The sequence below is a fragment of the Triticum aestivum genome, chromosome 6B, assembly GCF_018294505.1.
Source record: "Triticum aestivum cultivar Chinese Spring chromosome 6B, IWGSC CS RefSeq v2.1, whole genome shotgun sequence".
Taxonomy (NCBI): Eukaryota; Viridiplantae; Streptophyta; class Magnoliopsida; order Poales; family Poaceae; genus Triticum; species Triticum aestivum.
Genome location: NC_057810.1, coordinates 428,171,517 through 428,315,695, shown reverse-complemented (window position 1 = coordinate 428,315,695; position 144,179 = coordinate 428,171,517).

Here is a 144,179-nt window from a genome sequence, read left to right as displayed (position 1 = left end):
TCCCACTGACATCTGGGGCACACCGGTTGGGAGGCTGACCTGTGAGCCTACTAAGCTAACGCGTATGCAGGGCTTGTCAACTTAGTTAACAAACGACTGTAGCAGCAGTAACCGTTGGATTTGAATCGAACGGTCCTGCTGCTTCTTCAAGTGTTGCGCTTCTTGCACCAGCCACCCAAACCAGCACCAGCGAGACCACCTGCTCCTGCCTCCAGTGGCCGTATGTGCTGCCGTTGAGGCCTCACCGCCCCCTACTACTCCCACCGCTAGCCAGGCCCTGCGGTGACGGCAGCCTCACACCGCAACCGAACCAGTGAACCCTCCTACTCCTCTCCGCGTGGGCATCCACTTCCGCGTCTTCCCCAGCTCTGCGTCATCCCCTTCCTAGGCCTCACTGTCGTCCATCGCCCTGGTGCTCTCGGTGCAGCGTGGTCAACGTGGTAATGGAACGACTTCCATCGGACATGGGCTATACGTGGAGAGGCTGACAGCTGGGTCCACGGCCGCACATAAGGAAATGACTCATTATTCCTCCAGCTGACATCTGGGACCCACCGGAAGGGCCTCTGTATTTAGCGAAAAAATGTTCCCCCTGCTAGCTGGGACCCACCATAGTGGGTGGCTGACTTGTGGGCCTACTAAGTTGACGGGGACGGAGGGCTTTGTCAACTTAGTCAATACTCCAGTGACCGTATGATGTCCATCCAACGACCATAGTGCTTCTTCAACCTCTGGTCTTCTTGCTCCAGCTGCCCAAAGCAGCGCCGGCCGTGCCGCCTGCTTCTGCCTCTCATGGCCGGCTATGCTGCCGCGGAGGCCTCACCGCCACCATACTACTCCCACCGCTTGCCAGGCCATCCCTCTACTCACCCACACCCCCTGTTATTCTGTGGCGATGGCAGCCTCACACCGCAGCCGAACCAGTGAACCCTCGTACTCCTCTCCGTGTGGGCATCCACTGCCACGTCTTCCCTGGCTCCGCGTCGTCCCCTTCCTAGGCCTTGCCGTCGTCCACCGCCGTGGTGCTCTCGGCGCGCGTGATCAATGTTGTCAAGGAACGTCTTCCATCGGACGTGGACCGTACGTGGAGAGCCTGACAGCTGGGTCCACGGTCGCAGCAAGGAAGTGCCTCCTTATTACACGGAAAATAATGATACCTCCACCTGACAGTAGGGACCCACCGGACGGCCCACCAGCTACATCTTCGCACGAAGGAAGTGCATCCAGCTAAAAAAACAATTCGCCCCCTAACTGCTGGGACCCACTAGCTACATCTTCACACGCAAGGAAGTGCCTGACAGTCAGGACCCACCTGGTCGAAGCATACGCAGCGTTGTCATTCTGGTCACGAACATGCACGTACATACTGGTGGATGTAGAGGCGCGCACGTGTCGTAGTAGAGGCGCGCACGTAGCATGTACACGTACGTACAACGGCCAGTGTGCAAGAAAGAAAATACGGCCACGTACGTACATACGGGCGGGGTCTCGAACGCCTACTCGCACATACGTACGGCTAGGGCTCGTGTACATGGCTGGGTCGGAACGGACAAACTCCGTCGTCATCGTGGTCATGGGGAGCCAACCGGCTGGGTCGCAACGAAATGTGTCATCGTGTTCATCACGAGGGCTTGGACGGAATAGGCGATGGAAACGAGGCCTGGCGTACCGTAGAACGGAGGAAAGGGCCTTGTGTTCGACCGGCCACGTTCGGAACGGGATCCTCTTCATCGGGAAGGGTCTAGCGTACCGCAAAACAGAGGAAACGAACTTGTGTTGGACCTCCTATGGTCGAAACGGGGTCCTGTTGATCGGGAGGGGTGTGGCGTACCGCAAAACAGACAAAACAGACTTTTGTTGGAGCACTACGGTCGAAACGGGGTTCCTGTTCATCGAGAGGGGTGTGGCTTACAGCAAAACGGGACTCCATGGGATACTGTTCATCTCCACCGTCAACCCCCTCCAGCCTCCACAGGCTACTGTTCATCCACCGTCGACCTCCTCCAGCCTCCACATGGGACTATTCATCATGGGCTCCTGTTCATCAAGCCTCCATCGTGTGCTACTGCACCGGCTACTGTTCAACCACCCCTCTCCACGGGCTCCTATTCAACCACCCCTCTCCACAGGCTCCTGTTCAACCACCCCTCCACCGTCTACTGTTCATCCAACCCTCCACGGGGTCATCCTATTCATCCAACCCTCCACGGGGTCCTGTTCATCCAGCCCCAACCGGCTCGATCGATCGGGGTCTTGTTCATCCAGAGGCAATGCCACGGGTCCTGTTCATCCACCCCCACCGCTCACTATTCATCCAACCCCCCCCCCACACGCAATGCTCGCTATTCATCCGGAGGCAGAAGCGATCGGCTTCAGTTAGCAGCAGTAGCGAAGGAATCGATCGATCAGGTTCAGTTAACGGCCATCGATCGATCGCTAAGGTTCAGTAAAGTGTAGCCTGCAGTGCAATCGCTCGGGTTCAGTAAAGGAGAACGCCTCACTCGGGTTCTGTTAGAGCCCAATGCCTCGCACACATGCGCGTACGTGTACGAGAGAAACACGCATCGCTCGGCCCCCGACCACCCACCGTAACCGGGAACTCCCTGAAATTTTCCTCGCCCTCGCTTCTACCATGGTTTTTTCTGTCATGGACGGCCCAAAGAATGTCATGCAGATGGGTCTCCGGCCCGCCCAGGACGAAAAGCCCATTTTCTGTCATGATTTTTTGTCATAGAAGTAGGAGCCCACCACATCTATGATGATACCGGGTTTTGTCACAATTATCATCATAGAAGTGTCATAAGTATGATAGAAAAAAATTTAGTTCGGCCCAAAATGTCACGGATGTGTCTTTTCTTTGTAGTGCTACTTGGTTGCCTATACAGTTCATAGACAAGTAAATGGATACTACTAAAAGCCTCAAGATAAGCGTGAGTGCCGAGGATGGCTCTTCCGTAAGATGACGGAGGTGGATCCCCGGTAGTGTGTTGAAGTGGTATGTAGTGGACTCGAGTGCGCAAAACATTTACAAGTTGGAGTCTCGTAAGATAGTTTAGCCAAGAGTCAATGCTGGCTTGCTGCAATAACCCCACCATCCCTTCTTGATAATGTGCATATATGTAGGATCTGAAGTAGGTCTTGCTGAGTACCTTTGTACTCATGTTTTCTCAATTTACGTTTTATAGAAGATGCTGCAACCCCTTCTGATGGGTTCTTCATAGACATTGATGTCGACGAGTAGGCTGGAGCCCGGGTGGTGATCCTGAGCACACAATGAACCGTGTAGGATAGCCAGGCTTCCTCAAGCCTCTTTTACTTTCTAGATGTCTATACTCAGACATGTTACTTCTGATGTTGTGATGCCATGTTGTATTTGCACATATCGAGCATATTGTGTGTATCTTATTGAAATGCTTAGTATGTATGGGATCTGACTATCTAGTTGTTTATCCTTGGTAGCCTCTCTTACCGGGAAATGTCTCCTAGCGCTCCCACTGAACCCTGGTAGCTTGCTACTGCTCTGGAACACTTAGGCTGGCCGGATTGTGTCCTTCTTTGTTCTTGTGTCTGTCCCTACGGGGAAATGTCACGTGGTGTCTACCAGAGTCCTATTAGCCTGCTATAGCCCGGTTTACCGGAGTCCTACTAGCCTAGTTGCTACAGCCCGGATTCATTCAATAATGACCGACACGTTCGTTGTTGGGTCATGTATGCCTGTCCCTGTAAGTTATTGCCACTTTGGGTTCACGACTAGCCATGTCATCTCGGGCTCCTTGTCATATGGATGCTAGCGACACTATCATATACGTCTGCCAAAAGGCGCAAACGGTCCCGGGCAAGGTAAGGCGTCACCCGTGGGGATACCGTGCATGAGGCTGCAAACTGATATGAGGTGTTACATGCTATATCGGTGTGGCATTGAGTCGGGGTCCTGACACGTGCGCCCTTACTCATCCGCCCGCGATTAGCTCATGCGAGAACAAGGCACCAAGGGCCATGGGAGGTGACGTACACGGGGACTGGCCCGTGAGCCAGAGCTCATCCACTTGGATTTAGCGACGCTGCAGGGACGGTCCTGAGCACAGACGCCGTGCCAGTCCTTAATCATGAGGCGTCACGGGAGGGCTCGCAAGGGCGCGAGACGTTCTTAGCGACGAAGCGCCGGTCGGGCAGGTAATAACTTAAAAGCAGCTTGCGAGGGATTGTAAACTAGCTATGATAGATGCAGAAGGGATACATGCCGTAGGAACGGACGCACATGACCTGGGGATGATGCCGCCCGAGGGGCGCCCCCAGACCGAACGAACTAGAGAGATGTCACCTGGTACCATCGCTGAAGAGGTGTTGAAGTAGCTAAAAATGTGCGCTGCTGGAGTCATTCCTCATGAGCCACTCTTGTACCGAGCCTCGGAGGCTCAAAGGGCCCAGGAGGCTCCTGAAGGTGCTCCTCCATCTCCGCCAGGATCGCCTGATGCCTGGCCTCGCAACCCATTTGGGCGTCCCTCACGCAGTGCTGGAACACCACAGCCGCGCCCGGCAGGCCGAAAGGCATGCGAACGTAGCTGTGAGGTGGACCCTCGCATCGGCCGACACAAGACGGGCACATGAGCTACCGAGACGCGGCCCTGTTGAGCCCGGGGATGTCGACGCAGACACGGAACTCCTTACCCTCGTCGGGGCAGTGAGATACACCTCGTGGCAGGTGACGATCGCCTTGCAGAACCCTTGCTTCTTGAATCTCCTCGACTGCCTTGTTGATGAACTCCTGAATGCCTGGTGCCTCACGCCTGATGCCTTCTCCTGGGAAGCTTTCTCTGAAGAGTGCCTCCACATGGTGCCCGAGCACCTCCCTCGTGACCCTAGCTACGTCTGAGGCCCTCCAAAGGAGAGCCCCCGAGCCCAGCCTGAGAGGGGCGCCGGGCGCACCTTCCTATGCGATGGGTGAAGGTGTCACGTCCAGAGATGCGAGGCTTAGCACGAAATCCTTGAGGGATGCTCCTTCCCGAGAGCCCTGTCCCAGCTGTAGCTTCTTCGTCTTGGAGGCGACCTCAGGAGGGAGGGCGCCATCCTCGTCTTCAGGGTACTCGACCGCCGTAGCCTGGAAGGCACACTCAAGGGAGCACACGACATCCTTCTCTTGGCACGCGACCGTGATAACGCCGCCGCTTCCTGGCATCTTGAGGACGTTGTAGCCGTGGTGCGTAGCTGCCATGAACTTGGCAAGTGCTGGGTACCCTAGGATGGCGTTGTAGGGCAGGCGGATGTCGGTGACGTCGAAGTCGATGAGCTCAGTGTGGTAGTTGTTGCGCTCGCCGAATGTGACAGGGAGGTGAACCTGCCCTATCGGGTGTGTAGAACCATCGGCCACTCCTGAAAATGGCTTGGTTGGGTGAAGCTGGTAGTATGGCACTTGGAGCCTGTCGAACGTCTGAACAGACAGAACATTGAGTCCTTCTCTGCCATCAATGAGAGTCTTGGTGACGACCACGTTGTTGATGACGGGGAGCAGAGCATGGGGAGCACGCCAGTGGTGGCCGCGCACTTGAGCTGGTCTGAGGAGTTGAAGGTGATGGCGCACTTGGACCACCTGAGAGGGCGAGTTGCTTCAAGCTTGGGGAGCGCCACATTCACCTCGCGCGCGAACTGCTTGAAGATGCGGTGGGAAGCGTGGGCATGTGAGCCGCCCAAGATGCGGGCAATGGCTCGAGGCTCCTAGAAGCCCCCAGCCCCTCGTCCTGGTGGTGATCGTCATTCCTTCTTGGTCGTGGAGGCACAGGAGGCAGAGCTGTGTTTCCCTGAGGGCGCTCCTCACGAGGCTGCTCCCTCCAGGAGCCCTCGCGAGGCTGGCCCGGCCAGCGGTCCTCACGAGGCTGGTCACGCCACTCCTGACGACGGTCGCATCCATCCTAGCATCCTCCACCTTGGCCGCCTCGATGACCGTAGCCTCGATCGTTCCGCTCAGGGCGTCGACCGAGGTGCCCGTCATGGAGGGCCCTGATCTCCTAGCAGTCGTTGGTGTTGTGACTGTGAATGTTGTGGAAGACGCAGAACGGCCGGTTGCTCTTGGATGACTCGGGGTGGTCGCAGCCGCGCTTCATCTCTGGTTCGGCCGCAAGCACGGCCAGCCCCTTGCATATCACGTCCTTGGTCTTGGCCTTCTTGTCCTATGGATTAGCATCGGGGACCGCGAGGAGGGAGAGGCGCCCCTCCTCAGCCCTCGCGCACCTGTTCGCCATGTTGAACATCTCCAGAGCTGTGCAGTGGTCCTTGTGGATGGCGAGCTCCTCCTTCATCTTGATATTGCGGATGACATTAGTGAACAACGAAATGATGGCCTCGTCCGACACCTTGGGGATCTTGAGGCAAATGTTGTTGAAGCGCTGGATATACTTCTGTAGGGTCTCTCCAGGTTGTTGCTTGATGCGACGCATGTCACCCGCAGCCGGCGGACGGTCGCGAGTGCCCTAGAATTTGTCGATGAAGCGGCCACGCATCTCCTCCCAGGAGGAAACCGAACCCTCGGTCAGGTTCAGGAGCCAAGAACGCGCGCCACCTTTGAGGGCCATCGGGAACCAGTTTGCCATGATCTTCTCATCGCTGCTGGCTGCCTCAATGCTCAGCTCGTAGAGCTGTAGGAACTCGGCGGGGTCGGTGGTGCTGTTGTAGCATGGAGGCAGGTTAGGCTTGAAATTGCTTGTCCAGACGATGTTGTGGAGCTCTGGGGTGAACGCGCGGCATCCTGCCGTGGCCATCGGAGGTCTTCGAGGGGGTGGAAGCTGGTCCTGGTGCACGCGCACCGCCACCTCCTGCGGTGGAAGCTGGTCCTAGTGCTGGGGTGCTGGGAGTACACGCGCTTCTCCTTAGGTCACTGCACCACCTAGCAGCTCACGTCCTCCCGAGCTGTAGCAGGGCGAGGCGGGTCGTGCCATGGTGCGGCATGCCTTGGCTCGACGATGACACCCTGGGCCGGAGGTGGTGGAGGAGCCCCGTGCGCCACGACACCTGCTGTAGGTGGTTGCTGAGGCAGGGAGCGAGCTGGCTCGGTGGAGCCCCCATGCGCAACACTGACGAGCTCAGCGATCCGCTTGAGCCACTCCTTGTAGAGGTCACAAACCGGGCGGTAGCGAAGGAGCTCTCGTGCCATGAGCAGAGCGGCCTGCGCGTCCGCCTGGCCACGACGCGCGTGGGACGACGAAGCTGCTGGGGTTAGTGATGGTGTAGCGGTGCGCCCGTCACGCCGCACTGATGGGTGCAGTTGTGAAGCTTGCTGCTCGTGACCGGCAGGGCCCGTGGCGGCATTGGCCACCGGAGACGGAGCGCGACGGGGACACCCATCACCCGCCCGAGCCATCTGAGTGACGCGGGCGGTGACTGCGGCCTGACACTCGGCGCGAGCTCGACGTGCGTCGGCCATGGAGGTGTCGGAGTGGCAGTGGATCAATCAACGAAAGAGAAAATCTGACGCACCCCTACCTGGCATGCCAAATGTCGGATTAAGGGATCCGCAAACCCTTGAGAGGTTCGAACTCTGGGGTGCATGCAGAGATCTCAACCTACCCAGCCTGCCTACTCGCGATCCTCCTAAGTCTAGCGCGACAAGCTCAAAGAGACAAAGAGACACAGCAGTTTATCCTGGTTCGGGCCACCTTGCGGTGTAATACCCTACTCCAGCGTTTTGGTGGATTGCCTCGGAGGGTAGAGGATGAACTAGTACAGTGGATGAACCGGCCTCAGCAGGTGCGGTGTTCTTGAGCTCAAGGGAGCTGGTGTGGTGTGAGCTAGTTCGACTTGTCTTCCTCCTGCCTCTATGGTGGTGGCTAGTCCTATTTATAGTGGCCTTGGTCCTCTTCCCAAATGTTGGCGGGAAGGGATCCCACAACGGCCGGATTTGAAAGGGGACAAGTAGTACAGCTTATCCTGACAAAAGTAGTCTTCGCCTGCGAAAAGCCTTTGGTCGTGATGCTGCGGTGGGCTCGTCGATGACCTCCGTCCTACCGTCCTGGCGGTCTTCGTCTCGTTGCACCAGAATGGAAACCTTTGGTTGATTCCTCGGGACTCCGCGCCTGTGGCCTGCCTCCTTTGCATCGAAGAGGAAACCTGCGCTCTGCGCCCGCCTGGCCTTGGTCGTCATGGCTCACGTCACCTGAGCCTCGTGAGGTAGATCTTGCATAGAACTCTCTGCCCCTCGGGAGCCAGCCTGAGGAGGCCGTCCCCTCGGGCGTCTTAGTGTCGTCCGCCTCACGAGGCTTGGCCCCACGCGAGGGTCTTGAGTTGTTGATGCTGAAACTGGGCCATACCAGGCCGTTGATGGAGCCACGTTGAGGGAGTCCTGGACTAGGGGGTGTCTGGATAGCCGAACTATCATCATTGGCCGGACTCCAAGACTATGAAGATACAAGATTGAAGACTTCGTCCCGTGTCCGGATGGGATTTTCCTTGGCGTGGAAGGCAAGCTTGGCAATACGGATATGTAGATCTCCTACCATTGTAACCGACTCTTTGTAACCCTAGCCCTCTCCGGTGTCTATATAAACCGGAGGGTTTTAGTCCGTAGGACAAACAACAATCATACCATAGGCTAGCTTCTAGGGTTTAGCCTCCTTGATCTCGTGGTAGATCCACTCTTGTACTACCCATATCATCAATATCAATCAAGCAGGAGTAGGGTTTTACCTCCATCGAGAGGGCCCGAACCTAGGTAAAAACATCATGCCCCTTGTCTCCTGTTACCATCTACCTAGACGCACAGTTCGGGACCCCCTACCCGACATCCGCCGGTTTTGACACCGACATTGGTGCTTTCATTGATAGTTCCTTTGTGTTGTCGCCCATAGGCCCGATGGATCCTTCGATCATCAACAACGACACGGTCCAGGGTGAGACTTTTCTCCCCGGATAGATCTTTGTATTCGGCGGCTTTGCACTGCGGGCCAATTCGCTTGGCCATCAGGAGCAGATCGAAAGCTACGCCCCTGGCCATCAGGTCAGATTTGGAAGTTTAAACTATACGGCCGACATCCACGGAGACTTGATCTTCGACGGATTCGAGCCACAGCCGAGCGCGCCGCACCGTCACAATGGGCATGATTTAGCTCTGCTGTCGGACAGTGCCCTGGAGACCGCACAAGAGTCCGCTCTGACCCTTAACTCGGAGCCGACTGCGCCCATCGTGGATGGGTGGCTAGACACCGCCTCAGGGGCTGCTACCTCTACGGTGATGGAGCCGAATACCGACCATGTCCCTTGTGAAGCTCGTGACTCCGAGGTGTTGGACTCCTCGCCAGACTCCGAACCTCCCGCGCCCCTACCAATCGAATCCGATTGGGCACTGATCATGGAGTTCACCGTTGCGGACATCTTTCAGCACTCGCCTTTTGGCGACATCCTAAATTCGCTAAAGTATCTCTCTTTATCAGGAGAGCCCTGGCCGGATTACAGTCAGGATGGTTGGGATGCGGACGACGAAGAAATTCAAGGCCCACCCGCTACCCACTTTGTAGCCACTGTCGACGACTTAACGGACATGCTAGACTTCAACTCCGAAGACATCGACGGTATGGACGACGATGCCAGAGACGACCAAGAACCAGTGCCCACAGGGCACTGGAAGGCCACCTCAACTCACGATGTATATATGGTGGATACGCCTAAAGAAAGCGATAACGAGGAACAACGGGATGCTGCGAAGGATAATTCCCCCGAAAAACAGCCGAAACAGCAACGCAAATGCCGCCCAAAGTCCCGCCTCGACAACGACAGCAACCATACAAACCCAGCCATAGAGCAGGGCGAACCAGTGGACGACGAGCATGCCGCCAAGCAACCATCCGAACAGGATGAATTGGATAAGCAATCCATCCCCGGCGAAAACAACAGTCCGGATGATCTCACGCCAGACACATCGTTGGAGCAGAAGAACCTCCACAAAAGGCTCGTCGCCACCGGATGAAGTCTGGAGAAGCAGAAGTGAAAGCTCAAAACAGTAGAAGACGTACTCAGAATGAGATGGAGCAAAGTACTCAAGACCGCAGACAAATACGGCGACAGTCGCCAAGCAAAGAGCTACCCGAAGCGCAAATTATTGACCGAATTTGACGAGGAGGCCGTAGAGCCCCCACAATCAAAAAAACAAAGAGGCCGCCCGGTCGGATAGACGACCACATGACAAACAAAGAGCGGCAAGCGGCACCGCACACAAGATGGCACATGATCCACATAAGGATCCTCGCAAAAAGGATGGCCCGGCCAGGTCCATCTATGGGCCTAGAAATCAAGCTCCAGAAAGCAACACAACACATCGAGTATTCGAAAATCATGGCACACCCAACTACAGGGGCGCCGCACACCCCTTATGTTTCACCGATGAGGTGCTGGATCATGAATTTCCAGCGGGATTCAAGCCCGTAAATATAGAGGCATACGACGGAACAACAGACCCCGGAGTCTGGATTGAGGATTACATCCTGCACATACATATGGCTAGAGGAGATGACCTCCACGCCATAAAATACTTACCCCTCAAGCTCAAAGGGCCAGCCCGGCATTGACTCAAAAGCCTCCCAGAAAATACCATTGGAAGTTGGGAAGAGCTCGAGGATGCATTTTGGGCAAATTTCCAGGGGACTTATGTCCGCCCTCCGGATGCAGACGATTTAAGTCACATAACTCAACAGCCTGGAGAGTCAGCCCGCAAATTCTGGAACAGGTTCCTCACCAAAAAGAACCAAATAGTTGACTGTCCGGACGCCGAAGCCTTAGCAGCCTTCAAACACAACGTCCGAGACGAATGGCTCGCCAGACACCTCGGCCAGGAAAAGCCAAGAACAATGGCCGCACTAACAAGCCTCATGACCCGCTTTTGTGTGGGAGAGGATAGCTAGCTGGCAAGATGCAGCACCATCGACCCAAGTACATCCGAGGTCAGGGATGGAAATGGGAAACCACGACGCAGAAAGGACCAGCGCCGGACTAAGGGAAATGACCCAAAGAGCACGACAGTCAACGCTGGATTCAAAAGCTCTCGGCAGAACAACAAAACACTGCCTCTCTAGGACAATAGCGACGAGCTATCTAACCTAAACAAAATCTTGGACAAGATATGCCAAATCCACAGCACCTCTGGGAAGCCTGCAAACCATACCCACAGAAATTGTTGGGTCTTCAAACAGTCCGGCCGACTTAATGCCGAACACAAGGGGCTCGAAACACCAAGTGAGGGCGATGACGAACTCCACAAGCAGAGCACCGGCAAACAAAGGAACTTCCCACAAGAGGTCAAAACAGTAAACTCACTTCATGTGACTACAGGCAAAAATAGAGCGGTGCCCACTAAAGTACGCGCCGCACGGTCCACCCCAGTGGAGTCCCGACACTGGATGTCAAAACCAATCCCCTTCGACCATCAGGACTACTCCGGAATTATTCGGAACGCAGGATGGACTGCTCTGATATTAGATCCTATAATCGACAGACAACAATTTACGCAAGTCCTAATGGACGACAGCAGTGATCTAAACCTACTATATCAGGATACAATCCGCAGAATGGGGATAGAACCAACCAAAATACGCCATGACAACACTTCCTTCAAAGGAGTGATGCCAGGTCCATATGCCCATTGTACGGGCTTTCTACCACTAGAAGTTGTGTTCGGCCCATCCGACAACTCCCATCGCGAAAAGTTAATCTTCCACATCACCCCATTTAAAAGTAGCTATCAAGCACTATTGGGACGCGAAGCTTTCACCCGCTTTAATGCAATACCGCATTATGCATCCCTTACACTTAAAATGCCCGGTCCACGGGGCATCATTTCATTAAAGGGAAACTTCGAGTGTCCCTCGAATATGGAAGAACGTGAGACTGCCTTGACAGCCACACACTAATCTGGCTTTGATGATCAAAGACCCTAAACAGGTCATTCAGACCTCAGACACGGTTAGGCGAGTCCGGTACAAATAAACAAGGGGCTTACTAGCTGCGTACCTCTTTACAAGGGGCTCCACGCATGCACAAAAAGAGACAACAAAGCTCAATTTTATTCATTTCTTTGAATCATACTCTGTTTATTTCAAAATACATCTTTCGCATGAACTCTTTTTCCAACTAAGTTCTTCTCTTTTACAGATGAACACCATGCTACACCCGTCCAGGATACGGCACAACGGAGACACAGGCGCAGATGTGCAGTAGGGACCCGTTGCAAGGATTCTTTTCAGATTAAGACCCTGCGTAAACCTTTCTTACTGTCTCTTGTTGATACACATCCCCCGGTTTCTCACCATAACCGAGGAGGAAGCTGGCGTTTTGGCATCGGCCACGTCAGAAATTTTTCCGCATACCTGGACACTAGGGGCTTAGGGCATTGTTCTGCCCGCTTTCATAAAGACCGAATACCATAGGGAGTGTTCGGAGTCTCGAGTTAGGCCTTATATGCATCAGCTCCGAATCATGTCTTTGGTAAACTGTTGGGTTTGCCCGGCTCCTATGTTTTGCTGCCTTATGTTCCGCTCTATCGGCTAACGCGGCACCAGGAGAACTACTGCGATTGTGCCCCGGTTCACCCATGTGAGCACCTCAGTAGAGAAAGCCGAAAACTGACTGTCATGATATAGCGATAGACTGGTTAACCACTCGATCAACCACCAGAATGTTTACAATTCCTCCGCTTTAACAAGGACTGTTTCCCGGTCAGGCACATATGCGCCCCGAAATTCGGAGAGCGTAGTGCCCCTAGGGGCTGTATAGTAGCCCCACCATCGAACTCCTATGGCTAAGTGAAAGTGATAAAGCATTATAGTCCGGTTGCCTAGTTTGCTACGCTATCACCTCCTTCACAGGACCAAGACGTTGGATTAAGTGTGAAAACACGCTTTTTTTGCAAACACCCCCGCACTATGTGCGTGGGGGCTGAAGTCGAAGACTGCCATCTTTCAGGTTATATACACATATACATTAACGGCCACACAGGAGGTATTTTCAACACTTGAACGCACAAGTATAAAAAGCCATTATATTATAAACATGGTTTCACAAATCATACATGTCATTTGAACATAACATTTTTCGAGCATTGCGTCTTTATTAAACGAGCGCCCTGCAGGACTTCCTCAAAATAGTGCTCGGCTGGTAATCGGCTTCTGTCCGAATCCTGGGATGCAACGTTGGTGGCCTCCATCTCTGCCCAGTATGTTTTGACACGGGCGAGAGCCATCCGCGCACCCTCTATGCATGTCGACCGCTTCATCGCCTTGATATGCGGCACCGCATCAAGGAACTGCTTCACCAAGCCAAAATAACTCTTCGGCTCGGGCCTGTTCGACCACAAATGAGCCACGACATCCTTCATGGCAAGTCCGGACAACCTATTCAGCTCAGCCCACTCGGCTAACCGATCGGTTAATGGAAGTGGACGCTCCGGACTATGGAATTGCGACCAAAAAAGCTCTTCCATTCCGTGATCCTTTTGGCCCCGGAAGTGTGCGACTGCGTCTGCGGCACTCGCTGCCAAATTCAGATAAGCATCCTCCGCACCCCACAACTGGCCCAACTGAGCATACCTCAGATCCGTGAATTTCCTACGCAGCAGAAAAGGCTTTCCCGCCGCAATATCCCTGGCCTGACGGAGCTCCTCCTTTATAGCCCTCATCGCGGAACGGGCATCCTTGGCTTTGGTGGTGGCCTTCTTCAGGTCTTCTTGCTCTACTCGGTGTTCTCTTTCAAGAAACTCATAGCGGTCGGTAGCATCCTTCAGCTTCACGGTCATTTCAGCCATTTCCTCAATGCTTCGGCAGTGAGCAGCCTGTTCGGCTTTTAGCTCTTCGGCCGCCTTCAAGGTAGCCGCATTACTTTTTCTGGCTTGCTGCTTGGTTCGGGCAAGCTCCGCCCGAAGGTCCTCCATAGCAGCGGCTCCATCTGCATTAAGCATACATGTTGTAAGGCACGGGCGTCAAGCTCCCTTACCAGGTGTCCGCGGAGAAGCCACATACCTTGTGACTCGTCAAGTTGTTTATTGACCAGCGCGATGTCCGCATCCGCAACATCAAGTTGCCGATTCAGTTCGGCAACTCCATCAGTCTGGCTGGCCACCGAACGCTCCGCCACCTGTATAGGAAGGGCGACACCTTACAACTGAGATTATGATCCTCGGCACACTGTCGCTTTCGACAACGTACCGAGTCTCACAGGCTACTATCTATACAGGGCGCATTCTATATGCAAAACTGTCAGAAGGTATATCATTTCCGCGTACCTCAAACCCCATCAGTAAACTTCTGACGGCTTCATGCAATCCGCTCTCAGCGGATGAAATCCTTTCAATCACCGTACCCATCAACGCACGGTGATCTTCTGAGATAGACGCTCGCCCGAGCAGATCCTTCAGCTCCTCCGACCGTACACCAGTTGGCGCCAGACCTCTCGGTCCCACCGGACTCGGGGAAACCCTCCGTGACGACACCTCAGGGTCGTCCACCCCGCATGATGGTATGGCAGATGGAGGTATTTCGCTCTCCATCATCTCCGGACGATGATCCCCCGAAGATGAGCTCTGCTGAGAAGGGCTGAGATCCGAACTACAAGGTAAGACTTCGGTTATCTTCAGAAATAAAAACAGGGATGTCCCTTATTACAAAACTCCCCTTTTTACTTACGGCTCGCTGGAGGGCTGATTCCCTTGGGGAAATAATGCGGCCGGGGCTTCTCCTGGCGCAGGGCCCTCTGGTGAAGATTTCTTCCCTCGCTTTGAGGCCTTGGCCTCTGGATATTCAGAAGCGGTCCTCTTCTCCCCAGGGAGGGAGGGATTGTCGATCCCCCCTTTCTTGAGGGCCTCCTTGGCGGAGGTGGCTTTCCTGTTCCCCCCTTCGCCCTCTTCCGAAGGCGCAGCCTCCAGCATCCTGATTAACACGGGATCCGGCGTGGTCTCAGGGAGGGGGGCCGGACACCGTATTAGTTTTGCTTTTGCTATCCACTCCTATCCAAGGGATAGCTGGTTAAAGGGCAAGTTTATGATAAATGTATGGACAGCGTGTCCGGGCACAGGATTACTTACTTGAGTACCCGAGCGATTGCAGCTCAGGCCTGCGTCCTCGGTCAAGTCCGGATGCATCTCTTGTGATCCAAAGAACAGTTTATACATCTCCACAGGCGTCGCACCCATGAAGTGTTGGAGAGCTTGCGGTCCCTCCGGATTGAATTCCCACAGGAGGAGGGGGCGACGTTTGCAGGGCAGAAGGCGCCGAATCAGCATGACCTGCGCCACTACGACCAGATTGATATCCCTCTCTTGGAGGTCTCGAATGCGGCCCTGCAATAATGGCACGTCCTTGGATGGCCCCCAATCAAGCCCTTTGTTGACCCATGACGTCAGCCGTTGTGGAGGACCCGAGCGAAAGGCAGGCGGCGCCACCCATCTGGTGCCCCTAGGAGCGGTGATGTAGAACCACTCCTGTTGCCACAAACCAAGCTCCTCTTGAAAAGAGCCCTCGGGCCAGGGAGCGTCAGCCCTCTTGCTTATAACTGCCCCTCCGCACTCTGCCTGCCGTCCCTCGATCATCTTCGGCTCCACGTTGAAGGTCTTGAGCCACAATCCGAAGTGAGGGGTAGTGCGGAGGAAGGCTTCGCATACAACAATGAACGATGAGATGTGGAGGATGGACTCCGGAGCCATGTCATGGAATTCTAGCCCATAATAAAACATGAGCCCCCTCACGAAGGGGTCCATCGGGAAGCCTAAACCCCGACGGAAGTGGGACACGAACACCACACTCTCACCAGGCTCGGGAGTGGGAATGACTTGCCCTTTGGCGGGCAGCCTATGCGAAATCTCGCCGGTTAGATACCTGGCGTCCCTCACCTTTAGCACATCTTCTTCTGTGATGGAAGAAGGCATCCCCCGGCCTCGCAGGTCGGAGCCAGACATTGTCGAAGGTCCGAAGCGCCTGAATCTGGAGCCTTGGGTGTTGGAACTCGGGGCGAGGGGTGGATTCGATTGAGGATTGAAGAAAAGGAGCAGGCCTTGGTCTCGTTATAAAGGGGTTGAATACCAAGAGCCGTCCCCGTAACCGTTTGGGACTCGCCTTCGATGGAGGGGGCGTGCCAACGGGCGCGGTTGGGTTACCCACGTCCATATTGATGAGGATCCCGGAATAAGGGGACACGATCTCTGCTGTGACAAGACGCGCCAAGGAAACCGCTTCGCTAAACGCGCTGAGGTGGAACAATAAAAATGATTCGAGTAAAGGCTTGGCCGTGGTGTGACGTCATATCACAAAATACGTCAGCAGATTGAACTTGTGTAAATATTATTCTCTCTACGGTGGTATGTGAAATTTATTTTGCAGAGCCGGACACTATCCTGGTGTTCAAAATCTTCTATGAATTATTGGGAGGAGGAACCCGCCTTGCAATGCCGAAGACAATATGCGCGCCGGACTCGTCATCATTGAAGTCTGGTTCAGGGACTACTGAGGGAGTTCTGGACTAGGGGGTGTCCGGATAGCCGAACTATCATCATTGGCCGGACTCCAAGACTATGAAGATACAAGATTGAAGACTTCGTCCCGTGTCCTGATGGGACTTTCCTTGGCGTGGAAGGCAAGCTTGGCAATACGGATATGTAGATCTCCTACCATTGTAACTGACTCTGTGTAACCCTAGCCCTCTCCGGTGTCTATATAAACCGGAGAGTTTTAGTCCGTAGGACGAACAACAATCATACCATAGGCTAGCTTCTAGGGTTTAGTTCCTTGATCTCGTGGTAGATCCACTCTTGTACTACCCATATCATCAATATCAATCAAGCAGGAGTAGGGTTTTACCTCCATCGAGAGGGCCCGAACCTGGGTAAATACATCGTGCCCCTTGTCTTCTGTTACCATCCGCCTAGACGCACAGTTCGGGACCCCCTACCCGAGATCCGCCGGTTTTGACACCGACACACGTGGTGGGCCGCATGTAGGCAGGGATGGATACCCCCATATCCAGGACGCCGACACGGCGGCAAGCACACCGGGGTCGCCACCCCCCACGTTGTCACCACGCCGCCCAAATCCCCCTTTCAGATCCAAGGAAAGCTTCAAGATGGAGCCTGGGGGCTGGCCCCAAGCTGTCTTCTTCAGCATACCCGGCAAGAAGCAGAAGACAGAAGAGGAGGAATGCGAGGATGAGTGACTCCGCCCTCCTCCGCCCGTCCCTTTTATAGGCAGGCCGAGGAGGGGATCCGCTCCCTCAATGGGCGGCCACCATCCTCCTTCACCAATTCAAGACGACCGGGCCCTCACCTTGGTGCTCTCCCGCGCCACACGCCTCCGTTACCTACCCCACGCGATGCATGCAGCATACGTGGCCAAGGATAAGAGTGTGGTGGGAAGACTGAATTGGTCGTTTCTACCCCGTGCATTAAAGTCATTCATGGGCTATTATTGGAGCAACCCCACCACTATTGGCTTTACGCGACGCACGGAGAAACCGCAAACTAGCACGGAATCAAGGCTAATGAAGAAACAAAGAAGACTTCAAGAGACCAGCCTCTTCAGCAACCCATGCATGTGCACTTATTAGGCCCTACCCCGAAGACGCTCGGCAGCGCGTTCGGGGCAGACCGGGGGGCTTCTGTCGGTGCAACAAACCTTGGGTCTGTTTCCCAAACTGTGCACAGGCACGAGGACAAGATTGAAGCACCAGCCCAAATCAGGGTGCGAGAACCCAAGAGATTCAAAGGACCAACATGCAGATCAGAGGGACCAAGATCAAGCCAAGGAAGCGGGATATCGTGAAGAGAAAAGCCTCCCTTGCCAGGAGGGCGAGCCCGGCAAGGGGCAAGGCCACCCCCAGAAATAGACAACCAAAGCGCCCCGGCAGGGCCTACTGGGACTCACGAAGGCAAAATCACCTCACCAACCACTCTGCCATGACCCACGTCGTCGATCAGTGTGGTGTCAAGCCACAAAGTGATTAAGTGGCAGCCATTCGCCATATGGAAGCCATTTTCTATAGGAGAAACCCACAGATGACACCCGTCTTGTGATGCGTCAAGCGAACAAGCGCGGAGCTGGCAATATAGCCCGGCAAGCCTTGCCGGGTAACCAGCGATGTGACCTTAAGCGGTGCATTTAATGTGCCCTGTCAGCCTGCAGGGTTAGGTATGATAGCACTGTTTGTTATCTTATCAGTGCATAATGACTAGTTTGCCATTGTGGTAACCCCTTGATATATAAAAGGAGGCCCATGGCAACCATAGAAGAGGTTAGAAGGTTGGAGAACTGACACCCCCATACGCGTGTAGCCACTATTTCCCTGAGGCAACCCTAGCCGGGAAAGTGTACTACGCGCCGCCACCACCTTTCCACCATTAATCCACCAAAGCAGGAGTAGGGTTTTATGCCTCGCGGCGGCCCGAACCTGGGTAAAACTGCCTGTGTGATCTCTGCCATGCTGCCCCACGCTCGTCTGCTCGTTGTGCAATGTGACGTCCCCCTGCCGAACCAGCAATGGGCCTCCTGGCCCCATAGGTGGTTGTTGTTTCCTGTGACTACTACTTTAGTCAGGTTAACATGTACTAGTTGTCTCCCTTCGAATTTAGCCGTTGTGGGATCCCTTCCTGCCGTCATTTGGGAAGAGGACCAAGGCCACAATAAGTAGAGAAGCACCACCACCATAGACGGGGACCGAATGGGATCCATTCCATCCTCACACTCAATAGTTCACTCGAGCACAAGAACACGCCTCCTCCTGAGGTTGTTCTCCCACTATACTAGTTCATCCTCATCCCCTCGAGGCCAATCCACCACAAAGCAGGAGTAGGGTTTTACACCGCAAGGTGGCCCGAACCTGGGTAAATTGTGGTGTCCTATTTCCTTCTCGTTCATCGAGCTAGGCCGTGAGATTGGCGAGTAGGCAGATTGGGGAGGTTGAGTTCTTCGCATGCACCTCAGAGTTCGAACCTCTCAAGGGACTGCGGAGCCCAAAATCCGACATTTGGTGTGCTGGGCAGGGGTGTGATGAAGATCCGCCTCCCTGTCCGCCACGCTAGCTCCGTTGTTCGGCTCTCATGGCGGGCGCCGCTCCATCGACTGGACTGGCGCGTGCTTACGGGGGAGCCGTGGGCCTCCAGGCTTTCACCCCCGTCCTGCGGCAGGTGCATTGGCCACCCAAGTTCAGGTCGGAGCTGCCTCCCCGATACGACGATGCAGTGGACCCGGCAGGTTTTATTCGAGCATACAAGGAGGCTGTTTTGGCAGCCGATGGCGACAACAAGGTGATGGCCAACTGGCTTCCCATGGACCTCGCGGGCGAGCCGCGCGCCTGGCTTCTCAGCTTGCCAGAGTCTTCCGTGGCCTCCTGGGAGGAGCTGCGCGGCCTCTTCATCACGCGCTTCACGGCACCGGCGCCCCTCACCGTCGCAGGCCTCCTTGGCGGCTCGAATGCGCCACCCTCGTACCGCGATGTCAAGCAGTTCGTTTGCGAGGTGGGTGCCTCCCACGTGCAGCCGGGAGCTCCTCCGGGCTGGGCGGCGCCTAAGGCCGACCTCACCTTCGACTCGAGTGACCACCCCGCAACCACCGCAGGCGCCGGCGTGCTCCCGATGCTCTACACCCCCACCATCTGCAACATGGTAGTCACCAAGACCCTCAGCAACGGTGGAGCCGGCCTCAGTGTGCTCCCTATGGAAGCATTCAGCTTGCTCCATGTGCCCTAGGGCCGGCTCCGCCCCACCAAGCCTTTCTCCACAGTCGTCGATGGCTCCACCTGCCCCCTAGGGTAGATTCACCTCCCCATCACCTTCGGCACCCGTGACAACTACCGCACCGAGCTTATCGACTTCAACATCACCTGCATCGGCCTCCCATGCAATGCCATTCCCGGGTACCCAGCCTTGGCCAAACTCATGGCAGCAACTCACCCTGCCTACAATCTCATGAAGATGTCGGGGAGCAGTGGCATCCTCACTGTGGCAGGGGACACCAAGGAAGCGTTGTTAGCCCTCAATCTTGCCTTCAGGGCCGCGGCGGCCGCGCGGTCAAGTCAGGGAGGAGCCACGGAGGCTCCGGGGGCTACACCAGCAAAGAAGAAGCAATTGTTCTCTGAGGATCATGCCAAGACGAAGCAGATGTCGGTTGATGAAGACGGGGCATCGGGCGCCACCTTCACCATAGGCGTCGGCCTCCCTCCGGATCAAGAAGAGGCGTTAGTCAGCTTCTTACGCACGAACAAGGATGTGTTCGTGTAGGAGCCCAAGGACCTAGTTGGAATGCCGGGGGGATAATTGAGCATCACCTAAGGGTGTGCCCTAACGTGCGCCCGGTGAAGCAGAAGGCACGGCGGTAGTCCACGGAGAAGTAGTCGTTCATCGTCCAAGAGACCAGCAAACTGCAAGAGGCTGGAGTCATTTGAGAGGTGCGGTACCCAGAATGGCTGGCAAACCAGATTATTGTCCCCAAGAAAGGCAGGAAGGAGCACATGTGCGTTGATTTTACCAACCTCAAGAAGGCTTGCCCTCAAGACCCCTTTCCGCTCCCACGCATCGATCAGATCGTCGACTCCACCGCCAAGTGCGACCTGCTGTATTTTCTGGATGCCTTCTCGGGCTATCACCAAATCAAGATGGTGGTGCAGGATGTTGAGAAGACGGTTTTCCTAACCCCTTGTGGGGTATATTGCTACACCTGCATGTTGTTTGGGCTGCGTAATGCCAGAGCAACCTTCCAGCGGCTGATGCACATTGCCCTGGGTCAGCAGCTCGGGAGGAATGCAGGAACGTTGAGGCCTATGTCGATGACATAGTGGTGAAGTCTTAGGAGGCAAGGACCCTTATTGAAGACCTGGAAGAAACATTTGCCAGCATGCGCAAGGTAGATCTGCGATTCAATCCTGAGAAATGTGTGTTTGGCGTCACCTCTGGCAAGTTCCTGGGCTTTCTAGTGTCGCACAGGGGGATCGAGGCCAACCCGGAGAAGGTCAAGGCAATAGAAAGGATGAGCCCGCCACAAACACTCAAGGAGATGCAGAAGCTGGCGGGTTGTGTGACCTCTCTGGGGCGCTTCATCTCTAAGCTGGGAGAACACGCCCTCTCATTCTCCAAGCTGATGAAAAAGAAAGGACCATTCGGGTGGACTCCGCAGGCTAACACAACATTCCAAGACCTCAAGAGGTACCTCACCAACCTACTGGTGATGGTAGCACCATGTCCCCTTGAGCCCTTGGTGCTCTACCTGGCCACCACGCCTCACTCCACCAGCACAGCACTGGTGGCGGTCCGGGAGGAGCGCCTAGCCAAGGGCTCGCGAAGCAGCCCCTCACGCTCGGTCGAGACGCTGCGACCTCAGGTCAGTGCTCCAGAGGCCTCGGCTGCCCCGACAGACGACCGAGTTCCTTAGGACGGTGATCCTGAGGCCTCGGCTGCCCCGGCGAATGACCAAACTCCTGGGGTCCCCTGGTCGTAGGAGGTACCAGACCCCACCAACACTTCTGCCTTTGTCGAGCACCCGGTGTACTTCGTCAGCATGGTGCTACGCGATGCATGGGCACGCTACCCCATGCCACAAAAGCTCTTGCTCGTGCTCCTCGTCGCCTCCCGGAAGCTGCGCCACTACTTCCAGGGCCACCCGATCAAGGGTGTCTCAGCTTACCCACTGGAGAGGGTGCTCCAGAGCCCCAACGCCGTAGGAAGGGTCACGGAGTGGAACATCAAACTGCAGGCATTCCGGTTGGAGTTCAGCACCACCAGAGTCATCAAGCGTGCGGCACTTTCCGACATCGTGGCAGAATGGACTGACGTTCCCAGCCCAGAAGTGGGCGAGGACCGTCCCCTTTCACCAAGAAGCGAGGCACCCGACGGTTGGGTCATGTACTTAGATGGCGCACTCGCGCGTCAGGGCGCGGGGGCTGGAGCCGTGCTCATCTCGCCCTCCCAAGACAAGCTCTACTATGTCATGCAGCTCTACTTCCAGCAGGGCGAGAAGGTCTCCAACAACATCGCAGAGTATGACGGCCTGATCGTCGTCTCAAGGTTGCGGCAGCTTTGGGAGTGAGGCGCCTCACCATCAAGGGTGACTCCCAGCTCCTCGTCAACTTCTCCAACAAAGCATACAAGCCGAAGGACGAGCACATGGAGGCATTTCTTGAGGAGGTACGCAAAATTGAGAAACAGTTCTTGGGCCTGGAGTTGCAGCACGTGCCACGCGACACGAACAAGGAGGCAGATGATATCGCCAAGAAGGCGTCTCGCCGCCTACCTTAGGAGCCTAGCATCTTTGAGGAGCAGCTCTTCAAGCCGTCGGCAGCCCCATCCACCATGGGACCACCATCACCTCAGGAGGAGCTCCCCCAGCACCCATCTCGGACGCCCCCATTTGTGGCCCAACCTCGAGATCCCGTATGCTCCTCGTGCTTGAGCCTCGGGAGGGGTGCTGGACGGGGGAGTTCAAGGCATACCTGCTTCTGGGGACCCTGCCGGAGAAGGAGGAAGAGGCGGAGCGCATGGCTCACCAGGCCATTGCCTACTGCATTTAGGACGGTGAGCTCTATCGAAAGCGGCCAAACGACGTCTCTCTATGGTGCATCTCCAGGGAGCAGGGACATGAGCTGCTGGTTGACATACATGGCGGAGACTGCGGGCATCACTCTTCATCGCGCACCCTTGTGGGCAAGGCGTTCCGCAGGGGATTCTATTGGCCCACGGGGCTCAATGATGCCACCGAGTTGGTGAGATCCTGTGAAACCTGCCAATTTCATGCCAAGCAGTTCCACCAGGCTGCTCAGGATCTCTAGACCATCCCGCTCTCATGGCCGTTCGTGGTCTAGGGGTTGGACATCTTGGGCATGTTCCCTCGAGCGCCCGGGGGGCTACTGCTACCTCTATGTCACCATCGACAAGTTCACCAAGTGGGCAGAGGTGGAGTCCGTCTGCACCATCCCGGCCGGCTTGGCAGTCAAGTTCATCAAGGGCCGCGTGAGCCGATTCGGGGTCCCTAATTGCGTCATCACCGACAATGGCTCGCAGTTCACCAGCAACCTTTTCAAAACATATTGTGCTAACCTTGGAATGCAGATATGCTACGCCTCGATGGCACACCCCAGGAGCAATGGCCAAGCCGAGCACGCCAACACAGAGGTCTTGAGAGGCCTCAAGGCAAGAACCTTCAAGCAGAAGCTCGAGGCATGCGGCAGGGGTTGGCTCGACGAGCTCCAGCCTGTGTTGTGGTCCATCCGCACCACCGCGACCAAGCCAACGGTCGAAACTCCATTCTTCGTTGTCTACGGAGCAGAAGCGGTTCTCCCTCACAAGGTCAGGCATCACTCTGTGCGGGTCTTGGCGTTCGATGAGGCACGCCAAGACGCCATGCGGGGGATGGACCTCGTGCTGGGCGAGGAACGTCGCCGCCAAGCCTCGCTCCAAGCAGTGAGGTACCAGCAGGCGCTGCAGCGGTACCACTGCCGCATCATCCTCTCCAGGACGCTCGAGGTGCGTGATCTCGTCCTGAGGTGGGTGCTCTCTAGGGAGGGGCTACATAAGCTCTCATCCATGTGGGAGGGCCCATTCAGGATTGCCCGTGTCTCTAGGCCTGGCGCTGCATGCCTGGAGACACAGGACGGGACCCCCATCCAGAACGCCTGGAACATCCGGCACCTCCGAAAGTTCTACCCATGAAGCAAGGCCCCGTGCCTGTGAAGGTCTCCACTCATGACACTCTCACGTAATAATGAGTTGGGTTTGTACACGCCCCGGACTCTCCTCAGTGCCGCCCGCGGGCCTCACGGGGGCTCCCACCCACGTCCTAGTGGCAGCACTTAGCTCCGTGCTGATGAGAAGACTAGTCTAGGTGCCAGACGCGGCTGTTCTTTTGCTTGCTTTCTGTAGCTGGTTTGTAACTTTTTAATGGAATTTGGAGTTTTCGCGTTTCTCGTTCGCCAGAGTTGGAATTTTTCTCCTCTTACTTTGCTCGCCTCCTAGTCTTGACCCATGAAGAGCGGCAATTGCCCGTCGCTCCTCCACGCGCGTCCCACGCGTGGGGGCTAGGCTGGTGTGTACGCTTTGGGTTCGCCCGCACCGCAAACACACCTCACCGAAGCCTCGTTGCCCTAGAGCTTCGGCTTCTTTGAATCCTCGCGAGACGCTCTCGGATGAGCTTGTGGGCGTGTGTACCCTCCTAAGTCTGTGCCTCCGGGAAATGTGGCGCGCTGTTCTAGCCAAAACCAACCCACGCCTGGGGGCTCGCGCGAGGAAGGATGAGACGCCCCGTCATGCTTTCTAATAACTCTGCGGGTGTACAATGCCTCCTGAGGCCCAGCGGCTCCTGAGTCATCTGGAAGGGAACTTTGCCAGATGCTGCTGGACAGGCGTGCCCTCGTGAGGTGGGAAACTACCGCAAGCATATCGAGCTAAGTTACCCTAAACGCACCTGTTTGGAACATGGATATCATGGCACAATATCAAAATAACGAACATAGCATAGTGGCATAAGTGCCATATTTCATTACACACCCCAGCGGGGTCCTCTACTTTTATCAAATGCAGGAGAAAGGAAAGGTTAAACAAAAGTGGGCTGCGTGACTGTGGCGGCTCCTCAGGCCAGGCTCCAGCGGTGCCCGAGCTTAGTCTGAGCCTTCCTCCCGCTTCACCAGAGCGCGGCGACGAGACGGCTCGTCGCCTTCCCTGATCGGAGCCCGGCTGCGGGGTGGTTCGACATAGCCGCTGTTGCTGGTGCTCTCGCCGGAGGAGGAGCCACCGCCACTGGGGCTGACGCAGCCATCACCAAGGGCAATCTTACCCTCTACGTTATCGCGGCCGTCGTCAAGGGCAAGCTCATCGTCATCGCTGCTGTCTTTCGGGCAGCACCCCGTACGGCGGCGTAGTGGGTCGCAAGGCCGTCATATCTGAAGTGGAGGGTGCAACTCCCGCTCAGGCCCTGCGCGCGGGCAAACGCCTGCTAGCCACGGGTCAAGGACACGTTTGTCGGCGTCCTGGGAACGGGGGTACCCAGACTTGCCTCCCTGCGGCCCACGGTGTGGCTCCATAAATGGCTCGGTACGGCCCGGTTTCGGCAGCAACAACTCAAGACCCTCATGAGGGGCGAAGCCTCGTGAGGCGGATGACACCTAGAACTCCCTGGGGGAGGCCTCGCTAGGCTGGCTCCAGGGGAGCGGAGATATCTATGCAAGGTACCTCACGAGGTTCACATGACATGAGCCTTGACAACAAGGCCAGGCGGGCGCCAGCGGGCGCAGCATACCAGTTTCCCCTTTGGCGCCAAGGGGGCAAGCACAGGAGCAGAGTACCGAGGAATCAGGTAAAGGTTTCCATATCGGTGCAACAAGACCAAGACCAGCAGGACGGTAGGACGGAGGTCATCGTGGAGCCCGGGGCAGCGTCACCACGAGAGCCTTTGGCAGGCGAAGACTACTTTTGTCAGGATAGCTTGTACTAGTTGTCTCCCTTCAAAATTGGCCATTGTGGGATCCCTTCCCCCCTACATTTGGGAAGAGAACCAGGGCCTCTATAAATAGGAGTAGCCACCACCATAGAAAGGGGAGATGAATCCAGCACCCATAGCAAGGAACCGATCACTCGGATCATCCTCACCACCTCATTGAGCCGAAGCACACCTCACCTCCTGAGGCTGTTCAACCTCTGTACTAGTTCATCCTCAGCCCCTCGAGGCAATCCACCACACACTGGAGTAGGGTATTACACCATGCGGTGGCCCGAACCAGTATAAACCCCTGTGTCTGTTGTTCCTTGAGTTTGTCGAGCTATGCCATGGGATCGTTGAGCGAGCGAGCTAGGAAGAGAGTGTTCTTCGTGCGCCTCTAGAGTTCGAACCTCACAAGGGTTTGCCGGAACTTGAAAACCGACATTTGGCGCGCCAGGTAGGGGTGCGCCGAATCCTTTCTTCTGTAGACCAACGCATCACCGCTCCACTGCTTCCATGGTCGATGCTCATCGGGCTCGTGCTGAGCGACGGGCTGCCTTTGCCACCCGCGTCGCCCAGACGGCTCCTGCCGGCAGACCTCCATGCCGTTCTCCATCACCTGCTGCCAACGCCGCCACCGGCCTGGCGGGGCACGAGCAGCAAACCTTGTCACTGCACCCCTCCGTGCAGAGGGATGGACGCACCGCCACCCTGTCGCTGACTCCAGCCGGCTCATCATCTCACGCTCGTCACGGGCCCGCGGACGCGCAGGCTACGCTGCTCCTGGCGCGTGAGCTCCTACATTACTGCCCCATTGACGACCTCTACAAGGACTGGCTGCATCGCATCACCGAGCTCGTCAGTGCCGCTGGGGGCTCTCCTGCACTGTCCCTCTCGCTACCTCGCCCACCTCCCGCTGCAGGTGACATAGCCCATGGAGCGCCTCCGCCACCTCCACGTCAATATGTCGTCCTCACACCAAGGTGTGCGGCCCCGTGGCGAGACCCACCGTGCAGGGCGCCCGCGCATGAAGAAGGAAGCTGCCAGGAGATCCAGCGGCCATGAGAGGGGGCATGCGTGCTTCTACCGCTGCCACGCCAAGACCGTGCTCCGCTCGTCGCAGCGGACCGTGAGTTCCAAGACCAAGCACCACCTCCACGACGGGCTCTAGTGGCTATAGCGGGCTGCCGAGCCTTTACTCCCGAACTGTGCAGCGTCGTTTGGCCTGGGAAGTTCAAGCCTGACCTGCCTCCGCGCTACAATGGCACCCCCGACCCGGCAGAGTTCCTGCAGCTTTACGAGCTGAGCATCGAGGCAGCCAATGGCGACGAGAAAGTTATGGTGAACTGGTTTCCCATGGCTCTCAAGGATGGCGCGCACTCGTGGCTCCTGAACTTGTCCACGGGATCATTCTCATCTTGGGGAGAGATGCGGGAGCATTTCGTTGCCAACTTCCAGGGCACTCGCGACCGCCCGCCAGCCGCGGGTGACCTGCGGCGCATCAAGCAGCAACCCGGGGAAACCCTGCAGAAGTACATCCAGCGCTTCAACAGTGTTTGCCTCAAGATTCCTAAGGTGACGGACGAAGCCATCATCAGCATTCTCCAATGCCGTCTATGATGTCAAGATGAAGGAGGAGCTCTCCATCCACGAGGACCTGTGCACAGCCTTGGAGCTATTCAACATAGCCACCAAGTGTGCAAGAGCTAAGGAAGGGCGCCTTTCGCTCGTCGAACTCCCAGCTGCTAACCCAGAAGACAAGAAGGCCAAGGCCAAGGACGTGAAGCGCAAGGGACTGGCTGTGCTCGTGGCCGAACCAGAGATGAAGCGAGACCACCCAGAATCATCCAAGGGCAGCCGCCCATTCTGCGCCTTCCACAACGTACACGGCCACAACACCAGCGACTGTCAGGAGCTCAGGGCCATCCGCGAAGGGCGCTTCAGCCGACGCCTAGAGCGCAATGACCAAGGCTACGACCGTGGAGGAGGTGATTGATACGTCTCCGTCTTATCTATAATTTTTTATTGTTCCATGCCAATATTATTCAACTTTCATATACTTTTGGCAACTTTTTATACTATTTTTGGGACTAACATATTGATCCAGTGCCCAGTGCTAGTTCCTGTTTGTTGCAGGTCTTATGTTTTGCAAAAACCCAATATCAAACGGAGTCCAAACAGGACAAAAACGGACGGAGAATTATTCTGGAATATTTGTGATTTTTGGGAGGAAGAATCAACGCGAGACGGTGCCCGAGGGGGCCACGAGACAAGGGGGCGCACCCTAGACTCTCCTGGGCACCCCGTGAGACGGTTGACGCTCTTTTTTGCCACAAGAAAGCTAATTTTATGAGAAAAATATGGGCGAAAGATTCACCCCAATCAGAGTTACGGATCTCCGGATATAAAAGAAACGGTGAAAGGGAACGATTTGAGAACGCAGAAACAGAGAGAGACAGAGAGATAGATCCAATCTCGGAGGGGCTCTCGCCCCTCCCAAGCCATGGGAGCCAAGGACCATAGGGTAAACCCTTCTCCCATCTAGGGAGAAGGTCAAGGAAGAAGAAGAAGAAGGGGGGCTCTCTCCCCCTTGCTTCCGGTGGCGCCAGAATGCCGCCGGGGGCCATCATCATCACCGCGATCTACACCAACACCTCCACCATCTTCACCAACATCTCCATCACCTTCCCCCTTCTATATTCAGCGGTCTGCTCTCCCGCAACCCGCTGTACCCTCTACTGAACATGGTGCTTTATGCTTCATATTATTATCCAATGTTGTGTTGCCATCCTATGATGTCTGAGTAGATTTTCGGTGTCCTACCGGTGATTGATGAATTGCTATGATTGGTTTAATTTGCTTGTGGTTATGTTGCTGTCCTATTGTGCCCTCCGTGTAGCGCAAGCATGGGGGATTCCCGCTGTATGGTGCTGCAATACGTTCATGATTCGCTTATAGTGGGTTGCTAGAGTGAGAGAAGCTTAAACCCAAGTAAGGGGATTGTGGCGTATGGAATAAAGGGGACTTGATACTTTAATGCTATGGTTGGGTTTTACCTTAATGATCTTTAGTAGTTGCGGGTGCTTGCTAGAGTTCCAATCATAAGTGCATATGATCCAAGAAGAGAAAGTATGTTAGCTTATGCCTCTCCCACATAAAACTTGCTATCAGTCTAGTAAAGTAGTCAATTGCTTAGGACAATTCCACAACTCCTACCACCACTTTTACACACACGCTATATTTACTTTATTTCTTCTTTATCTAAATAGCCCCTACTTTTTATTTACGTCCTCTTTATTATCTTGCAAACATATCCAACAACACCTACAAAGTACTTCTAGTTTCATACTTGTTCTAGGAAAGCGAACGCTAAGCATGCGTAGAGTTGTATTGGTGGTCAATAGAACTTGAGGAAATATTTGTTCTACCTTTAGCTCCTCGTTGGGTTCGACACTCTTACTTATCGAAAGAGGCTACAATTGATCTCCTATACTTGTGGGTTATCAAGACCTTTTTCTGGCGTCGTTGTCGGGGAGTCATGGCGTGGGGTGAATATTCTCGTCTGTGCTTGTTTGCTTTATCACAAACTAATTTTTATTTGCTATTCTAAGTTTTTCACTATCTTTAGTTATGGATATGGAACACGAAATACCAAAAAAACTAGGTGTACTTGCTCCTCATGGAGATGGGGAACCTCCTAAAACCCACGATGCTTGTTACGTTCAAGACATTATGTACTACTTTGATAATCCTGAGAAAACCCCATTCAATTATGTTATGGGAGACACGTTGGATCAACATGAATACTTTAGGGTTTATCGCTTGACACAAAAAGGGAAACTATTATGGGATCAAATTCATATGTTGCGTCGGTATGCTTGTCAACTATGCTTGAGATATGATTGTACTTGTTTCTCTAGGATGAAGGCTCCACACCTTCCCTTTTCATGCAAATTTAATGATGATAAAACCTTGGCTTCTTATGCTAATGGTACTTATGATTACTATAATGTGGAACAAATAGAAGAATTTGTTGCTTTTATGGGTGCTTATGAGATTGAATCTATGTTTAAAGAGTTTGCAGATCTTGATGATTCAGTTTATAGACCTAAAAATTTTGGTATACTTAAATATTGTTATAGGAAATATGAATACAATTACAATATTGATGCATTTATTGAGAAAGTCTCCGCTGTCCAAGAAGAGACTAATATTTTGCAGGAAGCTATGGAAGAAGAAATTTATGAAACTTTGAGCTCATTGGATGAAAAAGATGATGAGGAGAGCGAAGAACAAAAGGAGGAAAAGCGGATTAGCTACCCGTGCCCACCTACTAATGAGAGTAACTCTTCAACTCATACAATGTTTAATTCCCCTTCATGTTTACCGAAGGATGATTGCTATGATGATTGCTATGATGATTGTTATGATCCCGTTGATTCTCTTGAAATATCCCTTTTTGAGGGTGCTTGCTATGCTTGTGGCCAAGCTGACAATATGAATTATGCTTATGGAGATGAACTTGCTATAGTTCCTTATGTTAAACATGAAATTGTTGCTATCGCACCCACGCATGATAGTCCTATTATCTTTTGAATTCTCCCGACTACACTATATCGAAGAAGTTTGTGCTTATTAAGGATTATATTGATGGGTTGCATTTTACCATTGCACATGATGATTTTGATATGCATGTGCTTGCTGCTCCTACTTGCAATTATTATGAGAGAGGAACTATATCTCCACCTCCCTATGTTTCCAATATGATAAAATTGCAAGAAACTGCTTATACTATGCATTGGCCTTTACTTGGTGTGCATGAATTGTTCTTTTATGACATGCCGATGCATAGGAAGAGAGTTAGACTTCATTATTGCTTGGTATATATTACTTTGTGCTCACTACTAAATTACAAATCATTGTTAATTAAAATTGTCTTTGATATACCTTGGGATCCGGGCGGATTCATTACTTGAGCACTATATGCCTAGCTTAATGGATTTAAAGAAAGCGCTGCCAGGGAGACAACCCGGAAGTTTTAGAGAGTAATTTATTTCTGTTAAGTGCTTTTATAAAGTTTAAAAACAAATAAATAAAGAGGGGAATCCAAAACTTTTCAAAAAGGAAAGTGAAAGAGAGAAAGACAAGCATTATTGAAGTGGGAGCTAGCCTTGAACTTTGTTAATGCTCACAGAAACTTTGTGAATCTTGATTACAGAAACTTTTCATCAAAAATAATTATCCCCTTGTACAATTCCATTGTATTATAAAAATAATGTGCCAAGGTTTGCCTTTAGGATGTTTACAATGCTTGTTGGTTTGTACGGTGCAGGACAGAAACTTTGGTTGTAGTGCGTGATTTTACGTTTTTAACTGGAAAGTCAAATGATTATGATTCTTTTTGCACTGTCTTGCTGTACAAATTTTTTATTTTTACTAATTGTGGTAGAATTTTCGGGGTAAAAGAAATATGGTGAATTTTCAGAATGCTACAGACTCTTCTGTTTTTGACAGATTCTGTTTCTGATGCATAGTTTACTTGTTTTGATGAATATATCAATTTATATCAGTGGATTAAGGCATGGAAAAGTTATATTACAGTAGACATAATGAAAAAACAAAATATGAATTGGTTTTCTATAGTACTTAGTGTAGTGATTTGCTTTATTATACTAATGGATATTACCGAGTTTTTTGTTGAAGTTTTGTGTGGATGAAGTGTTTGATCGAGGATGACTCGATATGAGGAAAAGGAAGAGAGGCAAGAGCTCAAGCTTGGGGATGCCCAAGGCACCCCTAGTAAATATTCAAGGAGACTCAAGCATCTAAGCTTGGGGATGCCCCGGAAGGCATCCCCTCTTTCTTCAACAAGTATCAGTATGTTTTCTTATTCGTTTCGTTCATGCGATATGTGCAAGTCTTGAAGCGTCTTCTGCATTTAGTTTTCATTTTTATTTTATGCACCATGCTGGCATGAGATAGTCCTTGGTTGATTTATAGAATGTTCATTGCATTTCACTTAAATCTTTTGAGTATGGCTTTATAGAATGCTTCATGTGCTTCACTTATATCATTTGCAGTTTGGATTGCCTATTTCTCTTCACATAGAAAATCGCCTTTTGTAGAATGCTCTTTTGCTTCACTTATATTTGTTAGAGCGTGGGCATATCTTTTGTAGAAAGAATTAAACACTCTTGCTTCACTTATATCTATTTAGAGAGATGAAAGGAATTGGTCATCCACATGGTTAGTCATAAAATCCTACATAAAACTTGTAGATCACTGAATATGATATGTTCGATTCCTTGCAATAGTTTTGTGATATAAAGGTGGTGATATTAGAGTCGTTCTAGTTGAGTAATTGTGAAATTGAGAAATACTTGTGTTGAGGTTTGCAAGTCCCGTAGCATGCACGTATGGTGAACCGTTCTGTAACGAAGTTGGAGCATGAGGTGTTCTTTGATTGCTTTCCTTATGAGTGGTGGTCGGGGACGAGCGATGGTCTTTTCCTACCAATCTATCCCCCTAGGGGCATGCATAGTAGTACTTTGCTTCGAGGGCAAGTAGACTTTTGCAATAAGTATATGAGTTCTTTATGACTACATGATAAGATGATAAGATTCTAAACCCTTGTTCATAGGATGCACATGGAGGACGAGTGATGTAGCTCAAAACACATGTAGACATCAGGTTCATAGGATGCACACACAAAATGCAATGAAAAAGACAAAACAGCAAGTTCTGTTAACAGACAGCAGTTAACATCATATAGCACTCTTGCAAAGATGATAATGGTATCAATATGGATTCAAACAAGCATGGCACAATGGAATCAAATGAAGAGCATCTCTTAATGAACTTTTTGATATATCATATGCACAAAACGGAGCTACGTGCAAGAAGTTATGGCATGATGAACAGAGCACCAGAATATCAGGGATTTTGGGACTAAAGAAAATATACCCTCCGAAACTGGACGGGGTCATGCGGGACGGAGACGTGCGGGGGCGTTTGGTTCGCTGAACAAGTGGATCTGGTCCTGATCCAAATCTGGATCGGTGGCGGCGGATCTCGCCGGAGGATGGCCGGAGATGGCGGGGAAGAGATGGCGCCGACGGAGGAACTCGGCGGCGGCGCGGAGGCGGCGAGCGGGTGGTGCGGCGGCGCCGGCGAGGAGGCGAGGCACCGGCAGATGGTGGCCGGGCGGCGGCCGGGTCGGGTGCCGGACGGTGGAGCGCGGGAGGAGTCGGCGAAGCTCCTGGATGCGGGGTCGGCGCGATGGCGAGGAGGCGGTGCCGGCCGGAGCGGAGGCGGTGGCGAGCGTGGCGGAGGACCGGCGACTCGGCGACGAGCGGGTGCCGGTACGGGAGCCGAGGCGCGCGGGCCAGCGGCGGCGGCAAACGGGCCCGGCGGGCCTGGCGCGGTGGGAGGAGAGAGGAAGCGAGGTGGCGCGCCCCGGTTGGAGGAGAGCGGCGGCGGGGTGACGTGGCGCGCTGGGATTGACCTGAGTGACGTGGTCGGCGGACATGTCCGGCGCGGACGGACGTGTCCGGCGGCGCGAGGAGGAAGACGCTAGGGTTTGGACTGCGGGAATTTGGGTGGAAGAGGCATACTTATAGGTAGATGGAGCTAGGAGACTCCAAATGAGGAGAGGTTTTCGCCCACACGATCACGATCCAACGACCGAGAGCATGGAGGGGGTTTGGATGGGCTCATGGGCTGTGGTGAAGAGGGGTTGGGCTGCAAAGAGAGAGGGGTTTCGGGCTACGCGGCTAACCGTTGAGGCATCAATCGACCTCCAAATGGAACGAAATTTGACGGACGCTCTACCGGTGATATGCCAAGGCCACTCGGCAAATCTTGGTCTATTCCGAGAACGTTCTTCCTCCCGCTCACGAAACAAGGTCTGAGAGGTGCGATGGGCGTGTGCGAGTGTGTCTGTGCTCAGAACGGACAACAGAGAGAACCAAGGGAAACCGAACGGACGCAAGTTTTGAAAAACATGCAGATGAAATGCAGACGATGACATGACAAAATGCAACACGCAAGCAAATGACATGCCAACAACGACGAATAGCTGGAAGACACCTGGCGCATCGGATCCGGGGTGTCGGTGTCAAAACCGGCGGATCTCGGGTAGGGGGTCCCGAACTGTGCGTCTAGGCGGATGGTAACAGGAGACAAGGGACACGATGTTTTTACCCAGGTTCGGGCCCTCTCGATGGAGGTAAAACCCTACTCCTGCTTGATTGATATTGACGATATGGGTAGTACAAGAGTAGATCTACCACGAGATCAAGGAGGCTAAACCCTAGAAGCTAGCCTATGGTATGATTGTTGTTCGTCCTACGGACTAAACCCCTCCGGTTTATATAGACACCGGAGAGGGCTAGGGTTACACAAAGTCGGTTACATTGGTAGGAGATCTACATATCCATATCGCCAAGCTTGCCTTCCACGCCAAGGAAAGTCCCATCCGGACACAGGACGAAGTCTTCAATCTTCTATCTTCATAGTCTTGGAGTCCGGCCAATGATGATAGTTCGGCTATCCAGACACCCCCTAGTCCAGGACTCCCTCAGTAGCCCCCGAACCAGGCTTCAATAACGACGAGTCCGGCGTGTATATTGTCTTCGGCATTGCAAGGCGGGTTCTCCTCCAAATTCCATGTGCTTGCCGAATAGTGTTCGGCTTCCTTATAAATGTTGCGCTCCTTGGCTTCCACGTCCAATAATGGCCCTCTTCCACGTGCCGTACGAATGCAAAAAGCCAGGGTATTTTTACGTTTTACCCCCCATCTGCGCGAAGAAGCTGCCTATAAGAGAGGCGAGGATCTAGATCCGAATCACACCATCCTCCTTCCGCGAGTATTCATCGAAGCGCCTCTGACAAAAATCCACTCCATCATGGACAGTCTACGCGGCTCCTCCTCTCGCACTCCCAGCCCTCAGCACGAAGATTGGGGGAGATGTTCAGTCCCGCATAGCGAGCTGGTGACGCTCCAAGCAGAGGGATATCTTCCCCCAGCCTTTATGGTTCCGGTTCGAGCCGGACTGGCCACCTACAAATCCCTCCAAAGGAGAGCGGGTATGCTTCGTCCCTTATCTAATAAGGGGACTCGGATTTCCCATACATCGGTTTCTCCGGGGGCTCCTGGAGTTCTATGGGCTCCAGCTTCACCACCTTACGCCTGCCTCCATCTTGCATGTCGCGGGCTTTGTAGCCCTTTGCGAGCTGTTCTTGGGCATCGAGGCCCATTTTGCACTATGGAAGAGATTGTTTTGCCTCGTACCCCGTTCTCACGAGGGGTCGATATATCAAGTGGGCGGAGCCGAAATATGGCGCATCGCCGGGACCGGATATCTATCCGGAACCCCGAAGAAGGCATCCGAAGACTAGCCTTCAGAATGGTTTTATATGGAAGACGCCCCGCTGCCGGACCCAGTTCGGATCGGTCTCCCGGAGTTCAGCAACGCTCCTCTAAAGAAACGCCTGAGTTGGCGCCCACAGAGCCCTCAACGGGAGAATGATAGGGACGTTCAATATATGATGGGCCAAATAAGGTTATTGGCTCATTCCGGATTGACCATGATTGGATTCATGGCCACGTGCATCATGCGAGGGGTGCAGCCGCTCCAATATAGGGGCCACCCCATGTGGGATTTCAACGGGGAGGATGACGCCACCCGTCATGGCCGCAAGGGGCCGGGATTGGTTGCCGATCTGGTGAAGATCATGTCCGGCTTGTACAAGGGGGAGAAGGAGGACTTCCTCCGCGCGAGTCCATTGAATGGATTCTCCATGAATAACCCTCGGAGCTGGGTAAGCAGACGTTTATCTATACGATCCATATTCCCAAAGTTAAGTGTCTCAGTTTGCGACTTCGACGCAGGAACTGCGCCGGGACGTAGAGGGCATACACAGCCTGACTCCACAGCCCGAGGATCTGGAATGATCCCTTGATCCGGCCTCCGAAGAGGATCCGGACATAAAGGTGGAGCTGATCGAAGGGGTGTTCCACCAACTTAGCATGGAAAATGCTTTGGTCGCCATTACGGCCGACTACCCTGGTTTATCTCCGGCTTCCCAGGTAACTGTGACCGGAGTCCTGACATCATTACTCATCCATGCTTATTTCTGACCACCGTATACCAATGGTGCTCCGCAGGAGGTGCCTTTAAGGCGGGAAGCCGAACCTGCGGCGGCTGACCAACAAGGGGCAGCTCGGCCCAGCAGGCGGAAAAGAAGTGCGGCGCGAATCAAGACGTCGCCGCAACAGTATGGCGCGCCCCATGTTTCCGGAAAAGATTCCTGGAAGGCATACTAACGCTCAAGATTTTTCCAGGAGAAAGAGCGCTCGTCGGACTGTGTCCGGAGAGGTTGCCAATCGAGCCTCCGCCAGCCAGGCTCCAACACAAGGTCCGTAGGGGGAGGCCAATGCAAGGCGCGCGTCGGGTGCTCCTCCAATGGAGGACGCCGACAGGTTGTCCGCCACCAGATCTGAGGTGGAGAGCGCCATGAATCATAGGCACCGCCGGACAGTTCTTCGTGACGCATGCTTCTCCCCCGAGGCGTTAAATGCCTTTAATTCGGGTGATGCGCACCTCCGTGCTGCTCAAGATGGTCTAGCCAGAGCCACGGAGCAGTATGTGAAAGATATACGGGTGAGCAATTTTGACAGTTATATATGCTAGTAGCCCCCGAGACTTAAAATAGTTAGAATAACTAATTTAAGGATCATTTGTTATGCAGGACCTTACGGAGAAGAATACCCACCTGTCCTAGGAGCTTCAAGGGTGCAAGGCCCAACTTGAGGCCGCACTAGCCGCCACAGGGCGAGCCACAGATACCCCCTCTGGTAATGCATAGTTCAAAAGATAAGTATTTTATGAAGTGCGGCGTGTGTATAAGTCTGACAATAATATTACAGATGGCGCCGGACTAGATCCGGACAAGCAACAGCTACTGCGCCAGCTGAAGGCCGGCGAGAAGGTGCTTACGAGGGTGCAGCAAGAGAGGAACAAACTCCAAGATGCCAACACCCAGCTGGGCGAGGAACTGAAAGATGTTCGGGCCCAGCTGTCTGACTCCATGAAGGAGAATCGGCGACTTTGTCGCGGCATTTATAGTAAGTGCTTGAGCAAACTTTTTTGAAAAGAAGAGTTCAGCGAGGAAGTCGATTGACAGAAATGTGTCTGTAGGCGTGCTCACAGGTCGTCCTGCGGAGGAAATGCCCGGTTCAACGGGTGACCTACTTCCTGAGCTGCTGCAACTGCACGAACGTGTTCGGCAGGCGATGAGCGGAGTCGCCCAGGCCTTGTGGCCTTCTGTGTCCTTGACCGAATGTCTTGGAGAGCTTGCGGAGAAGCTTCAGGGAGCACGGTGGCGGTTCCGGTTGTGGAAGATATCGGCCTGCCGCCAAGCCGCCAGGGAGGCCTAGGCCATGGTGAAGACACGGTATGTGAAGGCTGACCCCAACCACATGGCCGAGGTCGGACCTATGGGGCCCGATGGGAAGGAGATTCCTATGAGCTTAGTGTACGACCAAGTAGAGTTGGCTACAAAGTATTCACAGCGGGACTGTAAACTAGACAGTTTATTAGATGGTATCGAAGAGGAATACCCTCAGTTAGCTTGACTATGTAATTTGAAATGACATGAAAAATGCCTTCTAGCCGGATTGTAGATCGTTTGTCATTGCGGACCTTTTCGCTTCAACCTCGGGACCCGACAGTCCGGAGTGTATCCTAATACCCTCACGGTTATATAAGAACCGGGGCATGCATGGATACCAGGCGTAGGGGTCATTAGTGCTTTATCAGACAAGTGCCCAACTAGTTATGTTATATTACATGGCTAGTAAGAAACATCTTCCAGGGAGAATAGTTCCGTTAGGGGTTCCTTTCCCTGGGAGGCATGCCCTAAAGTGCATTTCCGGAATGCGAAAAAAGCAGGAAAGCATCTGGGGGCAGATAAATAAATAGGTAAGAAATCATCTTTCAATTCACCGACCAAATATTCCCTTAAGAACGCTAGCTTTCGGGTTCACCCAGTCTAAGGTACACATCTGGTTGACCCGGCATTAATAATCGCAGAGGTGCTCCCTTTACCTCCTAGCCGAACAATCGGGAACGTAGGGGTAAGCACAGGAGCCAGGCAACCCAGCTTGGCCAAAACTTAAGTCATATCGATGCATATGATGGTGAATAAAAGGTACATGCGGAAGTGTGACACATGTGTTGGGTATAAGACCCTTATAAATAAGCTTCTGTTAAAGAAGCCCCCAGGTATAATGAGTGTGGATAGCACGTCAAGTGTGTGCGAACAATGCACAGACAAGCCACCGAAGGCCCGTGAGAGAAGAAGAAAAAAAAGGGAAAAAAGAGAGGGGGGAAATAAAGGACAGTTAAAGTATAAAATATAGACGGGGGAGGGAGACGAACTCAGAGTCCGGCGCTAGGCGTAGAATCTACGGAGACGGGGTGCGTTCCATGGATTTGGCTCGAGTCGGTTATCCGATGCATTTCGCAGACGCTACGCTCCGCCGTTCAGGACCTGGTCGATGATGAAGGGACCTTCCCATTTGGGCTTGAGCTTGTCCTTTTTCTTGTCCGGCAGGCGTAGAACTAGTTCGCCAACATTGTAAGTTTTGGCCCGTACTTCCCTGCTTTGATATCTTCGAGCCTGCTGTTGATAGAATGTGGAACGAGCTTTTGCGACGTCACGCTCCTCTTCTAAGGCATCCAAACTGTCCTGCCGATCCAGCTCGGCTTCTCTTTCTTCGTACATGTGCACGCGAGGTGAGTCTTGAATTATGTCGCAGGGCAAAACTACCTCTGCGCCGTATACCATAAAGAATGGTGTGAATCTGGTAGTGCGGTTTGGCATGGTCTGTAGCCCCCAGAGTATGGCGTCGAGCTCCTCTACCCAGTGCGTGTTAGATTCCGTAAGGGACCGCACTAATCTGGGTTTGATGCCGCTCATGATTAGACCATTTGCTCATTCGACTTGGCCGTTAGATTGAGGGTGATAGACTGAAGTGTAGTCGAGCTTGATGCCCATGTTTTTGCACCAGAGTTTAACCTCGTCAGCCATGAAGTTCGTGCCGTTATCAGTGATGATGCTTTGGGGGACGCCATAACAGTGTACTACCCCAGATATGAAGTCAATCACTGGTCCGGATTCGGCCATTTTAACTGGCTTGGCCTCTATCCATTTGTTGAATTTGTCCACCATGACCAATAGATATTTTTGCTTGTGGGTTCCCCCTTTAAGGGGTCCAACCATGTCAAGCCCCCAGACCGCGAACGGCCAGGTGATGGGTATAGTTTTGAGGGCGGTGGGTGGCATGTGGCTTTGATTAGCAAAGAGCTGGCAACCGACGCATCCTCGGACTAAGTCTTGAGCGTCTGCCCGGGCCATCGGCCAATAAAATCCTGTACGGAAGGCCTTCCTACAAGGGCCCGGGCTGCGGCGTGGTGCCCGCCTAGTCCAGCGTGAATTTCAGCCAGAAGATTTCTCCCTTCCTCTTCGGAGATGCACCTTTGAAGGACTCCGGTTATGCTTTTCTTATAAAGCTCTCCCTCATGGACCTTGTAGGCTTTAGATCGCCGTACTATGCAGCGGGCCTCGTTTTGGTGTTATTTCATTCGCAGAGCCATCGATTGTGTAGGCTAGGAATGGTTCCGTCCACGGGGCAATGACTGCCATTATTTCGTGGGCTGAAGGTGTTATTTCATTGGCAGAGCCATCGATTGTGTCAGAGTGTTCGGTGTTGGGCGGTGCGGTTGGTTCCGGGTTGTTGTTTCCGGACTCCCCTTCCCATAATACGGATGGCTTGAAAAGCCGCTCCAGGAAGATGTTGGGAGGGATGGCGTCGCGCTTTGCGCCGATGCATGCCAACACGTCAGCCGCCTGGTTATTATCCCGGGCAACATGGTGGAATTCGAGTCCTTCGAACCGAGCTGACATTTTTAAGACGGCGTTATGGTAGGCTGCCATTTTCGGATCCTTGGCGTCAAAGTCTCCATTTATTTGGGATATTGCGAGGTTTGAATCCCCGCGGACCTCTAGGCGTTGAATGCCCATGAAGATTGCCATCCGGAGACCATGTAGAAGGGCCTCGTATTCGGCTGCATTGTTGGAGTCCGTGTACATTATCTGGAGTACGTATTGGACTGTGTCTCTGGTTGGGGACGTCAGGAAGACACCAGCCCCCAGGCCGGCCAACATTTTGGAGCCGTCGAAGTGCATGATCCAATTGGAGTATGCGTCGTACTCTTTAGGGAGTTCGGCTTCAGTCCATTCAGCGATGAAGTTGGCCAAAACTTGCGACTTTATAGCTCGCCGTGGTTTGTAGGTTATGTCGAATGGTAGGAGCTCAATGGCCCATTTTGCAATCCTGCCCGTCGCGTCGCGGTTGTTTATAATGTTGTTAAGAGGTACTTCAGAGGCTACTGTTATCGAACACTCTTGAAAGTAGTGTCGCAGCTTCCGGGATGCCATGAACACCGCGTACGCTATCTTTTGATAATGTGGATACCGGGACTTGCATGGAGTTAGGACAGTGGATATGTAGTACACTAGTGTTTGAAGAGGGAATTTGTGTCCTTCCGTTTCTCATTCGACGACGAGCACCACGCTTACAACTTGATGTGTTGCCGCGATATATAATAACATTGGTTCGCCCAAGTTGGGCGCGGCCAGGACCGGATTTGTTGCCAATATGGCCTTTATTTCTTCGAGTCCGGCCGTGGTGGCATCCGTCCATTCAAAGTGTTCGGTGCGCCGGAGGAGGCGATAAAGGGGTAATGCCTTTTCTCCCAAGCGGGAGATGAAGCGGCTTAGAGCCGCCACACATCCAGTCAATTTTTGTATTTTCTTGAGGTCTTTTGGGATATCCAATTGTGACAGAGCTCGGATCTTGGCTGGGTTTGCTTCAATTCCTCTACCGGATACAATGAAGCCCAAGAGCTTTCCGGCTGGTACGCCAAAAATGCATTTTTCCGGGTTGAGCTTAATGTCATATGCTCGGAGGTTGTCAAATGTGAGCCTCAAATCGTCTACTAGAGTTTCGACGTGTTTGGACTTGAAGACCACATCGTCTACGTATGCCTCCACTGTTTGGTTGCCAGACATGTCTGAATCATGCGCTGATATGTTGCGTCGGCATTTTTTAGCCCGAAGGGCATTGTGTTGAAGCAGAATGGTCCGTATGGAGTAATGAATGCTGTTGCGGCTTGGTCTGTCTCCGCCATCTTGATTTGATGGTAGCCGGAGTATGCATCGAGGAAGCACAATGAATCGTGCCCTGCGGTAGCATCGATAATTTGATCGATGCGGGGAAGGGGGAAAGGATCCTTTGGACAAGCCTTGTTAAGGTCCTTGAAATCGACACACAGGCGCCAGGATTTGTCCTTTTTTGGTACCATTACCAGATTTGCTAGCCAGTCCGGATGTTTTATGTCTCTGATGAATCCGGCTTCTAATAGTTTGGCTAGCTCCTCTCCCATTGCCTGTCTTTTGGGTTCGGAAAATCGCTGAAGAGCCTGTTTGACTGGCTTGAATCCTTTTAGGATATTTAGGCTGTGCTCTACCAACCTGCGTGGGATTCATGGCATGTCTGAAGGGTGCCAGGCAAAGATGTCCCAATTTTCCCGAAGGAATTCTCATAGTGCGGCGTCTACATTATGGTTTAATTGTGCCCCAATGGAGGCCATCTTTGTGGGGTCTGTTGGATGGACTTGGAATTTGACTATTTTGTCTGCTCGCTTAAAAGAGGTGGACTTGGATCTCTTATCAAGTATCACATCGTCCCTGTTCACCGTAGAGCACAGCGCAGTAAGTTCCTCGGCCGCTAGGGCTTCAGATAGTGCCTCTAGGGCTAGTGCGGTTGTCTTATTTTCGGCGCGGAGTGCTATGTCCGGATCACTGACAAGAGTGATGATTCCGTTGGGCCCGGGCATTTTGAGCTTCATGTACCCGTAATGGGGTATAGCTTGAAAAATTGTGAATGCCTCTCGCCCTAATAAAGCGTGATATCCGCTGCTGAACGGGGCCACTTGGAACGTGACCTCCTCGGACCTATAATTGTCCGGCGAGCCGAACACCACATCCAGTGTAATTTTTCATGTGCAGCGTGCTTCCCGACTAGGGATTATTCTGTCACATCCCTAGCTTCTGGTAATGCTCTTGGCTAGCTTCATGTGAGCATCATGTTTAAATTCAAATGAAATTTGAATTGGGGAATTTTCAAAGCCTCAGAAGACCTCTAAAAATAACCAACATTTAAATTTCATCAAATGAGTCCAAGAAAATGTTCCTGTTATTCCATGGAAATATTGGTAAGAGGTAAAATTTAAACCAATATTTTTGGAGTCACAGAGATATTTATTTTGGCCATTTGAATTAATCCAATAACTATTTGCTTTGGATTTATATTTAATATATATTAAATATGACTCCAAATAATTCTGGAAGTTTGTGAGTGGCTTGTATATATTTTAGCATGCCACATAAAAACCTACAGAATTTATGTAAATGATTTAGTTGCTAAACTAAATCAAAACAAACTACAGAAAATAGAAAACAGAATTAAATATGAAAACAAGAGAGAGAGAACCCACCTGGACTTACCTGGCACCCACTTACCTGGCCCAGCTCCTCCAGCGGCCCAGCCCACCACCGCCTCCTTCTCTGTCGCCTTCCTCCTCTGCCAGGAGGATGAGCGCGTGCCGACGCGCGCACGGCCACCGCACGCCACCTCCTGCTTCCCCCGGCCTCCCTAGCGACGCCACGACGACGCCGTGTCCCCTCGCTCCTCTTCCTCTCTCGCTGCTCCCTCTCTCTTCCCCAAACACTCTCCCCCTCCTCTGTTCTTTCCGCTAGCAAATGCTTCCGTCGCCGCCGCTTGCTGCTGTCGCGGCCACCGCCTTCCCCTCACTTCTCTGACCAGCCCACGAGCTCCGCATAGAACCCGAGCACCTCTCCGCCGATCCACGCAAGGCCGGAGGACCCCAAGACGACGCCGCGACCCTTCTTCCCCGTCTACGGCCACCGAGATCGCCGGCGACCTCCCGTCATCACCAGCCCCTCCCCGAGCACGCCAAGGCCTCCGTTTAACTCAGGGTGAGCTTATGCGTCTTTCCCCTTCCTTACCGGGCTCGTTCCTGTCCTGTAGTCGCTGATTCCACCGGAGCCGCGAGCTCGGCTCCGCCGGCCATGTCGCCGCCGTGGCCACCGTCACCTAGAGCTACCACCGAACGCACTGACGTGCTCAGCACAATGCAAGAAGACCAAAACCCCCTCCAATTGCTCCTGTCGTGCAACGCAACGCCGGAACCGCTGAGACCCGAACTCCGGCCGCCGCCTTGGGCTCCACTCCGGCGAACCCCGGCCACACCCGCACCTCCCGTTGGTCCCCCTAAATGCGCACGGGCACGGGCTACCTCCTGGTGCCCTTGGCGCATCGATTCGTCGTCTCTGGCGCAACTCCGGCGAGCCACCGCCGCTCTGGGTCATCGCCGTCGTCCAACCGCCGTCGAATCCGACGTGGCCGTCGTTAGCGGCTAACCCCCCACACTAACCAACCCCCTAGGCCACTGACCCATGGGCCCCACGCCCCTAATTAATCACAGCTTAATTCTTGTTTAGTTTAAATTAATCACAGTGGCCCCACGCGTCGGCGTTGACCTCGCTGACGTGGCCTTTGACCGGCCCCACACGTTAGTGACTTATGCCAGCGGTGTGTCACTGACCGGTGGACCCCCCTGGTCAGGTTTGACCCGAGGCTGCCCTGTTGACTCTGCTGAGGTCAGCATGACGCCATGCTGACGCAATATTCCTTTTCTGGAATTTAGTTTATTTTATAAATAATCAGAAATTCCAGAAAATATCCTAAACTTCTAAAAATCATAGAAATTCAACCGTAACTCCAAATTAAATAATTTATATATGAAAAATTATCAGAAAAATTCAAGGAATCCATCTGTACCATTTTCATGCATGTTTGAACAATGTTTGTCCTCTTTTTTGGACAAAACAAATAAAGGGCATTTAAATAATCATATATGGAGTTGGAATTTGAATCTTGTATTCAAACCAACTCCATTTAATCTGTTGCTAGTTGCATTAGCCCAAAACACATTCATATTGCCATGTCATGAGCATGCATCATATCGTGCATTGCATTGATTGTATTTCTTCTTTGTTGCCGGTATCTGTTCCCTCCCGGTAGAGGATGTTCCGACGTTGTGATCGTTGACACTGATGAAGACTCAATGTTATCTTCAGAAGTGCCAGGCAAGCAAAACCCCCTTGTTCATTCCGATACAATCCTACTCTCTCGCTCCTGCTCTCTTTTAATGCATTAGGACAACACCGATTCATCTGTTACTTGCTGCGGTAGCTGAACCCCTTTATCATTTGCATGGCATGTCATTGCCACAGTAAATAGATGAAACCCACTAGCATGAGTAGGAGTTGTTTGAGCCCTGTTGTGCCTACTCATTCATGCTTGTTTGTCATGCCTGCTACTGCCTAGATTTGTGTCAGGTCTGATTCATCCGGGATGAATCGGAGGTGTGTAAACACGTCCTAAGTGTGTGAACACGATTTGGTAAAGGTAGCGGTGAGAGGCCATGTAGGAGTACATGGTGGGTTGTCTCATTGCAGCCGTCCTTAGGAACTGAGTTCTGTGTTTGTGATCCATGATTCAGCTACTACCACGCATTGGGCCCGAAACCAATGGACCCTCTCGGCTTCTTAATCACCCTTGTCCTCTGTCCAGGAGTTGCAAGTAATTTCTGGTGTTTGTAGCCTACTGGAGGCCGTGGACAGCGCTGACCGTAGGGGTGGGCTGTGATGCGGTAGGTACGTGGCACGGTGTACCGGATGCCCGTTTGGTATCTCAGGAACCCTGTTCACATCGTTTGGGGCTATGAGCGAAACTCCGGCCGGATCTCCTCATGGATGGAACCCGAATAGGCGATAAACCTGGACTAGAGACTTGAGTGTTTAGGTAGGCCGTGGCCGACACCCACGTTGGGCTTCCGCTTGAAGGTTGCCGAGTACATGTCGTGTAAACGGCGGTAAGTGGTGAGAGCGTGTGTGAAGAAGTACACCCCTGCAGGGTTAACATCATCTATTCAAATAGCCGTGTCCACGGTAAAGGACTTCTGGGTTGCTTATATCAGTTCATAGACAAGTGAAAGTGGATACTCTAAAATACGCAAGATAAGCGTGAGTGCTATGGATGGCGTTTTCGTAGGGAGACGAGAGCGGATCCATAGTGGTGTATTGATATGGTGAATATGTAGACTCGTGTGCGCCACCTCAAAAGAGTTACTTGCAGTCGTAGTTCAGGATAGCCACCGAGTCAAAGCTGGCTTACTGCAGTTAAACCCCACCACCCCCTTGTTGATAATGATGCATATGTAGATAGATCTGATGTAAGTCTTGCTGGGTACATTTGTACTCACGTTTGCCTATTTTATGTTTTTGCAGAGAGACTTCAGTCTCACTAGTAGTTCCGCGTGGACTTCGACGTTTAGCTTGTTACCTCAGCTACGATCTTGTGCCCTCGGCAGGATCTGGTAGATAGTCAGGCTTCTCAGCCTTTTTCATTTATAGATGTCTGTACTCAGACATGTTAAGCTTCCGTCTGTGCTTTGATTTGTATGCTCTGAATGTTGGGTCGTGAGACCCCTGTTTGTAATATCTCGCTCCTCGGAGCCTATTGAATAAATACTTAAGTTGTAGAGTCATGTTGTGATGCCATGTTGTATTTGCACATATCGAGCATATTGTGTGTATGTTATTGAAATGCTTGGTATGTGTGGGATCTGACTATCTAGTTGTTTATCTTTAGTAGCCTCTCTTACCGGGAAATGTCTCCTAGTGTTTCCACCGAGCCATGGTAGCTTGCTACTGCTCCGGAACACTTAGGCTGGTCGGCATGTGTCCTTCTTCGTTCCTGTGTCTGTCCTTTCGGGGAAATGTCACGCGATGAATACCGGAGTCCTGTTAGCCCGCTATAGCCCGGTTCACCGGAGTCCTGCTAGCCCAGTGCTACAGCCTGGATTCACTCGCTGATGACCGACACGTTCGATGCTGGGTCATGGATGCCTGTCCCTGTAAGTTTGTGCCACTTTGGGTTTACGACTAGCCATGTCAGCCCGGGCTCCTTATCATATGGATGCTAGCGACACTGTCATATACGTGTGCCAAAAGGCGCAAACGGTCCCGGGCAAAGGTAAGGCGACACCCGTGGGAATACCGTGCGTGAGGCCACAAAGTGATATGAGGTGTTACATGCTAGATCGATGTGGCATTGAGTCGGGGTCCTGACAGCGTTCGTATCAGAGCTTGACTGCCTATAGGATTACCAAGCCAAACTGGTCGAAGTTGAGTCTAGAAATTCTTTAGTTATATAAGGGAATTGTTTGTGGGATGAAACGTAAGGCTCTTTTTACTCCTTATACCTCATCGCCTTCTGATCTGAGTCAACCTCTTCTCTTCTACGGGGTTAAGGAACTAGGCTATCTCCTCTTTCTATCAGGATCACGTGTTACTAATCAGTAGACTTATAAGTTTGTTGGTTTCAAACCCCAGTTCAGTTCCTACTATTTCTATATGATAACTGTTGATCTCGGAACCTTGCTATTGTGATGTTGAGTGGTTATGCCACCATTTTTGCAGGATGTCTCAAATCATTTTGAGCATTTACAGCCGTTATGTTGTCCGAGTCATCCCAGGTTTCTAAATAATCTGATGCAATTGCAAAATCCTTCCCTCTGTTTCGATGACCTTTGGGCCAAGTTAATCACACTAATTGCTGAGTTGAGGTATTCTATTGCCTCGACATATATGTTGGAACTATTATTATGACCCTAGGTGTTTTAGGGAGTCACCTAGTAAGCTAGCCATGATTTGTGTCCCAGTGTGATGATTCTGGCCGTCATTATCGAAAGCATCCCGTGATGCCATTTAGTTAGTAGGTATTCTATTCCTGGGTTTTGAACCCGAGATTCACCCTACCTACATCATGTTGATAGTAATTGCTAGCTCCCTTAGGTTATTAGTAACCTTTGTGATAGTCCTTGAAGTCCGTGGTATCTTCTTCTTCCAAATACCATGAACCATTCTTGGAAGGAGTTCTTCTGAACCAAAAGATGACAACAAGAGTGCTCTCGATGAGTTCTCCATGCTATATTGTGACTCTGCCAGCTCAACCTTTCTGCATGGGTTATCCGGAAGAATTATGTTGAACCTGGTTCGACATACTAATCTATGCATCCACAACTCAGAAAGTTATATGTTCCTTTGAGTTGTCCCTCTTTAGTTGTCTACTGACCTTTGTCTATCAATTGATAGTCAAGAGTATGCGTGCGTTGGTTTATCGATGCCTATTACTCTTGTGGTCCATCAAGCCATTCTATCCCGGAATGACTAGGAGAAACAAACTCCAGTACCTCTTCCATATCCAGGATTGGGTCAAAGAAGTTGTGCTCCACAGAACAAATTGCTAATCCAGCTTTTGTTCTGCTCTACCTTGGAGTATTACCATCTTTATATCGAGATTGTTATAGGAATTGCACACCATCCTATGAACTCCTGGTACAGTGATACTTCTCACCATCATTAGTCATTCCTCGGTCCTCGTGTTGTTGCAACCGGAATACCGACAAATGAATTGTGATGTGTGAAATCAATACTGCTAGCAACTCCGTTGCTTGGTAGTTAAATGGACAATAATTTCATTCTTAGCGTGTTGGTTTCTGAATCATCCTTCTAAGACTAATCGTGCTACCTAGTCCTTATTTCGGTGCACCCTTCGATTGATGAGTTAGGATCTTGTCAAGTCCTCGCTCATTTGATTATATCGTCTTGCCCTGAAAAGCAAGATTGTTCTCGAGCTTAGTAACATACGGTGGTTCGTGATTTTCCGAATATCTACTCGGAAGTATTGCCAGGTTGTCCCCTGACTGTTATGTTGAGCTCGTGATCAAGTTGGTTTCTTGTGAACCACCTTCTCTCCAAGAATCGGTGTTAGATATCCCTGAGCTAGTTGGTTAAGCTAGACAACAACTTGGAGAGTTGGAAGATAAAAGCTTGCCAGACCTAGTTCGTTCCAAAGGGATATTCTTGTGTAGTGTGTGTTGAAGAAAGATGATATCCTCATCGATTGGTCCCTGTGATCAGTTGCTGGACCTATTGTCTTATCAATCCTTTGATTGGAGTATGGGCTATCATCCAATCAAGTCAGAACCAACGATGTTCGTAATGTTGTCTTACTCGTGGTTTTTCCTCGAGCATACACCGTTATATTCTTGGGTCTGACCAATGCTATCATCGTGTTCACTTAACTATGGAATTCCTTTTAAAAGGAAACCCAGATGAATTGTTGTTGAGCCCATTGACAACATCCTTATCTCCTCCATGATTTTGTTGAACATTAAGCTAGTGTTGGAAACTTCTATAAGCATTATCTTCATGTTCCGTTCATGAAGCATATGTTGGATGGAAGAAGTGACTTCCTCTTATACACGTGCATTTGGTGAAAGTTGCCGCCGTGAATTTGAGAAAGTTAGTTTTGCTTCCTCTGGAATCATCCCAAGCCAGTCATGCACACGTGCGAAGTATTCTGTGGTCTGGAGACTTGCAACCTTCATTCTATATGTGTCCCTAGCACACTAAGCCACTGATTGACTTGTTCAAGGAAAAGAAGTCTATGCTTGGGATCTAACCATGGACTTGTGTAAAGACTTCGATATCCTCGATTATGGTTCCCCACCTGAACTCGGTAGTGTTTAGTTATAAGACTAATACGTGGCCATGCTTGTCTGGGACAACGTGTTCACATGTTTGTAGCAGAACCAGCTCATGTTTTGGAGTTTGCTATCGTAGTTCATTTCCCGAGAATCTCGCAACGTCATCTCGTCGATTTGTGTTGCAAACTTTCGTTTTTCTTCCTAGACTCGATGAGTCTGGATTATTCTGACACCAACCAGATCTGAATCTCAAGCAGATATGATGGTTTGGAACATTTCCCAAGAACTATAATATCGGTCCCTCGGAAACCGGTAAAGTGGATGTCGTGGCCAACACACCCAGCCGGAAGACCTGTTATTATAATATCTTGATTGAGGAAGTTGGCCACCTCCCCATAGGAATTTCGTAGGATTTACTCCCTAGTTGCCCCTATGGATTTTTGAGATCCCAAAGTCCGACCTTTTACTTGATGTTCTGGATATCAAACCATATCTATGGGTGGATTACGCTAGCACATCAAGGAGAACATTAGAAGCGGAGTGCTAAATTTCTCTCGGTCGATCATCCAGATTTTATTTCCTTGGCCTCGCCAAGGGTGAAATCTGAGGAAGTGTTATCTTCCTTTGCATCTGCATCATCCATCATCATTCATCATGGTAGCAAGTTGTGTTGCCAGGATCCTTGACACGGATATTGGTAAAACCTTGATGATTGTGGAAATGCTCAAGTTCTTGAGAGCACGCACAAGCGCTACGTGTTATCATCGGCACTAACTGGGATACCTCTCAGTTCCTCGGCAATGCTATGACCTTTTCAAACAGTGAATTCACTCTCTATTGTTGGGTTCTTCCCCAGTTACCAGAATCATTCCCAGCATTTGCATTTTGTTCCCAGCTTGCACCGCCAATGTGCCATTCTACCATGGGTCTCTTCCATTTCCGGTGATAAGCAAATTCATCCATTACGTTGTCTTCAACAAGGTAATCCACATCATCCAAGTCCGAGTATGCCATTCTACCCACCCCCTCCAAACGATCGCTCGAGAATTGTCTTAGGCTGGTTTAAAGAGTTTCAATGATCTCTGAATCAAAGGTAATTCTTTTTGCCACTTAAGGGGATATTTCTACGAGTCACCTTCCCTAAGGTGCATCGTTATGGTATCATGGCAATTCAACTCCTCGCTACGTTGACAACCGATCACCACATTCTTAAGTCTGGAATTGTTGTCTACCTAGTAAATCTTTGTCATTTGCTTCACTCCATTCCTATGGATGTGTGCTTCGTCTCTCAGCTCGAGAGATGTTGCTATGTCTCAATCCGAGAGTTAATCTTGAGTTGTTCGACCTTCAAGAAGATTGATCCTTCTAGAGTTCCCTTCTCCTCTCGCTGCCATGTTAGTTGGAGTTATCAGAGCAAGACTTCGAGACAATGATGGTGAACGAATCAACGTTCAATTGAAGTGCAACCTGGATCGTGAAGATTATACTAGTTTGTGTTTCCCCTTCGTCTTACCCTACACTTGAATCTCGGGTCGAGATTCTTGTTTAGTGGGGGTGAGTTGTCACATCCCTAGCTTCTGGTAATGCTCTAGGCTAGCTTCATGTGAGCATCATGTTTAAATTCAAATGAAATTTGAATTGGGGAATTTTCAAAGCCTGAGAAGACCTCTAAAAATAACCAACATTTAAATTTCATCAAATGAGTCCAAGAAAATGTTCCTGTTATTCCATGGAAATATTGGTAAGAGGTAAAATTTAAACCAATATTTTTGGAGTCACAGAGATATTTATTTTGGCCATTTGAATTAATCCAATAACTATTTGCTTTGGATTTATATTTAATATATATTTAATATGACTCCAAATAATTCTGGAAGTTTGTGAGTGGCTTGTATATATTTTAGCACGCCACATAAAAACCTACAGAATTTATGTAAATGATTTAGTTGCTAAACTAAATCAAAACAAACTACAGAAAATAGAAAACAGAATTAAATATAAAAACAAGAGAGAGAGAACCCACCTGGACTTACCTGGCGCCCACTTACCTGGCCCAGCTCCTCCAGCGGCCCAGCCCACCACCGCCTCCTTCTCTGTCGCCTTCCTCCTCTGCCAGGAGGATGAGGGCGTGCCGACGCGCGCATGGCCACCGCACGCCACCTCCTGCTTCCCCCGGCCTCCCTAGCGACGCCACGACGACGCCGTGTCCCCTCGCTCCTCTTCCTCTCTCGCTGCTCCCTCTCTCTTCCCCGAACACTCTCCCCCTCCTCTGTTCTTTCCGCTAGCAAACGCTGCCGTCGCCGCCACTTGCTGCTGCCGCGGCCACCGCCTTCCCCTCACTTCTCTGACCAGCCCAAGAGCTCCGCATAGAACCCGAGCACCTCTCCGCCAATCCACGCAAGGCCGGAGGACCCCAAGACGACGCCGCGACCCTTCTTCCCCGTCTACAGCCACCGAGATCGCCGGCGACCTCCCGTCATCACCAGCCCCTCCCCGAGCACGCCGAGGCCTCCGTTTAACTCAGGGTGAGCTTATGCGTCTTTCCCCTTCCTTACCGGGCTCGTTCCTGTCCTGTAGTCGCTGATTCCACCGGAGCCGCAAGCTCGGCTCCGCCGGCCATGTCGCCGCCGTGGCCACCGTCACCTAGAGCTACCACCGAACGCACCGATGTGCTCAGCACAATGCCAGAAGACCAAAACCCCCTCCAATTGCTCCTGTCGTGCAACTCAACGCCGGAACCGCTGAGACCCGAACTCCGGCCGCCGCCTCGGGCTCCACTCCGGCGAACCCCGGCCACCCCCGCACCTCCCGTTGGTCCCCCTAGATGCGCAGGGGCATGGGCTACCTCCTGGTGCCGTTGGCGCATCGGTCCGTCGTCTCTGGCGCAACTCCGGCGAGCCACCGCCGCTCTGGGTCGTCGCCGTCGTCCAACCGCCGGCGAATCCGACGTGGCCGTCGTTAGCGGCTAACCCCCCACACTAACCAACCCCCCAGGACACTGACCCATGGGCCCCATGCCCCTAATTAATCACAGCTTAATTCCTGTTTAGTTTAAATTAATCACAGTGGCCCCACGCGTCGGCGTTGACCTCGCTGACGTGGCCTTTGACCGGCCCCACACGTCAGTGACTTATGCCAGCGGTGTGTCACTGACCGGTGGACCCCCTGGTCAGGTTTGACCCGAGGCTGCCCTGTTGACTCTGCTGAGGTCAGCATGACGCCATGCTGATGCAATATTCCTTTTCTGGAATTTAGTTTATTTTATAAATAATCAGAAATTCCAGAAAATATCCTAAACTTCTAAAAATCATAGAAATTCAACCGTAACTCCAAATTAAATAATTTATATATGAAAAATTATCAGAAAAATTCAAGGAATCCATCTGTACCATTTTCATGCATGTTTGAACAATGTTTGTCCTCTGTTTTGGACAAAACAAATAAAGGGCATTTAAATAATCATATATGGAGTTGGAATTTGAATCTTGTATTCAAACCAACTCCATTTAATCTATTGCTAGTTGCATTAGCTCAAAACACATTCATATTGCCATGTCATGAGCATGCATCATATCATGCATTGCATTGATTGTATTTCTTCTTTGTTGCCGGTATCTGTTCCCTCCCGGTAGAGGATGTTCCGACGTTGTGATCGTTGACACTGATGAAGACTCAATGTTATCTTCAGAAGTGCCAGGCAAGCAAAACCCCCTTGTTCATTCTGATACAATCCTACTCTCTCGCTCCTGCTCTCTTTTAATGCATTAGGACAACACTGATTCATCTGTTACTTGCTGCGGTAGCTGAACCCCTTTATCCTTTGCATGACCTGTCATTGCCACAGTAAATAGATGAAACCCACTAGCATGAGTAGGAGTTGTTTGAGCCCTGTTGTGCCTACTCATTCATGCTTGTTTGTCATGCCTGCTACTGCTTAGAGTTGTGTCAGGTCTGATTCATCCGGGATGAATCGGAGGTGTGTAAACACGTCATAAGTGTGTGAACACGATTTGGTAAAGGTAGCGGTGAGAGGCCATGTAGGAGTACATGTTGGGTTGTCTCATTGCAGCCGTCCTCAGGAACTGAGTTCTGTGTTTGTGATCCATGATTCAGCTACTACCACGCATTGGGCCCGAAACCAATGGACCCTCTCGGCTTCTTAATCACCCTTGTCCTCTGTCCAGGAGTTGCAAGTAGTTTCTGGTGTTTGTAGCCTACTGGAGGCCGTGGACAGCGCTGACCGTAGGGGTGGGCTGTGATGCGGTAGGTACGTGGCACGGTGTACCGGATGCCCGTTTGGTATCTCGGGAACCCTGTTCACATCGTTTGGGGCTGTGAGCGAAACTCCGGCCGGATCTCCTCATGGATGGAACCCGAATAGGCGATAAACCTGGACTAGAGACTTGAGTGTTTAGGTAGGCCGTGGCCGACACCCACGTTGGGCTTCCGCTTGAAGGTTGCCGAGTACATGTCGTGTAAACGGTGGTAAGTGGTGAGAGCGTGTGTGAAGAAGTACACCCCTGCAGGGTTAACATCATCTATTCGAATAGCCGTGTCCGTGGTAAAGGACTTCTGGGTTGCTTATATCAGTTCATAGACAAGTGAAAGTGGATACTCTAAAATACGCAAGATAAGCGTGAGTGCTATGGATGGCGTTCTCGTAGGGAGACGAGAGCGGATCCATAGTGGTGTATTGATATGGTGAATATGTGGACTCGTGTGCGCCACCTCAAAAGAGTTACTTGCAGTCGTAGTTCAGGATAGCCACCAAGTCAAAGCTGGCTTGCTGCAGTTAAACCCCACCACCCCCTTGTTGATAATGATGCATATGTAGATAGATCTGATGTAAGTCTTGCTGGGTACATTTGTACTCACGTTTGCCTATTTTATGTTTTTGCAGAGAGACTTCAGTCTCACTAGTAGTTCCGCGTGGACTTCGACGTTTAGCTTGTTACCTCAGCTACGATCTTGTGCCCTCGGCAGGATCTGGTAGATAGTCAGGCTTCTCAGCCTTTTTCATTTATAGATGTTTGTACTCAGACATGTTAAGCTTCCGTCTGTGCATTGATTTGTATGCTCTGAATGTTGGGTCGTGAGACCCCTGTTTGTAATATCTCGCTCCTCGGAGCCTATTGAATAAATACTTAAGTTGTAGAGTCATGTTGTGATGCCATGTTGTATTTGCACATATCGAGCATACTGTGTGTATGTTATTGAAATGCTTGGTATGTGTGGGATCTGACTATCTAGTTGTTTATCTTTAGTAGCCTCTCTTACCGGGAAATGTCTCCTAGTGTTTCCATCGAGCCATGGTAGCTTGCTACTGCTCCGGAACACTTAGGCTGGCCGGCATGTGTCCTTCTTCGTTCCTGTGTCTATCCTTTCGAGGAAATGTCACGCGATGAATACCGGAGTCCTGTTAGCCCGCTACAGCCCGGTTCACCGGAGTCCTGCTAGCCCAGTGCTACAGCCTGGATTCACTCGCTGATGACCGACACGTTCGATGCTGGGTCATGGATGCCTGTCCCTGTAAGTTTGTGCCACTTTGGGTTTACGACTAGCCATGTCAGCCCGGGCTCCTTATCATATGGATGCTAGCGACACTGTCATATACGTGTGCCAAAAGGCGCAAACGGTCTCGGGCAAAGGTAAGGCGACACCCGTGGGAATATCGTGCGTGAGGCTGCAAAGTAATATGAGGTGTTACATGCTAGATCGATGTGGCATTGAGTCGGGGTCCTGACATATTCCTCTAATGGTTGTGCTGCTTCGCTCAATGCGGCTCCAATATATTTCCATTTTTCGAAGGGTTTCCTCGTAGATGAGGTTTAATCCGCTGCCGCCATCCATGAGTACCTTAGTAAGGCAAAAGTCGTCCACTATTGGACTGAGGACCAATGCGGCTGGTGCTCGGGCTGTTCGGAATTTAGGTTCGTCACTGGCGTTAAAGGTAATAGCCGTGTCACTCCATGGATTTATTGTTGCTACTTGGTAGACTTCGGCGAGGCTACGGAGTGTTTGTTTCCGCATATTATTTGATGCGGAAGTCTCGAAGACTGTTAATACCATACTGGTACTGATGGGCTGGTTCTCTGGGGCTAGAAGCCCTTCGCCACTTTTGGCCACCTGCCGTAGTATCCAACATGCTCGAAGGCTATGTGTTGGAGTGGCGCCCTCTGTACTATGGATTTTGCAGGGTCCGTTGAGCCATCCCTCCAGTACGGTTCCGTTCCCTTTAGGGGGTCTTTGCTTTTTGGTTTTTAACCTGGGTTCCTGAATATGATGCACCCTTTTATTTCGGACTAGGGTTGTGTTCGGAGCCGGATTGTCCCAAAATTTGGTTTTGGTTTTCCAGGCACTCTCCCTCGCACAGTACTTTCGTACTATGGACGCTAAGTCGGCGAAGAGTGTAATTTCACGACGACTTATGGCATTCATGATTCCCTTGTCCGTGCAATTGTTGCAGAAAATTGAGATTGCGCTTTCCTCACGGCAGTCCTTTATCCTGTCCATAACCAGGAAGAATCTGGCCCAGTAATGATGTAATGTTTCAGCAGGCTCTTGCCGGATTCGAGATAGATCGCTTGTGTTTGGGTGGGCGGGTGGAATTAAATTCGGAACCCCGTCCAATCTAAGGCTCAAGGGCCGAAAAGTTTCCGAACTTGGAAGCTTGGATTGCTGGATGTTGTCCAACGAATCTGGCCCGCTGCCTGACTTTAGGTTCAGTGCTTGGTTGACGACCGTCCCTCCGCAGGAATCCGGCATGGAGGGATCAGGAATCCAGACATAACTGGTCCTTAATATAGAAGAAGAGTCACCGCACTGTTCCTCTACCACAACAACGTGTTGGGTAGCCTGGGGAGAGTTGATCTCTCTCAGATCGGTTTTAAGCCCAATCTGATCGTAGTCTGTACCGACTCCCAGGGCGGCGATGCGATCCAAGAGTTCGTTTACGGAGGAGAGCTCCATCGGATCTAGCTGCTCGGCGAATTCCGAGTTGACGTGAAGATCGCTTTTGATGACCCGAGAGGTCATTGTCGGAGCGGCGGTCGAACAGGCGTCATAAGAAAACCACCTAGCCAGATAGTTTGGCCGGTGGCCAAAGCTCCTTTGGCAACGGTACCGTTTTAAAAGATAGGACGAGGCATCCTTCCCGATTGCGACGGCACAGAGGAACTCTCAATGAAAGCACCAATGTCGGTGTCAAAACCGGCGGATCTCGGGTAGGGGGTCCCGAACTGTGCGTCTAGGCGGATGGTAACAGGAGACAAGGGACACGATGTTTTTACCCAGGTTTGGGCCCTCTCGATGGAGGTAAAACCCTACTCCTGCTTGATTGATATTGACGATATGGGTAGTACAAGAGTAGATCTACCACGAGATCAAGGAGGCTAAACCCTAGAAGCTAGCCTATGGTATGATTGTTGTTCATCCTACGGACTAAACCCCTCCGGTTTATATAGACACCGGAGAGGGCTAGGGTTACACAGAGTCGGTTACATTGGTAGGAGATTTACATATCCGTATCACCAAGCTTGCCTTCCACGCCAAGGAAAGTCCCATCCGGACACGGGACGAAGTCTTCAATCTTCTATCTTCATAGTCTTGGAGTCCGGCCAATGATGATAGTTCGGCTATCCGGACACCCCCTAGTCAAGGACTCCCTCACGGGGCATTGCATAAGCCTCCTTATATCTTCCTCAAAACAGCCACCATACCTACCTATCCTGGCATTTCCATAGCCATTCTGAGATATATTGCCATGCAACTTCCATCATCATCATACACCTGACTTGAGAATTCATTGTCATATTGCCTTGCATGATCGTAAGATAGCTAGCATGATGTTTTCATGGCTTGTCTGTTTTTTTATGTCATTGCTATGCTAGATCATTGCACATCCCAGTACACCGCCGGAGGCATTCATATAGAGTCATATCATTGAGTTGTAATATTGAGTTGTAAGTAAATAAAAGTGTGATGATCATCATTATTAGAGCATTGCCCCAGTGAGGAAAGGATGATGGAGACTATGATTCCCCCACAAGTCGGGATGAGATTTCGGACTTTATAAAAAATAAAAGAGGCCAAAGAAGCCCAAATAAAAAAAGGCAAAAGAAGCCCACCAAAAAATAATAATATATAATAATAATAAAATAAAAAAAATAAAAAATGAGAGAAAAAAGAGAAGGGGCAATGTTACTATCCTTTTACCACACTTGTGCTTCAGAGTAGCACCATGTTCTTCATATAGAGGGTCTCTTGAGTTATCACTTTCATATACTAGTGGGAATTTTCATTATAGAACTTGGCGTGTATATTCCGATGATGGGCTTCCTCAAATGCCCGAGGACTTCATGAGCAAGCAAGTTGGATGCACCCCCACTTAGTTTTTAGTTTGAGCTTTCATATACTTATAGCTCTAGTGCATCCGTTGCATGGCAATCCCTACTCCTCACATTGACATCAATTGATGGGCACCTCCATAGCCCGTTGATTAGCCGCGTCGATGTGAGACTTTCTCCTTTTTTGTCTTCTCACACAAACCCCCATCATCATATGCTATTCCACCTATAGTGCTATGTCCATGGCTTGCGCTCATGTATTGCGTGAGGGTTGAAAAAGCTGAAGCGCGTTAAAAAGTATGAACCAATTTCTTGGCTTGTCATCGAGGTTGTGCATGATTTGAATACTTTATGTGGTGAAGATGGAGCATAGCTGAAAGCACAAGTGCTCCCTAGGTGGTTTTGGTAATTAATGTCAACATATCTCTTGTTGGACTAACACTTTTATCTAATATATTTCAGATAAGTTCAACAATGGAGTGGCATGGACTAAAGGACGTGGGAACTCCTTCAAGATGCTAAGGACAAAGGATTGGCTCAAGATTCAAGCTCAACACTCTTCATTTTACATTTTAGTGGTCCAAGATCACACTGAGTCTATAGGAAAAGCCAATACTATCAAGGAGGGATGAGATGTTGCTTAATGAGCCTCTTGCTTCATGTGCTTAGTGATATGCTCCAAAACCCTCAACTACTTTCCCACTTCCACAATTGACCTAAACCCAAAGCCAAAATCGATCACACCGATTCTTCCTATTCGGCGCCACCGATTCCATAAGTCATAGCCACTTCCATAAACCCTAAGCAAATCGGTCTTACCGATAGGGATCTCGGTCTCACCAAGATGGGATTGTAATCTCTCTGTGTATGTCCATTACCAAAATCGGTCTTACCAAGTTTGAGAAATCGGTACTACCGAGAATACAATGCAAACTCTCTGGAAAACTTATTACCAAAATCGGTCCTACCAAGTTTGAGTAATCAGTACCACCGAGTTTGCCTGACCAACTCTCTGGAAAGCTTATTACCAAATCGGTCTTACCGAGTTTGTGTAATCGGTCATACCGAGATTACGTTAACCCTAACCGAATCGGTCTCACCGAGTTGCATTTCAGTCCCACCTAAAACCCTAACGGTCACATTATTTGCTAAATCGGTCTGACCGAGTTTAACAATTCGGTCCCACCGAGTTTGGTAGATTGTGTGTAATGGTTAGATTTTGTGTGGAGGCTATGTATACCCCTCCACCTCCTCTTCATTCGTGAAGAGAGCCATCAGAATGAACCTACACTTCCAGCATACATTTTCTGAGAGAGAACTACCTACTCATGTGTTGAGGCCAAGATATTCCATTCCTACCATATGAATCTTGATCTCTAGCCTTCCCCAAGTTGCTTTCCACTCAAATCTTCTTTCCACCAGATCCAAAACCTATGAGAGAGAGTTGAGTGTTGGGGAGACTATCATTTGAAGCACAAGAGCAAGGAGTTCATCATCAACGCACCATTTGTTACTTATTGGAGTGCCGTCCTCCGTGGACTTGCGCAGCTGTTACCCTTCATGGTTTGAAGTCTCCATCAATGTGGATGTACGACAGCACCACCTATCGGAACCACGCCAAAAACACCCGTGTCTCCAATTGCGTTTGAATTCTCCAAACCCTTCCCTTTACTTTCTTGCAAGTTGCATGCTTTACTTTTCGCTGCCTATATACTCTTTGCATGCTTGCTTGATATGTATTGTGAATGTTGAAATTGTGCCTAAACTCCACTTAAACTTAAGGAAACTTAAAAACTGCAACTTTGGTACTTAGTGTCTAATCCCCCCTCTAGACACCTCTTCTCAAGGTCCTACAAGTGGTATCAGAACATTGGTCTCCATTGCTTTGGTTTAATAACCATTGGAGGAAGATGCATGAGTCTACTATTGGGAGTCTTAGACATAGAGTGCCTATTCTTGATGGAGAGTATTTTCATGAGTGGAAAAATGAGATGCTTGTTATTTTCAATCAATATCATTTAACAAGTACATTGCTAGCCCGTGTGCACCTTATGTTGATCCTATGCATCCTACCCATGATGAGTCTATTGACCTGATTAGGAATCTTAGAACTGCCGAACTTATCATTAGAGGATTGCCTAGAAACTTGCTTGGATGTTTGCCTACTTTTAAGTGTGCCTACACCATATGGAAATTTCTTGAGGAACGATTTCTAGATTATTCCTTGAAAAATCTAGATGAAATTCTCCATAAGTCTATTGCCTTGAGTAAGATGAATACTAGTGATCCTATGTTTGGTGATCGTCTATTTGAGCTTACAAACCTTATGCGTGCCAAAGGAAATGTTGGTCTTATTAGTGATATTATTTCTGAAGCTATAAAAATTCATAAGCAAGATTATTATCAAACTCATTCTAACGAATCACCCTCTCTAGGACTTGATCCACCACATGACGATGTTGAACATGGATACTATGATGAGGATGATGATAGTGACTTCGATCTTGATGATGCAATGAGACACTTTGGTCTTATGGCAAATCTTCGGGGATATATGTCAGGAGGAAAGGAATGGGTTCTTGATAGTGGATGTACCGATCACATGACCGGAGATAAAGACATGTTTCGTGAGCTTGCTGATAATGATAGTCCTCGAAAGTATGTCACTTTCGGTGACAACTCAAAGGGTAAGGTGGTTGGCCACGGTAAGGTGGCCATATCACATGATAGCTCCATACAAAATGTCATGCTCGTTGAATCTCTTGGTTACAACTTACTTTCAGTATCTAGACTTGCTGATTTTGGTTTCAATGTTCTATTTACTAAAGTAGACTGCCAAGTGTTTCGTCAAGATAATTATAAAATGGTCTTTACCGGTGTGCGTAGAGGTGATCTATACATTGTTGATTTCACTAAAAAGGCTCAACCTAAAACTTGCTTCATTGCTAAATCCTCAAAAGGTTGGTTATGGCATAGACGATTAGGTCATGTTGGTATGCGAAACCTTGACAAGCTTATTAAAGGAAATCATATCCTTGGACTTAACGATGTCATATTTGATAATGATAGACTTTGCAGCGCTTGTCAGGCAGGTAAACAGGTTGGAGGAAGGCATCCCGTGAAGAACATCATGACCACAAGGAGGCCACTCGAGCTACTTCACATGGATCTCTTTGGTCCCAACTCTTACAAGAGTCTCGGTGGAAATTCTTTTGGTCTAGTTATAGTTGATGATTTTTCAAGATTTACGTGGGTGTTCTTTCTCGATGATAAATCCCAGGTCCAAAAGATCTTCAAAAACTTCGCTAGGAAGGCCCAAAATCAATTTGAAGTGAAGATCAAGAAGATTTGCAGCGACAACGGAACGGAGTTCAAGAACGCAAATGTGGACACCTTTCTTGACGAAGAAGGGATTTCACACGAGTTCTCGGCTACGTACACACCTCAACAAAATGGAGTTGTTGAGAGGAAGAACCGGACGCTCATCGAAATGTCGAGAATGATGCTTGATGAGTACAAGACGCCGAAGCACTTTTGGGCAAAAGCGGTTGAGACAGCTTGTCATGCAACAAATCGCTTGTATCTTCACAAGCTACTCGGCAAGACGGCATACGAGCTCCTCACCGGTAACAAACCCCAAGTTGGATACTTTCGAGTATTCGGCTCAAAGTGCTACATTCTTGATAAGCATCGTCGCTCTAAATTTGCTCCTAAATCTCATGAAGGATTTCTACTCGGTTATGGCTCAAACTCTCACACTTACCGTGTCTACAACAATTTCACCCGAAAGGTTGAAGAGACGGTAGATGTGAAGTCTGATGAATCTAACGGCTCGCGAGTAGAGAAATTGCCAATTGATGTAGGAGACAAAGATCCTTCGGAAGCAATTCAAGACTTGGCTATTGGCAAAGTTCGTCCAACGGAGGTGAAGGAGAGTACCTCGTCCATCCAAGTGGAAGCTTCTACTTCACAACAAGGTGAACCAAGAGTTGATACGGAAGCATCCACAAGCGGGACACACAAGGATGAAGAAAACGAGGAAGTTCATCAAGATGAACGTCAACAACCTCCTTCTCCACCACGACAAGAAAACGACAATGCCAACAATGAAGAAGGCCAAGAAGAAGAAGAACAAGATGAAGAAGATGTTCAATGAAGACCCAAGCAAAAGCTTTCACGAGTTCGAGCAAGAGTTGCGAAAGATCATCCCGTCGAGCAAATCTACAATGACATTCAAACCGGGAGAATCACTCATTGTCGGTGTCAAAACCGGCGGATCTCGGGTGGGGGGGGGCCCGAACTGTGCGTCTAGGTGGATGGTAACAGGAGACAAGGGACACGATGTTTTTACCCAGGTTCGGGCCCTCTCAATGGAGGTAAAACCCTACTCCTGCTTGATTGATATTGATGATATGGGTAGTACAAGAGTGGATCTACCATGAAATCAAGGAGGCTAAACCCTAGAAGCTAGCCTATGGTATGATTGTTGTTCGTCCTACGGACTAAAACCCTCCGGTTTATATAGACACCGGAGAGGGCTAGGGTTACACAGAGTCGGTTACAACGGTAGGAGATCTACATATCCGTATCGCCAAGCTTGCCTTCCACGCCAAGGAAAGTCCCATCCGGACATGGGACGAAGTCTTCAATCTTGTATCTTCATAGTCTTGGAGTCCGGCCAATGATGATAGTTCGGCTATCCGGACACCCCCTAGTCCAGGACTCCCTTAGTAGCCCCTGAACCAGGCTTCAATGACGACGAGTCCGGCGCGCATATTGTCTTCGGCATTGCAAGGCGGGTTCCTCCTCCGAATAATTCATAGAAGATTTGTGAACACCAGGATAGTGTCCGGCTCTGCAAAATAAATTCCACATACCACCGTAGAGAGAATAATATTTACACAAGTTCAATCTGCTGACATATTTTGTGGCGTGACGTCACACCACGGCCAAGCCTTTACTCGAATCGTTTTTATTATTCCAGCTCAGCGCGTTTAGCGAAGCGGTTTCCTTGGCATGTCTTGTCGAAGCAGAGATCGTGTCCCCTTATTCCGAGATTCTCATCAATACGGACGTGGGTAACCCAACCGCGCCATTAATTGTGGCGCTTGGGAGATAAGCGAGTTTTACCGGGCTGGTGGGGACACATAGTTTCGTCCGCCCATATATAAGGGGATAAGGATCCACCTTTTTACCTACGCCTTCTTCCTCCTTTGCTTATCCATCTCCGCGCACTCGAGCTCCAGCGCCCAAGTCCGTACATCTCACCTCAACCTTCTCCAACCATGTCCGGAGCGGGAGGCAAGTGGATGGCCTCCTCCGTCATGGAGGGGCACATCAAGAACCTGCGCAAGGCCGGATAATTGTCCAGCGATATCGCCCACTGGCTCCCCAACGAGGGGCAGCTCATCCCCACCCCCGGGCCCCATGAGAGGGTGGTATTCCTTCCCCATTTCCTCTGCGGACTGGGCTTCCCACTCCACCCCTTTGTCCGGGGGCTCATGTTCTACTATGGCCTAGATTTCCATGATCTGGCCCCGAATTTTATCCTCAACATCTCGGCGTTTATCATCGTGTGCGAGGCCTTCCTCTGCATCTGGCCCCACTTCGGCTTATGGCTAAAGACCTTCAATGTCAAGCCGAAGGTAGTGGGCGGCAGCCAAGCGGAATGCGGAGGCGCCTTGGTGGGCAAGATGCCCAACGTCACCTGGCTCGAGGGCGCCTTCGTGGAAACCATCAAAGGGTGGCAATCAGGGTGGTTCTACATCACCGAGCCGCGTGACCCTGAATGGGCAGCGGCCCCCGAATTCAGATCTGGCATCCCCACACGGCTCACCTCCTGGAAAGAGAAGGGCCTATTGTGGGGCGATTTGGAGGAGTTGACCGGACTCCAATCTTGTCTCCAAACCCTGGTGAACAAGAAGCTCAAGCTTGTCAACGTGGTCCATTTCATGCTCATCCGCCGGATTCTCCCGTGCCAATAGCGGGACTCAACCTGTGGGGGTTCGATCCGGCACAGCACCAGACCTTGAACAGGCTCTTCGACACTATGTACGAAGAGGCCTGGAGGGTGCTGTTCAAGGGCGCCGAGGCGCCCGCATCCGCTACCGAAGATTGCGGGTTCAGCTCGCAGCGTCCAGCTGGCGAGGTAAGCTATATTATCCTTTATGGAACACCTGCTTTTCATAGTTTGACTCTATGTGGGATCTAAACTCCCAATACCTTTAACAGGCCTGGCAGAAGACGTCTGGACAGGTTAACTGTCCGGCTCCCCTTCCAGAAGACCCAGCGGATGCCCGTTTGACAGGGCTGCTGGTCCCGGCGCCTTACGTGGTGCCGGAGAAGAAGGCCAAGAAGAAGGCCACGGGAACCCGGAGGAGTTCCCGGTCCAGGTGTTATCGGATTCATCGTCTGATGACTCTGAGGCGGACTCCTCCCACAAAGACGAGGAGGAGAAGAAAGAGGCCTCTCCCCGAGCGGGGGGAGAGAAGAAGAGGAAGGCTTCCCCAATGGGGGAGGCCGAAGGGTCCAAGAAAGGAAGGACCCTTCCCCGGACTGTTCCACCAACGCCGATGACGGCGACGAGGAGTGGCCCTCGAGGGACAAGCCCCTGGCGAGATTGTAAGTGTCCGGACTCCTGAATAACTCATAATTTTTCTTTTTGTCACATAGTGTCTTCTAACGCCGCATACAACCCTGTAGTCCGCCCAAGGACGATCTTCCCGCTTCATCGAGCGGGTCCTTGGGTCCGTCGGATGTGAATAGCGCTTCACTTCCGACCGCCTCCTCCCCCCGTGACGCAGGCGACACCGCCAGGAGGAGGAGGCCCCGTAGGTGCCACAGGGCAACCTCCCGGACTTTGGACTGGACTCCGCACCGGAACCTTCAGTGGTTCCGGAGTCCGGCGGGCGGCCCCTTCGTAAGAAGGGCAAGACTGCGAAGCCGGCGGCCTCTGTCCAACCGGAGGCGCCGGATAACTTGCTGGAGGTGCTCAACGGCGCTTCCATCGACAAGGAACACCGCACTGTCATGAGTGTGGTGATTCAGAAGGTTCAGCTCACCAAAAGCGGGCTGACCGAAGCCTGCAGCAGCCTTCTAACAGGCTTCGAGGTAAGAATTTTTAAGATATGTAAAATAGTACCGCATAGACAGTAGCCCCTGATGCTCGGTTCGGTGTTCGGAAAGAAAAGCCGAACTGAGGATCTAAAAAGATATACGCAGGAGTCTAACAAAAATATGTCAATGTGGGAATGCAGGCTACGCTGCTGACCTCTGCCGCACTGACTGCGGAGGTCAATTCCTTGAAGGAGAGCCTCAAGCGGTCCGAGATCGAGCTCGGCCGTGCCAAGAAGCAGCTCGAGGACAAGGAAGGTGAGTAACACCTTATTAAAGTTGTACCTTATAGAAAAGGATTTGGTTGCAAGAAAAATGACAAGGATAACGTGGGTACTCCAGGGGCTACGAACGAGGTGGCGACCTTGAAGGAGGCGGTGTCCGCGGCTGAACACAATGCGGCCACCGAACGCGCCGAGCGAGAGAAGCAGGAGGCGTGGGTGGCGGAGGTACGGCAAGAGCTCCAAGCTCTCGTGGAAAAACACGAGAGTTTGGAGCGTGACTCGAAGACTCGAGAGTCTGAGCTTGCGTCGGCTCTTGAGAGTGCCAAAGCCGCTAAGGCCGAAGCCCAAAAGGCCCTCCAGGAAATCAAGGCGGTAAAGAAGATAGCGGCGGGTAAGGCATTCTTCATGCAAAGCAAGCATGTAAAAGTGAATTACCTGTTACTTACCCGAATTCGGAGCTCTCGAAGAGCATTCGCAGATCTGCCCCGTAGTGTGTCCGATGCTGCCACGTTCTACAGAGCTGAAGAGGGGAGCTCGACGGAGAAGGTGTTCTGGTCTCAGTATGCTGAGGCCGGACATCCGGTGCCCCTGAGCGACCAGCTGAAGCAGCTGGTCAAGCTCCACAAGGTGGCCGAACAGGCCATGAAGGGCCTCATAGTTCGGCTGTGGCCCAAAGAAGCCATGCCTGGGAGCTACTCCGGTCTGGTGCGGTGGCTGGTGGACGCCTGTCCGTGGGTCGACGTCGTCAAGCATTCCGCCTGCATTGAAGGTGCCCGTCGGGCCCTTGCCCGCACTAAGGTGCACTGGGGCAGGATGGACGCCGAGAAGCTTGTGACGGACGCGCCACCGCCGGGCAAGGAGTATCGCACGCCCGAGATGTATTATAAAGGTGTCCTGAAGGGTGCCCGCATTTTTGCGGGTGAATGCTCCAAAGATGTAACTTTTGAGTAGACTCGCATTTTGTTATCCTGTGGGCTGAAAACTTTGTTCATATGCGCTAAGCAACGCTTGTTAATTTAAAATATTACCTTCTGTGCGGCCGTTAATCAAATCTGAGAGATGGAAAGTCGTTGGCTTTGGCCCCCATGCCACGAGTGTTGGGGTGTTCGGGGTAAACTTGAGCGCTCTTGTTCCCATTTTTGGGTCCTTCTAGGGAGGTGCTCAACACAACGAACGAGGCAACAGGACTTATAATGCTTGAACACTCTCACTTAGCCATAGAATTCTATAATTTTAAATTTCGGCGAAGCCCCTAGTGTTCGGAAGGCCGAATTCGGGGCGCTATCCATGCCTGGGCCGGACGAAGCTGGTTCTTCGCTCTAAGCGGCATAAGTCTTTAGGGACTCGAAAAAACCTCTCGAACAGCGACCGGCTCTCGCCTTATCATTACGGTCAATTTTAACTTTCGCCACTGAGGTGCTCACTCAGCTCAACTGGGGCACAATCGCAGTGGTTCTCCCAGCGCTACCTTAGCCGATATAACGGAACATAAGGTACCAAAACATGGGAGCCGGGCAAACCCAACTATTGACCCAAGACATGATTCAGAGCCAATGCATATAATGCTATAAGTTCGGGGTGCCGCACTTGTGAAAGTGTTCGGACTTATCACACCATAATGTGGGGAACTTAAGCCCCTGGTGTATTTGGCTGTACCAAAGCGTACGGGTGCAACATGTCATAAGTGAACATATATAAAAAGGAATGCAATGATGGGCAAAAAGCGATGCATTGTTTATTCAAAAAAAATACTGCAATGAGAGCAGAACGATACAGATAGTGCGATAAGCAAGGGGTGGGACTATTTAACATGTCCCCCTCCAGGGGTAGGCTGCGGAATGGTGTATAAAACAGGTATAATGCTCATAATGGAGACCACCTGGATGTTCGTCATGGCCTTTCTTCTTCCCTGGCTGTTTCATCGTGAGTTCGGCAGGTCTACTGCCGGACAGGGCTTCTGGGCAGCGAAGTCCTGAGGATAAGAAAAAAAAGGAAGAAAAAAGAAAATGATGACCCATTTGGGAGCCCCCGGTGTGGTTGAGCCGCACTCTGGGCCTGCCGTGGTCGTGCCCCTCCCCCTTTGCCCATGGTATCTCCAGAGCGTAGTGATGTACGCGTAGTACTGGTCTTGCAATTTTGCGAGGGCTGGGGTTGGGGCCGCATTGCTACGCATGCTCGGAACGTGCCAGGTGGTCTTGTTGTAGGTTACTCCGAGCGCGCTTGACGGTGTCCGGTCGCTTAGCAGGCGGACTCGAGAATTGCCTTAAGAGGCTACTCTGAACTTCCACCGCGAGGGCCGCTGTATGCTCCTCCGTTCGAAGAGAGAGTTTGGTGTTTCCATTGACCGTGATGACTCCTCGAGGGCCTAGCATCTTGAGCTTGAGGTATGCGTAGTGCGGCACCGCATTGAACTTTGCAAACGCGGTTCATCCGAGCAGTGCATCATAGCCACGGTGGAACGGAACTATGTCGAAGATTAACTCCTTGCTTCGGAAGTTATCCGGGGATCCGAAGACCACTTCAAGTGTAACTGAGCCTGTACAATTGGCCTCTACACCTGGTATTACGCCTTCGAAGGTCGTCTTTGTGGGTTTAATCCTTGAGGGGTCTATGCCCATCTTGCGCACTGTATCCTGATAAAGCAGGTTTAGGCTGCTGCCGCCGTCCATCAGGACTCTAGTGAGGTGAAATCCGTCGACGATTGGGTCTAGAACCAATGCGGCGAATCTGCTGTGGCAGATGCTGGTGGGGTGGTCCCTTCGATCAAAAGTGATCGGGAAGGAGGACCATGGATTGAACTTTGGGGCGACTGGCTCCATCGCGTATACGTCCCTGAGCGCACGCTTCTGCTCCCTTTTGGGTATGTGGGTTGCGTATATCATGTTCACTGTCCGCACTTGTGGGGGAAACCCTTATGTCCTCTATTGTTCGACGGCCGGGTCTCTTCCTCATCATCGCTATGCAGCCCCTTGTCATTGTTTTCGGCAATTAACTTGCCTGCCTGCTTGAATACCCAACAATCCCTGTTGGTGTGATTAGCTGGCTTTTAGGGGGTGTCGTGTATCTGGCACGAGCGGTCGAGTATTCGGTCCAAATTGGACGGACCCGAAGTAGTTCTTTTGAATGGATTTTTCCACTAACCGGGTTTGGAGCCTCTGAATCCGGCGTTGACTGCCGTATCTTCAGTATTATCGCCGTTAATGCGGCGTTTGTGCTTGTTGCGACGCGACCTGCCATTGCTGTCCTTGGTATCCGGACTGCCAGAATTTTTGTTGAGGTTGTTACTGCGAGCTAGCCAGCTGTCCTCTCCCGCACAGAAGCGGGTCATGAATGATGTGAGGGCTGCCATGGATTTCGGCTTTTCCTGTCCTAGGTGCCGGGCAAGCCACTCGTCGCGGATGTTGTGTTTGAAGGCTGCAAGGGCCTCTGCATCCGGACAGTCGACGATTTGATTTTTCTTGGTTAAGAACCGTGTCCAGAATTGTCTGGCCGATTCGCCTGGCTGCTGAATTATGTGGCTTAGGTCATCGGCGTCTGGTGGTCGCACATATGTGCCCTGGAAGTTATCAAGGAATGCGGCTTCTAGGTCCTCCCAACACCCAATTGATTCTGCTGGCAAGTTGTTAAGCCAATGCCGAGCTGGTCCTTTAAGCTTGAGTGGGAGGTATTTGATGGCATGAAGATCATCACCGCGGGCCATGTGGATATGAAGGAGATAGTCTTCGATCCAAACCGCGGGGTCTGTTGTGCCATCGTAGGATTCAATGTTCATGGGTTTGAACCCTTCGGGGATTTGATGATCCATTACTTCATCTGTGAAGCATAGTGGGTGTGCGGCGCCTCTGTATTGGGCTATATCACGACGTAGCTCAAGCGAGCTTTGTCTACTGTGTTCGGCCCGGCCGAAATTGCTGTATCCGGCGCGACGGTTGTCGTCGCGTATCGTGGGGCGCCCACGCGATCCGTAGATCGATCTTGATTGTCTTGCCTTATCCTCCAATATGTCTCGCAAGTCTGGCGCATTCCCCTGTGGCTTTGTACTTTTCGAGCGATGTCTGGGTGCAGCTATAGTGGAGGGCCTAGAGGCCTCTCTGTCGCGGCCACGAGGTGGCCGGTCGGCCGTATTGTGCGTTGGTGATGTAGGTTTATATGCTTCCTCCTCTAATCGGGGCAGCAGCTTGCGTTTGGGGTAGCTTTTGGAGGGGCGTTCGAGTTCGTACTCTTCGGCCGCAAGGACTTCAGTCCATCTGTCGGCTAGCAAATCTTGGTCAGCTCTAAGTTGTTGCTGCTTTTTCTTGAGGCTGCTTGCCGTGGCCATGAGCCTGCTTTTAAAACGCTCTTGTCCGACGGGGTCCTCAGGCACGACGAATTCGTCGTCGTCGAGGCTTGCCTCATCTCCGGAGGGAGGCATGTAATTATCGTCCTCTACCTCTTTGTCTGTCGCTCTCTCATGAGGGCTGGCTTCTCCATCCTCCTGTGCTGAATCTTGCTGGAGGGGGTTGTCTTCGGCACCATCCGGGGTGTTATTGTCTCCAGTGCCGGAATCTCCATTCTTGCTGTGGCGGGATTTAGAGCGGCGCTGCTGACGCCGGCGCTTAGGCTGTTTCTTGGAGGGGTCATCCTCCGCTGTTCCATCGCCATTCCCATCCTTTGGGATGTCCACCATGTATATGTCGTATGACGAGGTGGCTTTCCAGTGCCCCGCTGGTGCTGGTTCTTGGTCGTCTCCGGCATCGTCGTCCATACCGTCGATGTCTTCGAAGTCGAAGTCTAGCATGTCGGTTAGGTCGTCGACAGTGGCTACAAAGTGGGTGGTGGGTGGGCTTTGAATTTCTTCGTCGTCCGCATCCCAACCGTCCTGACCGTGATCCGGGAAGGGCTCTCCTAATAAAGAGAGATACTTTAGCGAATTCAGGATGTCGCCAAAAGGCGAGTGCTGAAAGATGTCCGCAGCGGTGAACTCCATGATCGGCGCCCAATCGGATTCGATTGGTAGGGGCGCGGGAGGTTCGGAGTCCGGCGCGGAGTCCGGCACCTCGCAGTCACGAGCTTCGCAAGGGACAGGGTCGGTATTCGGCTCCATCACCATAGAGGTAGCAGTCCCCGAGGCGGTGTCTAGCCACCCATCCTCGATGGGCGCAGTCGGCTCCGGGTTAAGGGTCGGAGCGGACTCTTGTGCAGCCTCCAGGGCACTGTCCGGCAGCAGAGCTAGATCATGCCCACCGCGATAGTGCGGTGCGCTCAGCTGTGGCTCGAATCCGTCGAAGATCAAGTCTCCGTGGATGTCAGCCGTATAGTTCAAACTTCCAAATCTGACCTGATGGCCAAGGGCGTAGCTTTTGATCTGCTCCAGATGGCCAAGCGAATTGGCCCGCAGTGCAAAGCCGCCGAATACAAAGATCTGTCCGGGGAGAAAAGTCTCACCCTGGACCGCGTCGTTGTTGATGATCGAAGGAGCCATCGGGCCTATGAGCGACGACACATAGGAACTCTCAATGAAAGCACCAATGTCGGTGTCAAAACCGGCGGATCTCGGGTAGGGGGTCCCGAACTGTGCGTCTAGGCGGATGGTAACAGGAGACAAGGGACACGATGTTTTTACCCAGGTTCGGGCCCTCTCGATGGAGGTAAAACCCTACTCCTCCTAGATTGATATTGATGATATGGGTAGTACAAGAGTGGATCTACCACGAGATCAAGGAGGCTAAACCCTAGAAGCTAGCCTATGGTATGATTGTTGTTCGTCCTACGGACTAAAACCCTCCGGTTTATATAGACATCGGAGAGGGCTAGGGTTACACAGAGTTGGTTACAACGGTAGGAGATCTACATATCCGTATCGCCAAGCTTGCCTTCCACGCCAAGGAAAGTCCCATCCGGACACAGGACGAAGTCTTCAATCTTGTATCTTCATAGTCTTGGAGTCCGGCGAATGATGATAGTTCGGCTATCAGGACACCCCCTAGTCCAGGACTCCCTCACTCGCTCTAAAACTTGTTTAGCTAACTTTTGTGAAAACTATTCTTTCATCTCTAGCATTGAACCTATGAAGGTTGAAGAAGCATTGGAAGATCCGTATTGGATAAATGCCATGCATGAAGAGCTACATAACTTTGATAGGAATCAAGTTTGGAAATTGTTTGAGAAGCCCGACAACAACCACAACGTCATCGGTACCAAATGGGTGTTTCGCAACAAGCAAGATGAAGATGGACAAGGAGTTCGCAACAAAGCACGTCTCGTCGCCCAATGCTACACACAAGTCGAAGGTATGGACTATGATGAGACTTACGCCCCCGTTGCTAGACTTGAGTCCATTCGCATCTTACTTGCCTATGCTAATCGTCATGATATCACCTTGTACCAAATTGACATTAAAAGTGCTTTTCTAAATTGTGAAATAGAGGAGGAAGTTTATGTTAAGCAGCCTCCCGGCTTTGTCAATCCTAAGAAACCCAATCATGTTGACAAACTTCACAAAGCTCTTTATGGTCTTAAACAAGCTCCTAGAGCATGGTATAAATGCTTGACCAAGTTCCTTATTGAAAAAGGCTTTGAAATTGGGAAAATTGATTCTACTCTTTTTACAAAAAGGGTTAATGGAGAACTATTTGTGTGCCAAATTTATGTTGATGATATCATATTTGGTTCAACTAACCCTCATTTTAGTGAAAAGTTTGGGAAGCTAATGTCGCAGAAGTTTGAGATGTCTATGATGAGTGAACTCAAATTCTTCCTTGGGTTGCAAATCAAGCAAACTAAGGAAGGTACCTTTGTTTCTCAAACAAAGTACACCAAGGACTTATTCAAGAAGTTCAATATGCAAGAATGCAAAGGTATGTCTACACCCATGCCTACTAGTGGACATAATGACTTGACCAAAGACGGTGAACCGGTTGATCAAAAGGTTTATCGCTCTATGATCGGTTCATTGTTATATCAATGTGCTTCACGTCCCGATATCATGCTAAGTGTGTGCATGTGTGCACGTTATCAAGCTGCTCCTAAGGAGTGTCATCTTAAGGCCGTGAAAAGGATAGTGAGATACTTAATCCATACACCAAACTTTGGCATTTGGTATCCTAAGAGAGCTTCTTTCGATCTTGTTGGCTATTCTGACTCGGACTATGCTGGAGACAAGGTTGATAGAAAGTACACTTTGGGTACTTGTCAATTTCTTGGTAGATCTCTTGTGTCTTGGTCCTCCAAGAAACAAAACTCGGTATCCTTATCCACTGCCAAAGCTGAATATATTGCCGCTGGTTCATGTTGTGCTCAATTACTCTGGATGACCCAAACTCTTAAGGAATATGGGATATATGTGAGACATGTTCCATTGCTTTGTGACAATGAAAGTGCTATTAAAATTGGTCATAATCTTGTGCAACATTCTCGAACTAAGCATATTGAAGTTCGTCATCATTTCATTCGAGATCATGTTGCTAAGGGTGACATTGATCTTAAGCATGTTCGCACCGAAAAGCAATTAGCGGATATATTCACTAAACCTCTTGATGAGAAAGTGTTTTGCGGGTTAAGAGGAGAATTGAACATCATTGATGCTTCGAACTTGGAGTAGAAACTCCATTGGATACATGCAAGACATGAGCCTATGACTAATCCTTGATATTTCTATTGTGATGAAAATCTTATGTCTTGGATATATTTGTATCTTGCATGTCATATAACCCATGTAGGTACTTGGTGGAATCCAATTCCATGAGATTGTAATCCACTCATATCTTGAGCAATCTCTACATCACCAAGTCTCTACACTATGGTGGATGAAGACAAGGAAGCACGAAACCTCTTAAACATATCCTTTGACAAATTCTATGTTGAGCATCACGATTGTCATTCTTGGATACACAAGTGCTCTTCCTTGCAAGAACTAACCCATGTAGGTAGATGGACTAAAATTCCAAGTGGTGCTCCAAACTCTTGATGAGCTACATCAACCTTGAGCAACCCACACAAGTTCAACTACATGGACTACACCACCAACCAAGGTATGTTGTTCCATCTTAGAGAGGCTTTACTCCAAGTCATGAGCTAAAGCAACTCGACAAGATGTGAATACATCAAGATGCTTAAACGAAAAATGGCAACCCCATTTTGAGCTTAAACGATGAGTATGACCTATGATCAAGTGATCTCACTTGACTCCTAAGTCAATATACTCTAACATAGGTGACTTTGTCGCCGACCATCTCTAGATGAAGTTCTCTTGTGTTCTTTTCTATGTTTTTGCATTTGTCTCATGCATATTTGTTTCCCCTTTCTTCATCTAGATTTCTTTCTTTCTGTTTGTTCTGCATTTTCTGCATTCCAATTCATTGCACATCTTTCAGCAAATTCCTTGCAAATCTTTGTGAGATCTTACTAGTCTAGTGAGCTAAAGAGACAAGTGTTTTTTTTGCGATGAACTCGGTTTCACCGATTTGTTATCTTCGGCCCAACTGAATCTTTTAGGTACGACCGAAGCATACCACTCGGTGCCACCGATTTCATTACAGGAAAAACAGTTTGCCACATTATTCTGTGTTTCTTCTGATCCAGCTCCACTCAATGAATCTTGTCCTCTACAAGCATCACATTTTTATCATTGCTTTGTTCGGTGTCTCAAGGACCAAACCCATTTGACAGATTCCAGAAGACCCTTCTTGGAAATTGATGTCAAAGGGGGAGAGAGAGAGGAACATCAAAGCTTATCATTTGAAGAGAGAGAGAGCATCAAAGCTTATCACCTTCTTAAGGGAGAAAGATATCATCTCCTAAAGGGGGAGAGAGACCTTCTAGGGGGAGAGACCCTCAAAAGGAGAGAGAGATCTCTAGGGGGAGAGGATACTTAAGTAGAAAGTATTTCTCAAGGATTCCAGATGCTTGGTGTTCAAGAGGAGGAGATGTCCACATGTCTTCTTGGGGGAGAGACATGTTCATATGATCTATTGTGCTTACTTGCTTTAGCATACATTAGCTCTGAATATTAGCTCTGATCATCTTTCATATCTTTCAGCTCTGATCTTTTAGCTCTGATTTTCTGTTCCCTATCTTCTCCCAGTATCCCATGTTAGATTCAGGGGGAGCAAGACATCTAAGGGAAAGAGATCATTTAAATTCATTGCATATCTTTACTCTTGGGGACATGTCTAATCCAATGTGGTAGTTAGTACTCACTCTCTACATGTCATCCCAGTCTTGGTATTCTTGTGGTTTCTTCTGTTTGCTCTGGCTAGTAGATGTATCTGCGTTATCTAACCTTGTTTACACAGCTTCATTTCATCCTAAGACAACTCAAGACTACAAGGTAAGTATATGCATCACAATCATGTGTATGAAGAATTCTTGCTGATGTACATATTGTTTGCAAGAAGGACTCATGAGCATGAAGGTATTTTGTACAACATTCTTTGCTCTGATGCATATGGCCAAGATACATGTAACACATTGCCTGCTCTATCATGGTTATGCTCTCACATGCCTCTACATTCCATATTTACATGATCGCATACATGTAGGGGGAGCCTATGTTTGTTACATGTCGTTTCAAAGCTTTACTTGCTATCATTTATATCCTTATCTAAAGCTTTGATGTATGTTTCCATCAATTACCAAAAAGGGGGAGATTGAAAGCACAAGTGCTCCCTAGGTGGTTTTGGTAATTAATGTCAACATATCTCTTGTTGGACTAACACTTTTATCTAGTATATTTCAGATAAGTTCAACAATGGAGTGGCATGGACTAAAGGACATGGGAACTCCTTCAAGATGCTAAGGACAAAGGATTGGCTCAAGATTCAAGCTCAACACTCTTCATTTTACATTTTAGTGGTCCAAGATCACACTGAGTCTATAGGAAAAGCCAATACTATCAAGGAGGGATGAGATGTTGCTTAATGAGCCTCTTGCTTCATGTGCTTAGTGATATGCTCCAAAACCCTCAACTACTTTCCCACTTCCACAATTGACCTAAACCCAAAGCCAAAATCGATCACACCGATTCTTCCTATCCGGCGCCACCGATTCCATAAGTCATAGCCACTGCCATAAACCCTAAGCAAATCGGTCTTACCGATAGGGATCTCGGTCTCACCGAGATGGGATTGTAATCTCTCTGTGTATGCCCATTACCAAAATCGGTCTTACCAAGTTTGAGAAATCGGTACTCCCGAGATTACAATGCAAACTCTCTGGAAAACTTATTACCAAAATCGGTCCTACCGAGTTTGAGTAATCGGTCCCACCGAGTTTGCCTGACCAACTCTCTGGAAAGCTTATTACCAAATCAGTCTTACCGAGTTTTTGTAATAGGTCGTACCGAGATTACGTTATGCCCTAACCCTAACCGAATCGGTCTCACCGAGTTGCATTTCGGTCCCACCAAAAACCCTAATGGTCACATTATTTGCTAAATCGGTCTGACCGAGTTTAACAATTCGGTCCCACCGAGTTTGGTAGATTGTGTGTAACGGTTAGATTTTGTGTGGAGGCTATATATACCCCTCCACCTCCTCTTTATTCGTGAAGAGAGCCATCATAACGAACCTACACTTCCAGCATACATTTTTTGAGAGAGAACTACCTACTCATGTGTTGAGGCCAAGATATTCCATTCCTACCATATGAATCTTGATCTCTAGCCTTCCCCAAGTTTCTTTCCACTCAAATCTTCTTTCCACCAGATCCAAAACCTATGAGAGAGAGTTGAGTGTTGGGGAGACTATCATTTCAAGCACAAGAGCAAGGAGTTCATCATCAACGCACCATTTGTTACTTCTTGGAGTGGTGTCTCCTAGATTGGCTAGGTGTCACTTGGGAGCCTCCGACAAGATTGTGGAGTTGAACCAAGGAGTTTGTAAAGGCAAGGAGATTGTCTACTTCGTGAAGATCTACCGCTAGTGAGGCAAGTCCTTCGTGGGCGATGGCCATGGTTGGATAGACAAGGTTGCTTCTTCGTGGACCCTTCATGGGTGGATCCCTCCGTGGACACGCGCAGCCGTTACCCTTCGTGGGTTGAAGTCTCCATCAACGTGGATGTACGATACCACCACCTATCGGAACCACGCCAAAAACATCTGTGTCTCCAATTGCATTTGAATTCTCCAAACCCTTCCCTTTACTTTCTTGCAAGTTGCATGCTTTACTTTCCGCTGCCTATATACTCTTTGCATGCTTTGCTTGATATGTATTCTGAATGTTGAAATTGTGCCTAAACTCCACTTAAACTTAAGGAAACTTAAAAACTGCAACTTTGGTACTTAGTGTCTAATCCCCCCCCCCCCTCTAGACACCTCTTCTCAAGGTCCTACAATAGCTAGACTATATGATTTTGTAGGGATGAGCTTTCTTTGGCTATGTTATTTCGATAAGACATAATTGCTTGGTTGGTATGCTTTAAGTATTATTGTTTTTATGTCAAATGATAGACTATTGCTTTGAATCACTCGTGTCTTAATATTCTTGTCATGATTAGATACATGATCAAGATTATGCTAGGTAGCATTCCACATCAAAAGTTATCTTTTTATCATTTACCTACTCGAGGAGGAGTAGGAATTAAGCTTGCGGATGATGATACGTCTCCATCGTATCTATAATTTTTTATTGTTCCATGCCAATATTATTCAACTTTCATATACTTTTGGAAAGTTTTTATACTATTATTGGGATTAACATATTGATCCAGGGCCCAGTGGTAGTTCCTGTTTGTTGCATGTTTTATGTTTCGCAGAAACCCAATATCAAACGGAGTCCAAACGGGACAAAAATGGACGAAGAAATATTTTGGAATATTTGTGATTTTTGGGAGGAAGAATCAACGCGAGACGGTGCCCGAGGGGGGCATGAGACAGGGGGCGTGCCCCAGGGATGCAGGCGTGCCCTGGAATCTCCTGGGCACCTGGTAAGGCGGTTGACACTCTTCTTTAGCCACAAGAAAGATAATTTTATGAGAAAAATCTGGGCGAAAGATTCATCCCAATCGGAGTTACGGATCTCCGGATATAGAAGAAACAGTGAAAGGGGAGGATCTGAGAACGCGGAAACAGAGAGAGACAAAGAGATAGATCCAATCTCGGAGGGGCTCTCGCCCCTCCCAAGCCATGGGAGCCAAGGACCAGAGGGGAAGCCCTTCTCCCATCTAGGGAGAAGGTCAAGGAATAAGAAGAAGAAGGGGGGCTCTCTCCCCCTTGCTTCCGGTGGCGCTGGAACGCCGCCGGGGGCCATCATCATCACCGCGATCTACACCAACACCTCTGCCATATTCACCAACATCTCCATCACCTTCCCCCTTCTATATTCAGCGGTCCACTCTCCCGCAACCCGCTGTACCCTCTACTTGAACATGGTGCTTTATGCTTCATATTATTATCCAATGATGTGTTGCCATCCTATGATGTCTGAGTAGATTTTTGTTGTCCTACGGTGACTGATGAATTGCTATGATTGGTTTAATTTGCTTGTGGTTATGTTGTTGTCCTATTATGCCCTCCATGTCGCGCAAGCATGAGGGATTCCCGCTGTAGGGTGTTGCAATACGTTCATGATTCGCTTATAGTGGGTTGCTAGAGTGACAGAAGCTTAAACCCGAGTAAGGGGATTGTGGCGTATGGGATAAAGGGGACTTGATACTTTAATGTTATGATTGGGGTTTACCTTAATGATCTTTAGTCGTTGTGGATGCTTGCTAGAGTTCCAATCATAAGTGCATATGATTCAAGCAGAGAAAGTATGTTAGCTTATGCCTATCCCACATAAAACTTGCTATCGGTCTAGTAAAGTAGTCAATTGCTTAGGGACAATTCGACAACTCCTACCACCACTCTTTCACACTCGCTATATTTACTTTATTGCTTATTTATCTAAACAGCCCCTACTTTTTATTTACGTGCTCCTTATTATTCTTGCAAACCTATCCAACAACACCTACAAAGTACTTCTAGTTTCATACTTGTTCTAGGTAAAGCCAACACTAAGCGTGCATAGAGTTGTATCGGTGGTCGATATAACTTGAGGGAATATTTGTTCTACCTTTAGCTCCTCGTTGGGTTCGACACTCTTACTTATCGAAAGAGGATAAATTGATCCCCTATACTTGTGGGTTATCAGTGATACGTCTCTGTCGTATCTATAATTTTTTATTGTTCCATGCCAATATTCTACAACTTCCATATACTTTTAGCAATTTTGTATACTATTTTTGGGACTAACATATTGATCCAGTGCCTGATGACCCACTAGTGTAGGGGATCTATCGTAGTCCTTTCGATAAGTAAGAGCTCGAACCCAACAAGGAGCAGAAGGAAATGATAAGCGGTTTTCAGTAAGGTTTTCTCTGCAAGCACTGAAATTGTAGGTAATAGATAGTTTTGTGATAAGATAAATTGTAACAAGTAACAAGTAAATAACGTAAATAAAGTGCAGCAAGGTGGCCCAATCCTCTTTGTAGCAAAGGATAAGCCTGGACAATTTCTTATAATGAGAAAGGATCTCCCGAGGACACATGGGAATTATCGTCAAGCTAGTTTTCATCACACTCATATGATTCGTGTTCGGTACTTCGATAATTTGGTATGTGGGTGGACTGGTGCTTGGGTACTGCCCTTACTTGGACAAGCATCCCACTTATGATTAACCCCTATTGCAAGCATCCGCAACTACAAAAGAAGTATTAAGGTAAACCTAACCACAGCCTTAAACATATGGATCCAAATTAGCCCGTAACGAAGCAACGCATAAACTAGGGTTTAAGCTTCTGTCACTCTAGCAACCCATCATCTACTTATTACTTCCAAATGCCTTCCTCTAGGCCAAAATAATGGTGAAGTGTCATGTAGTCGACGTTCACATAACACCACTAGAGGAAAAGACAACATACATCTCATCAAAATATCGAACGAATACCAAATTCACAAGACTACTAATAGCAAGACTTCACCCATGTCCTCAGGAACAAACGTAACTACTCACAAAGCATATTCATGTTCATAATCAGAGGAGTAATAATATGTATTAAGGATCTGAACATATGATCTTCCACCAAGTAAACCAATTAGCATCAACTACAAGGAGTAATCAACACTACTAGCAACCCACAGGCACCAATTTGTGGTTTGGATACAAGATTGGCTACAAGAGATGAACTAGGGTTTTGAGAGGAGATGGTGTTGGTGAAGATGTTGATGGAGATTGACCCCCTCCCGATGAGTGGATCGTTGGTGATGACGATGGCGATGATTACCCCTCCCGGAGGGAAGTGTCCCTGGCAGAACTGCTTCGCCGGAGCCCTAGATTGGTTCCGCCAAGGTTCCTCCTCGTGGTGGCGGCGTTTCGTCCTGTAAGCTTACCCACGATTTTTTTCCAGGATAAAAGCCTTCATATAGAAGAAGATGGATACCGGGGGGGCACCAGGGGGCCCAGGAGACAGGGGGCGCGCCCAGTAGGGGTGGGTGCGGCCCCCACCCTCCTGGCCAGGGTGTGGTCCCCCTGAGGTGTTTCTTCCACTCAATAATTCTTATTAATTCCAAAATTAAGTTTCGTGGAGTTTCAGGATTTTTGGAGCAGTGTAGAATAGGTTTCAAATGTTTGCTCCTTTTCCAGCCAGAATTCCAGCTGCCGGCATTCCCCCTCTTCATGGTAAACCTTGTAAAATAAGAGAGAATAGCCATAAGTATTGAGATATAATGTGTAAAAATAGCCCATAATGCAATAAATATTGATATAAAAGCATGATGCAAAACGGATGTATCAGTGCCCAGTGCCAGTTCCTGTTTGTTGCATGTTTTATGTTTCACAGAAACCCTATATCAAACGGAGACCAAATGGGGTAAAAACGGACGGAGCATATTTTTGGAATATTTATGACTTTTCGGAGGAAGAATCAAGAGGGTGCCTGAGGTGGCCATACTGGGCGTGCCCCTGACCCACGTGGGCCTCCCGTAAGGCGGTTGCTGCTTTTCTTTGGCCGCAAGAAAGCTAATTTTTGGAAAAATATCTAGGCGAAGGTTTCAATCCAATCGGAGTTATGGATCTCTGGATATAAAAGAAATGGTGCCAGGGCAGAATCTGAGAACGCAGAAACGGAGAGAGACAGAGAGACGGATCCAATCTTGGAGGGGCTCTCGCCCCTCCCACGCCATGGGAGCCAAGGACCAGAGGGGAAACCCTTCTCCCATCTAGGGAGAAGGTCAAGGAGGAGGAAGAAGAAGGGGGGCTCTATCCCCCTTGCTTCCGGTGGCACCGGAACACCGCCGGGGGCCATCATCATCACCGTGATCTACACCAACACCTCCATCATCTTCACCAACATCTCCATCACCTTCCCCCATCTATATTCAGTGGTACACTCTCCCGCAACCCGCTATACCCTCTACTTGAACATGGTGCTTTATGCTTCATATTATTATCCAATGATGTGTTGCCATCTTATGATGTCTGAGTAGATTTTCATTGTCATATTGGTGATTGATGAATTGTTATGATTGGTTTAATTTGCTTGTGGTTATGTTGCTGTCCTATTGTGCCCTCCGTGTCATGCAAGCGTGAGGGATTCACGTTGTAGGGTGTTGCAATACGTTCATGATTCACTTATAGTGGGTTGCTTGACTAACAGAAGCATAAACCCGAGTAAGGGGGGGTGTGGCGTATGGGATAAAGGGGACTTGATGCTTTAATGTTGTGGTTGGGTTTTACCTTAATGATCTTTAGTAGTTGCGGACGCTTGCTAGAGTTCCAATCATAAGTGCATATGATCCAAGAAGATAAAGTATGTTAGCTTATGCCTCTCCCACATAAAACTTGCTATCGGTCTGGTAAAGTAGTCAATTGCTTAGGGACAATTTCACAACTCCTATCGCCACTTTTCCACACTCGCTATATTTACTTTATTGCTTCTTTATCTGAACAGCCCCTACTTTTTATTTATGTGCTCTTTATTATCTTGCAAACCTATCCAACAACACCTACAAAGTCCTTCTGGTTTCATACTTGTTCTAGGTAAGGCGAACACTAAGCGTGCGTAGAGTCGTATCAGTGGAAGATAGGACTTGAGAGAATATTTTTTCTACCTTTAGCTCCTCCTTGGGTTCGACACTCTTACTTATCGAAAGAGGCTACAATTATCCCCTACACTTATGGGTTATCAAGACCTTTTTCTGGCGCCATTGCCGAGGAGTCATAGCGTGGGGTGAATATTCTCGTGTGTGCTTGTTTGCTTTATCACTAAGTAATTTTTATTTGTTGTTCTAAGTTGTTTTCTATCTTTAGTTATGGGTAGGAAACGCAAAATACTAAAAAAAATTGTTGTACCTACTGAACGAATGGTTGAAGAACCACTCAAAATCTATCACACTCCTAAAGCTTTTTACTTGGATCATCTTCGATCCCTTTGTGCTCGTGCTGAAACCCCCACTAGTTTAGTTGAGGGCAAATCTTTAGATGAGCATGCTTGTTATGTGCGACACCATATATCCGAAAAAGGGAAACTTTTACTGGATCAAATTCATCGTTTGCAATGTTATGCTTCGAATTTATGTGAAATTTGTGATGTTACTTGTTGTTCTGAAAACCCTAAGAAACACCTTCCCTACCAATGTGAGTTTATTGATAATGGAACCGTATCTTCGTATGCTAAGGGTGTTTATAATTACTATGATGTTCAACAAATTGAAGAATTTGTTGCTTTTAAGGGTTCTTATGAAATTGCTTCTTTGATTGAAAAGTATGATGCTACTCTCTACAAATCTAAAAAATTTGCCATACTTGAATATTGTTATGATAATTATGCTTCTAATGCCTATGTTAAACCATATATTGAGGATTTCTCCGCTGTCCAAGAAGAGACTAATATTTTGCAGGAGTCTATGGAAGAAGAAATTGATAAAACTTTGATGTCATTGGATGAAAAAGATGATTAGTAGAGCGAAGAACAAAAGGAGGAAGAGCGGATTAGCTACCCGTGCCCACCTTCTAATGAGAGTAACTCTTCAACTCATACATTGTTTAATTCCCCTTCGTGCTTACCAAAGGATGATTTCTATGATGATTGCTATGATCCCTTGAATTCGTTTGAAATATCCCTTTTTGATGATGCTTGCTATGCTTGTTGCCAAGATGCCAATATGAATTATGCTTATGGAGATGAACTTGCTATAGTTCCTTATGTTAAACATGAAATTGTTGGTAGTGCACCCACACACGATAGTCCTATTATCTTTTTGAATTCTCCAGACCATGCTATATTGGAGAAGTTTGTGCTTATTAAGGATTATATTGATGGGTTGCGTTCTACTACTACACATGATGATTTTGATAGATATAATATGCATGTGCTTGCTGCTCCTACTTGCAATTATTATGAGAGAGGAACTATATCTCCACCTCTCTATGTTTCCAATATGATAAAATTGCAAGAAACTGCTTATACTATGCATTGGCCTTTACTATGTGTGCATGAATTGTTCTTTTATGACATGCTGATGCATAGGAAGAGAGTTAAACTTTGTTATTGCTTGATATATGTTACTTTGTGCTCACTACTAAATTACAAATCATTTTTAATTAAAATTGGCTTTGATATACCTTGGGATCCGGGTGGATCCATTACTTGAGCACTATATGCCTAGCTTAATGGATTTAAAGAAAGCGCTGCGAGGGAGACAACCCGGAAGTTTTAGAGAGTCATTTATTTCTGTTGAGTGTTTTTATATAGTTTAAAAAAAAGAGGGGAACCCAAAACTTTTCAAAAAGGAAAGTGAAAGTGAGAAAGACAAGCATTGTTGAAGTGGGAGAGCTCCTTGAACTTTGTTCATGCTCACAGAAACTTTGTGAATCTTAATAAAGAAACTTTTCATCAAAAATAATTATCCCCTCATACAATTCCATTGTATTATAAAAATAATGTTCCAAGGTTTGCCTTTAGGATGTTTACAATGCTTGTTGGTTTGTATGGTGCAGGACAGAAACTTTGGTTGTAGTGCGCGATTTTACATTTCTTACTGGAACGTCAAACGGTTCTGATTCTTTTTGAAATGTCTTTCTGTACAAATTGTTTATTTTTCCTGACTTTGGAAGTATTTTTGGGGTACCATAAGTATGGTGAATGTTCATATGGCTACAGACTGTTCTGTTTTTGACAGATTCTGTTTTTGATGCATAGTTTGCTTGTTTTGATGAAACTATCAATTTCTATCAGTGGATTAAGCCATGAAAAAGTTATATTACAGTAGACACAATTCAAAAACAAAATATGAGTTGGTTTGCAACAGTACTTAGAGTAGTGATTTGCTTTATTATACTTACGGATCTTACCGAGTTTTCTGTTGAAATTTTGTGTGGACGAAGTGTTTGATCGAGGAGGTCTCGATATGAGGAAAAGGAAGAGAGGAAAGAGGTCAAGCTTGGGGATGCCCAAGGCACCCCAAGTACATATTCAAGGAGACTCAAGCGTCTAAGCTTGGGATGCCCCGGAAGGCATCCCCTCTTTCTTCAACAAGTATCGGTATGTTTTCGAATTCATTTTTTTCATGCGATATGTGCAAGTCTTGGAGCGTCTTTTGCATTTTGTTTTCATTTTTCTTTTATGCACCATGCTGGTATGAGACAGTCCTTGGTTTATTTATAGAATGCTCATTGCACTTCACTTAAATCTTTTGAGTGTGGGTTTATAGAATGCTTCATGTGCTTCACTTATATCATTTGAAGTTTGGATTGCTTGTTTCTTTTCACATAGAAAATCGTCATTTGTAGAATGCTCTTTTGCTTCACTTATATTTGTTAGAGCGTGGGCATATCTTTTTTTAGAAAGAATTAAACTCTCTTGTTTCACTTATATCTATTTAGAGAGATGACAGGAATTGGTCATTCACATGGTTAGTCATAAAATCCTACATAAACTTGTAGATCACTGAATATGACATGTTTCATTCCTTGCAATAGTTTTGCGATATAAAGGTGGTGATATTAGAGTCATGCTAGTGGGCGACTGTGTATTAGTAGAAATACTTGTGTTGAGGTTTGTTATTCCCATAGCATGCACGTATGGTGAACCGTTATGTGACGAAGTTGGAGCATGATTTATTTATTGATTGTCCTCCTTACGAGTGGCGGCCGGGGACGAGCGATGGTGTTTTCCTACCAATCTACCCCCTAGGAGCATGCGTGTAGTACTTTGTTTTGATGACTAATAGATTTTTGCAATAAGTATGTGAGTTCTTTATGCCTAATGTTGAGTCCATGGATTATACGCACTCTCACCCTTCCATCATTTGTAGCCTCTTTGGTACCGTGCATTGCCCTTTCTCACCTCGAGAGTTGTTGCAAACTTTGCCGGTGCATCCAAACCCCGTGATATGATATGCTCTGTCACACATAAGCCTCCTTATATCTTCCTCAAAACAGCCACCATATCTACCTATCATAGCATTTCCATAGCCATTCCGAGATATATTGCCATGCAACTTCCATCAACATCGTATACATGACTTGAGAATTCATTGTCATATTGCTTTGCATGATCGTAAGATAGCTAGCATGATGTTTTCATGGCTTGTTCGGTTTTTGATATCATTGCTATGCTAGATCATTGCACATCCCGGTACACCACCGGAGGCATTCATATAGAGTCATATCTTTGTTCTAGTATCGAGTTGTAGTATTGAGTTGTAAGTAAATAAAAGTGTGATGATCATCACTATTAGAGCATTGCCCCAGTGAGGAAAGGATGATGGAGACTATGATTCCCCCACAAGTCAGGATGAGACTCCGGACTTTATGAAAAATAAAAGAGGCCAGAGAAGCCCAAATAAAAAAGAGAGGCCAAAGAAGCTAATCAAAAATAAAAATAAAAATAAAAATGAGATAAAAAGAGAGAAGGGGCAATGTTACTATCCTTTTACCACACTTGTGCTTCAAAGTAGCACCATGTTCTTCATATAGAGAGTCTCTTGAGTTATCACTCATATACTAGTGGGAATTTTCATTATAGAACTTGGCTTATATATTCTGATGATGGGCTTCCTCAAATGCTCGAGGTCTTCATGAGCAAGCAAGTTGGATGCACACCCACTTAGTTTCAGTTTGAGCTTTCATACACTTATAGCTCTAGTGCATCCGTTGCAAGGCAATCCCTACTCCTCACATTGGCATCAATTGATGGGCATCTCCATAGCCCGTTCATTAGCTGTGTCGATGTGATACTTTCTCCCTTTTTGTCTTCTCCACACAACCTCCACCATCCTATTCTATTCCACCCATAGTGCTATGTCCATGGCTCACGCTCATGTATTGCGTGAAAGTTGAAAAGGTTTGAGAACGTCAAAAGTATGAAACAATTGCTTGGCTTGTCATCAGGGTTGTGCATGATTTGAATATTTTGTGTGATGAAGATGGAGCACAGCCAGACTATATGATTTTGTAGGGATAACTTTCTTTGGCCATGTTGTTTTGAAAATACATGATTGCTTTATTGGTACGCTCGAAGTATTATTGTTTTTACATCAAATGATAGACTATTGCCTTGAATCACTCATGTCTTAATATTCATGCCATGATTAGATTATATGATCAAGATTATGCTAGGTAGCATTCCACATCAAAAATTATCTTTTTTATCATTTACCTACTCGAGGACGAGCAGGAATTAAGCTTGGGGATGTTGATACGTCTCCGCCATTTCTATAATTTTTTATTGTTCCATGCCAATATTCTACAGCTTCCATATACTTTTGGCAACTTTTTATACTATTTTTGGGACTAACATATTGATCCAGTGCCTAGTGCCAGTTCCTGTTTGTTGCATGTTTTATGTTTCGCAGAAACCCTATATCAAACAGAGTCCAAGTGGGATAAAAATGGACGGAGCTTATTTTTGGAATATTTATGATTTTTGGGAGGAAGAATCAACGCGAGACGGTGCCCGAGGTGGCCACGAGGCAGGAGGGCGCGCCTGCCCATACTGGGCGCGCCCCTAACCCACGTGGGCCTCCCGTAAGGCGGTTGCTGCTCTTCTTTGGCCGCAAGAAAGCTAATTTTTGGAAAAATATCTAGGCGAAGGTTTCAATCCAATCGGAGTTATGGATCTCCGGATATAAAAGAAACGGTGCCAGGGCAGAATCTGAGAATGCTGAAACAGAGAGAGACAGAGAGACAGATCCAATCTTGGAGGGGCTCTCGCCCCTCCCACGCCATGGGAGCCAAGGACCAGAGGGGAAACCATTCTCCCATCTAGGGAGAAGGTCAAGGAGGAAGAAGAAGAAGGGGGGCTCTCTCCCCCTTGCTTCCGGTGGCACCGGAACACCGCCGGGGGCCATCATCATCGCCGTGATCTACACCAACACCTCCATCATCTTCACCAACATCTCCATCACCTTCCCCCATCTATATTCAGTGGTACACTCTCCCGCAACCCGCTCTACCCTCTACTTGAACATGGTGCTTTATGCTTCATATTATTTTCCAATGATGTGTTGCCATCTTATGATGTCTGAGTAGATTTTCGTTGTCATATCGGTGATTGATGAATTGCTATGATTGTTTAATTTGCTTGTGGTTATGTTGCTGTCCTATTGAACCCTCCGCGTCGCGCAAGCGTGAGGGATTCCCGCTGTAGGGTGTTGCAATACATTCATGATTCGCTTATAGTGGGTTGCTTGAGTGACAAAAACATAAACTCGAGTAAGGGGGTTGTGGCGTATGGGATAAAGGGGACTTTGTGCTTTAATGCTATGGTTGGGTTTTACCTTAATGATCTTTGTTGGGTTTCGTAGTAATTTCAAAAAAATTCCTACTCACACGCAAGATCATGTGATGCATAGCAACGAGGGGGAGAGTATTGTCTACGTACCCTACGCAGACCGACTGCGGAAGCGATGACACGACGTAGAGGAAGTAGTCGTACGTCTTCACAATCCAACCGATCAAGTACCGAAACTACGGCACCTCCGAGTTCGAGCACACGTTTAGCTCGATGACGATCCCCGGACTCCGATCCAGCAAAGTGTCGGGGAAGAGTTCCGTCAGCACGACGGCGTGGTGACGATCTTGATGAACTACAGCAGCAGGGCTTCGCCTAAACTCCGCTACAGTATTATCGAGGAATATGGTGGCAAGGGGCACCGCACACGGCTAAGGAATAGATCACGTGGATCAACTTGTGTCAACTTATGTGTTTAGAGGTGCCCCTGCCTCCGTATATAAAGGAGGAGAGGAGGGGAGGCTGGCCGGCCAAGGGGGGGAGGCACAGGAGAGTCCTACTCCCTCTGGGAGTAGGATTCCCCCTCCAATCCTAGTCCAACTAGGATTCCTCGGAGGGGAAAAGAAGAGGAGGGGGCCGGCCACCTCTCCTAGTCCTAATAGGACTAGGGGAAGGGGGGGCGCGCAGCCCATCTAGGGCAGCCCCTTCTCTTTTCCACTAAGGCCCACTATGGCCCAAATAGCTCCCGGGGGGTTCCGGTAACCCTCTCGGTATTCCGGTAAAATCCCGATTTCACCCGGAACACTTCCGATATCCAAATATAGGCTTCCAATATATCAATCTTTACGTCTCGACCATTTCGAGACTCCTCGTCATGTCCGTGATCACATCCGGGACTCCGAACAACCTTCGGTACATCAAAATGCATAAACTCATAATATAACTGTCATCGTAACCTTAAGCGTGCGGACCCTACGGGTTCGAGAACAATGTAGACATGACCGAGACACGTCTCCGGTCAATAACCAATAGCGGGACCTGGATGCCCATATTGTCTCCTACATATTCTACGAAGATCTTTATCGGTCAGACCGCATAACAACATACGTTGTTCCCTTTGTCATCGGTATGTTACTTGCCCGAGATTCGATCGTCGGTATCCAATACCTAGTTCAATCTCGTTACCGGCAAGTCTCTTTACTCGTTCCGTAATACATCATCTCACAACTAACATATTAGTTGTAATGCTTGCAAGGCTTATGTGATGTGTATTACCGAGAGGGCCCAGAGATACCTCTCCGACAATCGGAGTGACAAATCCTAATCTCGAAATACGCCAACCCAACATCGACCATTGGAGACACCTGTAGTACTCCTTTAAAATCACCCAATTACGTTGTGACGTTTGGTAGTACCCAAAGTGTTCCTCCGGTAAACGGGAGTTGCATAATCTCATAGTCATAGGAACATGTATAAGTCATGAAGAAAGCAATAGCAACATACTAAATGATCGGGTGCTAAGCTAATGCAATGGGTCATGTCAATCAGATCATTCTACTAATGATGTGACCTCGTTAATCAAACAACAACTCATTGTTCATGGTTAGGAAACATAACCATCTTTGATTAACGAGCTAGTCAAGTAGAGGCATACTAGTGACACTTTGTTTGTCTATGTATTCACACATGTATTATGTTTCCGGTAAATACAATTCTAGCATGAATAATAAACATTTATCATGATTATAAGGAAATAAATAATAACTTTATTATTGCCTCTAGGGCATATTTCCTTCAGTCTCCCACTTGCACTAGAGTCAATAATCTAGATTACACTGTAATGATTCTAACACCCATGGAGCCTTGGTGCTGATCATGTTTTGCTCGTGGAAGAGGCTTAGTCAACGGGTCTGCAACATTCAGATCTGTATGTATCTTGCAAATCTCTATGTCTCCCACCTGGACTAGATCCCGGATGGAGTTGAAGCGTCTCTTGATGTGTTTGGTCCTTTTGTGAAATCTGGATTCCTTTGCCAAGGCAATTGCACCAGTATTGTCACAAAAGATTTTCATTGGACCCGATGCGCTAGGTATGACACCTAGATCGGATATGAACTCCTTCATCCAGACTCCTTCATTTGCTGCTTCCGAAGCAGCTATGTATTCCGCTTCACATGTAGATCCCGCTACGACGCTTTGTTTAGAACTGCACCAACTGACAGCTCCACCGTTTAATGTAAACACGTATCCGGTTTGCGATTTAGAATTGTCCGGATCAGTGTCAAAGCTTGCATCAACGTAACCTTTTACGATGAGCTCTTTGTCACCTCCATATACGAGAAACATATCCTTAGTCCTTTTCAGGTATTTCAGGATGTTCTTGACCGCTGTCCAGTGATCCACTCCTGGATTACTTTGGTACCTCCCTGCTAAACTTATAGCAAGGCATACATCAGGTCTGGTACACAGCATTGCATACATGATAGATCCTATGGCTGATGCATAGGGAACATCTTTCATATTCTCTCTATCTTCTGCAGTGGTCGGGCATTGAGTCTTACTCAATTTCACACCTTGTAACATAGGCAAGAACCCTTTCTTCGCTTGATCCATTTTGAACTTCTTCAAAATTTTGTCAAGGTATGTGCTTTGTGAAAGTCCAATTAAACGTTTTGATCTATCTCTATAGATCTTAATGCCTAATATGTAAGCAGCTTCACCGAGGTCTTTCATTGAAAAACTTTTATTCAAGTATCCCTTTATGCTATCCAGAAATTCTATATCATTTCCAATCAGTAATATGTCATCCACACATAATATCAGAAATGCTACAGAGCTCCCACTCACTTTCTTGTAAATACAGGCTTCTCCGAAAGTCTGTATAAAACCAAATGCTTTGATCACACTATCAAAACGTTTATTCCAACTCCGAGAGGCTTGCACCAGTCCATAAATGGATCGCTGGAGCTTGCACACTTTGTTAGCTCCCTTTGGATCGACAAAACCTTCTGGTTGCATCATATACAACTCTTCTTCCAGAAATCCATTCAGGAATGCAGTTTTGACATCCATCTGCCAAATTTCATGATCATAAAATGCGGCAATCGCTAACATGATTCGGACGGACTTAAGCATCGCTACGGGTGAGAAGGTCTCATCGTAGTCAATCCCTTGAACTTGCCGAAAACCTTTTGCGACAAGTCGAGCTTTGTAGACAGTAACATTACCATCAGCGTCAGTCTTTTTCTTAAAGATCCATTTATTTTCAATTGCTTGCCGATCATCGGGCAAGTCAACCAAAGTCCATACTTTGTTCTCATACATGGATCCCATCTCAGATTTCATGGCTTCAAGCCACTTTGCGGAATCAGGGCTCACCATCGCTTCTTCATAGTTCGTAGGTTCATCATGATCTAGTAGCATGACTTCCAGAACAGGATTACCGTACCACTCTGGCGCGGATCTTACTCTGGTTGATCTACGTGGTTCAGTAGTATCTTGATCTGAAGTTTCATGATCATTATCATTGGCTTCCTCACTAACTGGTGTAGGTGTCACTGAAACAGTTTTCTGTGATGAACTACTCTCCAGTAAGGGAGCAGGTACAGTTACCTCGTCAAGTTCTACTTTCCTCCCACTCACTTCTTTCGAGAGAAACTCCTTCTCTAGAAATGATCCATTCTTAGCAACGAATGTCTTGCCTTCGGATCTGTGATAGAAGGTGTACCCAACAGTTTCCTTTGGGTATCCTATGAAGACACATTTCTCCGATTTGGGTTCGAGCTTATCAGGTTGAAGCTTTTTCACATAAGCATCGCAGCCCCAAACTTTAAGAAACGACAACTTTGGTTTCTTGCCAAACCACAGTTCATAAGGCGTCGTCTCAACGGATTTTGATGGTGCCCTATTTAACGTGAATGCGGCCGTCTCTAAAGCACAAACCCAAAATGATAGCGGTAAATCTGTAAGAGACATCATAGATCGCACCATATCTAGTAAAGTACGATTACGACGTTCGGACACACCATTGCGTTGTGGTGTTCCGGGTGGCGTGAGTTGTGAAACTATTCCACAGTTTTTCAAATGTACACCAAACTCGTAACTCAAATATTCTCCTCCACGATCAGATCGTAGAAACTTTATTTTCTTGTTAAGATGATTTTCAACTTCACTCTGAAATTCTTTGAACTTTTCAAATGTTTTAGACTTATGCTTCATTAAGTAGATATATCCATATCTGCTCAAATCATCTGTGAAGGTGAGAAAATAACGATATCCGCCTCGAGCCTCAATATTCATTGGACCACATACATCGGTATGTATGATTTCCAACAAATCTGTTGCTCTCTCTATAGTACCGGAGAACGGTGTTTTAGTCATCTTGCCCATGAGGCACGGTTCGCAAGTACCAAGTGATTCATAATCAAGTGGTTCCAAAAGTCCATCAGCATGGAGTTTCTTCATGCGCTTTATACCGATATGACCTAAACGACAGTGCCACAAATAAGTTGCACTTTCATTATCAACTCTGCATCTTTTGGTTTCAACATTATGAATATGTGTATTACTACTATCGAGATTCAATAAGAATAGACCACTCTTCAAGGGTGCATGACCATAAAAGATATTACTCATATAAATAGAACAACCATTATTCTCTGATTTAAATGAATAACCGTCTCGCATTAAACAAGATCCAGATATAATGTTCATGCTCAACGCTGGCACCAAATAACAATTATTTAGGTCTAATATTAATCCCGAAGGTAGATGTAGAGGTAGCGTGCCGACTGCGATCACATCGACTTTGGAACCGTTTCCCACGCACATCGTCACCTCGTCCTTAGCCAATCTTCACTTAATCCGTAGCCCCTGTTTCGAGTTGCAAATATTAGCAACAGAACCAGTATCAAATACCCAGGTGCTACTGCGAGCATTGGTAAGGTACACATCAATAACATGTATATCACATATACCTTTGTTCACCTTGCCATCCTTCTTATCCACCAAATACTTGGGGCAGTTCCGCTTCCAGTGACCAGTCTGCTTGCAGTAGAAGCACTCAGTTTCAGGCTTAGGTCCAGACTTGGGTTTCTTCTCTTGAGCAGCAACTGGCTTGCTGTTCTTCTTGAAGTTCCCTTTCTTCTTTCCTTTGCCCTTTTTCTTGAAACTAGTGGTTTTGTTAACCATCAACACTTGATGCTCCTTTTTGATTTCTACCTCTGCAGCTTTCAGCATTGCGAAGAGCTCGGGAATAGTCTTGTTTATCCCTTGCATATTATAGTTCATCACGAAGCTCTTGTAGCTTGGTGGCAGTGATTTGAGAATTCTGTCAATGACGCAATCATCCGGAAGATTAACTCCCAATTGAATTAAGTGATTATTATACCCAGACATTTTGAGTATATGCTCACTGACAGAACTGTTCTCCTCCATCTTGCAGCTATAGAACTTATTGGAGACTTCATATCTCTCAATTCGGGCATTTGCTTGAAATATTAACTTCAACTCCTGGAACATCTCATATGCTCCATGACGTTCAAAACGTCGTTGAAGTCCCGATTCTAAGCCGTAAAGCATGGCACACTGAACTATTGAGTAGTCATCAGCTTTGCTCTGCCAGACGTTCATAACATCTGGTGTTGCTCCAGCAGCAGGCCTGGCACCCAGCGGTGCTTCCAGGACGTAATTCTTCTGTGCAGCAATGAGGATAATCCTCAAGTTACGGACCCAGTCCGTGTAATTGCTACCATCATCTTTCAACTTTGCTTTCTCAAGGAACACATTAAAATTCAACGGAACAACAGCACGAGCCATCTATCTACAATCAACATAAACAAGCAAGATACTTTCAGGGACTAAGTTCATGATAAATTTTAAGTTCAATTAATCATATTACTAAAGAACTCCCACTTAGATAGACATCCCTCTAATCTTCTAAGTGATCACGTGATCCAAATCAACTAAACCATGTCCGATCATCACATGAGATGGAGTAGTTTCATCGGTGAACATCATTATGTTGATCATATCTACTATATGATTCACGCTCGACCTTTCGGTCTCCGTGTTCCGAGGCCATATCTGCATATGCTAGGCTCGTCAAGTTTAACCTGAGTATTCTGCGTGCGCAACTGTTTTGCACCCGTTGTATTTGAACGTAGAGCCTATCACACCCGATCATCACGTGGTGTCTCAGCACGAAGAACTTTCGCAACGGTGCATACTCAGGGAGAACACTTCTTGATAATTTTAGTGAGAGATCATCTTATAATGCTACCGTCAATCAAAGCAAGATAAGATGCATAAAAAGATAAACATCACATGCAATCAATATAAGTGATATGATATGGCCATCATCATCATGTGCTTGTGATCTCCATCTCCGAAGCACCGTCATGATCACCATCGTCACCGGCGCGACACCTTGATCTCCATCGTAGCATCGTTGTCGTCTCGCCAATCTTATGCTTCCATGACTATCACTACCGTTTAGTAATAAAGTAAAGCATTACATCGCGATTGCATTGCATACAATAAAGCGACAACCATATGGCTCCTGCCAGTTGCCGATAACTCGGTTACAAAACATGATCATCTCATACAATAAAATTCAGCATCATGCCTTGACCATATCACATCACAACATGCCCTGCAAAAACAAGTTAGACGTCCTCTACTTTGTTGTTGCATGTTTTACGTGGCTGCTACGGGCTTAAGTAAGAACCAATCTCACCTACGCATCAAAACCACAACGATAGTTTGTCAAATAGACTCCGTTTTAACCTTCGCAAGGACCGGGCGTAGCCATACTTGGTTCAACTAAAGTTGGAGAGGCAGTCGCCCGCAAGCCATCTCTGTGCAAAGCACGTCGAGGGAACCGGTCTCGCGTAAGCGTACGCGTAAGGTTGGTCCGGGTCGTCTGGTCCAACAATACCGCCGAATCAAAGTATGACATGCTGGTAGGCAGTATGACTTGTATCGTCCACAACTCACTTGTGTTCTACTCGTGCATATAACATCAACATAAATAACCTAGGCTCTGATACCACTGTTGGGTTTCGTAGTAATTTCAAAAAATTTCCTACGCACACGCAAGATCATGTGATGCATAGCAACGAGGGGGAGAGTATTGTCTACGTACCCTACGCAGACCGACTGCGGAAGCGATGACACGACGTAGAGGAAGTAGTCGTATGTCTTCACAATCCAACCGATCAAGTACCGAAACTACGGCACCTCCGAGTTCGAGCACACGTTCAGCTCGATGACGATCCCCGGACTCCGATCCAGCAAAGTGTCGGGGAAGAGTTCCGTCAGCACGACGGCGTGGTGACGATCTTGATGAACTACAGCAGCAGGGCTTCGCCTAAACTCCGCTACAGTATTATCGAGGAATATGGTGGCAAGGGGCACCGCACACGGCTAAGGAATAGATCACGTGGATCAACTTGTGTCAACTTATGTGTTTAGAGGTGCCCTTGCCTCCGTATATAAAGGAGGAGAGGAGGGGAGGCTGGCCGGACAAGGGGGGGAGGCGCAGGAGAGTCCTACTCCCTCTGGGAGTAGGATTCCCCCTCCAATCCTAGTCCAACTAGGATTCCTCGGAGGGGAAAAGAAGAGGAGGGGGCCGGCCACCTCTCCTAGTCCTAATAGGACTAGGGGAAGGGGGGGCGCGCAGCCCATCTAGGGCAGCCCCTTCTCTTTTCCACTAAGGCCCACTATGGCCCAAATAGCTCCCGGGGGGTTCCGGTAACCCTCTCGGTATTCCGGTAAAATCCCGATTTCACCCGGAACACTTCCTATATCCAAATATAGGCTTCCAATATATCAATCTTTATGACTCGACCATTTCGAGACTCCTCGTCATGTCCGTGATCACATCCGGGACTCCGAACAACCTTCGGTACATCAAAATGCATAAACTCATAATATAACTGTCATCGTAACCTTAAGCGTGCGGACCCTACGGGTTCGAGAACAATGTAGACATGACCGAGACACGTCTCCGGTCAATAACCAATAGCGGGACCTGGATGCCCATATTGGCTCCTACATATTCTATGAAGATCTTTATCGGTCAGACCGCATAACAACATCCGTTGTTCCCTTTGTCATCGGTATGTTACTTGCCCGAGATTCGATCGTCGGTATCCAATACCTAGTTCAATCTCGTTACCGGCAAGTCTCTTTACTCGTTCCGTAATACATCATCTCACAACTAACATATTAGTTGTAATGCTTGCAAGGCTTATGTGATGTGTATTACCGAGAGGGCCCAGAGATACCTCTCCGACAATCGGAGTGACAAATCCTAATCTCGAAATACGCCAACCCAACATCGACCATTGGAGACACCTGTAGTACTCCTTTATAATCACCCAGTTACGTTGTGACGTTTGGTAGTACCCAAAGTGTTCCTCCGGTAAACGGGAGTTGCATAATCTCATAGTCATAGGAACATGTATAAGTCATGAAGAAAGCAATAGCAACATACTAAACGATCGGGTGCTAAGCTAATGGAATGGGTCATGTCAATCAGATCATTCTACTAATGATGTAACCTCGTTAATCAAACAACAACTCATTGTTCATGGTTAGGAAACATAACCATCTTTGATTAACGAGCTAGTCAAGTAGAGGCATACTAGTGACACTTTGTTTGTCTATGTATTCACACATGTATTATGTTTCCGGTAAATACAATTCTAGCATGAATAATAAACATTTATCATGATTATAAGGAAATAAATAATAACTTTATTATTGCCTCTAGGGCATATTTCCTTCAATCTTTAGTAGTTGCGGATGCTTGCTAGAGTTCCAATCATAAGTGCATATGATCCAAGAAGAGAAAGTATGTTAGCTTATGCCTCTCCCACATAAAACTTGCAATCGGTCTGGTAAAGTAGTCAATTGCTTAGGGACAATTTCACAACTCCTACCACCACTTTTCCACACTCGCTATATTTACTTTATTGCTTCTTTATCTAAACGGCCCCTACTTTTTATTTACATGCTCTTTATTATCTTGCAAACCTATCCATCAACACCTATAAAGTACTTCTGGTTCCATACTTTTTCTAGGTAAGGCGAACACTAAGCGTGCTTAGAGTCGTATCAGTGGCAGATAGGACTTGAGAGAATATTTGTTCTACCTTTAGCTCCTCGTTGGGTTCAACACTCTTACTTATCGAAAGAGGCTACAATTATCCCCTACACTTGTGGGTTATCAGGAGGCCGAACTGGAGGGTGCTGGGATGACCGCGGCCCCCGCCAGGAGTGGCGCAATCAGCCTCGTGAGGACTGCTGGCATGACCAGCCTCGCGAGGGCGCCTGGAGGGACCAGCCTCGTGAGGACCGCCCTCAGGACAAGGCCGGCCTCCCTCCACTGCCAGCACCACCCAGGAGGAATGACCACCATGACGAGGGGGCTGGGGGCTTCCAGGAACCTTGCACTATCACCTGCATCTTGGGCGGTGCGCAGGCACCAGCCTCTCACCGCATCTTCAAGCCGTTTGCTCGCGAGGTGAACGCGGCTCTCCCTAGACTCGAGGCCACGCAGATGATCAGGTGGTCCAAGTGCACTATCACCTTCAGCTCGGCAGACCAGCTCAAGTGTGCGACAACCACCAGAGCACTCCCGATGCTCTGCTCACCCATCATCAGCAACGTTCAAGTGACAAAGACCCTCATCGATGGCGGTGCAGGGCTCAATGTTCTCTCTGTTGACACGTTCGACCGTCTCCAAGTAACATATGACCAGCTGCAGCCGACCAAGCCCTTCTTAGGAAATGCTTACCAGTACCATATGGCGGTAAAGTGCATGCTACTAGTACTTAGGATAGTACTAGCGTGGGTTACGAAAAAGCGCTACTGCTATCTTCAATTACAAGTAGCACTGGGACAAACAAGTGTTACTGCTAAAAATAGTTGTAGCAACATAGTAGTAGCGTGTCTGCTAGCGCTACTGGTAAGCATTTTCCTAGTAGTGACCACCCCAATCGGGCAGATCCGCCTCCCTGTCACCTTCGGACAGCGCGACAACTACCGCACCGAGCTCATCGACTTTGATGTCACCCACATTCGCCTTCCATACAATGCCATCCTAGGGTATCCTGCTTTGGCCAAGTTCATGGCACACGGCTACAACGTCCTCAAGATGCCAGGGAGCTGCGGCGTCATCATAGTCGCTTGCGAGGAAAAGGACGTACTGTGCTCTCTCGAGCGCGCTTACCAGGCTGCAGCGTCCGAAGACCCAGATAACGAAGCCGCCGTCTACCCTCCTGATGTTGTCCCCAAGAAGAAGAAGTGGCTACTCTGCCAAGAGCCTCAGGCGAGCGGCGTCTCCAGCCGCACCGCTTCAGGACCTGCGCCCATGTAGGGACGCCTCCCTCTCTCGCATAGGAAGGCGCGCCCGGTGCCCCTCTCAGGTTGGGCTCGGGGGCTCTCTTCTGGAGGGCCTCCGACCTAGCCAATGTCATGAGGGGGGCGCTCGGGCACCATGTGGAGGCGTGCTTTGCTGCATGTTTCCCTCATGAGGGCACAAGGCATGGAGTGCCTGGTGCTCAGGAGTTCATCATCAAGGCGACCGAGGAGCTTCAAGAGGCAAGAGCTATGCGCGGCGACCGTCGCCCACCATCTGGCACAACTCCTTGTCCTAGCAAGGAAGACGAGCTGCGCGTCTGCATTGACATCCCAGGGCTCAACAGAGCCGCATCCCAGGAGTGTTTCTGGCCTTCGCGCGTTGGTCGGTGCGAGGGTCCAGCCCACAGCTATGTTCGCATGCCATTCGGCTTGCCAAACACAGCTGTCACCACTACAAAAAAAATACATTTCTGTGATGATACGTGTTTGTCACAGTAGGTCGCGTTTTTTGTCATGCATGTACATCCATGACAAATTTATGACAGAATCAAGATAGTCATACATGTGCTGTCGTAGAAGTGTCCCATGACATTACCAAAATTATCATCACGGAAGTGTCCACTTCCATGACGATAAATCGCGCATCACAGAAGTGCTTTCTTCAAGGGTGACTGTCACAGCCCTAGAATAATGTTTGTAATTAGTGGCATTGCATCCATGCATCATGTCTAAATTCTGAAAGTTGAACTGAGGAAATTTGAAAGCCTCAAAAATTCAATTAAAAGAAGGGCAAATAACCCTGGAAAATGCATCCAATGTTTCCAGAATGCACTTCAATGATGTTTGATATTTTTTTCCAAGGGTTCTGACCCAAACCAAAAATATGGAACATTTTTGAGGAATTATTTGGCCATTTGGATTTAAATCAATAAGTATTTGAGTTGGATTTAATTCTCCTATAAAAGAATTATAAGTCCAACAATTCTGAAAATTTGTGAGTGACTTTGAATACTTTGTATCAAGCCACATAAATCTTTTCAGAAGCTACTAAAATGATTTGATTTTTAAATCAAATCAAAACAAACTTCAGGAAATAGAAAACAAAAAGAAATAGGAAAAATCAGAAAGGAGAAGGGAGAAGCTACATGGGCCTTACCTGGCGGTCCAGCAATCGGCCCAGCCGACTGGCTCTGCCAGTCATCCCCTTCCTCCCGCCAGTGTGCACTGTGCGTGGCGCACGCAGAGGAGGCGAGGGCCACCTCCTGCTTCGCGCTGGAGGCTTGTTCTCCTTCCTGACCCCAATTCTGGAGATGCCCAGAGCCCCCTGGACCCCCTCGCTCTCTCCCTCTCCCTCGTTCCCCTCCTCTGTTTCATTCTCTTACGCACACCCGAACGCGTCGTCGCCACCGCTCGCTGTTGCTGCGTCCACCGGCCACCCCTTGCGCTAAAAGCCAACCCAGAAGCTCCGCCTCACTGCGCTTCTTCGCCTCATCGACTCAAGGGACCCCGGGAGGTCGACAGCATCGCCAGGATCGCCGTCTTCGCCGCCTACTGCCGCACCTTGCCGTCGTCGATTCACGGGCTCCAGTGCATCCCCGAGCCAACCGACCTACCCAACTGACCCGCGGTGAGCCCCTGAGCATCTCCCCTCTCCCCTTTTGCTCGCTTCCGTGCCATAGTGCCATTCCTCGCCGTGACCGAAGCCACCCTCCGCCGTGGCCGTTGTTCCTGCAGCGACCGTGCTTCTCTGCTCGGATCCGCGCACCCCGCAGGCTCCTGGATTAACCAGGAGGCCAACGCCACCCCTAGCCGGCTTCCTTGCGAGCTGCGGCCCCGCAGCCGCACACCTCCGAGCTCCGGCCGCCGCCCGGCTCGTCGCCTCCGCCATTACAGGCCGCCCCAACGCACCACGCGGCCACCAACGCTTGCGCCACACCGCCAGCTCTCCGTAGCCGCAAACCGCGCACGAAATGGTGCTCTACAGCACCGTCCCGAGCAATGCCGGCGAGCCACCGCTGCGGGATTTGGTCGTCGACGGCTAACCGTCATTCTGGATGACATGGCACTTAATTAGGAGCTAATCACTCGGTTAACTAATCCAGTGACACTAATAGTGGGCCCAGCCCGGCTAAATATCTTGTTAGATTTTTAGCTAATCGTAATTAGTCACTGTGACACTGACATGCGGGTCCAACGGCCAGGTTTGACCGCTGTTGACTTGATGACGTCACCCTGGCGCAATGCTGACGCAATAAATCATTTACTGGATTTATTCTTATTCAGGAAATTCCAGAAAATAGTATAAACTTCTAAAAATCATAGAAATTCAACCGTAACTCCAAATGAAATAATTTATATATGAAAAATGATCAGAAAAATCCAGTCTATCCATCTGTACCATTTCCATGCATGTTAGAACAACTTTTGTTCACTGTTTAGGTCAAATCAATTAAATGGCATTTGAATAATCACATATGGAGATTGAATTTGAATCTTGTATTCAAACCAACTTCATTTAATCTGTTCTAAGTTGCATTAGCCAAAACACACTCATTTTGCCATGTCATATTCATGCATCATATTGTTGCATTGCATTGATTGTGTTTTCTCTATGTTGTCGGTATTTGTCCCCTCTCGATAGACTTGGTTCCGACGATGAGTTCGATGACACCAATGAAGAACTATATTATCTTCAGAAGTGCCAGGCAAGCAAAACCTCCTTGTTCATTCCGATACAATCCCACTCTATCGCTCTTGCTCTCTTTTACTGCATTAGGACAACAACAATTCAACTGTTACATGCTGCAATAGCTGAACCCCTTTCCTCTGCATGACCTGTCATTGCCACAGTAAATAGATGAAACCCACTAGCATGAGTAGGAGTTGTTTGAGCCCTGATGTGCCTACTCATTCATGTTTGTTTGTCACGCCTGCTACTGCTTAGAGTTGAGTCAGGTCTGATTCATCGGGGATGAATTGGAATGGCGTGCGAACATGTCCTACTGTGTGTGAGCTAAGTGTGTGAACACGATTTGGTAAAGGTAGCGGTGAGAGGCCATGTAGGAGTACATGGTGGCTTGTCTCATTGAAACCGTCCTCAGGAACTTAGTTCTGTGTTTGTGATCCATGAACAGCTACTACCACTCATTGGGATCCTTAATTGACCCTCTCGGCTTCTTAATCACCCTTGTTCTCTGTCCAGGAGTTGCAACTAGTTTCTGGTGTTTGTAGGTAGTGCTAGTAGTCTACCAAGTGGCACCCGGTACAGGTGGGCTTGGGACAGACTAGGTGCAGTGGCACGGTGTACCAAGTGGCACCCGGATGGTGGGCTTGGGAACCCTGCTCACATCGTTTGGGGTCGTGAGCGATACCCCGGCCGGATCTCCTTGCGGATGGAACCCGAATAGGGGATAAACCTGGACGAGAGACTTGAGTGATTAGGTAGGCCGTGGCCGACACCCTCGCCAGGCTTCCGCTTGAAGGTTGCCGAGATACATGACGTGTATATGGCGGTAAGTGGCGAGAGCGTGTGTGAAGAAGTACACCCCTGCAGGGTTAACATCATCTATTCGAATAGCCGTGTCTGCGGTAAAGGACTTCTGGGTTGCCTCTACAGTTCATAGACAAGTGAAAGTGGATACTCTAAAATACGCAAGATAAGCGTGAGTGCTATGGATGGCGTTCTCGTAGGGAGACGGGAGCGGATCCATAGTGGTGTATTGGTTGGTGAATATGTGGACTCGTGTGCGCCACCTCAAAAGAGTTACATTGCAGACGTAGTTCAGGATAGCCACTGAGTCAAAGCTGGCTTGCTGCAGCTAAACCCCACCATCCCTTTGTTGATAATGATGCATATGTAGTTAGTTCTGATGTAAGTCTTGCTGGGTACATCTGTACTCACGTTTGCCTATTTTATGTTTTTGCAAAGAGACTTCAGTCTCACTAGTAGTTCCGTGTGGACTTCGATGTTTAGCTTGTTACCTCAGCTACGATCTTGTGCCCTCGGCAGGATCTGGTAGATAGTCAGGCTTCTCAGCCTTTTTCATTTGTAGATGTTTGTACTCAGACATGTTAAGCTTCCGCTTGTGCTTTGACTGGAATGCTCTGAATGTTGGGTCATGAGACCCATGTTTGTAATATCTCGCTCCTCGGAGCCTATTGAATAAAATACTTGAGTTGTAGAGTCATGTTGTGATGCCATGTTGTATTTGCACATATTGAGCATATTGTGTGTATGTTATTGAAATGGTTGGTATGTGTGGGATCTGACTATCTAGTTGCTTATCCTTAGTAGCCTCTCTTACCAGGAAATGTCTCCTAGTGCTTCCACTGAGCCATGGTAGCTTGCTACTGCTCCGGAACACTTAGGCTGGCCGGCATGTGTCCTTCTTCGTTCATGTGTCTGTCCCTTCGGGGAAATGTCACGCGATGAATACCGGAGTCCTGTTAGCCTGCTACAGCCCGGTTCACCAGAGTCCTGCTAGCCCAGTGCTACAGCCTGGATTCACTCGCTGATGACCGACACGTTCGATGCTGGGTCATGGATGCCTGTCCCTGTAAGTTTGTGCCACTTTGGGTTTACGACTAGCCATGTCAGCCCGGGCTCCTTATCATATGGATGCTAGCGACACTATCATATACGTGTGCCAAAAGGCGCAAACGGTCCCAGGCAAAGGTAAGGCGACACCCGTGGGAATACCGTGCGTGAGGCCGCAAAGTGATATGAGGTGTTACATGCTAGATCGATGTGGCATTGAGTCGGGGTCCTGACAGCTTTGGTATCAGTGCTTGACTGCCTGTAGGATTACCAAGCCAAACTGGTCAAAGTTGAGTCTAGAAATGCTTTAGTTATATGTAGGGGAATTGATTGTGGGATGGAACGTAAGGCTCTTTTTACTCCTTTACCTTATGCCCTTATGATCTGAGTCATCTTATCTTTTCCTACGGGGTTAAGGAACTAGGCTCTCTCCTTCTTCTATCAGGGTCACGTGTTACTAATCCGTAGACTTATAGGATTGTTGCTTTCAAGCCTCAGTTAAGTTCCTACTACTTCCGTATGTTAATTGTTGATCTCGAAACCTTGATATTGTGATGATCGAGTGGTTATGCCACCATTTTTGTAGCATTTCTAAATTCTTTTGAGCATTTACAGCCGTTATGCTGTCCGAGTCATCCCAGGTTTCTAAACAGTCTGATGCATTTGCAAATCCCTTCCTCTCGTTCCTGATGTCCTTTTAGGCCAGGTTAATCACACTAATTTCTGAGTTGAGGTACTCTATTGCCTCGACATATATGTTGGAGTTATTATTACGACCCTAGGTGTCTAGAGTATCACCTAGTAATCCAGGCATGCTTTGTGTTTCCAGTGTGATCATTCTGGCCATCATTCTCAAAAGCATCATGTGATGCCGCCTAGTTAGTAGGCATTCTATTCCTGGGTTCTTGAACCCGAGATTCACCCTACTTACTTCATGTTGATAGTGTTTGCTAGTTCCTTTAGGTTATTAGTAACCTTGTGATAGTTCTCGAGGTTCGTGGTATATCATTCTTCCAAATACCATGAACTGCTTATGGCAGAAGTTCCTCGCTGATCGAAAGATCACAATCAGAGTGCTCCTGATGAGTTCTCGATTCTATGCTATAACTCTGCCAGTTCCACCTTCTCTGCATGGGTTATCCGGAAGAAACCTGTTGAACTTGGTTCGACATGCTAATCCAAGCATCCACAACTCAGAAAATCATATGTTCCTTTGAGTTGTCCCTCTTTAGTTGTCTTCTGACCCTCGTCTATCAATTGATAGTCAAGAGTATGCGTGCATTCGCAATGCCTATTACTCTTGTGGTCCGTCAAGCCATTCTAATCTAGAATGACTAGGAGAAACAAACTCCAGTACCTCATCCATATCTAGGATTGGGTCAAAGAAGTTGTTTTCCATAGATCAAAATGCCAATCCAGCTTCTGGTCTATTCTACCTTGAAGTATTACCTTCTTTATGTCAGGATTGTCATGAGAATAGCACCACCTCTTATGAATTCTTGACGCAGTGATACTTCTCGCCATCGTTATTCCCTCCTCGGTTCCGTGTTGTTGTAACCGGAATGCCGACAAGTGAATCATGATGTGTGAAATCAATACTCCTAGCAACTGTGTTGCTTGGTAGTTTACTGGACAACAATTTCATTTGTAGCGTGTTGGATCCCGGATCATCATTCTAAGGTTGATTGTGCTACCTAGTCCCTATCTCCGGTGCACTCTTCGGTCGGTGAGTTAGTATCTTCTCAATCCCTCGCTCATTTGATCATATCGTCTTACCCTGAAAAGCAAGATTGTTCTCGAGCTTAGTAGCATATCGGTGGTTCGTGATTTTCTGAATATCTTCTCGGAAGTATCACCAACTCGTCACCTGACCGCTATGTTGAGTTCGTGATCAAGTTGGTTTATCCCTGTAAACCACCCCTTCTCCAAGAGTCTGTGTTGGATACCCCTGAGCTGGTTGGTTAAGCTAAACAACAACTTGGAGAGTTGGAAGATAAAAGCTTTGTCCAACTTAGTTCACTCCTAGGGGATATCCTTGTGTGTGTGTGAAGAGAGATGATATCTTCATTGATTGTTCCTCGTGATCGGTTGTTGAATCTATCGTCTTGTCCAAACCTTGATTTGAGTGTGGGCTATCGTCAAATCAAGTTAGAACCAACGATATTTGTAATGTTGTCTTACTCGTGGTTGTTCCTTGAGCATACACCATTACATCTTTTGGTCTGACCAATACTATCACATTGTTCACATAATGGTGGAATCCCAGTGATATGGAAAATTCTGATGAGTTGCTGTTGAGCCCATCAGCTGCATTTTGTCTCCTCCATGATTCATGTTAAGCATCAACCTAGTGTTGGAAACTTTTTAAGCAACACCTTCATGTTCCATTCATGAAGCTTATGCTTGGATGGAAGAAGTGACTTCCTCGAATTCATGTGCATTTGGTGCAAGTTGCCGCCGTGAGTTCGAGAAAGATTGGTTTTGTTTCCTCTGGTACCATCCCAAGTTAGTTATGCATGTGCGAATGTATTCTATGGTTTGTAGATTAATTACCTCCACTCCATATGGATTCCTTATCACACCAAGCCACTGACTGATTTGTTCAGGAAAAGGAGTTAAGTGCTAATCCATGGTAATGCACAAGACTTCGACATCCCCGATGATGGTTCCCAACCTGAACTCGGTAGTGTTTTATTATAAGACTACTACGTGGTCATGCTTGTCTGGGACAGCGTGTTCACATGTATGTAGCAGAACCAGCTCATGTTTTGGAGCTTGCTATCGTAGTTCTTTTCCTGAGAATCTCGCAACGTTATCTCGTCGGTTTGTGTTGCAAACTTTCATTTTTTCTAGACTTGATGAGTCCGGAATGTCCTGACCCCAACCAGATCTGAATCTCAGGCAGATAGGTTGGAATGTTTCCCAAGAACTATAATAATGGTCTCTCTGTAACCCGGTAAAGTGGATGTCCTGGCCAACACACCCAGCCGGAAGACCTATTATTGTAGTATCCTAATTGAGGAAGTTGGCCACCTCCCCATAAGGATCTCGTAGAATTTATTCCAATAGTTGTTCCTTATGGATTATTGTGTTTCCGAAGTCCGACCTTTTACTTGATGTTCTAGATATCAAACCATATCTATGAATGGATTACGCTAGCACATCAAGGAGAACATTAGAAGCGGAGTGCTAAATGTCTCTCGGTCGATCATCCAGATTTTTTTTCCTTGGCCTTGCTAAGGTGAAATCTAAGAAGGGTTATCTTCCTTTGCATCTGCATCGTTCATCGCTATTTATCATGGTAGTATGTTGTGTTGTCAGCACCCTTGACACGGATGTTGGTAAGACCTTGATGAATATGGAAATGCTCAAGTTCTTGAGAGCACGCACAAGCGCTAGGTGTTATCATCGACACTAATTGGGATTGCTCTTAGTTTCCCCGGTTATGCTATAACTTTTGAAATAGTGGGCTCACTCTCTACTGTTGAGCTTCTCCCCAGTTACTAAAATCATTCCTTGTGCTATTTTCAACAAGGTAATCCACATCATCCATTCTAGTCTGAGTATGTCATTCTACCGAACTCCTTCAAATGATCGATTGTGATTTGCCTTAGGCTGGTATAAAGAGTTTCAATGATCTCTGAATCAAAGGTAATTCTTTTTGCCACTTAAGGGGATATTTCTACAAGTCACCTTCTCTAAGGTGCCCCGTTATGGGATCATGGCAACTATTTTCCTCGCTACTTGAAAACCCTCATCAAATTGTTTCTTCCATCCCTTCCGAAGTGTGTTTGAACATCTCAGCTTGAGAGATGTTGCTATGTATCATTCCGTGAGTTAATCCTGAGTTGTTCGATCCTCAAGAAGATCGATTCTTCTAGAGTTTTCATTTCTTCTCGTGGTCATGTTGAATGGAGTTCTCAAAGCAAGACATCAAGATCAAGATGACGCAATGAATCAACATCTTCGAGAAGAGCAACCTGGATTGTGAAGATTGCGTTAGTTGTGTTCCCCCTTCATTCTACCCTACGCTTGAATCTCGGGACGAGATTCTTGTTTAGTGGGGGTGAGTTGCCACAGCCCTAGAATAATGTTTGTAATTAGTGGCATTGCATCCATGCATCATGTCTAAATTCTGAAAGTTGAACTGAGGAAATTTGAAAGCCTCAAAATTCAATTAAAAGAAGGGCAAATAACCCTGGAAAATGCATCCAATGTTTCCAGAATGCACTTCAATGATGTTTGATATTTTTTCCAAGGGTTCTGACCCAAACCAAAAATATGGAACATTTTTGAGGAATTATATTGGCCATTTGGATTTAAATCAATAAGTATTTGAGTTGGATTTAATTCTCCTATAAAAGAATTATAAGTCCAACAATTCTGAAAATTTGTGAGTGACTTTGAATACTTTGTATCAAGCCACATAAATCTTTTAAGAAGCTACTAAAATGATTTGATTTTTAAATCAAATCAAAACAAACTTCAGGAAATAGAAAACAAAAAGAAATAGGAAAAATCAGAAAGGAGAAGGGAGAAGCTACCTCGGCCTTACCTGGTGGTCCAGCAATCGGCCCAGCCGACTGGCTCTGCCAGTCATCCCCTTCCTCCCGCCAGTGTGCACTGTGCATGGCGCACGCAGAGGAGGCGAGGGCCACCTCCTGCTTCGCGCTGGAGGCTTGTCCTCCTTCCTGACCCCACTTCTGGAGATGCCCAGAGCCCCCTGGACCCCCTCGCTCTCTCCCTCTCCCTCGTTCCCCTCCTCTGTTTCGTTCTCTTACGCACACCCGAACGCGTCGTCGCCACCGCTCGCTGTTGCTGCGTCCACCGGCCACCCCTTGCGCTAAAAGCCAACCCAGAAGCTCCGCCTCACCGCGCTTCTTCGCCTCATCGACTGAAGGGACCCCGGGAGGTCGACAGCATCGCCAGGATCACCGTCTTCGCCGCCTACTGCCGCACCTCGCCATCGTCGATTCACGGGCTCCAGTGCGTCCCCGAGCCAACCGACCTACCCAACTGACCCGCGGTGAGCCCCTGAGCGTCTCCCCTCTCCCCTTTTGCTCGCTTCCATGCTGTAGCGCCGTTCCTCGCCGTGACCGAAGCCGCCCTCCGCCGTGGCCATTGTTCCTGCAGCGACCGTGCTTCTCTGCTCGGATCCGCTCATCCCGCAGGCTACTGGAGCAACCAGGAGGCCAACGCCACCCCTAGCCGGCTTCCTTGCGAGCTGCGGCCCCGCAGCCGCACACCTCCGAGCTCCGGCCGCCGCCTGTCTCGTCGCCTCCGCCATTACAGGCCGCCCCAGCGCACCACGCGGCCACCAACGCTTGCGCCACACCGCCAGCTCTCCGTAGCCACAAACCGCGCACGAAATGGTGCTCTACAGCGCCGTCCCGAGCAATGTCGGCGAGCCACCACCGCGGGATTTGGTCGTCAACGGCTAACCACTGTTCTGGATGACGTGGCACTTAATTAGGAGCTAATCACCCGGTTAACTAATCCAGTGACATTGACAGTGGGCCCAGCCCGGCTAAATATCTTGTTAGATTTTTAACTAATCATAATTAGTCACTGTGACACTGACATGCGGGTCCAACGGCCAGGTTTGACCGCTGTTGACTTGATGACGTCACCCTGGCGCAATACTGACGCAATAAATCATTTACTGGATTTATTCTTATTCAGGAAATTCTAGAAAATAGTATAAACTTCTAAAAATGATAGAAATTCAATGGTAACTCCAAATGAAATAATTTATGTATGAAAAATGATCAGAAAAATCCAATCTATCCATCTGTACCATTTTCATGCATGTTAGAACAACTTTTGTTCACTGTTTAGGTCAAATCAATTAAATGGCATTTGAATAATCACATATGGAGATTGAATTTGAATCTTGTATTCAAACCAACTTCATTTAATCTGTTCTAAGTTGCATTAGCCAAAACACACTCATTTTGCCATGTCATATTCATGCATCATATTGTTGCATTGCATTGATTGTGTTTTCTCTGTGTTGCCGGTATTTGTCCCCTCTCGATAGACTTGGTTCCGACGATGAGTTCGATGACACCAATGAAGAACTATATTATCTTCAGAAGTGCCAGGCAAGCAAAACCTCCTTGTTCATTCCGATACAATCCCACTCTCTCGCTCCTGCTCTCTTTTACTGCATTAGGACAACAACGATTCAACTGTTACATGCTGCGGTAGCTGAACCCCTTTCCTCTGCATGACCTGTCATTGCCACAGTAAATAGATGAAACCCACTAGCATGAGTAGGAGTTGTTTGAGCCCTGATGTGCCTACCCATTCATGTTTTTTTGTCACGCCTGCTACTGGTTAGAGTTGAGTCAGGTCTGATTCATTGGGGATGAATTGGAATGGCGTGCGAACATGTCCTACTGTGTGTGAGCTAAGTGTGTGAACATGATTTGGTAAAGGTAGCGGCGAGAGGCCATGTAGGAGTACATGGTGGGTTGTCTCATTGAAACCGTCCTCAGGAACTGAGTTCTGTGTTTGTGATCCATGAACAGCTACTACCACTCATTGGGATCCTTAATTGACCCTCTCGGCTTCTTAATCACCCTTGTTCTCTGTCCAGGAGTTGCAACTAGTTTCTGGTGTTTGTAGGTAGTGCTAGTAGTCTACCAAGTGGCACCCGGTACAGGTGGGCTTGGGACAGACTAGGTGCAGTGGCACGGTGTACCAAGTGGCACCCGGATGGTGGGCTTGGGAACCCTGCTCACATCGTTTGGGGCCGTGAGCGACACCCCGGCCGGATCTCCTTGTAGATGGAACCCGAATAGGCGATAAACCTGGACGAGAGACTTGAGTGTTTAGGTAGGCCGTGGCCGACACCCTCGCCAGGCTTCCGCTTGAAGGTTGCCGAGATACATGACGTGTATATGGCGGTAAGTGGCGAGAGCGTGTGTGAAGAAGTACACCCCTGCAGGGTTAACATCATCTATTCGAATAGCCATGTCCGCGGTAAAGGACTTCTGGGTTGCCTGTACAGTTCATAGACAAGTGAAAGTGGATACTCTAAAATATGCAAGATAAGCGTGAGTGCTATGGATGGCGTTCTCGTAGGGAGACGGGAGCGGATCCATAGTGGTGTATTGGTTGGTGAATATGTGGACTCGTGTGCGCCACCTCAAAAGAGTTACATTGCAGTCGTAGTTCAGGATAGCCACTGAGTCAAAGCTGGCTTGCTGCAGCTAAACCCCACCATCCCTTTGTTGATAATGATGCATATGTAGTTAGTTCTGATGTAAGTCTTGCTGGGTACATTTGTACTCACGTTTGCCTATTTTATGTTTTTGCAGAGATACTTCAGTCTCGCTAGTAGTTCCACGTGGACTTCGATGTTTAGCTTGTTACCTCAGCTACGATCTTGTGCCCTCGGCAGGATCTAGTAGATAGTCAGGCTTCTCAGCCTTTTTCATTTGTAGATGTCTGTACTTAGACATGTTAAGCTTCCGCTTGTGCTTTGACTGGAATGCTCTGAATGTTGGGTCATGAGACCCATGTTTGTAATATCTCGCTCCTCGGAGCCTATTGAATAAAATACTTGAGTTGTAGAGTCATGTTGTGATGCCATGTTGTATTTGCACATATTGAGCATATTGTGTGTATGTTATTGAAATGCTTGGTATGTGTGGGATCTGACTATCTAGTTGTTTATCCTTAGTAGCCTCTCTTACCGGGAAATGTCTCCTAGTGCTTCCACTGAGCCATGGTAGCTTGCTACTGCTCCGGAACACTTAGGCTGGCCGGCATGTGTCCTTCTTCGTTCCTGTGTCTGTCCCTTCGGGGAAATGTCACGCGATGAATACCGGAGTCCTGTTAGCCTGCTACAGCCCGGTTCACCGGAGTCCTGCTAGCCCAGTGCTACAGCCCGGATTCACTCGCTGATGACCGACACGTTCAATGCTGGGCCATGGATGCCTGTCCCTGTAAGTTTGTGCCACTTTGGGTTTACGACTAGCCATGTCAGCCCGGGCTCCTTATCATATGGATGCTAGCGACACAATCATATACGTGTGCCAAAAGGCGCAAACGGTCCCGGGCAAAGGTAAGGCGACACCCGTGGGAATACCGTGCGTGAAGCCGCAAATTGATATTAGGTGTTACATGCTAGATCGATGTGGTATTGAGTCGGGGTCCTGACAGTGACCGACACGTGGTATCCACCGTAACGGAACACCGTTAAGCTATCGGGTCGGGTTTTGGATCCGATAACCCGTTAACAGCCCCGACCAATGGGGATTTTCCACGTGTAAAATCATCATTGGCTGGAGGAAACACGTGTTGGCTCATCGTTGGGACAGATGTCATCCACTCATTGGACATAAGGCGCCTATGATACGTCGACACGTGGCACGGCCAATCAAGTTTAAATGGGCCGGCCCAACTAAAGGCCCACAAGATTTTGCGGCCCATAATGGGCCGGCCCAGTTAAAGGCCCACGAGATTTTGTAGACTATAATGGGCTGGCCCAGCTAAAGGCCCACAAGATTTCGCGGGCCATAATAGGCTGGCCCAGGTAAAGGCCCACAAGAGTTTTGTGTGCCATAATGGGCCAGCCCAGGTAAAGGCCCACAAAATTCTTGCGGATCATAATGGGCCGGCCCAGCTAAAGGCCCACGAGATTTCGCCGACATTAATGGGCCGGCCCAGCTGTAGGCCCACAAGATTTTGAGGACCCTAGTAGGCCGGCCCATTAACTGGCTGCCATGTTTTGGGCCAAATGCCGGCCCATAATTGATATGGTCCATTAATGGCCTGCCACATTCTGGGCCTAATAATGGACCATATAAGATCCGGCCCATTAAAAGCCTCCCACTTTATGGGCCAAATCACAGCCCAGATCAGGTCCGGCCCTTTAAGAGGCTTTGGGCTCAATTATGGCCCATATCAGATTCGGCCCGTTGACTGGACGCTATGTTTTTGGGCCCACTTGCTAAAGGCCCATTTAGTAATTCGGTCTGATATTAGTTTCGGCCTGTTAAGGGCCCATTTAACATTTTGGCCCTATATTAATTTCGGCCAGTTAAAAGCCCGTCATATAGTTGGGCCTAACTACGGCCCGGTTTGCATCCGGCCTACTCGCAGCCGATATCTGATTGGGCCAAACAAGGACCGAGACAACTTTGGCCTGTTAAAAGCCCGTAAATTGATTCGCACAATCATGGGCCGGGGTCCATTTCGGGCTACCGCCGGCCCGTGAGCTATTCGGCACGTTTCAGGCCCAGCCTACTTCTCAGCCTCCTAAAAGCCCATTGAGTTTTCTTGCGAAAAGAGGGCCGGGGGTTACTCGGCCTATTAAAGGCCCGAATCTACTAGTGGGCCAGATTGATGGGGCCCATAATGCGGATCATACATCATGATTGCATGACGGACCGATTATGTACGGTAATTTTACGGTTTGGCCAGTTTACTGCGAAGATAGGATATATATACAGTAAAATATTTGCAGCATCATGAATAAGAAAAAACCTAGACTATACAATAAAGAAATTATGGCATATTACATCCACTGGGCATCAAAGTTCGCCACTATGATAATAAAGCACAAGCAAACAGCACATTACATACACTGGGCATCAAAGATCGCCACCAGTGCAAATAAACACGCCGACAAAATAATATACAAAACCGACAGCACTTCAATAGAGTTCAAGAAAGGTTAGCCCTGCTGGGGAGCTGCAGCGCAAGCAGCTCAGCAAGATGATGAGACTGTGCTTGTTCAACACTTATATCTTCCTCACTCTGAAAGATAAACAAGCAGACAGATGACAGGTTTTGCACATAAAAGTATCAGTGCTGACAATTCATCACATTTCCTACTGACGAATAAAGTGACACAGTTTAAAATTGCATTAACACAATATGGTATTGTTCAGGTCAAGACATGGCAGGAAATGACATTGTGAAGGAGTTGGCAGCTTCACGACACCACTGGATTACAGATCAAGAACTCATAAGTATCAATGGTTAGTGTGCTGTCAATTTATCCCATTTCAGATTGGCAAATAAAGAGACGGTTTAAATAATAGTAGAATGATATGACATTGTTCATAGTTAAGACATTGCAGAATATGACATTGTGTTGTAGTGGGTAGGTTCACCACATCACTGGATTACGGATGAAGAATAGAAGCATACATGCAGTGCAAAAGAAGATCACTTGCTCTATATAGTTTAATTTACATGGTATGAAGAAGGGACTTGGTTGTACAACTGAAAACTTAAATTGAGAAGGACAAACTTTTGTTTATGAACTACATAATAAACTTTAAACATGTAATTTGATGCAAACACCAAAAACAAACAGCTGTTGCAGTCATGCCTAACCAAATATACACAACAAAGTTTGAAGGCTTGAGAAGGACAAACTTACATTACTGGTGAAGACAGGCTCTATAAAGCCCTTGTCCATGCTGATGGGGGGCAATTCAAGAAGTTTAGCATAGAATCTTCTTCATAAGCATTGCCTTTATTCTACATTTTGTTATGAGTAAATATAGATGTGATAATATACGAAAAAATGGAGAATATTTAAGATAAGATGAGGAGTGATGATACATAACCAAGTAGCTATAAATGTATGTGCAGCAATACAGGCAAAAGGCACAGCCAAGAGCAATGCACAGCTAAACTTCTTCAGTACCAACCTTATGGTAAGAGCAAATATAGATCTGATGTGTAGAAAATGGAGGGCAAAGGAAAATAAGTTGCAGAGTGATGGCACATGAACAACTACCTGTCAATATAAGTACTTACAAGAACAATGCAGAGATAAAAAATTCATTGGCATTGGATATATTCTACACTAATGTAACCATTCATACAGATCAGATAATTTGGAGCGAATAATTGATAAGCAAGTTATCATGCATACTGCTGTCACATAATGAACCAGGTATGCATGCAAGTACAGTGATACGGGACAACAGGTACTAACAAGAGCAAAGCAGTGGGTAGCATATTTGTGATATCCTGTCGTTCTTTTCAATCCGGAATTTTCTTCGAGCTGATTTCCTGCAAAAAAGATCCGTAAGGCACATGCAGAAAAGTAGAAGTTCAAATTGTCATGTGATTTCATAGACAATACCTCATCCTGGGAACGAGACCAGTGCATAACAAGGTTTTCCCATTCAATGTCTTCTAAATTTAGCACAGGAGACTTCACCGGAAATTCGTTTATAGACTTGCCATCAAAGTGTGATTTCCTCAGGTAACACCGATACTGCTGCAATGCTTCCTTGAAAAGCACAAGCAAGCTTTGCTCGTCATGACTATCCATATTGACCCTCGCCTAGTTACAACAATGTAATGTAAATCATTGATGTGTTCAATCAGCAGAAAACAGGAAAATAATAACCATGAATAATAGCACTTACACGTAAGTTGGACAAGAAGATGTGAAAATGGTGTTTGTCTTCACTATAATCTTCCCATGATGGGAATATATGCACGTAGTCCCTAACAACATTGAAAGCATTATCTTTTAAACTGGGAATAAATGGAATGGGGTTCTAATCTGCAGGAATTGGCCGTCTCTGCAGTTGGGATAGGTCTTCAGCCGGTGGACTTGCTGTACTTTTTGCTGGAGTGGGATTTTTCTGTGGTACGACTGGTGCTATGGCAAATGAAATCGTTATACCTTTTACTGGAGTGCAGGTCTTGTGTGGTGGGGCTAGTGGTGTGGCTAGTGAAGTATGGGTACAGTCTGCTGGAGTCGGTCCTATGTTTTGTGTCACTGGTTGTACAGCCAATATAAGTGGGGCGATGTCTGATTTCTTCGGCACCACCATGTTTTTCAAGGACTTTGCTAGTGCTCCTTCAGGTTCGGCAATCACCCTCTTCCTTTTTGATATCTGATGCACAAGAACAGCATTTGAGTGGAAAAACATGGTATGACGACAGATGGAATATGTATTGATAATGGATGGGCATGGCATCACGAGTTAATATGATGAGTAAACTAAGCAGATGGTGGTGCAACAAAGTAGAAGAAATGCAAGACAACATATGCAAGATACGCGCAATCAATAAAACCTTGCCAAATTAGAACAAGCACCTTGATGGGTGAACAGGAGAAGCCATCTGCCTTTGACTCCTCGAGGTTAGAATAGTCATTAGGATGATATTCTGAACAAGAATCAACAGGTGGGGAGCGTACGAGTTTCATTGCTTCCAGAATGGCACTCAATGCCTTGGTGCCAATTTTGTAAGTCATTGCAGTGTTCCACAATATTCTTCTGATGCGCGGATTCTGATATTCACTGTAATTGCGTATAATATCTTAGAACCATGAAAACATAAATAGTTGTGAGATTATCTGTGTAATGCAGATGATATTCTAATATAGGGGCGCCCCTGTAAACACTTATGTGCTAACACTGGATTCTGATGAGAGAGCTCATGTGTGTTGTAATATCGTGCATGCATTTATATAATCTGGCACAAGTACACACAAAAATAGGCTCCAGAAGTAAGGATAGCTGGTAGATGATAGGTTCATAATATACTGTATAGAGAGTTTACTGCCAAACCATGATAACAAGAGCACACAGCAACTAGGCAGATCATAGTGTACATAATAGGGGTACACCATAACCACGATATATAAATCGGGAAAGTGGAACTAGCTTGAAAATACGGTGTTGTATTGCCTCTAGTAATTGAAAGCCTATCGATCACATGCAGGCCAGCACTATCGAACATGGTAAAGAAGAGCAAGCAGATTTTGGATAATAAAATGTTGGTTGCGCAGTGCCCACACATGATGAACCAGAGCGCATTAAGAATGCAACTCCCAGCTGTCTCTCGACCATTTCAGGCGGTTGGATGAAGATCCTACGTCTCCTAACCCTTCTTCTTCCTCGTCTCTGATTCTTCCCATACAGAACACCGCACGGGCCGTCGGCCGGACCACTGGCCCCCATCTCCTGTGTTCCTCCGCCACCCCCACCTCCCACCCGCATCGAGTTTTCTTTGTTCGGCGAGGCCCCACAACCACCCGAGCCCCTTGGATCGCACCGGCGAACTCCGGCGAGCTCTGAAAAATCGACTGACCCAATTTTGAAATTTAGTCTACTGTGATTTAACTAGTGTGGAATATAAAAGGGGAAAACCATAAGCATTGGGAGTATAGTTTTGAGCGTGCCATGGCGGATCTGAAGGTGCAAACCAGACAAAGGCAACTTCGCAACCAAGACAAGAAACCAGAGTAAAGCAGTGGCGATCTATTTTCTTGCTGCGATAAATAAGTTGAGCAGATACGAAAGAGTACCGCCTCTGGTGCGGCACCGTGTACGCATCTGCTGAGAACTTGACGGTGCTGCGGTAGTGATGCCTGTCGGCAGCATGGAAGCAGATCTAGGAGGGTAGGCGGTGGCGGCGGGGAGCGGTGGGCGAGACGGTCGTAGGAGCGGCGCCGGCAAGGTGGACGACGGCGGGGATGAAGCGAGAGGACGGGATGCAAGGATCCCGGTCCGAACGCGTGGATGAGAGAGGTCAATCTCTTGTAATGGACGGCGGCGGCGGGGTATCAGCTCCGGCATGGTGGAGGAGGACAGCGGTGGATGGGGTGGCGGACGGCGGCGGACGGAGGAGGGTGGGGTGGAGAGGGTGTTTTGGCGCCCACGGAGTACGAATGGGGAAAAGGGAGGTAGAGAGGAAGGGGGAACCATGTATTCATGGCGCGCTTGTCTCAAATGCGAGGAAATTTACAAACTTAGCCCCCGGTTCAAATTTCTACTACATCAGAGCAACATTAGTCAGTTGGGGATAGGACGGTAATCTCGCATACACCGGATATTTGCCGACGAGAGTTTGTTTTTGGTGCCCACCATGTATGAATATGAATCGGGGAGGGAGTCGATTTCGGTCGAGGGCACACTGTGTTTTGGCGCCCACCGTGTATGAATCTGGGTGAGAGGCGGTTACGTCACGTTTGGGTGAAATTACAAACCTACCCCTATCGAAACCTATAGAAATCCAGCAGATAGGCTTTGCGTGGCAGGGATAGGCAGTAGTGATTTCCATCTCGCAGATTTTGGTTTCGGGCGGTTACTGCGACTTTCCCCGCTTCGTTCAAATTTTGCACAGTGCACGTTTACCATGCCAACTCAATTCGAATCCCGTTTGTATTCTACTTTTTTTTCGGGCGGGATCCATTTTCAACTGGAATTACATTCTATATACATCATTATATATATATATATATATATATATATATATATATATATATATATACTTTCAAAAGCACAACACCATCTATACATAAATATGGTTTACAAATGGCATGATCTCAGATTCATAAGGTTGTATCCATCAATTTGGATTTTCAAATATTTGAAACCACTTTATGTTGAAATCCAATGTATGCATTCCTCGCTAACTGTCTCCAATTAATATGTGTTTCATGCGGGGTTTTTTTTAACTTCTCAAACATGTATAATGTGTTTCACACATGCAACATATAGTGTAATCCCGTTTAGACATTAATTGCATATAAACCATGCATTGTTTGTAATTGAAGAATCTATGGATCACCAATATTGATAAACTATATAACATTACACGTGTGCCCAAATTCAAATGAATATGCATGTTTGATACACCAATTTGCGTTATGATATTATCGATGTCATGATCTCCATTTTAAATATTTGAATCCCCTTTAATCCAGATATTCGTCTCATATAGCTATCACTCATGCTTATATAGGACTATCTCTCTGGCCCTATACGCGTTCATCGTCTCTCGGGCATCTCTCGTGCTACCTGTATGTCGACAATGATCTTTTATCTTCGTAACACACTGACGGTACTCTCTCCCTCGACCTTCATCACTCTATCTCTCTCTAAGTATATCTCGCTCCCTGCTATGTGTGTCTAGCTATGATTCTCCATGTGGAATCTCTTTCTCTCACACAAACACAAAATTTGTCTCCCGGGGTCTCATTTCTCTCAACTATTCCCATGTGTGCCACTCGCACACCCCTCACAGAGATGTCTTTCGCTCCTTAGATATGAGAACCTACGACTCTTCCTCTTCAATATCTCTTTCTCACACACAAACACAAACTCTGTCTCCCAGGGTCTCATATTTCTCCATTGTTCTCTTGTATGTCGCTCAAACACACCATCTCTCTCCCTAGAGATATCTTGCATGCCCTCATATGTCTCTCTAGCTATCACTCTCGTTGTGAAATATTTTTCTCTCTCGCAGACACAAAACTCCGTCTCTCTGGATCTCATTTCTCTCTAATATCTGTTTGTATGTGACTCACATGCACCCTCTCTCTATCTCTCTCACACCCACACACATAACCCAGCCTTCTGATCCACTCGACTCCTATCTCTAGCGCACACTAGCTAGGATCTTTATCTTTCTATTTATCTGTTTCTCCATCAACCTTGTTTCTCGCCCTCACTCTTGATTCCTATCACGCACACTACATATGTTTCTCTCTACATGCAGTGAAGTGCCCTCTCACACACATATATAACTTCACCCTTTGAACCACCCGACGGTCATCTCCGACACCCAAACTAACGGATGTCTCTCTAGCTAGCATCTCCATCTCTGTATCTATCTGTAGTTTCTCCGTCAACATTTCTTTCTCGCACGGAGTCTTGCTTCCTATCACCCACACTATATATGTCTATCCATACATATGCATTTATAGGTTGATCTCTTTTGCACAATCGTTGCGCCTCACCCCCTCTGCTCGCCATAGATGCATGCTCCAGCCCACGCCACTATCTCTTAAAGACAAAAACACATGCTCAATTGTCGGGCCTTCTTCACTGCATTCTCACATGCATGCATATTGTCATACCGATCCGTCTCTCCCATGTCGTTGATCTTAGGACTTATGTCTTCTTTCTTTTATCTCGATCATGCGCGTGCGCACACACACACATCCCACGTATACATGTATACCTCTCACACATGCACGTTCAAGGTCTCTATGTCTCCATACGTAGTTAATTACCCTCAATCCTAATGCCACATTGAATCGTTCTCCTCTTTTGTGCACATAACGTCCGCCTGGATGGGCAAAACACACACTCACACTTAACAATCTCCTTCTAGCTAACCCCCCCCCCCCCGCGCGCCTCTCACTCTTCCCCTATATCCCCGAAACCAATAAGACCATCCCTTTGTTTAATTCCCGCCTACATGCACCATCGATATATAGTAGTCTTCCTTGGTGTCTCTCGAACAAACACGTTCTCTCGATGTCGACTCCTCTCACACGCATGCACCTTCTCTTCCCTCCCTACGGGCATTTTCTCTCTCGCACCCCATCGTTGGTGGCCTCTGCCATACACATCACCTCTCTATGATGAAGCCATGCACACTTAAATTACATCCGCCACAGAGGACCCCGCGACACACACACACACGCACGCATGCACTCCCCCCCCTCGCACACACACACACACACACACACACACACACTAAGACTCCATCTCTCTCTCTCTGTCTCTCTCTCTCACACACACACACACACAAACACACACACGCACCCCCCCCACACACACACACACACTTGGACTCCATCTCTCTCTCTCACACACACACACACCCAAACTAAGACTCCAGCTCTCTCTCTCCTCTCTCTCTCTCACACACACACCACACACACACACACTAAGACTCCATGTCACACACACATGCTTTAGGCGGAGCATTTGTTCCTACCACCCTTCATCCAACCTTACCCGTATGATAAACAATCACCTTTATTTACTTGCATAACATGGACAGATTCCACTTTACTTTAGTAGTCAGCAAACTTATCATCTGTACCCTTATAAAAAATGAGTTGGTGATGATGGTGTGCCTGCCATCTTGTAATACAGACCGTATGATCTATATCTGACGGATAGGAAGCAAACTATGATAATTTTACAAAAGATACCCACACCTCTCTCCACATCATTATCTCCCGCAACCTCATTGCTCAGCAATTAAAAAAGGAATAAGTCTCTGGAACAATCTAGCATGCATGGTAGCCGCTGCTGCCTGCCGGCGCCGTCCATCCCCATGCCTCCGCCCATTCCGACCACCAGTCACCACCACGCTCCACTCCTCCTCGCCTTATCTCTCATCTTCCATTTTTTCGATGACATTCTCGAGATACCAGTTTTTCGATAAAATTCTCGAGATATCATTAGTTTTTACACATGGGATTACTCCTGCATGGGTCAATCACAACAGGTGTTTTGTAAAAAAAATGCATATTGATGTTCCGTGCAATGCACGAGAATCTTGCTTGTAATTATATAACGCAAATCACGAGCAGGAAGTGACATTTTTTTGACACAACCACGTTAACATGGCCACGTAAATCACGAGCAGGAAGGAGAAGGGAAGCGGGCTGTGGAGTAACGTTTTTTACCACAATTTCTTAGGAAACTGAGTGCAATAATTGAGTAGTTTTGCAAACTACCATTACTACTACACCTGAAACGGTTCAAAACCTATACTCCCTTGCCAGCGCGCGCTTCCCGCATGAAACGGTCAGCGTCGCCCTGGAGCGTCAGTGCCGCATTAATGCCCGTCTAGAGCGGAGGCGACCTCTCACTGGCACCGGCTTTGAAGTGGCGCGACGGTCGAGAGAGCGCCGCTTCCCGGTGCACGCGACTGCTTCGCGTCAAGACTGGCCATAGGCCCTATTTGGATCCATGGGTTAGAGTTAGTTTGAGCTAGTTGGTACTCAAATAGCCCTAAAGTATCCAAGCATGAGGGTTTAAATTGGAGCAAGTTGCACCGAACCCACCAAAAAAAACTATCCCACCCAAGAGGTGCTAACTGGAGATAGTTCTCATTGGGACCACTGAAAAATCACTTTTCTCTCTCCATGAAGTGCATTTATTGTCAATCTAACCCTGTCACCCAAATACCTCTTTGGCTACAGTTAGTTCAGGGTTAGTCATGAGTTAGTCTAACCTCTAGCTAAGTTAGAGTATCAAACAGGAGCAGTATAGGACATGCAAGTTGCTCAAAGCATACAGGCAAATTCGTACGTGAAAGGATTTTTTTTCTTTTTGAAAACGAAACGTGAAAGGAATTTTTTTTAGAATGCTCTTGGCATGTCGCTAACATGTGATAGTTAACTGACCTCAATAGACGGCAGAAATGCTAGCCCGCCGCACTTTGATAGAGACGAGGAGGCAGAAGCGATACAGGCTGCTGGATTACTAGAGATAGGTATCGCACGGAAGCCAAGAAATATGGTGATAGCATGGGTTAGCCATGTACTAGTATGATGTAACTACACTGGGGTGCCGTGTTTCGTACTCTTCTAGTCCACTGTGGAGATGATTGGTTAATTTTATATCGCTGAATAATATTAAATATTATGAGTGCAGACGCTCCACCACGAGGTTCCTTGCTCCTTCTCGGTCGTCCGGAATCTATGTTCTTCCACTCTATTTTTTTACGTGAGCTTTGTTCATCCTTTTGCCAACACGCGAGACATCTAGCATCAAGGCGCACGTGTTATGCAATGATCGTTCCATCTATATGAAGAACAAGTGGCACTGGAACTACGAGACGGACATGTACCCAGGAGTGGACGTACGAACCTGAGTAATGTAGCGCAGTAAGTGAAGTAGAAAGGCACAAATGGTATGAACATGCGTGGCATACAGGGTGTGTTTGGTTGCATTCTCGTCTCAGCATAGTTGTTCCCTCTTCATGCATGCTCAACTCAACACCCCTCTTCATGCATGCTCTCTTCATGCATGCTTCTAGTGTATTTGTGCTAAACTAGTGTGGACTCATGCACCCTCCATACACTCTACCAAACACCCAAAAGTAGGTCGAGAAGGGAACTCTTGGGCGGCATTTGTCTCTTACTACGTACTACCACTAAATGTTTTACGTGCAATGCACGGTGATGTTATGGAGTACGTGCCTAAGTACTCTACTACTACTATATTAGTTGGAGGCACATATTAACTTTTATAATTGTTTACGTGTATGCCCCGAGACCTTCCAACTAGACGTGTCTTTCTCTCCAGGTCGCACTTTGTATCGTTCATACCACTAAGTACTACTACGTGTGGTCTCCGACCCAGAAGTGGAAGAAGTGGAGACGCTCTACCATGCTGTTTTTTTACGCTGGGCTCTACCACGTTGTTCATGTCCCACTCCTTTCACTGACGTGTGGGACATCCAGCATGTGCCATGTTTGGCACCCTTCGTTGTAAGAGTTGAAATGCTAGCATTCATCAGAAATAAAAAATAATTATAAATCGGCAGTGATACTATTTTTTTTTGCGAACCAATCAGCAGTGATACTATACCACGCGGTTTCCTTGCTCCTCGATATCGGAAAGAATACTCCCTCCATATAGGTGAGTAAATCATCTTTTGAAAACGAAATAGTCCCAAAACACATAGGCGCGGTGCATTAACTCTCACATTGTTTCTTATTTTTTGACATAAATAAAGGAATCAACCAATAAGAGATGTGGGGCATGTATGCTTTTAATGACTTGAGACTATCAAACATGACATGCAGTGGTCAATTTGTTGCATGCAATGATATTAATTAGCAAATAAACATTAAGTTCTCTCGTTTTCCTCTCCACCTTGGTCGTGGTGCACAATCTAAGATGACTTATTCACCTAGACGGAGGGAGTACTTCCGTTCGCCAACATGTGGGACGTCGACCATCCTGGTCCACTTGCCATGCACGCAGAACTCCAAGGGAGAGTCACCCAGGTCGTCGCGCCATAGTAACAATGACCAATGAGCCGTCAAATCACAGGCCCACTTCCCACTTTGAAGTTGCTCGGACGAAGGAACCATCATGACTTCGTTGAATTCCGCTTCTTGAAGAAAACTACTGTACCAGCAGTACTGCTAGCTACAGTATTTACTCCAACAGAGGCCTCCTTTCGTTCATAGGATAGGAATATGAAAATCATAGGAAGTGAGATGACATGCATCTCAATTCCTATAGAGAAAGAGATGCCATTTGATGCATAGGATAGGAATTTTTCCATTTAGTCTAGGCTAATGTACTGGTAATTTTCTCTAAAAACTACAGTAGTAACTAGTAGTACTGGTACATGCTCGTACTCAGACACAGACACACACACTAACTACTAGTACTACTACTTCTCACATGCTAGCCAGACGTTGTCGTTCTCCTTCCCGGCTTTGTCGGCGACACCCCACCGTGCTTGGATCTCCGCCGACCTCTCCGCAGCAGTGCGTGCGTCCTTTTCTTTCTTGCGGCGGCGGGCCTCTCTTTTCTTGAGTGCTTTCTGACATTTCCGCTCCCTCTGTGTGGCTTTGGCCGCCTCTTGCTCTACCGCCCATTCGGCCTTGGCATCTTCAAATTCCTCCCACATAGTTGTGAGGTCGCAAGCGGCGATGAACTCGGCACGGCGGGATGCCATCGCTTCCCTACCATTTTGTGTGCGTTCGTGGGCGGCGAGGAACTCGGCGCGGCGGGATGCCATCGCTGCCTTACCAGTTAGTGTGCGGCGCGGTGGCATGAACGACGCTTGGTGAGAGCTCTGGGGTGGAGTGGCCGGATAACCGTATAGTGCATTGGTTTGTCAAGAGCTCAAGGACAGAACATGAAACAAATTAGGATTCCCCTTCAATCCTGGTCATTTATTACCGAGTAAAATGTATTGGCGGTCATCGAACTTGTCTTGATAGCTCACTTTGATCATTGTATACGAGATATGGTGATTATACAGTCGCTGGCTCAGCGTATAGCTCCGTATTTCTATGGTTGACCAGTCAAACAGTCCGCATGCGCCTCATCAGCTCGTGTTTTTTATCTATCTACGTGTGCCTACCTGTGAATGGAGAAAGAAATACTATAAAAACCAAAATTATGCGTATGTGGGGAATCAAACCACGGACTCATCGCTGCAACGCACCCTCGTCAGCCAAATGAAAATGAAATACTTCGCGTCGGACACTCACGCTCACGATGTCAAAGCATGCTAATGCATGCATATCGCCAGTGGCGTAGCCAGGCCTAGGGCTGCCCTGGCCGTGGCCCTGGGCGTCGGAGAGGTCGCCGACGGGATGCCACCCGCTGACGCCCCGCTCCGGTGCTGATGGGAACTGCCGTGGCCATCGGGCCCGTGGATCTCGCCGCCAAGCGCTAGATCGGGTAGATCCACCGCCCGCAATCCACCCATGGGTGTTGTTGCCGTTAGTGCGCTCTTGCCTTGCAGCGCCCCGACCGCTTCCTGGAGCTTGGTGGTACGATCTTCCAGATCGGGCTTCCAAGCGGAGAGTTCCTCGACTTGCGCCGCCTAGGTGTCGATGCGGCCCGCGAGCTGCTTGATGTCGGCGCGGGTGTCGTCGCTCACCTTGGTCAAGCTCTCGACCATCTTGTCGACGTAGGACTTGAGCGCCGGATCCATGGCGGCGAGGAGTCGTTGACGATCGACCGTCTGCTTGCGCGTCTCCAGCGCGGGGAAGAGGGGTGGGCTGGCGACTGATACCACGTGTTAGGTACTCACTACTACTCTCTCAATGAATCAATGGCTAAAGCCAGTATAGTGGCGATTACAAGGGGATTCGGGGGAAGGAAGGAGGGGAGGAGAACTGATACACGCTACAGCCGCCGGTTCGATCTGATCCAAGCCAGGATGCCCTTCACCTTATGCTACACTTGCTTATATCAGTCGCTGGTAGTTTCCTCTGGGCCAAACATATAGGATACCCATTGAGGCCCAGTGAACATGTGGCATGGCCTCCTCTCTCTCTTGGGCCGCTCTAGCGTAGCATCGGTCTTCTTAGGCCCAGGTGTTGGTAGGCTGCTGACATAATGTGTTTGAGGTAATGCTCTATGCAAATTGTTATTTCTTTTCAGATGAATGTGGAGATTTGGTAATGCTTAAAGAAAAGATCTACTCTATGGTTGTTTCTCTGCAGATGATTGTGCAGAAAAACTGAAAACAGGATATAATTCTATGTGAGAGATGACCGCTAAAGGTACTTAATTTTGGTCTCAAGTAATGATAGCTAATGTTGTGTGCAGATTTCTTTCTACAAGATGTGGGTGTAAATTCTTATTGTTGCAATGATACAGTAGCAGTGGCGCAAGGTCGACAATTTTTTACTTTCATATATTCAGTTCTTGCATGCATTTTCTGAGTATGTTCATTATTAGTATGCAGGTTATTTGTTTCCCCAGTACGGACCAGGACATAGGGAAAGATTAGCATGGCTGCAACCATGGCAAGACACCCACCATGCGTGGACTTACAAGTTGCAGCAGCTTCACTTGGTTGTCAACGACATATCGAGCATAAAATAGATAGCCAGCTGCAAGCATTGCTCCTCCCCGCACAACAGAACAAACTTTTGCAACGTGCCCTTTTCTGCTCTGCCCAATTCCAGCCATCCCTCCATCTACCTGTTGAACTTGCTGACCCATGTGTTTGAGGTAATGCCTAATGAAAATAGATAGCAATGATTATTTCCTTTCACATGATTGTGGAGATTTAAAGTTGGAAAATTGATAGAATTATATTTAAAATCTAAGAACACATCCTTTGGTCCTGAATTTAGGATACAATGCATGACATATTATTAAATCCCATACATCGGAGTCTTAGGTATTTTATTTTCTGACCAAGTTATGATTTCTACTACAAAATAAAGTTATGAATGCTTAATCTAAGGTATTTCTTACTCAGTTTGATCTAGGTTTCTATCAATTATTACATGTCTTTTGAATTTTCTTTTGTGGGGATTTGCCTTCTGATTTATGTTGAGGTGAATGTAGCTGCTGGTCATACTTTAACCACATGTCAATTGCAGGAGTGCAACACCACCATCTTGTGCCACAAACCATACCAAGAATGGCGGGTTATGGATAGAGTTCATTTGATCCATCTGATAAAAATACCTATTGGGGAATAAGCATGAAAAGTAATCAACCACTCTTTCCACAGTGGAGTTCCTCTATTTATTTGCCTATTGTTAGATTGGTTCATCCTGGTCTGACATGTTAATGAAAGTGTTGTCTCATTCCTCATACAATCTGGGTACCTTTCAATTGATTAGTTCTTCTTTTGGATTACTCTTTATTAATTCCCTTTGTGTATCTTTATTATGTTCCTCAAGACTTTGGAGTAAGACATTTATTTTGTTGATATTAGTTTCAAGGGAACATGGTACCCCACGACACAGGAAGATTACTGAAAATCAGTTCTAAATCTAATCAAGTCTAATCTTCTCTGTTTGAAGTTATGCCATTCGTAATATTGCATTGTAGATAGACAAAAAGATATAGGTATTAAATTTTGTGGCTCTAGCATAAATGTTTATCACCATGGTGACATTTCTTTTTCAATTTAGATAAGAAAAAAGAGACAAGTATTGAATAGAGAGTAGAGAGGATAAGAGCATTGTAGTTCAGCGTGGTTCATGCCAAAGACTGTGATACATATAATTTCTTAGGACAGTGCAAATTCATTGATGATGCAGCGGAAGTAACTCAAGTTCTGCTAGAATTTCTCTCACATAACATGGATAGAGGTGAGTTTTACATAATCCATCTCAGTAACAAGCTTACATTGAGTAATTCTTTTCAAGAAGCTTACCATGCACAACTACATGATACTTGTAGTTCTCAGTGGCAATTGACAGCGACATTCTTCAATGGGAGACCTAGCATATAATTGCCTTGAGTACAACAATACATGATCTTCTGGCAACAAACTGTTCATGATTGACGCATAATATGTCCTCTGTTCGCATTTTAATTACTTATATTAATATTTCTGGTTATCACTGCAAGAGTTGCAATGGATTTGATGAGGGAAGTCTGCAATGCAGACTATGCTAAGTGTACCCGCTCCAGATTTTATCGACAGTAATTGGTCCACTGCTATTGGCAGGTGCCTTCTTGCACCCTTCTGACCCAGATTTGGCATGTTTATCATTTTCTACTATCATCGCGTAGTTGCACAAAAATACGTAAGAGCATGGCTCAAAACTCATAGAGAGGCACAACTTTGGAATGGTTTTATTTAAACAATGAAACAATGTTTTTTGACTGAAAATCTGTAGTATATTTTGATTATGGGAACACGGCTGAAATGTATACACCAAGAAAACATAATTCTCTTTTGTTGAATTTTAAATTAATATTTTGGAAATCAAATCCATTTCAAATTTCATGATTTCGTCTAGAATGATCAATGCTATGCCCCTGCTGATGCCAAAGGTTATGACACTTTTTTAATGATAGTGCAAATTGATTGATGATGCAACACAAGTAGTACAAGTTCATAATGTCCACTGTCCATCCATGAATTGTTTTATCATTGTTATTCCCATTCCAATACACGGGCACATAGTAGGAGGAATATGTGTGCGTTGGTGGGTGCTGGAGGGCCATCCCCTTGAGGACGTGGACAAGGTGTGTGTGGTGCACAACTCCAACTCATGTCTTACCACGTCGACCAGCCAATGACCATCATCGGACATGCTCTTCTCCTGGACGCCACTGGGAAGAAGCCTGTCTCTATTGATCCGTTTGCGCTCATCACTAATGCACAAGGAGTCGGAGTGAGAGTTTTTCATGGGTGTGACACAAACTGATTTTAAACTATCTTTCGTGCATATCAATGTAGCAAAGTATGTGTGTTTCAGAAATTTTCTTCTTTTATTTTTAAAGTATGCCAATGCTTTTTTCTATTATTTAGGTAGATTCTAGCATGAGTGTTTACCTATTTTTATTTTCTGCAGTTTATGAGAACATTGCGTCTAATAAGTTTAAAATTGTCCTTCCCTAGAAAAAAGTTTAAAATTGTCCTTTTAGCTTCCCCTCAAATTAGTCTTGTCATTTTAGCTATCATTCAATGTAATTATAGAACACACGATGGACCCGTGTGGATGGGGCACTTGAGTCATATTTATTTTTGGATGTGATTTTTTTCTCCCGTTGCAACGCACAGGCCTTTTTGCTAGTATATATATATAAGAATATATATCCAATGCAAGTATTTATTGGATTAATTCCAAATGGCCAAAACAAATATTTATGAGCTCCTAAAAATATTTATTTGAATTTTACCTCTGACCAATATTTTCAGAGAGGAACATGAACATTTTCTTGGACCTTTTTGGAGCAATTTTTATCTGGGTCATTTCCAGAAATGATTTCTGAGGGTTTCACAAATCCCCAGTTCAAATTCATTTGAATTTAAACATGATGCACACATGACTAGCTAGTCTAGGTCATACCAGAACTAGGGATGTGACAACTCTCCCCCACTTGAAAGAATCTCGTCCCGAGATTCAGGGGTCGACGGAAAGGAAGTGGGATACTCCAATCGAAGACGATCTTCTCGCTCTAAAGTAGCTTCTCTCTCGGAATGATGAGACCACTAAACCTTAAGAAACTTGATGTTTTGACGTCGGGTGACACGCTCTGCTTGGTCAAGAATGCGAATTGGGTACTCTCGATATGTGAGGTTATCTTGGAGATAAAGCGTTTCATGGTCCACTTCGCGGATGGAATCCGAGAAACAACGTCTGAGTTGAGAGACGTGGAAGACATCATGAACTCGAGAAAGATGTGGAGGTCGTTCCAACTGGTAGGCAACCTCTCCTCGTTTAGCGAGAATGCGAAAAGGACCAATGTGATGAGGACATCAATACAATTGTTACACCCACAGCCCCTGCTGCTATACATACTGGACCAATTACTAGAGCTCGTGCACGCCAACTAAATTACCAGGTACTTTCGTTTCTTGGTAATGATTCTAATGTTCATGAGAATATGATGCTGCCTAAATTGGATACATTTGTTTTGCTTACAAATGAAGGGCCTAGCTTGGAGAAGGATGAACATTGGAGCAAGAACAAGCATGGAGATGATGGCATGCGCAAGGGGAACAAGAACGGAGTTACAAGTGATGATTTCAGGACTTTGAAGCCACCATAACGTGTGCATGAAGCCTTGGACGAAATATACAAGATGCCACTTCATAAATTTCGTCCCGAGGCTATTTTAGGTGCTGCGTCACCTTATTATTGGGCCAGGCCCATGTAATTTCGAAATACATAAGTATAGGCTATTTTTAGAGTCCGTATGTGTGGGGAAACAAGAGATAGGGTTGATTTCGGACCCCTCCACCAAGGGCCACGAAATCCACCCCCTCTTCCTCCATATATACAGCCCTTAGGGCATCGTTTAGACCTTGGGTTTTGTTTAGATTAAAAGTTCGCCATAGCTGCAACTTCGCGTACTTCGTTTGTGTTCAACGACCAGACAAAGGCGTCACAGAACCCCACCTTGATCAATAAAGCTTTCATCTTATATTCGCAATATCCAGATTGCAATCTCAGTTTCTTGCTTGTTCTTCGTTTGCTCGCAGGAAACAGACCCTCGTGGTCAGGTTGATCGTGCTCCGGCGTGGTCAATAACCTCTCGGAGTTGGTTTAGCGATTGCTAAGGCGCGACGTCCTCGCACGTTCGTAGTCGGATCGTCAAAGTCGACTTCCACCAAAGCAAAATCCACCATCTCATCGAAAGACGGGACACCTTTGCCTCTATCAAGTGGTATCAGATTTCCAGGTTGCTCGGTGAGATTTTACAGTTTTTCGTAGTTTAGATCGAGTCTGTTCTTCATACCTACAGTCCACGAAAAAGCCACAAAAAAAATTAGGGTTAGTTCATCATATCCGAACCAATCTGAGCCTTTGCATAATCTTTTTAGGGTTTTGCTTTGTTGAATTTGCGGTTGCATCGTCGTGTCTAGTTGCTGGTCTTAGAGTCTAGTCTTTTAGAGTTTCGAGTTCTGGTCATAAGTTGTCACGCCGCCGCCGCACCATCATCATCACCCCTGCCATCTACCACCACCGCTTATCCGCCACCGCTTCGAATCCGTATCCATATACCACCACAGCTGTCATATACCACCACCGCTGCCATCTACCACCATATATCCACCACCAATCCGAGTTCTTGTCATATTAGGTTTGTTTTCGAGATCCATCTAGATTCCGATTCGTGTTTCCTTGCCGGAGTAGGTTTCGGAAGAAAAAAAAAGAGTCGGGTAGCCACGCTCCGTTTAGGCCCAAAAATTTTCGAAAACGCATTTTTCGAAAAATTTTCTGGCTATCCTATTTTTAGGTGTTTCTGAGTGTTTTGAGACAGGTGCCATTATAGGAAGTTTTTTTTGACCCGTTTCCAGTTTTTGGGTCCGGGCAGTCAAAAAAAAAATTGGTCAAAAAAAATTCGTGCCCATCCTGTCAGTTTGAGCTAAGAAGAGTTTTGAGACACTCGCCATTATAGTGATTTTTCGCAAAAAAAAAAGCAGCGCAAAAAAAAAGAGCGCAAAAAAAAGAGCGAAAAAAAAAATTCCAGAGTGTGCTTTTCCCTTGTTTACGTGCCGCGCCGTGATTTTGTTAGTGTTCTAGGCTCGCGTCTCTAGCACAGTCTAGCCTAGGACCAGCACAGTACCGTCGTTGAGCGTTTATTCAACTTTGCATCTCTGAATTGATTATTGCTAACCCTTTTTGCTACCATATTATAAGCCTTCCCAGCTCCACATACATCTACGTCGTGCGTGTGACTCTCCCTGGTAATCGCTCTATCCAAGCTTTGAGAGTTTTTGACTACAACGGTTGCCGATCACCGCCTGCTGCTGGGTAAGAACTGGTAAGAATTTGAGATTTGCTTGACGGATTTGTGACACCCACCACCACCACTTGTTCGTAGTCTGTAGGATCATATTCTTGTGTGTTTCTATTGCTGCTAACCATGCCAGGATCACAAGCCGACGAGATTGACTGGGAGAATTTATCGAACAAGGAGCTTCATGATAAGTTTCAGCAAATGATGACTGAACAGGTGCAAGATGTGCTGAACAATTTTGAAGAGGCCATGGAGAAGATCACTGGCTTTGAGAAGACGTTCGAAACAAAGCTCGATAACAAGTTTAATGAATTGCTCGCGCGTCTTCCACCACCACCACCCGCTGCAGCTAACGCACCTCTCCAACAACAACAACAACAACAACGACTACCTCCACGTCGCGAAGCAGACCTCCGCCGAGCAAGCCGTGTTCCTCTTGCGTTTGGCCAAACTGTTGGTGCTACTGTTGATACTTCTGTGGCTCCTGCTGCTGATGCGGAGGAGGATGATTATGTGGGAGACTATGAGGATGAGGTTGATCAAAATCAACACTACGTGCAGCCACCTGTACCACCACCAGCAGGTCGACCTCAGGTATATATTCGTAATGGTAGGCCTGCACCACCACCTCAGGTACGAGATGATGTCCATATTCCTAAACTGAAATTGAATATTCCACCATTTGAGGGTAGATATGTTCCTGATATATATCTTACTTGGGAGTTAGAAACTGAACAACGATTTACATGTTTACAATATCCTGAGGAGAGACGAGTTGCTGCTGCTGTTTGTGCTTTCACTAGTTTTGCATGTGTATGGTGGTCTGAACATTGTAGATTGTATCCTATTCCAACTACTTGGGCTGCTTTGAAAACTGCTATGCGTACGCGTTGGGTTCCACCATATTATCAACGTGAATTGCTTCAAAAATTGCAGCGTTTAAGACAAGGAAAAAATTCTGTAGAAGAATATTATCAGGAATTACAAACTGGCATGATTAGATGTGGTATTGTTGAGGAGAATGAAGCTATGCTTGCACGTTTTCTGGGTGGATTAAATAGAGAGATTCAGACCATTCTAGACTATAAGGAGTATACTAATATCACTCGTTTATTCCATCTTGCTTGTAAAGCTGAACGTGAAGTGCAGGATCGACAAGCATTGGGGCGAACTAACTTTTCTGCAGGCCGACCTTCATCATGGACACCACGTGCATCTTCTACTTCAACTGCACCAGCACCTCCATCCGGTGCCACCTCCAGCCGTGATACAAGAAAACAGGCACAACCACCATTATCTGCCAAGAGCGCACCTGCGGGGCCTGCATAGCGTTCTTCTTCTTCCATGGCATCAACAGGGCACACAAGTGATATTATTTGTCGTCATTGTAAGGGAGGAGGTCATTATGCGAGAGAATGCAAATCTCCGCGTGTGATGATTGCTACCGCGGATGGTGGATATGAGTCCGCTAGTGACTATGATGAGGAGACTTTGGCTCTTATTACACGTGAAGAACATGGTGGAGATGATTCTGATCATGAGACGCAATACATGGCTCCTGAAGACGCTGACAGGTATGAATGTTTAGTTGCTCAACGTGTTTTGAGTGTGCAGGTCACACAAGCTGAGCAAAATCAGAGGCACAATTTGTTCCATACCAAGGGAGTTGTGAAGCAACGTTCTGTGCGCGTCATAATAGACGGAGGGAGCTGCAACAACTTGGCTAGCATGGAGATGGTGGAGAAGCTTTCTCTCACCACAAGACCACATCCACATCCTTACTACATCCAATGGTTCAACAACAGCGGCAAGGTTAAGGTAACACGTACTGTTCGTGTGCATTTTAGTATCTCTACATATGCTGATTATGTTGATTGTGATGTGGTACCTATGCAAGCATGTTCCTTATTACTTGGTAGACCATGGCAATTTGATAAAAATTCTGTACACCATGGTAGAAACAATCACTATACTCTTGTTCATAAGGATAAAAATATTACTTTGCTTCCTATGACTCCTGATTCCATTTTGAAAGATGATATTAATAGAGCTAATAAAGCAAAACAGGAGACGAATAAGAGTGAAAATCAGATTGTGGCAAAAGAATTTGAGCAACAAATGAAGCCTAACAATAAACCATCTAGTGTTGCTTCTGAAATTAAATTGAAAAGTGCATGTTTATTTGCCACCAAATCTGATATTGATGAGCTAGATTTCAGCAAATCTGTTTGCTATGCTTTTGTGTGCAAAGAGGCATTATTTTCATTCGAGGACGTGCCTTCCTCTTTGCCTCCTGCTGTCACTAACATTTTGCAGGAGTTCGCTGACATCTTTCCACAAGACGTGCCACCGGGATTACCGCCTATTCGAGGGATTGAGCATCAGATTGACTTAATTCCCGGTGCTTCACTGCCAAACCGTGCACCATACCGTACCAATCCAGAGGAGACGAAGGAGATTATGCGCCAAGTACAAGAGCTTCTCGACAAAGGTTATATACGCGAATCCCTTAGTCCTTGTGCTGTTCCTATTATTCTAGTGCCGAAAAAGGATGGTACATCACGTATGTGTGTTGATTGTAGAGGCATTAATAATATTACTATTCGTTATCGTCATCCTATTCCTAGGCTAGATGATATGCTTGATGAATTGAGTGGTTCTACAATATTCTCCAAAGTTGATTTGCGTAGTGGCTACCATCAAATTCGTATGAAATTGGGAGATGAATGGAAAACAGCATTTAAAACTAAGTTTGGATTATATGAGTGGTTAGTCATGCCTTTTGGGTTAACTAATGCACCTAGTACTTTCATGAGATTAATGAACGAAGTTTTACGTGCTTTCATTGGACGATTTGTGGTAGTTTACTTTGATGACATACTGATTTATAGCAGATCTTTGGAAGAACATTTGGAACATTTACGTGCTGTTTTTATTGCTCTACGTGATGCACGTTTGTTTGGTAACCTTGGGAAGTGCACCTTTTGCACCGACCGAGTATCTTTTCTTGGCTATGTTGTTACTCCACAGGGAATTGAAGTTGACAAAGCCAAGATTGAAGCTATTGAGAGTTGGCCGCAGCCCAAAACGGTCACACAAGTGAGGAGTTTTCTTGGCCTCGCTGGATTCTATAGGCGTTTTGTGAGAGATTTCAGCACCATTGCTGCACCTCTCAACGAGCTTACAAAGAAGGATGTGCCTTTTGTTTGGGGTACCGCACAGGAAGAAGCCTTCACGGTATTGAAAGATAAGTTGACACATGCTCCTTTACTCCAACTTCCTGATTTTAATAAGACTTTTGAGCTTGAATGTGATGCTAGTGGAATTGGATTAGGAGGTGTGTTATTACAAGATGGCAAACCTGTTGCATACTTTTCTGAAAAATTGAGTGGGCCTAGTCTGAATTATTCTACTTATGATAAAGAATTATATGCTCTTGTTCGGACTTTAGAAACATGGCAACATTATTTATGGCCCAAAGAGTTTGTTATACATTCTGATCATGAATCTTTGAAACATATTAAAAGTCAAGCTAAACTGAATCGTAGACATGCTAAATGGGTTGAATTCATTGAGACTTTCCCTTATGTCATTAAACACAAGAAGGGAAAAGAAAATGTTATTGCTGATGCATTGTCTCGTCGCTATACTATGCTTTCACAACTTGACTTCAAAATATTTGGTTTGGAGACCATCAAAGATCAATATGTGCATGATGCTGATTTTAAAGATGTAATGCAGAATTGTAAAGAAGGAAGAATGTGGAACAAGTTTGTCGTTAACGATGGATTTGTGTTTCGTGCTAACAAGCTATGCATTCCAGCTAGCTCCGTTCGTCTTTTGTTGTTGCAGGAGGCGCATGGAGGAGGATTAATGGGACACTTTGGCGTGAAGAAGACGGAGGACGTACTTGCTACACATTTCTTTTGGCCAAAGATGAGACGGGATGTTGAGCGTTTTATTGCTCGATGCACTACATGTCAAAAAGCTAAGTCACGACTCAATCCTCATGGTTTATATATGCCTTTGCCTGTACCTAGTGTTCCTTGGGAGGATATATCTATGGACTTTGTTTTAGGTTTACCTCGAACAAAGAAGGGGAGGGATAGCATATTTGTTGTCGTGGATAGATTCTCGAAAATGGCACACTTTATACCATGTCATAAAAGCGATGATGCTGTTAATGTTGCTGATTTGTTCTTTCGTGAAATTATTCGCTTGCATGGTGTGCCAAATACTATTGTTTCAGATCGTGATACTAAATTTCTTAGCCACTTTTGGAGATGTTTATGGGCTAAGTTGGGGACTAAACTGCTTTTTAGTACTACTTGTCACCCCCAAACTGATGGACAAACTGAAGTAGTCAATAGAACGTTGTCTACTATGCTTAGGGCTGTTTTGAAGAATAATAAGAAAATGTGGGAGGAATGCTTGCCTCATATTGAATTTGCTTATAATCGTTCATTGCATTCTACTACTAAGATGTGCCCTTTTGAAGTTGTGTATGGTTTCCTACCTCGTGCACCTATTGATTTGTTGCCTCTTCCATCTTCGGAGAAGGTTAATTTTGATGCTAAACAACGTGCTGAATTGATTTTGAAAATGCATGAGTTAACTAAGGAAAACATTGAGCGTATGAATGCTAAATATAAACTTGCTGGAGATAAGGGTAGAAAACATGTTGTGTTTGCACCTGGAGATCTTGTTTGGTTACATTTGCGTAAGGATAGATTTCCTGATTTGCGCAAATCAAAGCTAATGCCACGTGCTGATGGTCCCTTTAAGGTGTTAGAGAAAATAAATGATAATGCATATAAACTTGAGTTGCCTGCAGATTTTGGGGTTAGTCCCACTTTTAACATTGCAGATTTGAAGCATTATGTGGGTGAGGAAGATGAACTTCCGTCGAGGACGACTTCATTTCAAGAAGGGGAGGATGATGAGGACATCAATACAATTGTTACACCCACAGCCCCTGCTGCTATACATACTGGACCAATTACTAGAGCTCGTGCACGCCAACTAAATTACCAGGTACTTTCGTTTCTTGGTAATGATTCTAATGTTCATGAGAATATGATGCTGCCTAAATTGGATACATTTGTTTTGCTTACAAATGAAGGGCCTAGCTTGGAGAAGGATGAACATTGGAGCAAGAACAAGCATGGAGATGATGGCATGCGCAAGGGGAACAAGAACGGAGTTACAAGTGATGATTTCAGGACTTTGAAGCCACCATAACGTGTGCATGAAGCCTTGGACGAAATATACAAGATGCCACTTCATAAATTTCGTCCCGAGGCTATTTTAGGTGCTGTGTCACCTTATTATTGGGCCAGGCCCATGTAATTTCAAAATACATAAGTATAGGCTATTTTTAGAGTCCGTATGTGTGGGGAAACAAGAGATAGGGTTGATTTCGGACCCCTCCACCAAGGGCCACGAAATCCACCCCCTCTTCCTCCATATATACAGCCCTTAGGGCATCGTTTAGACCTTGGGTTTTGTTTAGATTAAAAGTTCGCCATAGCTGCAACTTCGCGTACTTCGTTTGTGTTCAACGACCAGACAAAGGCGTCACAGAACCCCACCTTGATCAATAAAGCTTTCATCTTATATTCGCAATATCCAGATTGCAATCTCAGTTTCTTGCTTGTTCTTCGTTTGCTCGCAGGAAACAGACCCTCGTGGTCAGGTTGATCGTGCTCCGGCGTGGTCAATAACCTCTCGGAGTTGGTTTAGCGATTGCTAAGGCGCGACGTCCTCGCACGTTCGTAGTCGGATCGTCAAAGTCGACTTCCACCAAAGCAAAATCCACCATCTCATCGAAAGACGGGACACCTTTGCCTCTATCACAATGTAACGAGGAGCCAACTTTCCCTTGATACCAAAACGATGGGTACCCTTTAGAGGAGTAACCCGAAGGTAAGCTTTATCGCCAACTTCATAAGTCATTTCCTTATGACGACGGTCCTACTGACTCTTTTGACGAGACTGGGCTGTTTTGAAGTTCTCATGAATGATGCGAACTTGCTCTTCTGCCTCCTAGATCATGTCCGGTCCAAAGAATTGTCTTTCATCGGTTTCTGACCTGTTCAAGGGTGTTCGACATCTTCGTCCATAGAGAATCTCAAAAGGAGCTTTCTTGAGACTGGATTGATAGCTATTGTTATAAGAAAACTCGGCGAAAGGAAGACATTTCTCCCAATCCATACCGAATGAGATAACGCAAGCTCTAAGAATGTCTTTGAGAATTTGGTTGACCCTTTCCACCTGACCACTCGACTGAGGGTGGAAAGCGGGACTGAAGGAAAGATGGGTTCCCATGGCAGATGATGCGAACTGCCTCCTGGATCATGTCTGGTCCAAAGAATTGTCTTTCACCGGTTTCTAACCAGTTCAAGGGTGTTCGACATCTTTGTCCATAGAGAATCTCAAAAGGAGCTTTCTTGAGACTGGATTGATAGCTATTGTTATAAGCAAACTCGGCGAAAGGAAGACATTTCTCCCAATCCATACCAAATGAGATAACGCAAGATCTAAGCATGTCTTCTAGAATTTGGTTGACCCTTTCCACCTGACCACTCGACTGAGGGTGGAAAGCGGTACTGAAGGAAAGATGGTTCCCATGGCAGTTTGGAAACTCTCCTAGAAATGGGAAGTGAAAAGACTACCACAGTCTGAATTGATCTCTAGTGGAACACCATGAAGTGACACTATTCGAGAAATATATAAGTTAATGAGCTGACTAGTAGTGATACTCTCTCGAATAGGTAGGAAGTGCGCCACTTTGGAGAGACGATTAATGATTACGAAGATAGCATTATTCCCTCTCTTGGTCCTGGGAAAGCCGGTGATGAAATCCATACCAACTTTATCCCATTTCCACTCAGGAATAGCTAAAGGCTGAAGGGTGCCAGCAGGTCTGTGATGCTCTGCCTTAACGCAACGACAAACGTCACAGTTAGCAATAAACTGAGCGATTTCTCTCTTCATCCTAGTCCACCAAAACCTCTGGCATAGGTCCTGATACATCTTAGTACTACCAGGATGAATCGTGAGAGGAGATTCATGTTCCTCCTTAAGGATCAATTGTCGCAGATGTTGATTCTTGGGAACCACCAAGCAATTCTCAAAGTAAACAACACCTCGGTCATCCATAGAGAAACATCCACCAACTCCCTTCTTAATGTTTCTCTTGATGCGGATAACACCCCTATCAAACTTCTGGTCAGAAATGATCTGATCCTCGAGGGTAGGTTTTGCCACCAAGGTAGAAAGGAATCCGTGAGGAGCAATGTGAAGGTTAAGCTTACAGAATTCCTCATGGAGAAGTGGTTGGCACTGCTGCAACATGAGATTGTTGCAATAGGATTTACGACTTAGTGCATTAGCCATGACATTAGCTTTGCCTGGGGTGTAGGTAATCCCTAGATCATAATCTGAGATCACTTCCAACCCACGTCTCTGCCTAAGGTTCAAATCTGGTTGTGTGAAGATATACTTGAGACTCTGGTGATCAGTGTAGATCTCGCAACGTTTAACAAGAAGGTAATGTTGCCAGGTCTTGAGTGCATAGACTACAGCTGCAAGCTCTAGATCATGTGTAGGATAATTCTCCTCATGTGGATGCAACTGTCGAGATGCATAGGTAATCACATGACGATCCTCCATAAGAATGCAACTTAGTCCCTGTCATGAGGCATCACAATAGATAACAAATCCCTTAGTGAAATCCGGTGGCACAAGTATGGGAGCAGAAGTCGGGCATCTTTTCAGTTCCTAAAAACGGTACTCACACTGTGGGGACCACTCAAACCTTTTATCTTTCTTGAGAAGTTCCGTGAGAGGTTTGACCACTTTGGAGAAGTTTTCAACAAAGCGGCGACAATAACTGGCTAGACCAAGAAAACTCCTAACTTGTTTAACTGTTTCAGGTGGAGTCCAATCAAGAACGGTCTGAACTCTCTCAGGATTGACAGCAATGCCCTTACCAGAGATCACGTGGCCTAGGTAGGTCACTTTTGGCAACCAAAATTCACACTTTGAGAACTTGGCATAAAGGCGGTGCTCTTTGAGTTTTTCTAACACAAGTCTAAGATGTTCGGCATGATCTTCCTCATTCTTCGAGTAAATAAGAATATCATCAAGGTAAACCACGACGAACTTATCTAAGTACTCCATGAAGATCGAGTTCATCAAGCGGGATAAAGTAGCTAGAGCATTTGTTAGACCGAAGGACATGATGGTGTACTCGTACTGACCATAACGAGTAACAAAGGCCGTCTTAGGAATGTCCCCGTTTCTGATCTTGATTTGGTGGTAGCCTAACCTCAAATCTATCTTGGAAAAGATCGAGGATCCAGCGAGCTGATCATACAGGTTGTTGATCCTAGGAGCGGATATTTGTTCTTTATTGTGACCAAATTAACGGGACGATAATCTACAACCATCTGGTCTGTACCATCCTTCTTCTTGATGAAGAGGACGGGGCAAGCCCAAGGAGAAGAACTAGGACGGATGAAACCCTTTTGCAAGGACTCGTCAAGTTGTTTCTTAAGCTCAGCTAGTTCTAAGGGTGCCATCTTGTAAGGTCTCCTAGAGATTGGAGCAGTTCCTGGGATAAGATCTATGATGAACTCTACATCTCTGTCAGATGGAACACCTGGCAGTTCCTCTGGAAAGACATCCGGGAAATCACGGACTACTGGAATATCTTCAAGGTCTGGAAGAGGGCTGGCATTAAGAGAATAGAGTTGACGCTTTGCAACTCTAGTGGAGACAGTGACTATCTTGCCAGATGGGTGTGTGAGCTAAACAGACCTAGTGTAACAATCAATCTTGGCATAATGAGCTTTCATCCAGTCCATACCCAAGATGATGTTAATATCTGTAGACTTGAGGGCTATAAGTGATGCAAGGAAATACAAGTCTGTCAATAAGGATTTCATTACCATGGCTTACACTAGAAGTTTGCCATTTGATCCAGGAGTTTGAATGACTAGTGGAGAGGGCATATCACAAAATGACATGTTGTGTAGGCTAGCATAACTTTCTAAAATGAAAGAGTGAGATGCTCCAGTATCGAACAGAACCGATGCTGGATGACAATTGAAAAGGAGTGTACCAAGAATGACAGCCGGATCATCATGAGCGTCTTTAGCTGAGACGTGATGCACACATCCATGTTCAGTGTGAGCTGGCTTGGCACTGATCATCTTTCTTGATGGCTTAACACAACCAATAGACTTCTGGGGCTAGGGTGGAGCATAACTAGTCTGAGAGCAGTCACATGCATAGTGTCCTGGCTTCCCGCATGTGAAACAAGTCCCTGAAGTTGGACATGGACCCGCATCGACAAGCGGTCTACCAATAGGCCTGGGTGGAGCATACGACTGAGCTGGGTGAGGCACCACATAAGATGGCCTCGGTGAAAATCCAGGTGGAAGGGCAGAGTTCGGAACCCAAATCCAACGCTTCTGAGGGATAGAGCTGGAGGAAGATCCCAAATCACGGGTGTGCTTACGAGACTCCTTGTAAGTGAGCTGAGCTGTCTCTGCATTAATGGCCTTGTTCACAAGAGCGTGGAATGTATCACAATGATGTAGGTGGAGATCACGATGCAACTTGGGGTTGAGACCCTTCCGTAACCTAGCCTGCTTCTTGGCGTCCGTGGACACCTCTTCTGTAGCATAGTGGGCGAGGTTCTCAAACTCTCTACTGTAAGCATCAATAGCCACCGTACTCTGGTTGAAACTACAGAACTCTCCTCTCTTGCGATCGATGAGGGCCTGAGGAATGTGATGCTCACGAAAAACCTTAGTGAAATCCCTCCAGGTAGGAATCTGGCCAGCTGGAAGCATAGCCTCATAGTTCTGCCACGAAAGACTAGCAGGACCTTCCAGGTGGTATGTGGCATAGGTGACCTTGTCATCTTCAGCTACGTTCACGAAATGCAACTTATGAGTGATGCTACGGAGCCAGTCATCTGCATCGAATGGCTCGATGGAATGATGAAAGGTAGGTGGGTGCAAGCCGATGAAGTCATGGATGGTGGCAGACTCCTTGAACTGATGGGCGGTGTTCTCCTCAATACGTGCTAACAAGTGGTTAGACTCACGCTTGTTCCTCTCCATCTCTAACATCAACTCTGCCAACGAAGGCTGGTCGGGAAGATCCTCATCCCTACCATCTCCATGGTTCTGGCTACGAGCAACAGAACTTTGCTTAACTGATGACATCCTGAGAAACGAAACCAAGGACGGAATCAGCATCAACTATAGGTTGTAGAATGTAGGACAAGGAAATTAGTATCTCTTGAATTCCAAGGGCAATTCCGGCAACATAACGATAGTAAAATGCTTAGAATGAGACATCCTGCTAAAGATGGGATAGTACAACAACTCAACATCACCACTCAAGGTTTTCATAGTACTAAACAGGCTACATCGGAGGTACTCGAAAACTGGAATATGACGCTGATTAACCAATCCTAAGGGACTACGGAGTAGTAACACGTGATCCTAACAGACGGAAGAGAAAGCCTAGTTCCTTAACCTCGTGGGAAAGATAGGATGACTCAGATCAGAAGGCCATGAGGTATAAGGAGTAAAAAGAGCCTTACGTTCCCTTCCACAATCAATTCCCTTATATAACTAAAGAATTTCTAGACTCAACTTCGACCAGTTTGGATTAGTAATCCTACAGCCAGTCATACTCTGATACCAAAGCTATCGGGACCCCGATCCTAAGTCACACCGTTCTAGCATGCAGCACATCATACCACTTTGCGGCCTCACGCACGGTATTCCCACGGGTGCCACCTTACCTGGCCCGGGACCGTTTGCGCCTTTTGTCTCACGTATATGATTGTGTCGCTAGCATCCATATAACAGAGAACCCGGGCCGACATGGCTAGTCGTAAACTCAAGGTGGCACAAACTTACAGGAACAGGCATACATGACCCAGCAACGAACGTGTCGATCATCAACGTATGAACCCAAGTCGTAGCAAGCTACAAGGACTTAAAGGAACAACGCGTGACATTTCCCTGAAGGGACAAACACAGGAACGAAGAAGGACACATGCCGGCCAGCCTAAGTGTTCCGGAGCAGTAGCAAGCTACCATGGCTCAGTGGTAGCACTAGGAGACATTTTCCCATAAGAAAGGCTACCAAGAATAAACAACTAGATTGTCGGATCCCACACATAGCAATACACATTACACATACGCATAACATGCAAGTATGTGCTGTACAACATGGAATCACAACATAACTCAACAACTCATATAGACAAAGACTCAGAAGAGTCATCATAGCATTTTTACAAACCAGGGTCACATGACCCAACATTCAGAGCATACAAGCAACAAGCGGAAGCATAACATGTCTGAGTACAGACAACTACAAATGAAAAAGGCTGAAGAGCCTCGCTATCTACAACATCTGATCAAGATTGTAGCTGAGGTACAAGCTACTTGTCGAAGTCCACGTGGAAACTAGTAAGACCGAAGTCTCCGCTGCAAAAACATAAATTAAGCAACGTGAGTACAAAGGTACTCAGCAAGACTTACATTAGATCCTATCATACATGCATTTGTATCAAGAAGGTAATGTGGGGTTTAGTTGCAGCAAGCCAGCTTTGACTCAGTGGCTATCCTGTTCTACGACTACGGGTAACTTCTTTGAGGTGAGGTAGCGCACACGAGCCCACTAATCCCACACAATACACCACTATTGATTCATCCTCGTCTCCCTACAAGAAGGCCATCCATAGCACTCACACTTGTTTTCAGCATTTTAGAGTATCCACTTCAAGTTGTCTATGTACCACGTAAGCATCCAAGAAGTCCATATCCGCGGACCCGGCTATTCAAATAGATCATGTTAACCCTGCAGGGGTGTACTTCTTCACACATGCTCTCGCCACTTACCGCCATGTACATGTCATGTATCTCGGCAACCTTCAAGTGGAAGCCTGGCGAGGGTGTCAGCCACGACCTGACTAACCACACAAGACCCTAGTCCAGGTTTATCGCCTATTCGGGTTCTATCCGCAAGGGAGTCCGGCCGAGGTATCCATCACGACTCCGAACAATGTGAGCAGGGTTCCCAAGCCCACCAACCGGGTGCCACTTAGTACACCATGTCACATGTGCCTAGTCTGTCCCAAGCCCACCCTGTCGGGTGCCACTTGGTAGAAAAATAACACTACCTACAAACACCAGAAACTAGTTGCGACTCCTGGACAGAGATCAAGTTGGTTAATAAGTTGAGAGGGGCACTTAAGCATTCCAATGTGTGGCAGTAGCTAGTCATTGGACAACATACACAGAACTTAGTGCTTAAGCACAGTTCCAGTGAGACAACCCACCACGTACTCCTACATGGCCTCTCACCGCTACCTTTACCAAATCGTGCTCACACACTTAACTCTCAGCTTCAGAACGTAGCACTGCACTCCAATTCATTCCCAATGAATCAGACCTGACACACTCTAAGCAATAGCAGGCATGGCCTGGTAGGAACACAACATGCTTCAATCAACTCCTACACATGCTAGCGGGTTTCAACTATTTACTGTGGCAATGACAGGTCATGCAGATGAATGGGTTCAACTACCGCAGCACAAAGTAGCAATTGAATCATTGTTGTCCTAATGCAATAACAGAGAGCAGGAGCAAGAGAGTAGGATTGTATCAGAATGAACAAGGGGGGTTTGCTTGCCTGGTGATACGTCTCCGTCGTATCTATAATTTTTGATTGTTCCATGCCAATATTATTCAACTTTCATATACTTTTGGCAACTTTTTATACTATTTTTTGGGACTAACATATTGATCCAGTGCCCAGTGCTAGTTCATGTCTGTTGCATGTTTTATGTTTCGCAGAAACCCCATATCAAACGGAGTCCAAACGGGATAAAACGAACAGAGAATTATTTTGGAATATTTGTGATTTTTGGGAAGTAAAATCAACGTGAGACGGTGCCCGAGGTGGCCACGAGATAGGGGCCCACACCCACTCCAGGTGGGCGCGCCCTCCACCCTCCTGGGCCACTCGTAAGGCGGTTGATGCCCTTCTTTGGCCGCAAGAAAGCTAATTTTTGGAAAAAGATCTGGGCGAAGGTTTCAATCCAATCGGAGTTACGGATCTCCGGATATAAAAGAAATGGTGCCAAGGCAGAATCCCAGAACGCAGAAACAAAGAGGGACAGAGAGATAGATCCAATCTCGGAGGGGCTCTCGCCCCTCCCACGCCATGGGAGCCAAGGACCAGAGGGGAAACCCTTCTCCCATCTAGGGAGAAGGTCAAGGAAGAAGAAGAAGAAGGGGGGCCCTCTCCCCCTTGCTTCCGGTGGCGCCGGAACTCCGTTGGGGGCCATCATCATCACCGCGATCTTCACCAACAACTTCATCGCCTTCATCACCAACTCTTCCCCCCTCTATGCAGCGTTGTAACCCCTCCCTTACCCGCTATAATCTCTACTTAAACATGGTGCTCAACTCTATATATTATTTTTCAATGATGTATGGCTATCTTATGATGTTTGAGTAGATCTGTTTTGTCCTATGGGTTAATTGATGATCGTGATTGGTTTGAGTTGCATGTTTTATTACTGGTGCTGTCCTATGGTGCTCTCCGTGTCGCGCAAGCGTGAGGGATCCCCGTTGTAGGGTTTGCAATATGTTCATGATTTGCTTATGGTGGGTGGCGTGAGTGAACAGAAGCACATACCCGATTAAGTAGGTTGTTTGCGTATGGGATAAAGGGGACTTGATGCTTTAATGCTATGGTTGGGTTTTACCTTAATGAATCTTTAGTAGCTGCGGATGCTTGCTAGAGTTCCAGTCATAAGTGCATATGATCCAAGAAGAGAAAGTATGTTAGCTTATGCCTCTCCCTCAAATAGAATTGCAATAGTTATTACCGGTCCAAGTTATCGATTGCCTTGGACAAATAACTTTCTCGTAACAAAAAGCTCTCTACTAATATTTACTTTATTGCTTCTTTATCTAAACAGCCCCTACTTTTTATTTACGTGTTCTTTATTATCTTCCAAACCTATCCAACGTTACCTACAAAGTACTTCTAGTTTCATACTTGTTCTAGGTAAAGCGAATGTCAAGCGTGCGTAGAGTTGTATCGGTGGTTGATAGAACTTGAGGGGATATTTGTTCTACCTTTAGCTCCTCGTTGGGTTCGACACTCTTACTTATCGAAATAGGCTATAATTGATCCCGTATACTTGTGGGTTATCACCTGGTAGATCAACAGGGGCACTGCTCCACAGACAGGTACTCTGGAGCACTCTTCGGAGCTAGACCTATCGAGAAGGAACGGTGTCGACAATCAATACACAAGCATATGCAACAATATGATGCATGATCATGGCATGTAGATGTGATGTTGTTTGAGCTAATGCAACTAGCATTCAATTGCATGAAGTCCATTTGAACCAAAGATTCAAATGCAACTCCAAAATAAGCCCTTATAAAAGCCATTAATTGTTTTCACTTATACAGTAGGTATAAGTTGGTTTGTCATGCATGAAACTAGTACAGATGGTAGATTGAATTTTTCGATAATTTTTCATATATAAATTATTTCAATCTGAGCTATGGTTGAATTTCTATGAATTTTTTAAGTTTGTAACAATTTCTGGAATTTCCTAATTTATTTTAAAACCAGAAAATGAATAACTGCGTTAGCACTGCATCATGCCTGCATCGGCAGGTCAACGGAGCTGACCAGGTCATACCTAACATGTGGGGTCCACACGTCAGTGTCACAGTTAATTAACAGGGTTAATTAACACTAATACTAACCTAACTACAAATTAGCTGGGGCAGGGCCCACATGTCAGTGACTCCAGCTGAGTCAGTTAGTGGGTCAAACCGGTCAATCCCGTCAGTGTTTAGCCACCAGCGAGGCCGAACGCGGCGGAGGGGCTCGGAAAACGCCCTCCGGCGACCATTTGAGCGGCGGAGGCCACGGCTGAGGAGCTGGGGCTCGGCCGCGTCGTTTGGAGCAAGCGGGAGGAGCGGAGGTGGCACGAGCTCACCGAAAACGAGCTCGGGGCGGCGGCTGGAGTTCGGCCAGGTGCGCGCACAGTGCTGCGGTGCACGGCAGGGGCTGCGGTTGGCGGCGTTGTCCTGCGGAGGGGCTGCTGAGAGTGATGACGTGTGATACGTCTCCAACGTATCTATAATTTTTTATTGCTCCATGCTACTTTATCTACTGTTTTGGACTATATTGGGCTTTATTTTCCACATTTGTATTATTTTTGGGACTAACCTATTAACCGGAGGCCTAGCCCAGAATTGTTGTTTTTTTGCCTATTTCAGTGTTTCGAAGAAACGGAATATCAAACGGAGTCCAACCGAATGAAACCTTCGGGAACGTGATTTTCTCACCGAACATGATCCAGGAGACTTGGACCCTACTCCAAGAAGTGCTAGAGGCGGTCACGAGGGTGGAGGGCGCCCCCTCCTGGGCGCGCCCCCTACCTCGTGGGCCCCCTGTTGCTCCACCGACGTACTCCTTCCTCCTATATATACCTACGTATCCCAAATGATCATACGAGGAGCCAAAAACCTAATTCCACTACCGCAACCTTCTGTATCCACGTGATCCCATCTTGGGGCCTGTTCCGGAGCTCCGCCGGAGGGGGCACCCACCACGGAGGGCTTCTACATCAACACCATAGCCCCTCCGATGAAGTGTGAGTAGTTTACTTCAGACCTTCGGCTCCATAGCTAGTAGCTAGATGGCTTCTTCTCTCTTTTTGGATCTCAATACAATGTTCTCCCCCTCTCTCGTGGAGATCTATTCGATGTAATCTTCTTCTTTTGCGGTGTGTTTGTTGAGACCGATGAATTGTGGGTTTATGATCCAGTTTATTTATAGAAAATATTTGAATCTTCTCTGAATTATTTTATGTATGATTGAGTTATGTTTGCAAGTCTCTTCGAATTATCCGTTTGGTTTGGCTAACTAGATTCGTAGTTCTTGCAATGGGAGAAGTGCTTAGCTTTGGGTTCAATCTTGCGGTG